Source organism: Moschus berezovskii, chromosome 14 (assembly GCF_049115385.1).
Source record: "Moschus berezovskii isolate FMDL1 chromosome 14, NW_MosBer_1.0, whole genome shotgun sequence".
Lineage (NCBI taxonomy): Eukaryota > Metazoa > Chordata > Mammalia > Artiodactyla > Moschidae > Moschus > Moschus berezovskii.
The window spans coordinates 30,870,873-31,015,051 of NC_142473.1; positions in this window are offsets into that span (position 1 = coordinate 30,870,873).

The window sequence follows — 144,179 nt, forward strand, 5'->3', positions numbered from 1 at the left end:
ACTCACCAATTCCTCTATGAAGTCCCAGCCCCGCACATACACCCCAGAAGCAAGATGAAAGACAAATAAAAATGAGAACCAGGCAACTTCCTAATTAACACTCTCGGAAACAGCCAGACCTCCTCTGCACGCAAACGAAGATCCCCGTTTAGAGACTGGGATGTGGACATCCACGTGGGGAATGAAGGTGTCTCTGGGCTGGACTGGCAGTGCCAAGAGAGGGGGGTCAGGGGACAAACGCAGTACCGCTCTGACAAACTGAGGGGCGGGCCTACACAAAGTTCCCACTGTTCTGGGTCCCTGTCTCCCCATCAGCAGGGGGCAGGTGGGGAAAGGCTGAGTCCAGTGCAACCTGAGTCTGGTGGCCTCCTCCTCCCTTGGAGGTTCTTCTGAGGAACTCAGCCTTCATCACCCCACAGCTCCTCCCATCACCCAGGTCAGCGACTCGCTCGCCTCCTCCCTTAACTCTGAATGTCCCATTTTACATCTGAATCACCCAGGGAGCCTTAAGAAGACAGATGCCTAAGAACTGCTCCTAGAGATTCTGGCTCAGCTGGTCTTTGTCAAGGCCCGGTTAGTGTCGGGTTTATTTCAGGCACTCAAATGGCCAAGGATGCTCCCGAACAAGTTAGCTGAAACTAGAGCTCCTCCCTGGAGGCAGAGGAGACCCTTCTAGGCGTTCCTTCTTTGGGTCCTACTATCAAGTCCTCCAAATCCCAGTGACAACACCCAGGGCAGGGAGCTTCTAGCTAGTGCTTTTAGCTAGTGTTATGACTCTTAGGCTCTGTCTATGCCCTTCCTCTAATCTAGGTTACCTCTCCCCTCAATCTCTGTCTTCTTCAAAGACCCCACCACGGGGTCTTCCACAGTCCCCCACCCCAGACCATCAAGCTGCTCTTCACACCATCATCACTTAGTGTCTGGCCTTATGGTTTGTTGCTGATGCATCTATAGTCCTCTCTAGATGGCAAATTCTTTGCAAGGAACTGTGTTTTATTTATCCTTTTATCCTCCTCACACCAAAGCCTTGCCTAGTGCTTTGAAACATAATAGGGGTTCAGAGTCTTTAGTTGGGGAAACAATAGTAAGACATGAAATGGCTAGAGAAGCACATTAAATATGTATATTTCAGAGAGGCAAAACAACCTTAGTCTAGGAGTCAGAAAGGTGGGATCCTGGTTACAGCTCTGTATGTAGGTATGTACGTTAGTCACTCAGTCGTGTCCGACTCTTTGTGGTCACATGGACTGTAGCCCGCCAGGCTTCTCTCTCCATGGACTTCTCTGAGCAAGAATACTGGAGTGGGTTGCCACTTCCTCCTCTAGGGATCTTCCTGACCCAGGGATTGAACCCTGGTCTCCTGCATTGCGGGCAGATTCTTTACCATCTGAGCCACCAGTAACTTTGTCCATAAAAGCGGGTGGTTGGACTCAACCTTCTCTAGGCTGCGAAGAGCCCCTAATTGCCTCCAGATATTCACAGAAGCAGCCCTGACTCCTCCTTGTTGCTTAAAGAACCAGCACAGAAGCAAAATTGGTATTTCATGCTGTTTCAGCCTGGGACATGATTGGGAAAACACCAGGACGCATGACAGTGGAGATCCCTTCCCCTCAAAAGATATGTGTCCATGCTTGACACACTCATATACGTCCCATCCTCCTTCATCCTCAACCCCGACCCGCACGTCTCACAAACTCCAGGAAGGCACCAAAGCAATGTTGTGCTTGAAGTGAACCAAAATGGGCATGTACCAAAGGCACTAGTCTAAGTGGCATTATACTAAAAAGCCTCATGATGCAAACTCTTTCAGAACTAAGTGCCCCGACTTTACCTAGAAGAGGAAGGAGGCAAAACAACGTGATTTTCTGCCAGTCAAGATCTGCTGGTTCAGCTTGCCTCTCAGCTGGGAATTCCTAGAGCTATAGACTAGGAAGTACAGTGATGGCTTCCAGTTTAGAGACTAAGTTGCTGTAGTAAAGGTTGCTAGATGCTTTCTGGTAGCCACTCCCTCCTGTTTTCTCAGGAACACAGAAAGTCTTTCTGATTTTTCACTAGGCAGCTAACTAAAAGATGACATTTTCCAGCTTCCTATTTAACTAGTGTGACCATCAAGTAAATAGTAGCCAGTGAGACAGAAGTACTGTGTGACACTTTCAGAAAGTCCCCTGAAAGGGAAGGACCACATCCTTCTAGCTACTGGGTGTAATGGCTGGAGCTCCAGATGCCATTTTGGACCATGTGGTAAACTTGGGAAAGAAGCCACTCAGTAACAAAGTGTCAAGTAGAGAAAATCTTGGTCCCTAACTAACACTGTGGATCTGCCGTACTTTCTTCTGATTGATTTTACATCTGATTTGCTTGCTTCTGATTTATTTTATATCAAGGAGGGAACTCACTATTTGCAACGGTGTCTGTTACAGCCAAACCTAATCCTAACTGATACTGCAGAGAAAGTGGGCAGAACACTCAACTGAGAGGGAGGGGACAGGTTCTTGTCCTGAGTCTGCTATTAGTAACCTTGGGCCAGTCCCTAAATTCTGTAGGCCTAAGCTTAATCTGTAAAATAGATCCAGATGAGAAAGGGAATGAATTCAGTTCAGTTCAGTTCAGTCGCTCAGTCGTGTCTGACTCTTTGCCACCCCATGAATCACAGCACACCAGGCCTCCCTGTCCATCATCAACTCCCGGAGTTCACTCAAACTCATGTCCATCGAGTTGATAATGCCATCCAGCCATCTCATTCTCTGTCGTCCCCGTCTTCTCCCACCCCCAATCCCTCCCAGCATCAGACTCTTTTCCAGTGAGTCAACTCGTCACATGAGGTGGCCAAAGTATTGGAGTTTCAGCTTTAGCATCAGTCCTTCCAATGAACATCCAGGATTGATCTCCTTTAGAATGGACTGGTTGGAAGCTTAATCTGTAAAATAGATGCAGATGATAAAGGGAATGAATTACATAGTCTCAAAGGGCCATTCTCATGCGATGAGTTGACTCACTGGAAAAGACTCTGATGCTAGGAAAGGTTGGGGGCTGGAGGAGACGGGGATGACCGAGAATGAGATGGCTGGATGGCATCACCGACTCTGTGGACATGAGTTTGAGTGAACTCTGGGAGTTGGTGATGGACAGGGAGGCCTGGCGTGCTGTGATTCATGGGGTCACGGAGAGTCGGACACAACTGAGCGACTGAACTGAACTGAACTGAACTGAAAGGGCCATTCAATTTTAAAACCAGATACTTCTCTTAAAATTTTCAGCTGTCCCAGTGACTTAGTATTGACCAGTTGGAGAATTCAGTCAAGAGTCCCCAGTGCACCAGTGGGGGCATCTTTCATCAATGAGACACCACTAGGGCACTCAAAAAACCCGAGACCACAGACTTTGGAATTTGATAAACAACTTCAAATTCCAGTGCCACAATTTCCTAACTCTGAGACCTTGGACAAGTCATCTATCCTCATCCTTAAAATGGACAGACAATATCCAATGCTGCAGGGATGTTGAGTGGATTTGTGGGACTGTGAATGGCAACCCACTCCAGTATTCTTGCCTGGGGAATCCTATGGACAGAGGAGCCTGGTGGGCTATAGTCCGTTGGTTCACAAAAGAGTTGGACACGACCTAGTGACTAAACAACAAAAAACAACAAACATCAAGCTTACCCAGGGCACCAGAGTGGCACAGTTAATCTCTGTAGATTGTGCCAAAGTTAACTGGATGCCTGGGGAAGAGGCCAAACACCCTGGGCAAACATCCGCTGTCCTCATGGGTTGCCAGCATGGGAACCCCAATCCCCACTAGGCCTGTGCTGAGCCACATGAAAGGGGAAAGACAGCCAGGTCTCACTGCTCTCCATGAAGGAAAGAGGGTGGGGATCACAAGAAGAGAAAGAAAAACAAAATTGAGGAGCTGAGATTTGGGTGTGTGAGCACTTCAGCAAGAAAACAAATATCTTTATTGGCTCTGGACAGTCTGCCAATCAGCCACAAAATTACCAGCTTCTCTCTCCTCCCAGAAGGGCCTCCGCGGCTGTACACAAAAGCTGCCAAAGGAACTTCGGGACCTGGAGAATAAAAGCCCCTCTCTGCCTGGTGCGGGCTGATTTGCAATGCATTGCTTCAGCATAATTTCCCAACTCTACAGCTACACAAAGGCATTTCTGTCCCTATCTGCGAGTTTAATAATTTCTATTTCCTGCACTTTGCATTCATAATGCATCCACCCAACCTGGGTTTGGGCTGGGCACTGGCCTCAGGTCTTGGCCATGTCAGATGCCCTCTCTAGCGCCCCAGGCTGAAAAAGCATATATTAGACAATTTAGCATCATCGGAGGACATAGCGACAGAAGGCAGACGGCCTGACCTCCGTGAAATGTACCTCAAATGTTGTCACCTGGCCCTTCATGGTCCTTTACCCCACTTCATTAATTTATTTATTCTATGCAGCAACTACTAATGGTAGACATCCTCCCGGACACACTAAGAGCTGGTTTCCTATCACAGATAGCACAGTACTGAGAAGGTGTGATATATACACAGGGTAGGCGTGATTTGATATAAGTGCACTTGCCCATAGGGCTTCCCAGGTGGCACTAGTGGTAAAGAACCTGCCTGCCAATGCAGGAGATATAAGAGATGCGGGTTCGATCCCTTGGTCGGGAAGATCCCCTGGAGAAGGGCATGGCAACCCACTCTGGTATTCTTGCCTGGAGAATCCCATGGACAGAGAAGCCTGGTGGCTACAGTCCACGGGGTCACACAGAGTCAGACAGAACTGAAGCGACTTAGCACACACACATGCTCTTGACCATAACTCTGGGAAGGTTGGCACCATGTCCGTTCAAGTTCACTCTTGATATCTTTAGTACTCGACAATATCTGTACATAATAAGTCCTCAATTCCGTCTGATGAATATTGAATGAAAATGTAAATGACTATCAAAATCTGTAAGTATAATCAAAAGAGACTTTGTTCTTCAGGTCTTGCTCTGTTTGGCATGACAGGGTGGGGTGGGGGAACAGGCGGAGGGTACCGGTCACAGGACATCTTAATGCCAGGGTCGCTGTGGAGATGGCCCTAGAGGAGAGCAGAAGTGAGATTTCACAGAAAGGGGTGCAGATGAGAGAAGCCACTCCCTGCCGGGGGAAAGAGGCTGCAGAGGCAAGAAGAACATTAGGAGTTCGGGGTGGAACAGCAGGCCTGCCAGCTGAAGGAGTAGGTTGGCCCCAGTGATTTTGGCCTCACTCAGAGGCCAAAATGGAAATGATGTCAGACAAGCTCAAGTTTGGGTCCCAGCCTCATCGTTTATCGGCAGTGAGATATCCATCATGACCTCTCACCTTAGGCTTCCCCTGTGACTCAGCAGTAAAGAATCCACCTGCTAGTGCAGGAGACACGGATTCAGTCCCTGATCCAGGAAGATCCCACATGGCTCAGAACGACTAAGGCCGTGTGCCACAACTATTGAGACTATGCTCGAAGAGCCCAGAAACTTCAACTGCTGAGTCCACAGGCCACAACTACTGAAACCCATGCACCCTAGAGCCCACGCTCGGCAAGAACAGAAGCCACCACAGTGAGAAGCCTGCCACAACTAGAGAGTAGCCCTCGCTTGCTGCAACTAGAGAAAAACCTGCACATCAACAAAGAGCCAGTGCAGCCAAAAATAATAAATAAATAAATTATATATATGCATATATAAAGACCTCTCACCTCCATGTTCTTTTCAGATAAGACAATCACTGCAGACCTCTCCCTTCTATCATCGTCATGAAGCTGAAAGGCAGTGGTCCTGCACGTAAGGCAGGGAGCATGGCCAGTTCATGAGGTTTTGATGAAAGTCATATCCACTTTTCACAGGGATCCTGACACCTCTGATTCAGGCAGAATCTGAGCCTTTCATGCACTCCCAAGCCCCCCTCTCCTCTCTGTTTGGGAAACACCACAAGATCACTGTGCCCCCACCCCTGCTGCTGCTGCTGCTGCTGCTAAGTCATTTCAGTCGTGTCCGACTCTGTGTGACCCCATAGACGGAAGCCCACTAGGCTCCCCCATCCCTAGGATTCTCCAGGCAAGAACACTGGAGTGGGTTGCCATTTCCTTCTCCAATGTGTGAAAGTGAAGTCGCTCAGTCGTGTCCGACCCTTAGCAACCCCACGGACTGCAGCCTACCAGGCTCCTCCATCCATGGGGTTTTCCAGGCAATAGTACTGGAGTGGCTTGCCATTGCCTTCTCCGCCCACCCCTGCAGGGAGAGCTAATTTCGTCAAGTAGAGTGAGAGGTACAGAGGGCATGATGAGCTGGAGCAAACTGTCTTCCGCTGACTCGGGTCAGAGAAGGGTTAGGTAAGTGGCTGATGGGGGACCTGGGAAGGCGGCACTCACTATATGCTCCTTCCTGCAGACAGTGAAGGAGAGCCCTCCTCTTCCTCTTGCCCCCCACCAGTCATATCACAGATGCCTTTCTGTCTGACTCAAGCTTCTTTGCATCTTCCCCTGCAGGATACCTATGCCAGTACTGACTCCAGAGTAATATCAGAAGGGTTAGATTTGGAATGGATCCTTATCCCCACCCTCATTTCACAGATGAGAAGACTGAGGCCCAGAAAGTTAATGAGACCTGCCCAAAGTCACACTGAGTCAATAGTGGAGGCAGTGGCAATTGAGTGTACACACGCTGGCTGGCTGTTTCTGCCTATCAGTTCAGTTCAGTTCAGTTCAGTCGCTCAGTCATGTCCGACTCTCCGCGACCCCACAAATCACAGCACGCCAGGCCTCCCTGTCCATCACCAACTCCCGGAGTACACTCAAACTCATGTCCACAGAGTCGGTGATGCCATCCAGCCATCTCATTCTCCGTCGTCCCCTTCTCCTCCTGCCCCCAACCTTTCCCAGCATCAGAGTCTTTTCCAGTGAGTCAACTCGCCGCATGAGGTGGCCAAAGTATTGCAGTTTCAGCTTTAGCATCAGTCCCTCCAATGAACACCCAGGATTGATCTCCTTTAGAATGGACTGGTTGGATCTCCTTGCAGTATAAGGGACTCTCAAGAGTCTTCTCCAACACCACAGTTCAAAAGCATCGATTCTTCGGCGATCAGCTTTCTTCACAGTCCAACTCTCACGTCCATACATGACCACGGGAAAAACCATAGCCTTGACTAGATGGACCTTGGTTGGCAAAGTAATGTCTCTGCTTTTTAATATATTATCAAGGTTGGTCATAACTTTCCTTCCAAGGAGCAAGCGTCTTTTAATTTCATGGCTGCAATCAGCATCCGCAGTGATTTTGGAGCCCAAAAAAATAAAGTCTGACACTGTTTCCACTGTTTTTCCATCTATTTCCCATGAAGTGATGGGACCAGATGCCATGATCTTTGTTTTCTGCATGTTGAGCTTCAAGCCAACCTTTTCACTCTCCTCTTTCACTTTCATCAAGAGGCTTTTGAGTTCCTCTTCACTTTCTGCCATAAAGGTAGTGTCATCTGCATATCTGAGGTTATTGATATTTCTCCCAGCAATCTTGATTCCAGCTTGTGCTTCTTCCAGCCCAGCGTTCCTCATGATGTACTCTGCATATAAGTTAAATAAGCAGGGTGACAATATACAACCTTGACGTACACCTTTTCCTATTTGGAACCAGTCTGTTGTTCCATGTCCAGTTCTAACTGTTGCTTCCTGACCTGCATACAGGTTTCTCAAGAGGCAGGTCAGGTGGTCTGGGATTCCCATCTCTTTCAGAATGTTCCACAGTTTATTGTGATCGACACAGTCAAAGGCTTTGGCATAGTCAATGAAGCAGAAATAGATGTTTTTCTGGAACTCTCTTGCTTTCTCCATGATCCAGCGGATGTTGGCAATTTGATCTCTGGTGCCTCTGCCTTTTCTAAAACCTGCTTGAACATCTGGGAGTTCACGGTTTACATACTGCTGAAGTCTGGCTTGGAGAATTTTGAGCATGACTTTACTAGTTAGAAAACTTCTAGCTGCAAGTAATAAAATGCCTAGCCCCAAAGAGCTTAACAATGAGACTATGTATTACCGACATAACAATGAAAGCGAAAGTGAAAGTCACTCAGTTGTGTCTGACTCTTTGCAACCCCATGGACTATACAATCCATGGAATTCTCCAGGCCAGAATACTGGAGTGGGTAGCCTTTCCCTTCTCCAGGGGATCTTCCCAACCCAGGGTCTCTTGCTTTGCAGGCGGATTCTTTACCAGCTGAGCTACCAGGGATATAACAATAGGTACTCTTAATTCAGTTGATCAATATTAGGAGCTGGTTCTTCCCCTCTCTCTGCTCTGCCATGCCCAGCATGTTGGCAGTTGTCCTCAAGTTTATCTCCTCATGGTGATAAAGTGGCTGCAACAGCTCTCAGCTTATGCCCTCACATAATAATAACCCTCCAAAAATAAAATGCCCCTCTTTTGTGCTCAATTCAGGGTGAGAAATCCAAGAGTCCCTGCAGGCTCTATTGTGTCTCCTTGGTTAGAACTGCAAGGCGATTGAAGTGAAAGTCGCTCAGTTGTGTCCAACTCTTCTAGACCTCATGGACTGTACAGTCCATGGCGATTAGAGTGAGTGTAATTGCCTGGCTGCCTGTATGACTGACCCCCCAGGCTTGGAGAAGCTAGCTTTCCCTGAGGTGCATAGGTACAAGAGACCTAGACAAAGTAAAGGTTCTGCCAGTAAAGAACAATGTGGAGGTTGAACAGAGTGCAGCAACCAATATCTGGCCATGCTGCCCATGTGTGGTGCTAATCTTCAGCCTCCCAGGGACAGTGAGGAGACAGTTTTCACAGGAATGCAAGAGTCCGTCAGCATTTGTTGCAGCCTAAGTCTCTGCTTTGCTCCTCTTTAAACTCAGGCATAGGGCTAAGCAGCCAGGATTGAATCCATACTAGCCCTCTGAGATAAAACTACCAGCTTATCACTGAAGCTTCAATTCACTCAGCCACTTGAGAGCAGGAGCTATACTTCTCAACTTTGCACCCCAACATTTACCCTCACACCCTGACACACAGGAGATGCTCACAAAATGTTGCTGAGCAAATGAATAAAATCTGTAAGTCTAGGATAATTATCTCTCGTACAGGGCTATAATTGGAATCCAGTGTAATAAAGCAGAAAGAAAAGCATTTTGTTAAAAGTACAAGGAAGTGTTACTATTTTCATTATTCCCCTCTCCTTTCTTTCTTCTCCACCTTAGAAAAATCTGACTCTGTACACAAAGCTCCCCACTGGAAAACTTGAGGGTGGGTGAACAGAACATGAGAAAACAAGTCCTAATTCAAGGCCTGTGTTGGTCAGCTCAGGCTCCGAAACAGAGTAGCCCAGACTGGGGCCCGGGGTGGGTAGAGCAGCTGAAATCTACTTCTCACTGTTCTGGAGGCTGGAAGTCCAAGATCAAAATTCCGTCAGGGCTGGGTTCTCGCACGCGCTGTCTTTCTGACTTACAGACAGCCACCTTCTCGCTGTGACCTCGCACGGCCTTTTCTGTGTTCCTGTGGACACAGAGAGAGCACTGGCGTCTCTTCCTCTTCTTATAACTACACCAGTTTTAGTGGATTAGGGCCCCACCCGTATGGTCTCATTTAACGTTAATTAGTGCTATGTTAGTCACTCAGTCCTGTCTGACTCTTTGAGATTCCATGGACTGTAGCCCACCAGGTTAGTCTGTCCATGGAATTCTCCAGGCAAGAATATTGGAGTAGATTGCCATTCCCTTCTCCAGGGGATCTTCTCGACCTGGGTCTCCTCCACTGCAGGTGGATTCTTAACCAGCTGAGCCACCAGGGAAGCATTAACATTACCTACTTCTAAATACATAGGTTAAGAGGTTAGGACTCCAACATATGAATTTTGGGGATGGGACACATTTCAGTCTGCAAGTTCTGAGGAATGTTCTGGAATTGTTCCTCTGGTTTTAGGAACCAAACTTAAACATACCCTGCCCTTCATGATCTATGTCAAAGCAGAATGTCAGAGTAACTGTGGCATCTGTTCTGGTACATTCTCAGATCTCATCAGCTGATCCTGCCATTATTAGTATCATTCTCAGACTCAGACAGCCTGTTGTCACTTCTTTCTCTGCCCAGGACACAGGCATAAAGGTCTAATGACCCATTCGGACTTCAGTGTCTGGTGTGCTAACCCTGGCCTTCCGTTAAAGCTAAAAGACCTGCACACTCGTTTGATTCAGGCATCATTCATCAAGATCGATGAGCTCAATTGTTGCCAACAATTCCAAAACCACAATCACTTAACAGATTTATTTCTCACTAATCTACATGCTCAGTGCTGTTGGGCGTGGGACTCTGCTCCAGGCAGTCACTCGGGGACCCAGGCAGATGTAGGTTCCTCCAGACTGTGATATCACCACCTCAGGATTTTCTAAAGTGAGAGAGAAAGAAAAAAAAAAAAAAAACATGGAGAAAAATACACACCAACTCTGAAATGCTCACAGGTCATTTCTGGTTACACTCCACTGGTTAAAACTGGTCACATAATAGGGATTAACTCATTCATGTGAAATGGAAAGGGAAGAGATTTTGAAATATTGGTGAGCATGAGTAATGTCTGTCAAACACACTCCCTCAAATAACCATGACTTCCCCCTAGCCAAGAAAGTCCACACGTTCCCTTCTTCCCCTCGAGGGTACAGAATATATATGTACTTACATATTCTCAACATATGCACCCAACAATAGGCAAAGGGTCACCCATTATTTCTGAGTTAATAATTTCAACATTTTTCTACTAAACTCCCCAGAAATGGGCAAGGATGACTCTCTAGCTTTCATCTGCTCAGAAACTCACAGTGCCTCTGCCCATCCACAGACGGCCCTGCCCTCTCCTATAGCAAGGTATTCAGGATGCTGGACTATGCTGGAGAGCACTTACAAGCACCCAGTGCTTCCCCTCCCCCAGGGCCCCAGTCCCACCCAGAGATAAATAATTCAAGCCCAGACATTCGACCGTGCTGCTGCCGTGCCAGGAGTCGAGTGCATGTGCTCCTTTTGCTGCCACAAGAAAAATTACAAATTGATCCACAGGACCTGACTCCCTGCTCATATGTCTCCTGGGCTGCCACTGATGCTTCTCTCTAGAAGCAATGGCTGGACTGGAGACAGTAGGATTTAAGTCTGCTGTAGGGGGTGGAGGAGGTGCTGGGGGTGGTAAGCTGAAAAGGTGAGAAGGGTAGACTGTGGGAGGAGAGGCTGGCCTTGACAATGATGAAAAATGCTGGATGTCTTCACTTAGAGCCCCCGTGGAGAAATAAGACAAGCCCTTTGCAACTCGGTGGGCAGGATCTTTGTCTTCTGTCTCCTTTAGAGTAAGGACCAAAAATACTAACACGAGCCCCAAGTTCTTGAAACTTTATTATGTGAGAAACACGAAGTGCTTCATATGCAGCAATTCATTTGGATTCATTAGAATTAGGCTCAGCTTGAAGTGACAGTAAACCCAAAGTAACAGTAGTTAAGCTTGGATGTTATCCTAGCTCCTGAGGTAGGCTGTCCAGGGATAGTATGCACATCACAGTATTTAAAACCTAGGTTCTTTCTGTCTTGTTGCTCTGCTTGCTTAACCTCCACTTCCAAAGTCACTTTATGCCCCAAAATGACTGTTCCAGTTCTAGCCACTGTGCCTGAATTCTTGCCAACAGGATAGGATAAGGGGAGAATAAGAGTTTGACCCCTCTCTTTAAGGGCATGTCCTAGAAACCACTCTTATTACTTCTACTTGAATTCCATTGGCCCAACCTTAGTCATGCAAAAGAGGCTGGGAAATGTAGTCTTGATTCCAGGCAGCCATGTGTTCCAGGCAGCTTGAGTCTGAGCAAACTCCAGGAGATAGTGAAGGACAGGGAAGCCAGGCGTGCTGCAGTCCATGGGTTCACAAAGAGTTAGACACAACTGAGCAACTAAACTGAACTGAACTAAACTGCACAACTCCCAAATGTTGTTGCTATTGTTCAGTTGCTCAGTCATGTCTGACCCTTTGTGAACCCATGAGAAAAATGCACGCCAGGCTTCCCTGTCCATCACCAACTCCCCGAGCTTGCTCAAACTCATGTCCATCAAGTTGGTGATGCCATCCAACCATCTCATCCTCTGTCATTCCCTTCTCCTCCTGCATTCAATCTTTTCCAGCATCAGGGTCTTTTCCAATGAGTCAGTTCTTTGCATCAGATGGCCAAAGTATTGGAGCTTCAGCTTCAGCATCAGCCCTTCCAGTGATTATTCAGGACTGATTTTTTTTAGGATTGACAGGTTTGATCCCCTTGCTGTCCAAGGGACTCTCAAGAGTCTTCTCCAACACCACAGCTCAAAATCTCCAACACCATAGTTCAAAAGCATCAATTTTTTGGCACTCAGTTTTCTTTATGGTCCAACTCTCACATCCATACATGACTACTGGAAACACCATAGCTTTGACTACACAGACTTTTGTCGGTAATGTCTTGTTTTTTAACATGCTGTCTAGGTTAGTCATCACTTTTCTTCAAGGAGCAAGCAAAAAACAAGACCAGGAGCTGACAGTGGCTCAGATCATGAACTCCTTATTGAAAAATTTCGACTTAAATTGAAGAAAGTAAGGAAAACCATTAGCACATTCAGATATGACCTAAATCAAATCCCTTATAATTATATGGTGGAAGTGACAAATAAATTCAAGGGATTAGATCTGATAGACAGAATGCCTGAAAAACTATGGACAGAGGTTCATAACGTTGTACAGGAGGCAGTGACCAAAACCAACCCCATAAAAAGAAATGCTAAAGGGCAAAAGGGTTGTCTGAGGAGGCCTTACAAGTAGCTGAGAAAAGAAGGGAAGTTAAAGGCAAAGGAGAAAATATATCCATCTGAATGCAGAGTTCCAAAGACTAGCAAGGAGAGATAAGAAAGCCTTCCTCAGCGATCAATGCAAAGAAATAGAGGAAAACAATAGAATGGGAAAGACTAGAAATCTCTTCAAGAAAATTAGAGATACCAAGGGAACTTTCCACACAGATGGGCATGATAGAGGACAGAAACAGTATGGACTAACAGAAGCAGAAGATATTAAGAGGAGGTGGCAAGAATACACAGAAGAACTGTACAAAAAAGATCTCATGACCCAGATAATCATGATGGTGTGATCACTCACCTAGAGCCAGACATCCTGGAATGCGAAGTGGACCTTAGGAAGCATCACTACGAACAAAGCTAGTGGAGGTGATGGAATTCCAGTTGAGCTATTTCAAATCACAAAGATGATGCTGTGAAAGTGCTGCACTCAATATGCCAGCAAATTTGAAAAACTCAGCAGTGGCCACAGGACTGGAAAAGTCAATTTTCGTTCCAATCCCAAAGAAAGGCAATGCCAAAGAATGTTCAAACTATCACACAATTTCACTCATCTCACACTCTAGCAAAGTAATTATTGTACAAGAAGGAGAGATAAGTGACTGAGGGACCATTAGCAGCATCAGTCACATCATTCATCTCACATCAATTTCTTGAGGCAGTACTGTTATTAAATGTCTTTTTAATAAGGTAACGGGCATACAAAACTTCTGCATGAAACTCCCTGATCAAAATCATTCTTATCCTTCAAATTTTACCTTGTCAATGACCTTCCACCTCTCATTAAGTGTTTATCTCTCAGGCCATACTAGACGGGCTGTGTAATGCCCTTGAAAGCAGGGCAGTATATTTAATTCATCTCTTTCTCCCTGATGCCTGATACCGTGCCTGGTATAAAGGAGACATTTAAGAAACATTTGTGAAACCAGATCAAATGTAACTCTTTCCTTTGCTCTGTCATGATCAACCTTATTATCAAAAAACAATTAATTCACTGTAACACGCACTTGGCACTCAATTCAAGATAAACAGATGTGGCATCCACTGCCCAAGAATTAATCATCCAAATTTGGGATAATTTGAAATAGAAGGAGTCCACCCCTTCCCTTACCCTCTTATCTGGATGAGGACCCTGTTCTCCTGTTGGAGGAGTCCTCATGGGCTTTTTGACCAAGAGGATAGAAACTCCTGCCTCCCCAAGGGAGAGAAGCAGGGCTGCACCCAAGAATATGGAACTGCTGATCAGCAGCGTTTGCAGACACCCCCACCCCACCTCCGATGCTGACAAGGCTGAGCAGTTCAGGCAGAGTTCATCTCAAGCAACTCCATCATCGCCCCACTCTCAGCCCACTCTTCGCAGCATTTGCAATTTCTCTGCTCCGGGGGTCAAGTCTCCAGTGTGCCCTCCCTGAGTAATTGTGAAATTATTATGGTTGGTGATTTTAATTTAAATTGGATGGAGAAATGTCATACTGCGGTCGACTCATTTGCTATGGATTTTCACTTAACCAAATTGATTAGTCAACCAACTAGACTTAACTTGAGAGTTGTAATCATTCATTATTAGATCTCATTTTTCCCAACGCACTCAGATGATGTCAAGAAATTAAAACTGCAGCAAAAACTTCAGCAGTGTCTTCTCATCAAGGAGGTGGGGTCTGATTGAAAGTCTCTGGAGATGAAATAGACTGTGGAAATCTGTGGGGTGCCCACAGGGCCAAACTCCTCAGTGCTGCCCCAGAAGAATGGCCAGAAGAAATGAATTGGGAATTCACAAGGGAGGAAGCCAGGCTATCAGAAACTGGGCTTCCCTTCTTCCCCGTCCCGTGTGTCAAACTTCTAGTCATATTTCCAGAGTCATCTCAAACACTCCCTCATCTTTGAAGGAGTTTCATAACTTCCCAGGTAATTTGCCATCTTTTCCACGTCTGTATAGATCTCTATTGAAAAAAACAGTACATTTTCATGTAATTATTATTTAAATATATTTTCTCTTCTAAATTAAAATTCTTTTAAGGCCAGGGTAAAGTTTTGGCCAATACCGTATCCTGCCTGAAAAAGAATAGGGATATAGACATGTTTAACCAAATCATTTTGCTATACACCTAAAACATTGTAAATCAACTATACTTCAATTCTTAAAGAGTATATGGCATGTAAAATATTGTATTCTGACGTCTATCACTGTAGTAAGCACATAGCGGGCCCTCAGTAAATATTCCTCTGTGGATTGAACCAGTAAATAAATATACTGCCTAAAGGACAATGCCCATATTTAAGCACAGGGAAAGATCCTTATTTAACTTATATGAAGAGTACATCATGAGAAATGCTGGGCTGGATGAAGCACAATCTGGAATCAAGATTGCGGGGAGAAGTATCAATAAACTCAGATATGCAAATGACACCACCCTTATGGCAGAAAGCGAAGAAGAACTAAAGAGCCTCTTGATGAAAGTGAAAGAGGAGAGTGAAAAAGTTGGCTTAAAGCTCAACAGCCAGAAAACTAAGATCATGGCATCTGGTCCCATCACTTCATGGGAAATAGATGGGGAAATAGTAGAAACAGTGGCTGTCTTTATTTTGGGGGGCTCCAAAATCACTGCAGATGCTGATTGCAGCCATGAAATTAAAAGATGCTTACCCCTTGGAAGAAAAGTTATGACCAACCTAGACAGCATATTAAAAAACAGAGACATTACTTTACCAACAAAGGTTCATCTAGTCAAAGCTATGGTTTTTCCAGTAGTCAGGTATGGATGTGAGAGATGGACTTTAAAGAAAGCTGAGCACCGAAGAATTGATGTTTCTGAACTGTGGTGTTGGAGAAGACTCTTGAGAGTCCCTTGGACTGCAAGGAGATCCAACCAGTCCATCCTAAAGGAAATCAGTCCTGAATATTCATTGGAAGGACTGATGCTGAAGCCAAAACTCTAATATTTTGGCCACCTGATGCAAAGAACTGACTTATTTGAAAAGACCCCAGTGCTGGGAAAGATTGAAGGCGGGAGGAGAAGGGGACAGCGGAGGATGAGATGGCTGGATGGCATCACCAACTTGATGGACATGAGTTTGAGTAAACTCCAGGAGTTGGTGATGGACAGGGAGGCCTGGTGTGCTGCAGTTCACGGGGTTGCAAAAGAGTCGGACACGATTGATCAACTGAACTGAACTCAACTCAACTGGGAAGGATCCTGTGTGGGCAAAGCAAAATTCATCACTGTGGATTCTTGCTACTGCCCACGAGTGGGAAGGAGATGGCTCAGCTGCTACAGGTAGGATTCAAACCTAGAGATTAGAGTGGACATTGTGCTGAGTGCGACTCACCTGTATGCTCTGACTGCCAATAAAGCTAATATGATCAATCAATTGCTTCAACAACACTGGAGGATACATCTAGAAAAAAAAAGTGTTAATCACTATGCTTCTGCCCTGAATAGTCTAGTCCTCGAACATCACTTAGATGGACACTGCAGACTGATATCTGGAAAAAGAGGTACCATGTGTTCCGGGCTGGCTTCATGGGCATATAACCCTGAGCTTGTTTTAACCCTGCCTGCTGTCACCATCTTGAAATTCTTAGTCATTCTTGAACAAAGGGCCCCACATTTTTACTTTGCACCGGAGACCCAGGCAAAATATATAGCCGGTCTTCACATAGGGGAGGAAACCATGGTATGTGAAAAATAGCTAAAGAACCTAGGGTGTTTTGCCTGGAGAAGGGAAGCCTCAGGGAGTGTAGACATCCTCAGTTCAGTCGCTCAGTCGTGTCCGACTCTTTGCGACCCCATGAATCACAGCATGCCAGGCCTCCCTGTCCATCACCAACTCCTGGAGTTCACTCAAACTCATGTCCATCAAGTCGGTGATGCCATCCAGCCATCTCATTCTCTGTTGTCCCTGTCTCCTCCCACCCCCAATCCCTCCCAGCATCAGACTCTTTTCCAGTGAGTCAGCTCGTCCTAATTGTCTTCAAATGTCTAAAGACAATCACGGAGGAGAAAAATGAGACTATTTCTGGGTGACCCAGAGGACAAGACTGGGACCACAGGACTGAAGCTCATTTGGCTTGGGCTTGGTGTCAGCAGGCAAGGGGCAGGGGCACTCTGACTTGACTAGAACTATCTAATGGCGAAAGACTCCTGGGAGATGACAAACGGTCCATGAGTTATTCAACTTGCAACTACATTTGGCATAGATCACTGCAGAGGGAAATGAGGAAGCATCAGGGTGGGGCTGGATGGAAGGATTCATTAAATCCCTCCCAGTGCTTTGATCCTATGCATCCAAGTCTAGGCAATCCCTTCTCCAAAGCAGTGTGGAGAGGAGCAGAAGGGAGTGAAAGAGAGAATTGCTGTCTGGGTTAAGTGGGTGCAGACCATGACCCTGGAGTTGGAAGAGCTGCAGCCACAGGTGAAGACAGGAGACTTCACAAGTGACCCTCCTCTAAGTCCCGGGAGCCTTCCCTCCTGTCACTGCTGGAGGTTTAGTTGCCAGGGGCTGCGTTACCTGGGCAACTGGTCAGCATCCTCTCTCCCCCATTGCCAACAAACACCCTCCCCCTCGCCAAATGGATTTAATCACCCACCCAGGGTGTATCTGAGGGCTGAGAAGGTAGGAGTGACTAACGAGGAGTTAACCTCATGATCAACTCTCCAAGTGGACCTAAGAGGCTTTGATCTAGAAAGATCCAGGGAGTCTCAACACATGAAAAATAGGTTCCAGGCCAATTGCTTCCTTCCTGGCTCCTAGAATCACTTTTCCAGCCGTGCTGTCTACATACCCCATGGGAGCTATTCATTAATGAGGGTGAGAAATGCCTAAATTATGCCTCTGGTCCACGTCCAACTCATTCAGAAGGTAAGAAAGTGAGATAACTCACTCCTGCACCATTTCAACCATTATCATCGAGTCATTTCCCTTCCGCACAGAGAGGCCATTGACCAAGGGACCCTGAAACAGCACACACTCCCCCTCGTTTCTGCATCTCACACCGGACCCCAGGGCCCCTCCTTTCCGTTGCTATTTTCTTTATCAATGGAAACTTTGTTTTCCTTTCTCTCTGCCCCTACCTGGACACCTGATCTTATCTATCTCTGTCTGGTTTTGAAAGCAACCACATCGAACCCTTTCAAGGTTCTCTTCCCTGGAGAGGAGCAGTTTTACTCTTCCACTCAATGCAAGGGATTGGCAGGGCAACGGGTCCCCTCCTCCACTCCCCGTCCGACTGCCCACCACCACCTCCAACTTCAGATGGGCTCTGCAAACTGCCACCGCTTGGGGGAGAGCAGAAGGCAGAGAGTAAAGGGCGCCGAACAAAGGCTTTATTCAAACTCTTGCATGCTAACATCTCCAAAAAGCTTTTAACAGAGACCATCATTTCCCTCCAAGAATCAATGCATTTTAATTCATACGAAGATGTTTGTCTGCTGCTCCGTTCCTTCAAGGCGTAGAGACACGTTTAACAAAACAAGTCAGCCTCGCGTGGAGATGAACGCGCCAGCTTCTCCCTGAAATTACTGGAAGTTCATTTTCAAAAGCCGTCCTGTTTTCTGGGAATCAATGCATATCAACTAAAATCAATAGCTTCTCCGTGCGGATGGGCTGAGACACCAAACTGATCTAGCGTTCCAGTGCATTTGTATCCAAATCTAGACGTTCTCAACAAGTCAATGAATTTAAGCATCTGCCAGTGTCTTTTCACTTAAAACTAATCTGTTTGCTGATCGGACTGCACATTTCCAGAGCGCGCAGTAATATACTCTGTCTGTTTACCAGATCCAATGTACATTAGCTCAAATAAAAATATTTCCACTTAACTTAAAATCGAGTTTGTCCCAACTTTAGCAGTGCTCATGGGAATGAATTCCAGTCAATCATCAGGCTCACACAGCTCTCCTGGAGAACAAAGCTCCCTCCCCTCCACCTGGCACTAAGGGTGTGGTCCCTCTGGGGCTGACTGGTGTATTCTAGTATAAAGTCCTTCCTGCTTCTGGGGACCATCAATTGCAGGACTAGGAGGAGCACCAAAGGACTTGTTTGGTCACCGTTTCTCCCAAACTGGAGATTTCCCCTAAGCCACTCTGCAAAAGAGGGTCCCTCTTCGGTCCCTAGAAATCACCCAAGAGTGTGGCTCTGCTCTCACTCATTCCTGCATGGCATGATGTGAAACCAAGGACCAACAGGTTACTACAGAATTGCTGTACACTTGAAACTAACACAACATTGCACATCAACTATATTCTAATATAAAACAAGAAATCAATTCAAGGAAAGGATCGTTCTCTAATGAGTCACTTATTGGGCACCTACTATGTACAAGACTGAATGGAGATTCAAAGAAGTGAAAGAGTGACTGCAGTCTAGAAACCAACAGTCTCAGATGGAGGGGCTGTGATCCGTGTGCAGATGGTCAGTCTGCAGATGTTTCTGGAACCCCACTCTGTCCAGATTCCATGCTAAGCACAGGGAGACAGTGATGGACATATCAGACAAAACCCATTGCCTGCAAACTCCCCAAGACAAAAATCAAGTGAATCAGTACAAGAAACCAATGATTAATTATATGTGTGTGCAAAGCACTGCTGGGGAAAAAATGCAGGCTGCTGGGAAGCAAAGAGGGGGACAACAGAGGATGAGATGGTTGGATGGCATCACCGACTCAATGGACATGAGTTTGAGTGAACTCCGGGAGTTGGTGATGGACAGGGAGGCCTGGCGTGCTGCAGTCCATGGGATCGCAAAGAGTCGGACATGACTGAGTGACTGAACTGAACTGGGAAGCGAACAGCAGTATCTAAACTAGTTGTGGAGAGAGGCAGCGGGGAGCAGCCACGCCTGCTGCTCTCTATACCAGCACTTCATTTAACTCATTTCATCCTCACAAGTTTAGTTACAAGCATCCCCAGTTTGCAGGTGAAGAAACCGAGGCTCACAGGTTGCTTAGCAGCCCTGTGAGACAGCTAGGAAGCGACATTCGTCCAATGGGAGAAAATCAGCAAGTGGCAGAGGTCTGATTCAAGCCCAGGACTGTCAGAGGCTGGACCTGTTCCTCCCCCACCGCCCTCCCTGCCCTTCACATGCAAAGTGATTAACTACACAAGCCATAATGTGTTCCTAGGAGCAAGCTAGACCCAGAGAGACAGTGGGTGTCTGGATTTAGAAGAAGGTGAGAGCCCTGGGGGTTGCGGTTTGTATCAGGGAAGGTTTCCCAGAGAAGGTGACTCTGGAACCAAGTCAGAAAATCACCGAGGAAGAGAAAGGTCCCGGACAAGAGGCACAGCAGGAGAGAATGGGAATAAATACTGAGCCCTGGCTCAGAGGTGGGGATAAATACTGGTTTTCCCAGGGGGGATGGGGAATGAGGAGTCATAGGGGATGAACCTACACGGGGAGCATGAAACCAGATTCTAGGAGACCTTGAATGTGACAATCCAGGTATGTTCCTTGATTGGATCCCAGGTTCCAAAGTTGCTGCTGGTCTTAAAGAAGCTGAGGGTCAAGAATACACGTACCCAGTGTCCAGGCCAACCCCATCCAGACCTCCTTTGATCCCTCCCTCTCCCCACCCGTCTCTGATACTAGCATCTCGGGGACCACTGCTGAGGGAGGCTGGTCCCCAGCTCTGAGAAGCTTCAAGGCATCACCATGGAGACGCTACAGGCCGCCAGCCACACAAAAGGATCTGTGAGCTCCCAGTTCACCTGGGACTTGGAGCTAATGAGGAGGTGGCAAAAGTGTTTCATTTTCTCTCTTCTTCTTGCTCTCTCTCAAACAGAAGAGGCAATTCACATAGGCAAACAAACCCCACCCTGCCCTGAAAGGAAGCTGCTCAGTCCACCCGTCCATGGTGGCTGGCCTCCTTTTGAAAGAGGGAGGGGGAACCCTGTATCTGAGGGACTGCAACAGGAGGTCCCTGGGAGAGAAAGATTCTGGAAGGACCAATAGGAAACCTAGGGCTGTTCACCTTTTCTCCTACTGATATGGAGGAACAACTCAGCCATGTGTGTAAATATAAGTTGACATCTTCCATTTCATTGGCTTTGGGATTCTGAAATGCAGACAACCTCTGTACTTGCCTACAAGCCCGGGATCCTCTATATCGGAGTAACTCAAGGAAATCAGATGCACTGGGATGGTTTCCACAGCATCCCCACTCAACAGTTGCATCTTGGATCATACATCCCACTGCACCCTGTCCCCAGTTACCAGCCCAGGGAGTCCTGCCTGCGCACAGAAGGGCAGAAAGACAAGAGACGAGAAGGGATGGAGGTGCTGAGATACCCAAAGCGGGATGGGGAAAGGAAGGCTGTTGCTTCTGAGCTGGGAAGGGAGGAGACCGGAGTGCCTCCAGCCAGGAAGCAATCTTCACACATGCATTGTCGTTTTCTTCTGCAAAGGGGTGAGAAGAGCGGAGGGGGGAAGTGGCAGCAAGAGGGGGAGCAGGCGGGAGAGGTGAGAAATCCAGCATCTTCAGACCTGCCCACACTGCTGGCTTCTCTGCTGTGCGCAGTACCTCATCTCACAGTCATTAGAGAGCCCACGGGAAGGGTGGAAGCCGGGTGCCCCGAAGAGTGGGAAAATAGAGAGAAGGGATGCGCACACAGAGATGTGTGCCTGCACCTCTTGGAGAGAAGGCCCCCAGCCTGAAGCCGTCCCAGCCCCCAAACTCCCAGAATCCCTAGAACACCAAATGGACCTTAGAACAGCAAACACTCTGGTCACTTCAAAAGCCCCAGGAGTACCCAGTGGGCAGAGTCCCCATGTCTGATCCACACTGTTCCTCTCTCCTTGCCTTCCTCTGGAGCAAAAAGGGTCTTAGCTTGCCCTCCAGGCTGGCCAAGCCCCTCCCAGCCCACGAACAGAGAGCAGTAAACTGGAAGGCTGGCGAGGGGAGCCATCCCCAGAATAGCCCTGGCAAGGCAGGACAAGCACTTGCTATTGAAAGGCAGGTCAGCTCCTGAGAGCCCTCTCCTCAGAGCTTGCCAAGGCTCCCAGCTCCCTCAGGGTAAAAGCTAAAGCTCCTACATAAATACTCTGAGTAATCTCACCCCTCCGACCCATAACCTTTCTGAACTCCCCCTGAGCATTGCCTCTTTCCTGCTCTGACGGAGTTCACAGCATCTCCTTCTCACTCTCCAAACACAGAAGATACCCTTTGGGCCTCAGGGCCTTTGTACTTGCTGTTTCCCCTGCCCAGAACATTTTCTTTCTTTTTTCAGTCAAGGGCTTTTTTTTTTTTTTTTTTAATTATTTGGCTTTGCAGGGCCTTAGCTGCAGCATGTGGGATCAAGCTCCTTGACCAGGATTAAACCCAGGTCCCCTGCACTAGGAGCAGAATCTCAATCACAGGACCACTGGGGAAGTCCTACAAAACGTTTTCCTTAGATGTGTTCACTTCTCTAAAGATGTGCCTCTCTCTAAAGATCCAGCCACCCCAACACTCCCCACTCTTTTCCCCAGTTTTGCTTCATCTCACCTTTTATCTGAAGCTGAAATTCCAGTATTTTGGTGATCTGATGCAAATAGTTGACTCATTGGAGAAGTCTCTGATGCTCAGAAAGATTGAGGGCAGAAGGAGAAGAGGGCATTAGAGGATGCGATGGCTGGATAACATCACCAATGCAATGGACATGAACTTGAGCGAACTTCGGGAGATGGTGAGGGCCAGAGAAGCCTGGCATGCTGCAGTCCATGGGGCTGTGAAGAGTTGGATATGGCTGGGCAACTGAACAACAATACCTTTTATCATCATCTTCCCTGGTAGCTCAGATGGTACAGAATCTGCCTGCAATGTGGGAGATCCAGGTTTGGTTCCCAAGTTGGGAAGATCCCCTGGAGAATGGAATACCCACTCCAGTATTCTTGCCTGGAGAATCCCACGGACAGAGGAGCTTGGTGGGCTACAGTCCATGGGGTCACAAAGAGTCATCGGACATGACTGAGTGACTAACACTCCCACTTTAATTGCAGTACTAATTCATCTAGTTCATTGCCAGGATCCTTCACAGGAGTGCACATTCCATGAAGGCAAGTTTTGACTGTTTTGTTTTCTAGTGTATCCTCAGCACCTGGAAGCATCTTGGCAGATGATAGGTCCTCAATAACGATTCACTGCAGGAAGGAAACATCCCTCACTGTTGGCTCGTCCCACTCCCCTGGAAGTGCCTGCAGCATGCTTCCTCCAATACCTCTGAAGACTCCCACCCTCTTGGAAAATTACTTGTCCTTTGGACTCAGACTGAGACTACCAGGAGAAGGAGGGCAGGGAAGAACAGAATGGGAATTTCTGTCAGATTCAGAGTGGGCAGGATATGGGCAAAAGGAGATGCTTCTGGGTGGCAAATTCCCTGATCACCATGGTCCCTGAGCAAAGTCACCATGATCTCTAGCCTCTCCTTTGGTGAGGACACAACACACACACACACACACACACACACGCAAACTGGTTTCCTCCCCCAGTCATTGAAGTTTAACAAAAAGATCTCCAGAGACAGAAGATGGATTCCATTCCCCACTGTCACCATCGGGCTCTGCAGAATTTAGTGTCTGCAGTCACCTCGCCAAGCTGCTGAGACAGAGTACCCTTCCCTGTTAAACAGGGACCAGACGCGCTCTTCCTCCTACCTGCTCACCACAAGTGAGGTGAGGGTCTCAGGTATTTGTAAATACCATCCTACTGAAAAGCATCCTCAGTGCTCACACAACTTTTGCTACTTTCTACCTACAGTTGATGAGGGTGGACTGGGGGAGGCTGAAGAAACAAAAGCAGAAGGATGAAAATTGATGCCCCTGTCACAGACTATTAGGCAAAGCACCAAACTGTTCCAGCCAAGTTGATTTCCCGCTGGAGCAAAGGCCTCTTGCAAGTTTGCGTGCTGAGTCACTTCAGTGGTGTCTGACTCTTTGTGACACCCCATGGACTATAGCCTGCCAGGCTCCTCTGTCCATGGGATTCTCCAGGCAAGGTTCCTGGAGTGGGTTGCCATTTCCTCCTCCAGGGGATCTTCCCAACCCAGGAATCAAACCTGGGTCTCCTGCATTGCAGGCAGATGCTTTACCATCTGAACCAACAGGGAAGCCCGTTTGCAAGTTTAGACTAGCAATGAGAATCACAGACAACCCTGTAGCTCTCAGGCACCGTAGGATCCCTGTCTGCCCACCCCGACCTGGGCAGGTGGGACCCAGGGCAAAGCACACACTTTTCAGGCAGACCAGCCAGGTGCCCATGACACTGTAAAGGTGGTTCGGGACTGGAAGGCCCTGGTCTGGGAGAGGCAGCCTGGCTGTTGCAGCCGGCGTCCTGGCCCCAGCTGGGTGAGCCCATCATCATTTATAATTGAACTTATCGTGGGCCGTCCTCACTGTCGCCATCGCGTGAACCATTTGATGTCGTTGAGCCTGTGGAAAAAGGAGAGGGGTGGGAGGGAAGAGGCAAAGGCAGGAGAAACAAAAGGAGTTTCATAACAGAACTTCAAAAAAGCCAAGTGTTTGAAAAGATCTTTGCTAAGGTTCTGACCTACTTTACATGCGGATAAGCCATCTCCTTCGCTTGCAAAGGGAAAAAAAAAAAAATCCCGCACAAAGTGGTAGCAGCTCTGTTCAGCACAGCCCGGGCTGCATTGCAGAAAGGGGCTTTAGTGCTGTAATCAGAGGCCATTTAGGAGCCATGATTTGGGTAATTGTATAAGATTTCAACCTCTCTGGTGTAACCCTGGAACAAGGGGCTGCCAGAGAGACGGCTGGGGCTGAGAGAGGAGGGATCTGACAAGTACAACTGTAGGGAGCAAACCTCTTCACTCTGGAACACCCGCTGACACCCTACCCCAGCTGCATACCTGGGCTCTGACCACACCCCTCCCAGCCAGGTAACCTTGTGTTTCCTCCCTGTGCTTACACCTCAGATCATGAGTCAGGGGGGCCGCCAAGAGTGAAGGTTCCTGGTCCAGCGCCTGGCACATAGCAGGGGCTCGGTCATGGTGACGCTTCTCTGTTTCTAGAATGAGTTGGGAGGAATCATCCCATCCTGCTCACAGATTCTCGGGACCCATGAAAGCCATCTGGGGCCTCCAGCACCCGGTGATTAGGACATACATATGAAGAGTCAGGCCCACCACGTGAGGGGCCAGCTTGAAAGCTGGAGATGCCCAGCCTTAAGAGGGCACCAGACCATCTGAAATCAGAGCAAAGGGGACACAGAAAGGGCAGGACAAGAGGCACAGGACATGGGGGCAGAGGAACAAGGGATGCTCTGCAGAGAACAGACAGGGACGGTGGCCATGCTCCTTTACCCACCACTTTGCCCCACAGCTTCAGAGCCCCACTGGTCTAGAGGGTACCACACCCTGACCTTGGTCTCCAAGAGAGAGAAGAAAGCATGATGTGGGTGACATTCTAGGACAGCTTCAGTGTTTAAGAGAAATGAGATGAGCTCTCTCTTAAGAGAGATCAGAGGGGAGAGAAGGAGAAACTCAGGAAGTTGGGCTGTTTGTTGTCATTAAAATAACAGATGTTATTAATGATTTTATTATATCGTCCTCACATCAGTCCTGTGAGGTTGGTCCTTCTAGGGAGCAGGGCTTCCCTAGTGGTTCAGCAGTAAAGAACCCACCTGCAGTGGAGGAGATGCGGGAGATGTGGGTTCAGTCCCTGGGTAGGGAAGATCCCCTGGAGGAGGAAATGGCAACCCACTCCAGTATTCTTGCCTGGAAAATCCCCATGGACAGAGGGGCCTGGCAGGCTGCAGTCCACGGGGTCACAAAAAGTCAGACGCTGAGCGTGCATGCACACACGTACTGTTAGGGAGCATTATGAACCCCATTTTAGAGATGAGATGATTGAAGTCCTTTAATATTTATGTATTCATTTGGTTGCTCTGGGTCTTAGCTTCGGCACTTGGGATCTTTCTTGTGGCATGTAGGATCTTTTTTTTTTTTTTAGCTGCAGCATGCATCTAGTTCTCTGACCAGGGATTGAACCTGGGGCCCCTGCATTGGGAGTGCAGAGTCTTAGTCACTGGACCACAAGGGAAGTCCTAAGAGAAACTCTAAACTGTTCAGAATCTCACAGCTAGTCTGTGAGTCTGTCTGAATCAAAAGTCTGGGCTCTCAAGTTACTTGATGTTGCTTCCAAAGCTTTTGTATTCATTCAATAAATATGTAATAAGCACCCGCTGTGGGTGTCAGGCTCTGATTCAGGCTCCAGAGATACAGCAATACACACAAACAAATAATCCTGCAACCACACAGCACACACAGGTCAGCACTGTGGGTTTCGACACCACACCCCTCCTTTTCCCTGCATGAGGAGGGATACTCCAGGAATGTACGCAAGGGAGGAAAATAAACTCTTTTGATCTCAATCAAATTCCAGCATCTAAGGGAAGGTCAGTGTCTTTTGAAAATCTAATCATTTTGTGAATTCCAAACAAAGACAAAATTAATTGTGGATTATCCTTTGGCTTCAGGTTGCCCTCTGAATGCAGTTAGCCAGCAAGTGAGCCACTGTTGGCTCCCTGGGCCTCAGTCATCAGGGCTTTGAGGATTCGAGTGCCCAGAGCCTCCTCCAGATCCCTCCTCCAGGTCCCTCTTCCTCCAGGTCATTGACTGACTGGTCTGGTGGTGGGGGTGGGTATCCTTTGCCTCTCACCCCATTGCTGTTCATCTGTGGGTCATCTAATCCAAGGGCATGACAAAAAGGTCAGAGCTCAGCCAAACACTAGCCCTCCCATTCAGGCAGGACTCAACTCCCAGACAAAGAAGGCTCCAACATCTCAGCTCAGGGCAAATGTGCAGAGATTTCATAAGCGAAGAAATACACATGCTTTTTGGTCTCACATAACATTCAAGACGGTGAAGGAAATGGCAGCCCACTCCAGTATTCTTGCCTAGAGAATCCTGTGGACAGAGGAGCCTGGTGGGCTGCCATCTATGGGGTTGCACAGAGTTGGACACAACTGAAGCTACTTAGCAGCAGCAGCAGCAGCAGCACCACTCAAGGCATTATCACATAAAATCTTTAACACATTCCGCACAAAGACATATGCCTAAGGATGTCTGATTCAGCCTTGTTTATGATAATACAAATGAAAGCTCATATATATATATATCTACAAACAAAGGAATAATGAAATACACCATAGTACAGCCATGCTGTAGAATACTGTATATCTGGCAAAAGGAATCAAGTGGAGAAATAGACACTGCCGTGAAAGATGCAAACACATTCAGTAAAAAGGCAAGCCACAGGGACTTCCCTTGTGGTCCAGTGGTTAAGAATCCCCTTTTCAGCACAGGGAACCCAGGTTCGATCACTGGTTTGGGAACTAAGATCCCACATGCCTCAGGCGAACTAAGCCCGCATACAGCAACCACTGAGCCCACAAAATCTGGAGCCCACAAGCCATGGCTAGAGAAGCCCACAAGCTGCAACAAAAGAGTCCACGTGCCATGACTAGGACCCAACACAGCCAAATAATTTTGTTTAAAACAAAAAAGGCTACAGCACAATGTGTTTGATATGTGGTGGTGTTCAATCATTCGGGTCCGACTCTTTGCGACCCCCTGGACTGCAGCACGCCAGGCTTCCCTGTCCTTCACCATCTCCCAGAGTTTGCTCAAACTCATGTCCATTGAGTCAGTGATACCATCCGACCATCTTGTCCACTGTTGTCCCCTTCTCCTTCTGCCTTCAATCTTTCCCAGTATCAGCATCTTTTCCAGTGAGTCGGCTCATCTCATCAGGTGGCCAAAGTGTTTAGTCCTGTATTTTTTAAAAACCTGTGTGCCTGTTGGTGGGTTAAACAATTTCAAATAAGATAATGCATATATAAAACTTTAGCACGTTGTCTGGCATATAGCAAGTTCTAAATATATTTGGCTATTATTTCCAAATACATTTTTTAAAGGTGGGGCATGAGTAAATATCCACACCAGGTTCCCACCTGGTGCTTGCCTCTGGGGATGGGAGTGAGAGGCGGATGGTTCTGAAATGGAGCGTCCACCATAGGCTGTTCTCAGTGAGCCTAATGCCTCACATCAGCATGCATAATTTTTGCAACTTTCAAAACATAAAAGGGGGAGGAATGCACTGAGTTTCATTTTGCCAAATACTGTCAGAAGAGGAGTTTTCCTTGATCCTAGGTCCTTTGGTTTTTGAAAGTTCTTTCTGGTGTGCTCTCTGAGCGCCTTCTGAGCAGCTTCAGGCCATGACTTTGTTTCTACCCGCCTTCACAGAGGAACTGATAAAACCTCAACACGTCTCAGAGCTTAAGCCACTCAGGGCCCGCCCCCACCAGGATGCTCAGTATCATCCTGGATGCTGGACCACAAGGGACCAGGTGGTGAGAGCTCTTCCCTTCCCCCAGTTCAGGCCATCAGTTTGGCTGAGAAGACTTTGCTTTGTCTCCTGGGTTCCTGCCTCTGTCATGACTCCTTTACTTTTTCTCATCCTCACCCTTCCTTTCAACTCTGGCTTCTCTGCTTCTTCCTGACACATCCACCCTAGCTCATGAGCACACCTCTGCAGAGGAATCCATGCAGAGCCTTTTGACCACCGCTTCCTTGGTCCAGGGGTCTCTTTGCCTAAAGACGGTGGAGAGGGTCAGGCAGTTCTGAGAGAAGGGGATTACCTGGGTAGCCCTTGACGACGAATGACGTGGTCACTCCAGCCCCCTGACCTCTTCAGCTGGAGAGGGTTGAGAGTTGGGGAGTGAGGGTTGGGAAAGAGGAAGGGGAGGCAGGCAGCCTCAAGCAGCCAGTCCACTCCAGCCTCCTGCCCACTGGGAAAAGGTCCCTGCCTGTAGGGGTGCTCCCTGCTGCCTTGGAAGGCTCTCCCACCCTTGCAGTCCTGGCCCCACCCAACTCCAAGCATCCATGAGTTTTGGGGTGTTTGGGATGACGCTCAGCCATTGAGCGCAGTCCTCAGCAGCTCAGGGGCTTCCCAGGTGGTGCAGCGGTAAAGAATCCACCTGCCAAGCAGGAGACAGTTCAGTCCCTGGGTCAGGAAATGGCAACCTACTCCAGTATTCTGGCCTGGAGAATTCCATGGACAGAGGAGTCTGGCGGGCTACAGTCCATAGGGTCGCTGAGTGACTAACACTTTCACTTTCACTCAGCGGCTCAGACCCCCAGGAGACCCAGAAATGGATAAAGCAGATGGGTAAGTGGATAAATGGATAAATCAGTCATCCTTTGGGAGCTGCCTGGAGTGGGGAGGGGGCAGAATCTTGGAAGGTGTCTGCATGTGCACAGCCCCAGCTTCAGCCCTGGTCCATCAAGACCCTGCATGGGCGAGAAGACGAAGGTCCTGGCTCAGGGACCCGGCAAGATCCACTCCTAGACGATCTCCCCAGACAGGGGAGACCCAGGACCTGTGCCAGCCTGTCTCTGCCCACCCTTCCCTTTCCACCTGGGAGTCAAAGGAACAGTGGGCTTTTAGTCACTGTGAACCAACACAGAATTTTCAACATTTCCAAAACCTCCCTATCATCTTCACTGGCTCTGAGTTATATCAGGTAAATACAATGCACCCATTTTACAGAAGAGAAATAGACATCAGAGTCACAGTCAGTCACACAAGAGTCAAGGCGGGACCAATGACCAATTCTCCTGGCGCCCAGCCTCCTTCCCTCAGCCCGAGCTGGCCTCTGGTGAGTTTGCCTTACCTGATCCCTGAAGCCAGGCCCTCTGCCAGGGTTACCTGTACCGTTATCTGAAAGCACCTAACACCTACCACCCAAGGGGTCAAATCGTAGACATCCATTAGAAAAACTTTTCCAAAGGCTTAGAATCATAGCCTACTAGAGATTTTCTGATCCTCTTATTATTTTACATGTGAGGGAAGTGGCATCCAGAGAGGGGAAGTGCTTTGTCCAAGGCCACACACAGCAAGGTAGACCTAGGATTCGCCCTCCAGCTGGACCCAGGGACTCACCAGGCTCAGGGTGAGTCCGTCCTTGCCCGTCTCTGCTGGCAGAGCCTAGGCGGGTCAGGGCAGATGGTGCTTTCTTGCGCTGCAGTATATGGGAGGACTTCAAGAGCGAGGCAACTGCACTTCCCTAGATCCTCTCATGTGCATTACAGAAGCCATGAAGGATTTTCATCAAGAAGATTGCAGGCGTCTTCGGCTGCTCTTGTGATGAACCTCACCCACCCCAACTGCAGGCAGAGCTGCCCCAGGAAAACGCCAGGATGTGGGGACCCCCGGAAGGTATCACAGCTGCTGCCCACAATGTGGATGCCCTAGAGGCGGGACTGAAACTCAGGGTTCCCACTTTAGCCTCTGTCTCATTGGTTCATCATACGTTAGCCTAAACTGAACACTAAAAGCTTCAGAGAAAGCTCTGGAGTGGGAGTCCAGAGGCCCAGGTCCAGCCTCAGCTCTGAACCAACTTTCAAGATGCCTGGGCAAGTCTCCTACACGTTCTGGGAGTTGCAGCCCCACCTGTGCAGTGAGGACATCAGGCCAGATTGTTTCCAGGGTCCCTCCAGCTCCGCCAGGCCCAGCTCCACGGTTTAGGACGCAGTGAAGAGTCGATAAAACAAACCACTGGGAGTAGGGACGAGATGGGGGTTGAATAGCAGTCATGATGCAGTTTTCTGCAAACAGGGACTGTGTTCTAGGAACTCACCTAGAGGCTGCACACCTGTTCCTCCTTTTGATCCTCACAAGGATTTTGGAGATCCTACTATAACCCTTTATTTCACAAATGAGTCAACTGAGGCTCAGAGAGATTAGGCAGTTGTCTGAAGTCACACAGTCTGTAATCAGTGAGGTTGGAATGTCTGACTTTTCTCCCTCACCTTTCTCCCCACCACACACCCCCGCAGGGGGTGGCCGCCTCGGTTCTCAGGGCCTGTCTCTCCAAATTGGCTCTGGGGTTAGTGGGGCCTCCCTCCCCCCTCTCCCCAGTGTCATCATCACAGCCCTAACTTTCCAGCACTTTCTCAAGGTCAGACTCTTGTCAGACCACAAGTCCCAAATTTTGCTCCAGAGAAAATGACTCTATCCCTCCTCTCATTCCAGCCCTTGCTGCTTTTTCCCCCAGTTTGCCCTCCCCTCCTTGAGGTCCCTGCCCATGACTCACCCCCAGCCCCTTCCCCAGGGACCCTACACTGCCTAACTCCTGTGACTTTAATTCCACTCCAACTGCTTTTCTCAGCTTTGGGGCTGACTTCTGGGGCAGAGGTATATCCAGCCTGCCTCTTTCCTGTGCATCTTCTCAAAGTTATCTGGTATCGGGCTGGGTGCAGGAGTGAAGGGAAGGCGCCTGGATGTCCACAGGTGAGATCACAGCAGGAGGGCAGAGGGGACACCCCAGTGGGCTCCACCGCAAGGGGTTTGCGAGAGCACCCGGTGCCGAGGAGAGGACCTATGAATCACTGTCGCTGCTCAAGGTGGAGGAGAGCAGTCTGGCCTCCAGGCATACCCCAGGGAGCAGAGGGGAAGGAGAATTGGAAGGAAAAAGCCAGAGGACTTGCTGATTCATTATAACCTGGAAGACCAGAAGAGGGAGCAACAGAGGATGGCACCAAGGTTTAGGGAAAACGGGGTGATGGGAGAGGTGTGGTGAGCCACCTAGAAATCGAGTTGTTAGGAGAAAAATCTGTGTCTGTGTGTGTATGTGTGTGGTGGGGCAGGAGAGGATGGAGGATCTTGTTTCAAACACTGGTTTTGAAATGACAGAGGGATTTTCAAGTGGAAATGCCTATTAAGTGATTAGAAAAACAGGATCCAGAACAGCAGGGAAGGCAAGGGGCGGGTGGTATAAATACTGTGCCCTGAACTCTAAGCTGAGCGTGGGTGGTGGCCCCAGGCTGCCCCCTCCCCAACCCCACCTGCCCCACCCGGATCCTGAGTCAGCCAGCCTCGGTGGAAATTTGATGAGTGAAGCCAGGTGACCGCATCCTGAGATCGGGTCATCCTGACCCTATAGGGATGACCATACCTGGGGGCAGCCAGGGTGAGTGATGTCCGCAGTGGCCGGCCCTGCAGGGAACAAAGGGAACAAGGAAAGCCAGGAAATCCCTGGCCGTGAGAGGTGAGCCTGCAGAGGATCAGGCGAGCTGGTGGGGGTGGGGGGCAACACTGGTTTAGGGGACAAAGAGAAAGGCAGGTAAGCTAGAAGAGGAAGTAGGTAGGTCAAGACTGGCCCTCTGTTCCAGTCAACAGTGTGGATGCCGGGAGGGACCTGGGCGTGGATCAAGGCCCTGCGAGGAGGTAGAGGGGTGGAGGGCGTGGGGAGAGGGGCTGTGGCCCCGGCAGTGACAGCACCAGGAGGCAAGGCTTTCATGGAGACAGGGAGGTGTTTCGCTCTCGAAACAGGGGCCGTGTGTACTTCGGGGGAGAGAGATGGCCGCGCAGGCCCTGGGAGGCAGGGGGTCCCAGCGGTGCCTGGAGACTCGGGTCCCCGGAGACCGCAGCCTCCTCCCGCCAGAATCACAGTTTCCAGACAACGCGGCAGCTTCCTAAGGCCTCAGGCGTTCAGGAACCCAGGCAGAAGCAGGAGTGGCCAACGTTCTAGCTGTCTCGTCCGGTTCAGTGAATTCTGGTGTCCCACCTCCAACACACACACACACACACAGCAGAGTCCCTTCTGCTTTCAGCAAAGGCCACGCAGCAAGTCACTCTCTGAATCAAGGAGTGGCCAGCAGCCCCTTGAGCAGATATTCCCCAGATGGGTAGGGACGAAGGGACCAGATCCCCCAGGGAGCTGCCTTCACTCAGACCACCCAGAGCCTCCATCCCCTCTCCTAAAGGCACCTTCCCTTCCCTGGCCTTTTCCAAAATCAATCCCGACATCTCCTTAAATCGAAGTCAGCCACAATGAAAGGGTGGTGCGGAATTTTGTTTACCAATCCTGGCATCTAATTAAAATTAGCTGATGGTTCTTCTAGTTGGTTTTTTTGTTCTGACTATTTTTAAGCCGGAGCTGCTAGATCAGTGCAGCCACTAGTAAGCTGTCAAATCAAATTTTCAAAAGCAAATTGCTTTTATAATTAATTTAATTATTATTACGGCTCCCAGTTTTGTGTTGCCTTAATGAACACAAGCAGGTTTCACCCTCTGCTTCTCCCCCACACACTCACTTAGCACCCCCTTGCGCCCCCAGACCCACCTCCCACCTCTCCAATGCGAGTTGGGCAGATGGAAAGGCAGGAAGAAAAGCAGACACACGTGCCCAGGCCCCCTCCGTGACCAACCCCCCACCCCAGCAGCTACCTCTCTGACTCACGCCCTCACCCTCAGAGTGAGTAATTAAAGTTCTGCTCCCTGTTATGGAATAAATGGTACATGTTTTAATTACCCCGAGCCTACCCAGGCATCCTCACACCCCCACCCAAGACTGTGAATCTGGCGGAGTGGGGGAAAGGGTGGGGGACAGTTCCGAGAAAGAAAGTGCTTCTGTGACAGTGACAGCGGTCTGTCACCCGGGGTCTGGGATTCGCTGGGGAACTGTCAGTTACTAAGGAAACTAGGAGGAAGAGAAGAAGGGAGAGAGGCGGTTGGGTCCAATTTTGGGCGACAAGTGTGAGGCGTAAAGATATTGCACCCTCTGAGCATCCCAGGCTCAGTGGCAGCGTCTTCAGGGGTGGGCGGGGGCAGGTCATCAGAGAGGGGTCACCTGGAGGCCACACCCTTCTCAGGAGCCCAAGGTGGATCAAGGGGATGGAGACACAAAGGCAGGAGCAGCGATGGGCCGGGACAGTGACCAGAAGCTCTGTGTGTGTGTGAGAGTGTGTGTTTGTGTGTGTATCCACCCACAAGCACACAACCGTTCACACCCACGTTTGTGCATGTCCATGTTTTTATCCTTTTCAGTCTTTTGGGTGTTTTCTTTTTGTTTTCCTCCCTCCCCAGTTTGCAACTTATCTCATTTCCATCTTTTCTCCTTTTTCTGGCAAGCACGGTTCTGTCCCCTTCTTTTCTCTTTCTCTCCCCCTCCGTCTCTCTGTCTTCATCTCTGTCTTCTCTTCCCCTGCTTCTCCATCTGCCACCCCACCCTGCATCCCCCGCTATCTCTCTCTCTGCTTGTCTGGTTAACCCCCCTCCCAGGCCCTCCCTCTCTGCCTCTCTTTTCCTGTCTCTGAGTCTGTCCGGCTCTGGCTCAGACGTGACCCTGTGAACTGTGCGGACAGGAGACCTAGGGACCCTGGAGCATCCCTGCCTGCCCTGACTCCCCTCCCAGGCCCGGCTGATTCCTCCCACCCCAAGGAGCCACAGCACCCGGGTATTCATCCGATCAGCTCTCAAAATCCAGTGCCATGGGGAGAGAGGAACTTGGCCCACACAAGCCCCCATTGCTTCTGAGACAGAAGCAGAGACCAGGAGAGAAGGGGAGGGCCGGGGGGAGCCCCAGAGCAGCCCAAACAAGGGGGAGGGGGAGCCCCGGCCAGCCGAGGGAGACAGGGTTTATTTCTGGGCTTTTGAGCTGAAGGACAGACAGGAAGCTGCACAGAATGAAGGGTGGGAGTCACCAGCGCAGTGGGGCTTGGGCCTGGCTGGTGGCAGGGCATTCTGGAAGCCACTCAGGAATCCCACGAGCATGCCAGGTCCTGGGGAGAACCCATCATTCCCCGGAAAAAGCCACTCCAGGTGAGGGTGGGCCCTCATCCTCCGATGGGCAGGGGGACCACGCCCTTTCTCCAGGAAGCCGGGGCTGGGGCTTCTGCGGCCTCACTCCTGCTGCTGGGCCGGCTCCTTCTCCACCTGTCTTCTCATCTCTTCTCGGCGTGCCGCTGACCCAGGCGTGGATCCTTTCCTGTTCCCCTTCCTGGTAAAGAGAGGGCCCAGGTTCCATGTGGCCTGACCCCTGGCTCCCAGGGTCCCTCAGGGAGAGGCCAGTGCTCTGGAGGGACGGAGCCCCGCACCGCACATGCCCCAAACCCCCACACCAGCTGCTCAGAGGGGCCGGCAGTGGTGGAGGACCACTCAGGCTGCCCTGCCCCGAGCAGGAATAGCCTAAGAGGTGGGTTACCTTTCTCTCCTGAACCAAGATTTTGGGAGGCCTGGGAAGATAAGAGGTCGATTTCTGTCCCACCTACGCATCCTTTTACACACACACACACACACACACACACACACTCATTCATTCAAAGTGTGGCAACTCAGCCCTCCTTACTCTAGGGGGCGCTCTCCAGTCAGATGCCTGACAGCCGCCTGGAGGCACTTCCAGAAGACCAAGGTCCTCTCGGAGCCAGAATCTCAGCAGGAGTTCAAGGCCAACGTGAGAGGCCTCAGCGCTGCTTCTGAAGCCACCCACGAAGCCCTCGACAGCGCGGGCCGCAGGTGGATCTGGCATCCTCCGACACTCCTCGCCATTGCCAGGCAAATGCTCCAGCCAAGGCACGTGTGTAGAGCAAGCCTGCCACCTGGTGGTGAGGCTACTCAACTACAGACCGGGGCTCTGGAGGGGGTTCGGCGAGAGTGGGGCCCCCAGACTGGGGCCCCTCGAGGGCTGATCGCTGAGGCAGTGCTCTCATGTGGGGGCTGCATGGAGCCCTTCCCAGAACCCTTCCAAAGGAGCTCATGGGGGCAGAAAGCAGGGGTTGGGTAGGGTGGGGTGGGGTTGGGTTCAAGAGCTAAGGCAGGGGACCCAAGGGCCAGGCGTGAATGGACTCAAAGGAGAAGAGGTTTCACGTGTCTCTGCCCCGAGGAAGCAGCAGCCTGGGGCACTGGGAAGCTCGAAAATCCAGGTTTCTCTACTAGGTCCACCACCAGCACCCAGCTTTCAGGTAGAAGGTGGGCCTTTGCGTGGGGGACCCGGCAAGACACAGCCCTGCTCTTGAGGAGCTGGTGGGCTTGAAGCAGTTCACACCACGAGCCAGGAGCTGACAGTTTGGAGATCAGCTGTGATTAGGACAGGAAGTACCTCGGGGATCAGCCGGCCCAACAGAGGCTGCAGGACAGGTTTTGTGAGCCTCTGCCCCCATGTGCAAAAATGTCCATAATAAAATTGCATTTTATGACTTTGGTATAAAGATGAATATAATTATACTACATAGATGGTTCAGCAGTAAAGAATCTGCCTGCGAGGCGGGAGTCACAAGAGACCCGAGTATGATCCCTGGGCCAGGAAGATCTCCTGGAAGAGGGCATGGCCACCCACTCCAGTATTCCTGCCTGGAGAATCCTATAGACAGATGAGTATGGCGAGCTCCAGCCCACGGGGTCGAAAAGAGTCAGTCAGACACGACTGAAGCGACTTAGTACTCATGCACGCACACCCTATAACATTTCTACAGCCTAAGTTTGGAGGTTTTTTCTTCTGACTTTAGAAGAAATTAAAACCTTTCTGGATGCCTAATGGAAACATGAACCTGAGTCCAACCTCTTCATCTTGCTGATGAGACAGAAGCCCGGAGGAGGACAAGGTCTGCCCACCATCACACAGCAGGCACTGACTGGGCTGGGGGCCACAAGTAAGTCCTCTGAGCCAGACTAGGGTTCTCTTCATAAACCATTTAACCTCTTTCAGGAGACAGAAGAATCCCTGCTACCTACCCTGCAAGTCAAGGAAGAGCCCCCTTGCCCAGCCCCTCCAGGCCCCTTCGATTGCTCACCATGGAGAGAGACACTGGTTGGGTTCCACCCACTCCTCCCCGCCCTCCCAGCAGAAGCTTTCCCTCCCTCAGTCCCGGCCAGGCAGCCAAGTCACCACCACCACCACCACAGCTCTTTGGCCTGCTGTCTTATTAATTCCTAATTTCCAATTTGCAAGAAGAGAGAGGCTTAAACCTCCATCTCACCAGCCCAGCAATCACACAGATGTACCAAGTATCTCTGGACAGCCTTTAATTTATCTCCCAGCGCACGCGGGCACTGCTGAGAGACTTGATGGCACCAACTTAAACATAATAAATTACTCAAGTACCAGAGATTAGTTAATAAAGCTCCAGGCTCCCTCCAAGCCCCTGCTGACTTGGTCGATGACACCAAAGGTTCCTTTGATGCTGCCCAATGCGGGGGAGGGGGCCTGTGATAGTTGTCCCCTGCTCTGAGCCAGCTGTCCAGTCCTCCTCAGGACCCTTGTCACCAGGCAGAAGTGGTGACATGGTAGAGAGGGAGGGTCTCTAAGAAATGCCAGGGCAGATTCAGGCATTTCCCACTCCAGGCCTCAGGATAGCAATGGGGTCATTATCAAATGGTGGCAAGTCTGACCCTTGCTTGGGCACAGCTTGGAAGACCAGGGCTCAGAGGATGCCCAAGAATGAAGCAAGATGTCGGCTACCTTTGGAGCCAGGTGAAGGGAATGGAAATGTTTTTCTTGAAGACGTGAAGGGCCAGAGATGGTCTCGAAGCATTTGAAAGTCCACCCCTGCCTCTCACTCCAGGCACCTGCTAGGTGTGTCTTCACTGGGCCTCGCATCCGTACCATCTACTGTCATCTCATCCCCGACCACACAGGTGTCCTCCCACAGTCCTGCCTCGTCCAAATGGACATAGTCCACCCCTCTCTCCACCAGCATGATCTTTATACAGACCAGCTCTAGCTGCATCACTCCTCTGACTACAACGTGTGATGCTCTTCCATTGCCTGCCTAATAAAACCGGCTCCATACCTTGGAATGCATTGTCTTCCCCTGTTGGTCGTGAAAATAATCAGACTGGGAAAGAAGCTCGAGGGAGGGAGTGCAGCTCACCTTCTAGGTGAGACTCTCATTTATCAGGTGGTTCCGCAAATTCCTGCAAGAGACAAAGTAATGGGCAAAAACACTAAGAATTAGTTCCTAGTCCAAGATACTGGGAAAAGGGCTTCCAGGGAGGGTGGGGGGTAGGAAAAGGCTATCTGTAAAGTGGTAAGCATTGCCAGAATCCTGAGCTATCGTGGAAAACCCCTCTTCCTTAAGAATCTCTCCCATTAGCCTCAGCTCAGACATCCCAATCTCCAAATGATATCAAGAAAGATAAACCAAATAGCTATATCTTCTTCATTTCTCCTGATACCAAAGCCAGAGCTCCTGGCTCCCAGGCCCCCTTGAGGGTTCCCCTTGGTCCCAAGTCAGACCTGAAAACAAGGAGTGGGACTTCTTCCCCAGTCCCCTGGCACTGAGGTGCTCTTGAAGCTATTTAAAAAAAGAAAATTGTGATCCATAGTCATCTTTGTTCCCAGGCACTAGTATTACTCATTGTTATCAGCAATAAAAACCTCTTCAGTATCTCTAATTCTTTCCTTCCATAATGCTCAAAATACTGCCTACACATGCTCTTGTTTATGCAGAGACGGCCTCCCTCACACAATAGGTGTGGCTGAATATGGGGCAAATTGAATCACATTATAAACGTGCAAGGGAATCCTAACATGAATCCTTTAATAAAGAGAATAATCACCCCTTAATTTTTCATTAGTGTAAACCCAGGTGTTCTTGGAATGAGTATGTTGGATGTGAACAGAACCTATATGTGCATACACACACACACACACACACCTGGGGAGTGCAACCCACCATGCCCAGAACAGCCCCAGGCACAAAGCAGTCTTAACATTAATAAAAACCTGATGGAGATACTGAGAGTATATTTTGTATAGTGACACTGGTGAACAGGAACACCAAAGATGATATAAGATTGCTTCCCCTTAAGGGAAAAGGAAACTGAGGCCCAGAAAGGAGCAATGGTTTTACTGCTGTCACCCACCTCCATAGAGACACGTTCCAAGTGTTTATAAAAACTTCTGCGTCCATATAGCACAGAGAACTCTGCTCAGTGTTGTGTGGCAGCCTGGATGGGCGGGAGTTTGCGGGAGAATGGATGCATGTATATGTATGGCTGAGTCCCTTCGCTGTTTGCCTGAAACTATCACAGCATTGTTAAACAGCTTTGTCACTGTTGCTGTCGTATCCACTCAGTCGTGTCCAACTCTTTGCAAGCCCACGGATTGCAGCCCACCAGGGTCCTCTGTCCATGGAATTCTCCAGGCAAAAATACTGGAGTGGGTTGCCATTCCCTTTTCCAGGGGATCTTCAAAACCCAGGGATAGAACCCAGGTCTCCTGCTATACCCCAACACAAAATTAAAAATTTAATAAAAAATAAAAATGAACAAAAGCATGATGATAGTTAAAATTTTTAGAAAAAGAACTTCTGGGTCCCAATAAGATGGTATATGCTAGAATTAGTTTATTAACGCTATCATTATTATGGAACTAGAAAGGAAAAGGCTTTTTATTCTCAGCCTGGAGCTTGGGATGAAGAGAACTCTCCCAGACCTCTCCCACCCACATCTGATTCAGATAATCCCAACTTTCATCCCACAAACCTAGTGGTCGATGACCTAGATCCTCAAGCCACTGGCCACTGTTTCATGTGTGGCTTGGATGTCAGCCGAAGACCTGACCCCAAATACTCGGCCTGTGGGAATCCAGAGCCTCTGATTTTCACGCATCCTCCACATCTGGCTAATCTGCATTCTCACTGTGTTTGGCCTGCATCTGCACTGGCCACCTCCACCCTACTCTGTGCCACCCAGGGCACAAAGCTTAGGGTCTGTGGAGGGTTCACAAAAGGCACACGTGCACCAAGCGCTCCCCAGTTTAGGAGCATTCCTGGGAATGTGGCGTCCAGGAGAGGGGCCCTGAGGGACAGCACAGCATTCTAGGGTCTTGCTGCCTCTCTCATCTTCTCTGTCCTTCTGAGAAAACAGCTCATTCTTCTCCTTGGTCTGCACAAAACAATTTCTTGAATACTCAGGTTCCTTAGAGTCTCAGCTTCTCTCCTTTCAAAGCCTGAGAAAATAAAATACCTCAGTGACACAGCTGAGAAAGAGCTCTCATCCCAACCCAACTGTAAGCCCCATGAGGTCAAGGATTGGGTCTTGAGATGGACTGGAAGTAGCCCAGAGTTCACTTTAATAAATGCTGCCATTACAGCCGATTCTCACGACCCACAGTAGTCCTGTTCCATGAAACCAGCTCAAACACTGAATTAGCAAATGCTAAACCTTTGTCCCAAAGGGAAATACAGGGGTAGGTTTTGTGAGCCTCTGGTCACATTTTCATCAACTGATCAATATACCACCTTTTTAAAAAACTCATTTCTGTTTAAAGACACTGTATTTAATATCATTGTTGATTCATTAACATTGAACTCACGGCCAGTGGCGCTATAACTCATGCCTGATCAGAGCTTATCTAACACGTGTTTTCTCCATAAGGCACTTCACAGCCTTCTGCGCTCGGGACACCAGACAGCACAGTAGCACCACACGTGGGGGCCATTTTGCAAGCTTGCCAAAAAAAGCACAAAAAAAATGTAGAAAAAGGTGGCACAAAAGAGCCCACGAGAAACACTTGTTTACAGGCTGAGAACTGAAACAAGAAGGCAAAGCGTCGCCTCGTGCGACCTCCACTGAGAATGAACGCACCAAGCAATCCCAGTTTCTCACCATCCTGCACATGCCTGTGAGTGCCCTAGAAAGCACCAGGAGGGTCCGTGGGGAGTCATGCACTTTAGCAGGCAGGCAAATTTGAAAACATGGAATGCACCCATGATGAGGATGGACTTCCCTGTGTGCTGGGGAGTACTACTCACCCATAAAAAGGCAAACAGTGGGTGCAGCCAACTGCCTGGACGGCTCAAAGAGGCCAGTCTCAAAGGTTCCACACCATATGGTTCCATTGTATGACACTACTGAAAAGCCAAAACTCTAACAACGGAGAATGGATCTGTGGGTGCCAGAGACAGAGGTGGGAGGCAAGTGTGGCTTAAATTAAAGGTTAGCTCAAGGGAATGGGGGAGGGGGTGCGATTAAACTATTCTGTATCCTGATGGTAGCAGTGGTAATGCAAATCTCTGCATGTATTAAAATTCATGAACTGTACATCAAGAGAAAAAAGGTCAACAAATAAAATAAATATGTAAGCAAATATCATAATAAGGATAACCAGAGAGGCGACACCGCGGATGCCTTGCTGCAGGGAATAGGGCCTCAGGAGAAGGTGCATGTGGCCACGTGAGGCCCTTCCTAGTGGCCTTGTTGGAGGAAAGAAAGTGACCACACGTGCCTGGGTTGTGGTCTCCTGCCCCATGCAGGTGACTCCTACATCCTGCTAGTCACCAAAAGAGGGTTGCCAGGTCTGGAGGCTTCTCAGGCTCGTTCCGTGCATGGGCTCCCCTGCGAGAGGACCCCACTCCTCCAGGGTCCCCAGGGCATTGGCTTTATATCCACACGCAGAGATTCCCCCTCAGAAGTTAGTGTTGCCCCTAGCAACCAGCTCTCTCTCCAAAATGCTTTGAATACAGACTGCCTTAGGAAGACTGCTCCTCAGAACTGATTTCTAAAAGACCTCCTATCACTATGTGAACAAACATTTTTAAACAAAAAATTTAACAAGGTTTTAAAACAAAGATTCATCCTTTTCATCCTTTTCTGACTATGTGGTTGCTGAGTGGCTTGGAGGGGACAGGGGACTTGCTGTTCTTCCCACAGGAAGGAAGGAGTGATGGTGGCAGATTGTCAAATGCTGCCTGTTCTGGGAGACCGATGAGAGGTAAAATAGAGATAGTGTGATGTCTGTCCAAAATCTGATAGTACAGGTCTTAGCACATAGTAGGTGCTTAGTAAGTCCCAGAAAATCAAGATGAATCCCCAAGAATAAAAGAGAGGTACAGTATAATGGTTCAAACACAGACATGTCTATTGAATACCATCAATAAACATTGCTGGGACCCAGTAAAGAGCTCGCAACAAAGATGGGTTTCAGTGAATAAATAAGATCTGGCCCACACCTTCCAAGGTCTCCAGGTTTAGTAGACAGAAAGATATGCATAGATAATTGCACTATCAGGCAGAGACGCTTGATGCTTTAGAATAAAATAAAAGAACACGCCATGGGAAAATGGATAGGGAGGAGAGTATTAATCAAGATTCTTCGGTTGCAAATGACAGAGTCTCAACTTGAATAGAAACAAAACAGTCAACGCATTGGTTCACATAATTTGAAAAGACCTGAGTATATCCAGAGACTCAAATGTTGATGTTGATAGAAAATTCGGCTCTTCTGCAATCCTTTGTCCTCTGCCTTCACGAAAGAGGTCTTAAGTTTAGAAATGAATCTGGCTTGAATCCCAGCTCTATAATTTTCTAGCCTGAACTTTTCTGAGCTTCAGCTTCCTCATTTGTAAAGTGGGAATAATAATACCTACCTCACAGATGGTAGTTGAGGGTTAAAGGTAAACTATAGCTGTAATTTTTGTTGAACAAATCCTGTATCCCCTTTTCAACTCAATGATCTTATCTTCTAATCCCAAGTACCCATCCATCCATGCATCCATGCATCCATTCATCCATCCATCCATCCATCCATTCATCCATCCACTCAATATATATTAAACACCTGCTCTGTTCCAGGCAATATGCTATACACTGAGATTAATATGCCTACCCTGATATTAATAAGGTAGGCTCCCCTACCCTCCAGTTACTTACAGATAAGTGAGACTGATAAGACAAACAAACATGAAGCGCTAAATTGTGAGGGAGCACATAGGATTAGTACAAACAATCCCTAACAGCTGTATAGTGCTTTTCATTCTTAAAGAACACTGTTATATTCAGTCACTCCCCTAAAGTCTCATAACAATCTCATGAGATATATTATAATTCCATCTTGCTAATGAGAAAGCTGGGGCAAGTTTTCAGCAATATGGCTAAAATGCTCATAGTGGGTGGGAGGCAGGAAAAAGTTCTTCTTTCTGTGATGTTATATTTGTGTGGAACATAAAAGGTTTACTGGGAGGAGAGAAAAAAAAAAGATTTGTTTTGACATTATTTTGAAATATAGTGACCAACAAAGAAGCCATAACCAGACATCAGAAGTGAGGATAGAATGAGCCATATGACACAAATACCACCAGCGTGAACAAGGGGGAAAGGGCTGATGCGTGAGCACAAGCGGTTTGCCATCCCGGTAGAAATGTCCAGATCAGAGCATGAGAAGTGGAATCATACCAAAGTGTTCACATTTTTCTTTTCAATCTTGAGAGAAATTTTGCAGGATCATAGAGCTCTAGATGCTAGGGGTAAAGAACCCACCTGCCAATGCAGGAGACATTAAGAGATGCAGGTTTGATCCCTGGGTCAGAAGATCCCCTGGAGGAGGACGTGGCAACCCACTCCAGTATTCTTGCCTGGAGAATCTCACAGCAGAGGAGCCTGATGGGCTACAGTCCTTAGGGTCACAAAGAGTTGGACACGACTGAAGTGACTTAGCATGCTAGCACAGAACTCTGAGAACTCTGATCTAATACGGACCCTGTGTCCATTGCATCTTCAGATTTCCATCTTTTAGGGACATTAGGATGATCTGTGGCTTCCATATTCTCAGTCTCCAGACTGCCTTTACTGGTCGCAGATACTGTAAGTATTTGCCCAAGGTGACACTGTGAGCAGGCCAAAATCCTGGAAGTTGAACCCAAGTCTTGAGATGTCAGTTCTGGTGGCTAGTCGGTCACGTGAGGTTGCTCCCCGTACCAGATGCCAGAGGGAGAAAAGGACTTCTGAGCGTCTTTGTGCCCCACCTGGATCTGACCTGCCTTGAGGAATTTCCCATCATGATCTGAACCGTTTCCCCTTCTTTCCTTTTCTCCCACCAAGGTGAAACTGACCCACTTCTTCAGCTCCCTTAACTCATAGGTGACGTATGCCTCCACACTGTGTTGGATCAGCAAGGGAGAGACTTGGGTGGGGACTTGGATCCCCCAAAAGTTTACCTGCTCCACTGTAGGCAGAGTGACGTCTGCTGGCCATGCCAGGGCACCCTGGCCTTGCCAGGATCAGAACACTTCCTGCCAGGGGGTGAGGCAGCCACCACCTGGACTGAAGGTGGAGCTTGGAGGGTTGTACTAGTGCAGCACTTTGGAGTCAGTTACCTGGGTTTGAATCTCAGCTCTGCTACTTCCAAGATGTACAATCTCAGCAAGTCCCTTAACTTTTCTATACCTCAGTCTCCTCACCCACAAAATGGGGATGCTAAGAGTGATACTAATAATAACATTTGTGCTACGGGATTGTTGTAAAGCACAAAAGAGTTTATCATACAAATTTATTTCTTCAGTCTTGCACGTGTGCCTGCTTGCTTAGTCATGTCTGGCTCTTTGTGACCCTGTGGACTGTAGCCTGCCAGGCTCCTCTGTCCATGGTATTTTCCAGGCAAGAATACTGAAGTGGGTTGCCATTTCCTACTCCAGGGGATCTCCCCCGACCCCTTATGGGTATGTAAATTCTTACCTTTGTTTTACGGCTGACAGGTAAGGGTCAGGGAGGAGAGTGTGAGTGTCCCCAGAGATCCCACTGGGAACTTCCAGAAATTTCCTGGGATACAAAGAGCAGGAAAGCTTTGCACAACGTAAAATCATAGAGTCCTGTAACCAGGGGCAGTGGAAAATTTTGGTCTTTGGGCTTGCTTTTTTTTTTTTAATCCCAGAAAAAATATAAAATAGTTGTAGAAGAAAGAGTAGATAAAATGGAAGAATAAATGGGACATTTTCCCAGCTGGGCAGGAGGGTGCTGATTGAGTACAATCAATGCCACCAGCCCGCTAACGAGACCCAATCAGGCGGGGCGATTAGAGATATTCTTCGGGGAAAGAAGCCTGACAGCTGCAGGAAAGTTTCTGCTTTTCTAGAAAAGGGGGAGTGGGAGAGACAGGCGGAGTGGTGTGGCAGGAGGGGGTGGGGGGTGGGGGGAAGGAAGAAGAGGGAATCAACAAAGCATCGGCACCACCCAGTCCTTTCTTGAAGTCGGAGAAGAAAGAAGGCAAAGACAAGAGAGGAGGATAAAGGTTTCAGGGAGAATCTGCCACTGCCTACATCTTCTCAGAGGTTGATTTTCACAGTCGTTCCAACCAACTTCCCTCCTCTAGCTGGACTAAAGAGTCCTGGGCTAAATAACCATGCGCACTGAGATGGGTGTGGCTTGAGTCCCTAGCAAAGATCACAGCTCACGTCTGCAAAACCTTTACATGTTACAAAGCTCCCTCGTGTACAGAATCTCATTTTGACCTCACAGAAACCTTTGAAGATTTTTTAAAATAATTAGTTAATTTATTTTTCGTTTCGGCTGCACTTGGTCTTCATTGCTGTGTGCAGTTGTGGTGAGTGGGGGCTACTCTCCAGCTGTGGTGCACAGGCTTCTGATTGCGCTGGCTTCTCTTGCTGCAGGGCTCTAGGGTACACAGGTTTCAACAGTTGTGGTGCATGGGCTTAGTTGCCCCAAGGCATGTGGGATCTTCCACAGCCAGGGATCAAAACCATGTCTTTTGCATTGGCAGGTGGATGGATTCTTAACCACTGGACCACCAGGAAGCCCCTGAAGGATGTATTTTTAATAAATTCCTCACTTGAAGGGTGACTTTAGTACAGCTCATTTTATATGTATTTATTGGGCATCTACATCCCTTCATGGGAAATAGATGGGGAAACAGTGGAAACAGTGTCAGACTTTATTATTTTGGGCTCCAAAATCACTGCAGACGCTGATTGCAGCCATGAAATTAAAAGACGCTTACTCCTTGGAAGGAAAGTTATGACCAACCTAGATAGCATATTAAAAAGCAGAGACATTAGTTTGCCAACAAAGGTCCGTCTAGTCAAGGCTATGGTTTTTCCCGTGGTCATGTATGGATGTGAGAGTTGGACTGGGAAGAAAGCTGATCGTCGAAGAATTGATGCTTTTGAACTGTGGTGCTGGAGAAGAATCTTGAGAGTCCCTTGGACGGCAAGGAGATCCAACCAGTCCATTCTAAAGGAGATCAATCCTGGGTGTTCATTGGAAGGACTGATGCTAAAGCTGAAACTGCAATACTTTGGCCACCTCACGCGACGAGTTGACTCACTGGAAAAGACTCTGATGCTGGGAGTGATTGGGGGCGGGAGGAGATGGGGACGACAGAGAATGAGATGGCTGGATGGCATCACCGACTCGATGGACCTGAGTTTGAGTGAACTCTGGGAGTTGGTGATAGACAGGGAGGCCTGGCGTGCTGTGATTCATGGGGTCGCAAAGAGTCGGACACGACTGAGCGACTGAACTAAAAAAAACTAACCTTGCATGTAGTATTGGTATCAGCTTGAATAAAATACTTCCTGCTTTCAGGGAGCTCTTAGTTTGGTAAGAGAGACATATATCATTTCAATAAAGTCTGGCAGCTATTCTTTTCAGCAGAATGATAACTAATAGATGCAAGAGGAATTGCTTATTCAAAAATCAATATTTTGCAAATTTCAAAAGAATAATTAAAATTTTAGGCAAGAACCATTGGGATGGTAAAACCATGGAGTAAAAATTTGGTGAAGACTAGGATATTGACAATTTTAAAGTATCTCCCCATAGATTACTTATTAATTACAAATGAGGAAATGATAAACTTCTAGTAGAGAAACTTGGAAGGCAGAACTTGACAAAGTAATCAAATTAAACAAGACCAAAAACAGGACTAAGAGGCACCCTATGCCTCTTGATACAATGCACTGAAGTGGATGCAACAGAATTCATGTACTGCACCAGCCAGAAATGTTTAATCTGAAGTTAACCAGGAAGAAACCATCACACATATCCAAACAGAAGGACATTCTACACACCAGCTGTCCTGCACTCTTCAAAACTGTCAAGGTCATGCAACATAAAGAAAGGCTGAAGAACTACTGTTCCAGATTAAAGAAACAGACGCTATCTCACAACCAAATGCAATGTGTGATAATGGCTTGTGTCCTGTATCAGAAAAAGAATTCCTCTAAAGGACATCTTGAGTATAATTTGGTGACATTTGAATAGGGCTGTACAAGAGCAGAGGCCTGTTGAGAGTGGGTAGATAAGTGAGTGACAGAATTCAACTGCCTACTTGACATCCACACAATGATGTCTAAAAGATTTCTCATCATTAGTTCTTGATTCTTCCCACCCCCAAACCTGTAACTATCATATTTTCCATGTGAGTTAATGTCACCAGCATCTACCCAGATGCTCAAGCCAAGCATCTAGAAGACATCTCTGTTTCTTTCTGCTACCTTCACAACCAATCTATCAGCAATCCCTGTTGACTGTCCATTCAGAGTATACACCACAGTGACTCACTGCTTCTCACCTCTACTGCTGCAACTCTGGTCCAACCCACTACCATCTTATGGGAGGACTACACCAATAACGTCTTCATTTTCTCCTACAAGTCATCTTTAACACAGGGGCTAAAGAAATTCTCTTTGCTTATAAGTCAATACATGCCACCACCCTGCCTTAACCTCTCCAAAGTTCCTATTGAGCTTAGAACAAAATCCAGGAACATTCTATCTCCTCCGTGAAAGAAACACTTATCTCCTATATTCTCTGTGCTGAGCTTTCTGAAAATCAAAGTGGTATCCTGTGAGTGGCTGAATTACTGTACAAATTGTATTTCCAACCTTGCAGAGCATCCTATGGTAAAACTAGGACATGGATTGGATTGAGAAGAAATGAGATCCTGAAAATTGGACTGGGGACATATGAGAAGTTCCCAGTGAAGTTAAGGGTTCCTACATTCTGTGAAGTCTTCCTTGTAGAAGCAATTCTTACATTTCCTCCTTACATTAAGAAGGTTTGCTGGGTTTTTGTCTGAAGAACCCACAATGGTCTCTCCTAATGTAGCTGCCTTGCAAGGCATTGATGATTCTCCTTAGGACCCCTGCCAAACATCTTTTCTTTCAATCCTATAACCAGTCAATCCTAAAGGAAATCAACCCTGAATATTCATTGAGGAACTGATGCTGAAGTTAAAGCTCCAAATCTTTGGCCACCTGATGTGAAGAGCTGACTCATTGGAAAAGACCCTGATGCTGGGAGAAATGGAGGGCAGAAGAATAAGGGGGCAACAGAGGATGAGTGGTTGGATGGTATCACCAACTCAATGGACATGAGTTTGAGCAAACTCTGGGAGATAGAGAAGGACAGGGAAGCCTGGCATGCTGTAGTCCATGAGGTCACAAAGAGTTGGATATGACAAAGCAACTGAACCACAGAAATCTGCGGGATATGTATGGAAATGAATATTATGTGTGGAAGCAGGTAAAAGGAACATAAAGTTGGGCCAGGCCACATATATTTATTTGGGCCCACTAAGCAGAGATTCTGGATTCTATATTAGCTTGAAGGGCTGGGAAGGGCTCTGTCAGCTTGTTTGGTTAGTTGACTGAAACATGGATGCAACACGGCCTACATTAAATTAAGTTGAAATACCAAAACTGCCTTGGTATACAGTGGAGGAAAGTGACTAAAGACTTAAGGAGATGGGAATATTAAAGTGAATTTATTGAATTGGCAAAAAGATTCATTTGGGTTTTTTGGTAAGGTGTTACAGAAAAACCCTAATTAACTTTTTGGCCAACCCAAAATTATGTAGGACCTATTCACCCACCCCAGGAGGGTCTAAAGGACATGCCTTTCCCCACAACTATGAGAAATACATTTATGGGAAAATCCCAGTGTCATTAAAGAGTTCATTAGTCACCCTTCTCTGTGGTTTGGAAATTACAATGAGAACTGGTACTATTGAACAAGGATCTCTAAATGGAATGGATATATTGGAATACTAGGCAGAAAGGCCCAAGCAGTGGCATTAATTGTCAGAGACCAGGCGGGCATGGTTACCGTGATGGACAGCAGAGTCAAAGCAGTAATCAGAATATTTCTGACTCTCAGACACCCATGGCAGTAATTAGTTGATCATGATGCCCCTAGAAGAGAAACAGATATATAAGCCATTAAATTCTTATAAGCAGAGGAGTTCTAGGTCTAGGAACAGAAGTCCAATATGAAAGACAGAAATATGGTCACAGCCCCTCAGTCAATCCCAGACTTGAGTCGGTTTATAAACTTAGAATACTTTGAATAAAAGGGAACCTGAGTCCACTTTGCTTCATTGCCAAAAACCTATCCTGTTAGTCTTCCTCCCAGTCTTCTCCAAAGGGATATATAGATACTCACCTGAGTAATTGTGCTTTGGAGGAAGAGAAATAATTGTATCTTTTAGAGATTGCTAGACATCGGCTCTGCTGCTGCTGCTAAGTCACTTCAGTCGTGTCCGACTCTGTGTGACCCCAAGACATCGGCTCTAAATTGACACTAATTCCTAGAGACACCGAATGTATGGCCCACCAGTAGACTAAGAGCTTATCCAGGGAAGTTTAGTTCAGGTCCCTCTCATAGTGGGACTGGTGGGTCTTTGAAGGCTCAGTGAATCCTTGAATCCAGTCTGTGGTTATTTCCCCATCTCTGGCATACACAGCTGGAATCCAAGGTCAGTAACTGGCAAAACCCCCATATTGGTTCCCCATCCTATAGAGGGTTTTTCTAGCAGGAAATGCCTGGGGGAAGCCGCAAGTACTGCCTATCAGTTCAGTTCAGTCACTCAGTCGTGTCCGACTCTCCGCGACCCCATGAATCACAGCACGCCAGGCCTCCCTGTCCATCACCAACTCCCAGAGTTCACTCAAACTCATGTCCATCGAGTCGGTGATGCCATCCAGCCATCTCATTCTCCGTCGTCCCCTTCTCCTCCAGCCCCCAATCCCTCCCAGCATCAGAGTCTTTTCCAGTGAGTCAACTCGTCGCATGAGGTGGCCAAAGTATTGCAGTTTCAGCTTTAGCATCAGTCCTTCCAATGAACACCCAGGATTGATCTCCTTTAGAATGGACTGGTTGGATCTCCTTGCAGTCCAAGGGACTCTCAAGATTCTTCTCCAGCACCACAGTTCAAAAGCATCAATTCTTCGACGATCAGCTTTCTTCACAGTCCAACTCTCACATCCATACATGACCACAGGAAAAACCATAGCCTGACTAGATGGACCTTTGTTGGCAAAGTAATGTCTCTGCTTTTTAATATACTATCAAGGTTGCTCATAACTTTCCTTCCAAGGAGTAAGAGTCTATTAATTTCATGGCTGCAATACCTACACAAATAGTGACCCAAAAGTAAGACAGCATCCCTGAAGGAAATGCCAAGATGAATGTTACCATTAAGGACTTGAACGACGCAGATGTAGTGATTCCCACCCCATCCCCATTTAACTTACCTAAGCAGAAAACAGATGGATCTTGGAGAATGACAGTAGATTATCATAAACTTAGTCAGGTGATGACTTCAATTGCAATTGCTCTTCCAGATGTGGTTTTGTTGCTTGAGCAAATTAATATATCCCCTGGTACCTGGCATGTAGCTACTGAGCTGGCAAAGGCTTTTTTCTCTATACCTGTTAGTAAGGACCACCAGAAGCAATTTTCTTTCAGCTGGTGTAGGCCAGTTGTATACATTTACTGTCCCACCACAGGGCTATAACAATTCTCCAGGAACATGTCATAATTTAGTTCACAGTGAATTTGATCACCTTACCCTTCCGTAGGATATTAAACTGGTCAATTGCATTGACAATATTAATAGACCTGGTGAACAGGAAGTAGCAACTCTCCTAGACATATTGGTAAGATATTTGCATGTCAGAAGATGGGAAATAGTGACTTCCCTGGTGGTGCAGTGGATCAGAATCCTCCTGCCAATGCAGGGGACACAGGCTCCATCCCTGGTCTGGGAAGATTCCACATGCTGTGGAGCAGCTAAGCCCATGTGCCACAACTACCAAAACTGTGCTCGAGGGCCTGCGAGCCACAACCAGTGAGCCTGGTTGTGCCCCTAGAGCCTGTGTTTCATAACAAGAGAAGCCACACAGTGAGAAGCACATGCAACGTTAATGAAGAGTAGCTCCTGCTCACAGCAACTAGAGAAAGCCGGCATGTAGCAACGAAGACCAAGCATAGCCAATAAATAAAATACAAATTTCAAAAAAGAAATAAATTCCACAAAAATTCAGAAGTTTTTCTACCAGTAAAATGTCTGGGGGTCCAGTACTGTGGGGTATGTCTACACATCCCTTCTGAAGCAAAGGAGAAATTGTTGCATCTGAACCCTTCTACCACAAAAAAAAAAAAAAAAAAAATGGCATAACATCTAGCAGGTCTCTTTGGATTTTGAAGCCAAAGTATCCCTCATTTGGGAATGCTTTTCTAACCCTCTAACCAAGTGACCCAAAGATCTACTAGTTTTGAGTGGACCCAGAACAAAGGAAGACTCTACCACAGATCCAAGCTCTTCTGCAGATTGAGCCACATGATCCAGAAGAGCCAATGGAGGCTGAAATGCCAGTAGAGAACAGAGATGCTGTTTGAAACCTCTGATGGATATCCGTAAGAGCCTTAAGATTATGGAGCACAGCCATGACATCTTTCAAGAATAACTACTGTCCTTTTGAGAAATCCCTTTTGGCTTCTTACTGAGCCTCAGTAAAGACAGCACCTAACCATGGGCCACCAGAATAACCGTGGGTTATTATGCATGCCGCCTGAACTGCCATGATGAACTGGGTGTTACCTGACTCACCAAGCCATAAAGTTGGGTGTGCCCACTAGCACTCTATTACCAAATAGAAATGGTGTATATGAGACCAGGTTCAAGCAAGTCAGAAAGTCAAAAGTAAATTGCATGAGTTTGTGTTCCAAGTGCCCATGGCCCCTATTCCTTCTACGTAAATTTCTTTCCCTGGGCCTGCATCTTGGCTGCATGGGGAGTATTCCATGGCCAGCTGAGAAAGAGAAAACACAACCTAGTCTACAGATGATTTTGCATGATATACAGGCACTGCCTCAGAATAGACAGGTGTAGTATGAAATGCCCTTTTCTGGAACATTCCAGAAGGATAGTGGTGAGAAGTCCTCCCAGTGGGCAGAACTTTGCACCTGATTGTTCATGTTGCCTGGAAATAGAAATGGTCAGAGGTACAAGTCTACACCAGGCTTGGGCTGTGGTCAATGATTTGGTTGGGTGGTCAGCAACCTGGAAGTAACACAATTGGAAAATTAATGACAAGGAGGTTTGGGAAATAGGTGTGCGAACAGACCTCTCTGAATGGGAGATAATGTGAAGTTATATGCGTGCTCACCAAAAGGCCGAGGACATTTTAATAATTTAGTAGATGGGATGACCACTCTGCAGATACCAGCAAGCTTCTTTCCTCATTGCTGAACAGCTCACGAACCAAGCGGTCATCATTCAGGGATGGAAGTGGTGCATGCCCTCAGCAACATGGGCTTCATTTACTGAGGCTGACAAGACTGCAGCCACTGCTGAGTGCCCCATCTGCCATCAGCAAAGACCAGCACAAGTCTTTGGTATGGCACCATTCACCAGGATAATCAGCCAGCTGCCTAGTGGCAGATTGATGGCATTGGGCCACTTTCACTTTCACTGTTCTTACTGAAACAGACCCATACTCTGGACGAGGATTTACTTTCTCTGCCCCCAATGCTTCTAACAAAACTACCATTCATGGATTTATAAAATTCTTATTTACCATCATAGTACTGTACACAACATTGCTTCTTATCAAGGAACTCACTTCACAGCAAATGAAGTGCAGTAATGGGCCTGCACTCATGGAATTCACAGGTCTTAAAAGACCCTGATGCTGGGAGGGATTGGGGGCAGGAGGAGAAGGGGACGACAGAGGATGAGATGGCTGGATGGCATCACTGACTCAATGGACATGAATTTGGGTAAAGTCCGGGAGTTGGTGATGGACAGGGAGGCCTGGCGTGCTGCGATTCATGGGGTCACAGAGTCGGACATGACTGAGCGACTGAACTGAACTGACCATGTTCTGCATGGTCCTGAAGCATCTGACTTGATGCTTTCCAGCTCAGTGGAAAGAGCTTGTGGGGCTGGAGCAAAGGTCTGCAGAATGCTGTACGTGCTCTAAATCAGCGTCTAACGTATGCTGCTGGTTCTCCATGGTGAGGCTTCATGGATCTAGGAAGCAAAGAGCGGAAACAGGATTGGCTCTATTAGCTATTACCCCGAATGACAAGACTCCACTAGGAGATGCAACAATGATTCCACTGAACTGGACCACTTAGGCTGCTGGGGCTCCTCACGTCTCTGAATCAATAAGCCCAGAAGTGGGTCACCATACTAGTGGGATGATTGATCCTAATTATTAGGAAGAACTAGGTTGCCACTACAATAATGGAGAAAGTATGTCTGGGATACAGGAAATCCTTTAGGGCTCGCTTAGTACTCCCATGTGCTGCGATTAAATTCAATGGAAAACTGCCACAACTTAGTTCAAGCAGGACTGCTGATGGCCTAGACACTTCAAGGATGAAGATTTGGGTCACCTCATGAGGCAAAGAAGTCAGACCAGCTAAAGTGCTTGTTAAGAACAAAAGGAATGTAAAATGAGTAGGAGAAGGAAGTTAACATACCACCTATGAGCATATGACCAGTTTTAAAAACAAACATTAAAGTGTTTCTTCCTTATTTTGTTATGGAATATGTATAATATTTGCATAAAATATTTTAATACAGATACTTAATTTTACATTTAAGTGTGTTATAATAAATTGTTGTTGTTCAGTCACTAAGTCATGTCCAACTTTGCAATCCCGTGGAATACAGCATGCCAGGCTTCCCTGTTCTTCACTATCCCTTGAAGTTTGCTCAAATTCATGCCCACTGGGTCAGTGATGCTATCTACGTTGCATCAATATATACTACATTGCATCAATGCATATGACATTGATTTAGTTCATACTACATTGAACCGTTTCATCCTCTGCCCTCTCTTCTCCTTTTGCCTTCAATCATTCCCAGCATCAGGGTCTTTTCCAATGAGTCGGTTCTTTGCATCAGGTGGCCAAGTATTGGAGGTTCAGCTTCAACAGCAGTCCTTCCAATGAATATTTAGGGTTGATTTCCTTTAGGATTGACTGGTTTGGTCTCCTTGCTGTCCAACAGACTCTCAAGAGTCTTCTCCAGCACAATTCGAAAGAATTCATTCCTCATCACTTAGCCTTCTTTACAGTCCAGCCCTCACATCCATACATGACTAGTGGAAAACTATAGCTTTGACTATACAGGCCAGCAAAGTGATGTCTCTGCTTTTTAATACACTATCTACATTTGTCATAGCTTTCCTTCCAAGGAGTAAGTGTCTTTTAATTTCATGGCTGTAGTCACCATCTGCAGTAACTTTGGAGCCCAAGAAAAGAAAATCTGTCAATGTCTTCTACTTTTTCCTCTTCTTTTTTCCATAAAGTGATATTTTTATAATGAACTTGGGAAAACTCCAGGAGATGGTGAGGGGCAGAGAGGCCTGGCATGATGCAGTCCATGGGGTCACAAAGAGTCAGACACCACTGGGTGACTAAACAACAACAATATATAATATGTAATTTATATGTAATGTATATATAATATATAAACAACATATAATATATAAACTTTATGTATTTATAATATATTATTGTTGTTATGATAAATATAAATAAATATGGATGAAACTACACAAATATGGCATATAATATTTTTCTTCTCTTATTCCCTTATCTCATCTAACAACAGATATATTAATAGTAGTTAATTTTATACCTCAGTATTTAAGATACAAGACAAAGAATGGTGAACACCATGCAAGGACTTTGAAATCTCTTCTGTGGAAAATATTGGTATGCTTTTGTTTGTTCTCAGGATAGTTCTTTCATGTTAGACAGAAGTAGGACATCATTATTGTCTTTATTTGGATACTAGGTTTGAGGAGCTGTGTATGGGTACCAAGCAGGCAGGGGGTGGTCTGTGATGATCATTTCAACATGTCAGCTTGGCTAGGCTGCAGTCCCCAGTTATCTAGAATTTGAAGTAAAGATATTTTGTGGATATGATTAAAGTCCATCTTCAGTAGTGTTTAAGTAAGAAAGATTATCCTAGATAATCAGAGTAGTTTTAATTTAATCAGTTGAAAGGCTTTAAAAGCAGGACTGAGGCTTCCCTGAGAGAAGAAGAAATTCCGCTTGTAGATGGCAGCTTTAGCTCATGGCTGAGAGTTCCAGCCTACCTTTCCTGATAGCATCCTTATGGATTCCAGACTTGCCTAGCCAGCCCCCACAATCATGTGCGTCAATTCCTTATAATAAATCTCTTGATATGTATATCTCTTACTCAGCTTCTCTGACTGAACCTTCACTGATACAATTAGGGGATCATGGGATTTCATATGACATAAGACAAGTATCAACACTTAAACATCAACAGAAAATAGATGTGATTACCAAAAGAACTTTCATGGTCTGAAGCAACTGGGGTAGGGGAAGTAGTGAGCAGGTTGCACAGAAGGGATCTGTGGTACTGGTTAACTGATCATGAAGAAAAAGAAAGTTCCCTATGGTACCATGCTGCTTTTATAACTTTTTTTTTTTAATCAAGTGTTGGAAAGCAGAAGGCTGCCATCAGCTATCATAATGGAAATTTCTAGGCCTTCACCCCATTTTTAGGCTGGGCAGACCCAAACCCACAGATAAAGTGGAGTCTATATTATTTTGTGGAAAGATCCTACAGTGTCATCACAAATATATACGGTCTGTACTACACCAATCCCTCCCCAGAGTGACAGGAGGCATTTGCCAGGATGGTTGCACCCCAGGGAAAAGGAAATATCTTAACTGTTCAAGGACCATTAGATGCAGGATTTGAGCTGACTCTGATACCAGGGAACTCAAAATGCCATCAAAATCTTGATTAGAGTAGAGGTTTTGGGGGTGAGGTGGGGGCCAGGATGGCAGAGTAGGAAGATCATGAGCTCACCTCCTCCCACGGGCTCACCGAAATTATAACTATTAACAGAGCACCTATTGATGAGAAAGACCTGAAGAGTCGCAGAAAAAAAGCTTCTACAACTAAAGATATAAAGAAGGAACCACACAAGCTATGTAGAAGGGGTGGAAATGAGGTATACTCAAGACCCATAGCCTCAGGTTAAAAACCCACAATGGGAGGATAATTATGATTGCAGAGGCTCTCCCCAGCCCAGGGATCCTGCTGCAGGAAGATGAGCCCTCAGAACCTTTGATTTGAAGGACAGCAGGGCTTACTTTGGGGACAGCCAGGGGACTGTAGGAAATAAAGACTCCACTCTTAAAGTGAAGTGAAGTCCGTCAGTTGTGTCCAACTTGTTGCAACCCCATGGACTATAGCCTACAAGGATCCTCTGTCCATGGAATTTTCCAGGCAAGAATACTGGAGTGGGTTGCCATTTCCTTCTCCATGGGATCTTCCTGACCCAGGGATTGAACCCGGGTCTCCTGCATTGCAGGCAGACACTTTACCATCTGAGCCACCAGGGAAAATCTCTCATGTTCCGAGGCCCAGGACAGAAGCAGTAACGAAAGAAGTCTGGATCGGACTCACCTGCTGATCTTAGAGAGACTCCCAAGGAGGCAGGAAGTAACTGGCTCACCCAGGGGACACAGACACTGGCTTAAGCCTTTCGGGGGGAGTTTCTTCTACTGCAAGAACACTGGTGCTGGCAAGTACCATTTTGGAATTCTCCTTCTAGCTTAATATCACTAGGACTTGGCCCAGCCCACCAGCCTATCAGCACCTATCAGTACTAAGACACCTCATACCAACCAGGTAACTTGGGAGTGGGGAACACAGCCCCCACCCACCATCAAGCAGGCTGCATCAGAAAATCTGAATTCCCAACCACCAACGGGCTAACACCAAATCCAGTACCCCAGGGCCCTGAAATCACAGGCCCCAGAACACAACTTCACCTACCAGTGAGCTGGCACTAGGCTCAGGACCCCTTTGACCCCTCCTCTGCCCACCACTGGGTCAACACCAGCCCTGGTACCCCCAGGGCCTTGCAACCACCCAGCCCAGGACCCAGCTCCATATACTAGAGGGCCAGCAATAGTCCCAGAACACCTGGGGCTCTATAGTCAGTTGCCTCATGACCCAGCCCTGTCCATTAGTGGCCATCAGCCTCAACAAAAAACAAGGCTGGCAACCAACCAGACCAGGAGCCAGCCATGCCCAGAGTAGTCAACCCACCACAACAGAAGGGTCCACACAGCCCACATAGAGGGCAATCCTAGAGCATATAGCTAAGTTGCCAGAGGGATGTGCACTGATAGGACCCATAGGGCATCTCATACAGAAGCCATTTCTCCAAGATCAGGAAGTATAATCAACTTTCCAAATACACAGAAATAAAAATAGCTAGTTAGACAAAATGAGGTGACAGAGGAATATGTTCCAAATGAAGGAACAAGATAAATCACAAAAGAACTAAGTGGAATAAGCGAACTACCTATTAAAGAGTTCAAGAAAATGATCATAAATATGCTTAAATAATTCAGGAGAAAAATGGATAATAGAGTGAAAAGTTTGAAATTTTTAAGAGGTTGAAAATATAAATAGGAGCCAAGTAGAGCTGAAGAATGCAATAACTGAAATGAAAACTACACTAGAAGGAATAAACAGTAGATTGGATGATTCAGAAGAATAGATCAATGAAACAAACTGGAAGACAAGTTGTCAAAACCACTGAGGCTGAATGGAGAAATGAGCTTTAAAAATTAGGACACCATAAGATATAGTCAAAGACACCATCAGATGTACTATATTTATATTATATAAGTCCCAGAAGGAGAAAAGGGGAGAAAGGGGAGCAGAAAGCATATTTGAAGTGATAATAGCTGAAAACTTCCCTAACCTGGGAGGGGAAACAGGCATCTAGGCCTAGGAAGCACGGAGACTCCCAAACAAGATCAACTCAAAGAGAATCACATCAATTAATTAAAATGGCAAAAGCTAAATGTAAATAGAGAATATTAAAAGCAGCAAGGGAAAAGCAACAAATTATATACCAGGGAACTCTCATAATTCTATCAGCTGACTTCTCAACAGAAGCTTTGCAGGCCATAAAGGAGTGATATAATGCATTTAAAGTGATGAAAGGGGAAAACCTACAACCAAGTATATTTTATCTAGTAAGGCTTTCATTCAGATTTGGAGATCCAAAATTTTACACACAAGCATAAGCTAAAAGAATTCAGCACCGCCAAACCAACTTTACAAGAAATGTTAAAGAAATTTATCTAAGTGGAAAAGGAAAGGCCACAACTAGAAATAAAATTATGAAAGGGAAAAATATCTCATTGAAAAAGGCAAATATACAATAAAAGTAATGAATTAACCACATATAAATCTAGTTGGAAGGTTAAAAGACAAAAGTAATAAAAATCATCTATGTCTACAATAAGTAGTTAAAGGATACACAAAACAAATGCAAAATATGATGTCAAAAACAATAAACGTGAGGTAGTAAATATGAAGGGCTGTTAAAATACATTCAAACTTAAGAGATTGGCAACTTAATCATATACATGTAAACTGCTATATATAAATCTCAGGGAAACCACAAACCAAAAATCTATAATACATATAAAGGGAAAGGAATTCAAACCTAATGCTAAAGATAGTCACCAAATCACAAAGGAAGAGAGCAAAATAAGAAGAAGAAACAAAAAAGATACAAAATCAATCCACCAAAAGTAACAAACTGGCAAAAGCACATTCTTATCGATAATTACATGTAAATGGACTAAGTGCTCCAATCAAAAGATATAGAGGAGCTGAATGGATACAAAAACAAAACCCATATATATGCTGCCTACAAAAGACAGTTCCAAAGACACACACAGTCTGAAGGTGAGGGGATGGGAAAGAGTATTCCATGCAATCATTCCGTGAAGTATGTAAGTCACATCATTATGCTGTATACCTTAAACTCGAAGAGTGATATGTATCAATTACACAATCAGTAAAATTGGAAGAAAAAGAGCAGAGGTTTTGGAGGACAGATGATGAATGGAGTTTAGGCTCAAGTCCACCCACAGTGAGTTCACTGAGCCTATCAAGTCATTCTGTGGTTATTTTGACATCTGGCAGAACCCTTATATTGTTTCCCTGGCCTATGGATTAAAGGTTATTAAGATAGGGGGAAGGAATCAAGTGGAAACCCATGACTCTCACCTTTGATAAAGATAGTACATCAGAAATAGTGCCGTAACTGGGGTATTGCAGAGTTTAGGCTCAAGTCCACCCACAGTGAATCCACTGAGCCTATCAAGTCATTCTGTGGTTACTTTGGCACCTTTAAGAATGCTTATAGCTAATGATTTGGCAAATGTGTTCTTGATCCCCATCAGTAGGAAAGATGAAAAAATAGTGTGCATTTACATGGTCAGGGCAGCAATACACAGACAATATATTTCCAAAGGGTTATATTAACTCTTTGCTAAAGCGTAATGCACAGTGTTGGAGAAGGCAATGGCAACCCACTCCAGTACTCTTGCCGGAAAATTCCATGGACGACGGGGCCTGGTAAGCTGCAGTCCATGGGGTCGCTAAGAGTCGGACACGACTAAGCGACTTCCCTTTCACTTTTCACTTTCACGCCTTGGAGAAGGAAATGGCAACCCACTCCAGTGTTCTTGCCTGAAGAATCCCAGGGATGGGGGAGCCTGGTGGGCTGCCGTCTATGGGGTCGCACAGAGTCGGACACGACTGAAGTGACTTAGCAGCAGCAGCAGTCACGGTGTAGCGCACAAGGCCCATGTCACCTTGACAGTCCACAGAAATTCGTGGTGGTCTACGATCTTATCATACTTCGTGAGTTAAAGCAGCAAGTATCCTTGATGTACTCTAGATGAGTGCTTCCCAAAAAATCTGTGAAGAGCCTTTTTTTTTTTTAATTCATCACATCACACTGAATTTTATAAACTTCAGTAAAAATGAATTATCAATACCGTATATTAACGCATATATATGGAATTTAGAAAAATGGTAACCTGAACCCTGTATAAGAGACTGCAAAAGAGACATAGGCATTTAGAACAGTCTTTGGGACTCTGTGGGAGAGGGTGAAGGTGGAATGATTGGAGAGAATGGAATTGTAGCATGTATATTATCATAAGTGACCAGTCCAGGTTCGACGCATAAATTTTCCTCTGTTCATTTCTTTGCATTTGTGCTTTTTTAATAAAATTCTTTTTTAGATATAAAAAAAAAATGAATTACCAGGAAAACAAAATAAAATACATACAAAAGAGCTTTAATTACTAGATTCAATAGACACAAAAGCACATTTCAATAAATATATAATCAGAAAAATACATAGGGAAAAAGAATTACAAAACCTGTACACATTGAAAGTGTTCATTGAATACTTTCATTGAAAATGAAAGTTCATTGAAAATGTACTTTAGATTATTAATACAAAAAATTACTATTACCCTCAAAACTTTTTGTCATTCTTCAAATGACAAATTTGTCTTATTTATAACTAAATAAAAGGTAAGAGTGAATACTGATTCCCTTTAAGCTTACTTCCTTCTTGCTTGTAAAATTATGTAAACTAGGTAGGGTTGATTATAACCCTGTTTGAAGGAATAAAATATTTCTAAACCATTTCTACCTCTGGTGGCTCAGCAGTAAAGAATCTGCCTGCAATGCAGGAGATTTGATCCCTGGGTCAGGAAGATCCCCTGGAGAAGGAAATGGCAACCCACTCCAATATTCTTGCCTGAGAAACCCCATAGACAGAGGAGCCTAGCAGGCTCCTATAAACCATTTCTATAATTTATTTAATTGTAAAACTCACAGTAAAGGAACCAATTTTATAGAGGCTTGTGGCCAGAAATGAAAGAAGAGATTTTTAAATCATTTCAAGTAAGCTCAGGGTATTTATTTTTAAATTTTCTTCAGAATGAAACAAGTGATACTATACTTTCACAATCACTCTCCAGTTCTTCATGATGAAACCCCAGTACTCTAATCCCATAAAATTATATCTAAACTGATATTATCTTTTAATAAAAGAAATACATTTATGATTTATACACAGGGATTACAACTGACTAACTTAAAATATTATAAACCATATACACAAGTTTATGTGAGTTCAAAAACACCCACACTGGGTCTAACCTGGTAAAATAAAACACTCCACCAATCATGAATACATCACAGCAATGTCAAATTGTTACAGAATTTTCTAAAAGCAGACCTCTCGATTTCTGCCTTTATCTAGTTGCATAGCAGTAATAAACAGTTCACAAACTAGCACCAGTCTACACATTTTCAGTAGCCCTACTGTAGATGGCCTAAGGAAAAAAATCAGTGCAATAAATAAGAAATTCCATGAAGATTAAGGATTCTGCTTTAATCCTTAAAGTTTTTAATGTTGAAGTTTTTAGGATGCTGGTGGTCTAGGGCAGGTTGAGACATTTTCTCTGAGATAAATGACAGATTCTTGTATCTCATTCCACCAACCATTTGCATTGGTATAAGAACTGCCCTTCGGAATACTGCTTTGATCCATTATCAGGTGACTTTGAAGGCTTTCAAAAAGAACAGCCTCTGTGGCATATATAGACTGTGGGTACAGGTTGCCATGTCACTTAGACCATATAAACCAGTGGCAGACAGAGGTATCCATAGTGTATAGGGGTATTTAGTGGAATCTTCCACAAGCTCCATCTGGTAAGACATCTGACATGCTCTTAACTTCCCTCATAGCTCAGTTGGTAAACAATCTGCCTGCAATGCAGGAGACCTGGGTTCGATTCCTAGGTCCGAAGGATCCCCTGGAGAAGGAAATGGCAACCCACTCCAGTATTCTTGCCTGGAGAATCCATGGACAGAGGAGCCTGGCGGGCTACCATCTATGGGGTTGCAAGAGTCAGACACGACCGAGTGACTGAGCACAGTGGAGACTGAATCCAGAAGAAATCAAGGAACTGTGTTGCCAGAGTTGTCCACTATGGCATGAGTATTATCAGAGCCACAAAGTCATAAGGTTGAGTGGGCATAACCACAATCTATCATGCAGTGCAAATGGCACATTTCAGATTGAGGCAGAGCAGGTCCAGAAGATACAAATCAATTATACTAGGTGAGCCAGACTGCCATGTCTCTGGACTGAACATGTGTGCACTGATTCCTCTACTCTAATTCACATGTATGACCTCACGGGGTAGAAGAGTTCTTAAACCAACCGAGGGAAAAAAATAAAAAGACCTCAGGCTGGTTTGTAAAAACTGTAGTATGATAGTACTAGCCAAAACTTGCTGCTGCATTAAAGTCCTACTCAAGAGTGACTAAAGGAAATTTTCTCAGTGGTAAATACTCCCAGTGGGCAGACAAGGAATATTATGCTTCATCATTTTCTGTGGGTGAAGGAAAAGAAACCTGGGCTGTATATATACATGACTCCTGGGTAGCAGATGGCTTGGTTGGAAGGAGCCTGGAAGAAAACTGATTGGAAGATTTGAGACAAGGAGGTCTAGTGAAAAGACACATAAACAGACCCATGGGCACATAGGTGGGCACAAAAGATGCAGATCTTTGTATCTCTTCATGCTCAAAAGGTCATCTGCTACAGAATCAACCCTTAACAGTCAAGTCCTGTGAAATCAGCCAACCCGTCTCCTCATCCAATCAGTGCTGATGCAATGATCTCATGAACAGAGAGTGTGTGGTGAGAATGGGAATGACACAGGGTCCCCAAAGCACAGGCTTCCTCTCATCATGATTGGTCTCCGTGATGCCTGCCTGGCAGGCCAGCAGCAGAGACCTGTCTGAACCCTTGATACAGCACAGTTTCTGAAGGAGATGAGCCAGTTACTTGGAGCCCCTCGATTACATCAGATTCCTTGCACTCTGGAGACGATAGAAATTTGTCTTCACCAAAATTTGTACTCTTCATATGTGTGCCTCCTGCCTATAAAATCTCCTCTGGCACTACTATCCAAGGGCTCACAGTAGGCCTAACCTAACATGGTCTCCCATATAGCACTGCCTCCGATCAGAGCTCCTATTTTATGTCAAACGAGGTGCACCAATGGACACCTGGCCACGATCATGGGATATGCTGGTTTAACCAGGAAACGCATCACCCAGTCAGTTCAATAAAGTAGTAGATTAGTCTTTAATGCTCCAGCTAAGATGCCAGTTAAGGGTCAGTATTTTATGGATTGAGATTAACATATATTATACATGTTAAAATAATGACCTACATGTGTGTGTGCTCAGTCACTAAGTCTATTCTGATTCTTTGCAACCCCATGGACTGTAGCTCACTAGGCTCCTCTGTCCATGGGATTTCCCAACCAAGAATACTAGAGTGGGTTGCCATTTCTTTCTCCAGAGGAGCTTCCCAACCCAGGTACGGAACCTGCATCTCCTACATGCATTGGCAGGTGGATTCTTTACCACTGAGCCACCAGGGAAGTCTAATGACCTACATGTAGAGTGCTGTAATAGCTAGACTTTACGGGTTGGGAATCAGATAGAAGTTGTCACTTTCACCATCACTTCCAGTGATCCACATACAGAATTTTTCCTTCCCGACTTCACAACATTACACTAGCTAGCTAAATTAGAGGTCTGGATTCCCAGGGGCAGAAAACTTTTATCAGGGATCACAGTAAGGATTTCATTGAACTGAAAGTCATGAATTTGGCCATTTTGAGTTCCTCATGTCAATGAACTAACAAGCAAAGAAAAGTGTCAGTATGATGGCAAAGAGACTTACCTTGATTATCATGAGAAGTTAGAGTTATTGCCACACAATAAGGGCAGGGAGGAGGATATTTGGTAACCAGGGTATTTGCAGGTATGTCATTTGGTGCTTTTATGCCCAGATAATGCTCAATATTCAATTAAAGAAAACCACAAGCCAACAAGGGCCACCAAGGGTTAAGACACCTCATGGGTGAATGGCTGGGTGTCCTTACCAAGACCAGTAAGAATACTTGGAAAATCTAGAATAGTTAGTAGGAAAGGAAGATGATGAATATCAATTACAACTTTGGGACCAATTAAACTGGAAAAGATTCTGATGCTGGGAGGAATTGGGGGCGGGAGGAGACAGGGACGACAGAGAATGAGATGGCTGGATGGCATCACCAACTCGATGGACGTGAGTTTGAGTGAACTCCGGGAGTTGGTGATGGACAGGGAGGCCTGGCGTGCTGTGATTCATGGAGTCACAAAGAGTCGGACACGACTGAGTGGCTGAACTGAACTGAACTGAACTGAAACAATAGCAGTCTCCTTTTCTAACTGCTTGCTTTGAGTCTTTTCAGAGATTGTGACTAGCCTCTATTTGAAGGGAACTCTGTAACTTACTGGACTTGTATCTCATCTCAGGTAAGAAAGGAGACATCTTTCTTCATTAAAATGGAGAAAGTTCAGAATGAGCAAGGCATAGAACCAATTAACATCATGCATGCTGTTCAAGAAGAATATGTGATGGGGAGTGTGCTAAGACTTATTTAAAGTCACATGGAGAAGAAGTCGAAGAGGAAGCCTCAAGCCTAGCGCTTCTCATCTTAAATATCAAACTTCTCCCTGCACCTTTCTATTTACTCCACTGAGTAAGAGCCGCAGAGTGCGTCTCCGGCGATGTCAAGATGTTCTCACTATGGTTGCTGCCCTCAAGTACTAATTTAAACTTGTCTTTAAGCATATATTTTCGAGTAAAGAATAACACAAGGCAGCCAGAGCTAAGTGCCAAAGACATTAATTATACAGTCAGCTAGTACTACAGAGACTCTGGGGGGAAAAATACCTCCCCAAGAAGAACCAGGTAGGCAGATCTCATCTGTGGAGCTTGAACCCAGCTTTACCAATTCCCACTTAGACGCAGAGGTTAAGGGAGGGCTTTTCTTGCCAATGCAGTGAACTTTCATTTGGGATGGCCCTTGTGCTGACTCTGAAGCTAGGATATCTGTATGCTATATCAATAATCATATTTACTCTTCCCTAGGCCCCTAGGCGGAGAAGGCAATGGCAAGCCACTCCAATACTCTTGCCTGGAAAATCCCATGGATGGAGCAGTCCGTGGGGTTGCTAAGGGTCGGACACGACTGAGCAACTTCACTTTCACTTTTCACTTTCACACATTGGAGAAGGAAATGGCAACCCACTCCAGTGTTCTTGCCTGGAGGATCCCAGGGATGGGGGAGCCTGGTGGGCTTCCGTCTATGGGGTCACACAGGGTCGGACACGACTGAAGTGACTTAGCAGCAGCAGCAGCAGGCTCCTAGAGTTTGCTCAGTGGACCTAGGTACAAAGTGGCCCTGGTGGCATGGATAGAGGCTACTCATGGGATTGGCCACATCCACTCTGTGTCACCAAGGCTGACTTGCTTGTCACTTTTGCTGTGTCCAAACTGCCAAAATCAAAGACCAACACTGAGCCTCCTGTGTGGCATCATTTCCCAGGGAGATCAGTGGCAGTTTGAATATCTGAACTCCTTCCACCATGGAGGGGACAGAGGGCTGTCCTCACTGGGACAGACACGCATTCTGGGTCTTGATCTGTCATCCTTGCTTGTAACACTTCTGCCATCACCACCATCCGTGTGCTTCTAAAACGCCTTACTCACCATCATGGTATTCCTCAGAACATTGCTTCTAATCAAGGAATTCATTTCTCAGCAAAAGAAGTGTGGCAATGGACTCAAGCCCGTGGAATTCATTCTTATTACATAGCTCGTCAGCCAGAAACAACTGATCCTAAAGAATCTTGGAATGAGCTACTGGAGCCTCAGCTGTGGTTCCAGTTGGGAGATGACCCTCTGAAAAAAAAAAAACTAGGGTCTGTCTTACAGAATGCAATATGCACTTTGACTCAGTGACCAATATATGTTGCTACATAGAAATCAGGGCTTCCCAGGTAGCAGGTGGTAAAGAATCCACCTGCAATGCAGGAGACACAGATTTGATCCCTGAGTCAGGAAGATCCCCTGGAGAAGGAAATGGCAACCCACTCCAGTATTCTTGCCTGGGAAACCTCACGGACAGAGGAACCTGGCAGGCCACAGTCCACAGAGTCCCTAAAGAGTCATACATGACTTAGTAACTAAAAAACAACAAAAATATAGAAATCTTCTGTAACTAGGATTCAGGGATGTTAGACTTGAGGGCAAGAAGTGGGATTAGCTCCTCTCACTCTGACAACTAAAAACTCTCAGAATTTCTGCTTGCTGTCTCTGCAACTTTGAGCTCTGCTAATCTGAAGTCTTGGTTTCCAAGAGAGCAACACCAATGGGCTCCACTGAAAAAATTTGAGACTCCCTCCTGGCCATTCTGAGGCTCTTATGCCATGGAAAGTGAAAGTGAAAGTCGCTCAGTCCTGTCCAATACTTTGGACCCCACAGACTATACAGTCCTTGGAATTCTCCAAGCCAGGATACTTGAGTGGCTAGCCTTTTCCTTCTCCAGGGGATCTTCCCAACCCAGGAATCAAACTCGGGTCTCCTGCATTGCAGGTGAATTCTTTACCAACTGAGCTATCAGGGAACCCCATGGAAGCAATGGGCAAAAAATTGTGGAGGAGGAATTACTCTACTATTTGGGATGATTAATACCAAAAGGGAATTTAATGGCAGAGAATATTGTGTCTGGAGCCTAGGGGATTCTCAGGGATCCTTCACTTCTTTTGTTTCCAAGAGTAAAGAGTAAATGGAAAGTCACAGCAACCACAAAAAGGTAGAATCCCTAAGAATTTGGAATCTTTGGGAATGAAGGTTTGGGTCACTCCAACACTCCATCAGATAGAAAACACTGACCAGATAATACGCTAGATGAGGATGATGAAAACACGAAATATATGAACAGATAGTATACAAAATAATATATATATTAATATAATTCATTTATATGTAATGTATTTTTATAGTTTACCCAGCCAGACATCCTGGAGTCTGAAGTCAAGTGGGTCTTAGGAAACATCACTACAAACAAAGCTAGTGGAGGTGATGGAAGCCCAGCTGAGCTATTTCAAGTCCTAAAAGATGATGCTGTGAAAGTGATGCACTCAATATGCCAGCAAATTTGGAAAACTCAGCAGTGGCCACAGGGTTGGAAAGGTCAGTTTTCATTCCAATCCCAAAGAAACGCAATGCCAAAGAATGTTCAAACTACCACACAATTGTATTCATCTCACATGCTACAAAGTCATGTTCAAAATTCTCCAAGTGAGGCTTCAATAGTACATGAACCGAGAACCTCCAGATGTTCAAGCTGGATTTAGAAAAGGCAGAGGAACCAGAGATCAAATTGCCAACATCCTTTGGATCATAGAAAAAGCAGTTCCAGAAAAACATCTACTTCTGCTTTATCAACTATGCCAAAGCCTTGGAGTGTGTGGATCACAACAAACTGTGGAAAATTCTTAAAGAGATGGGATACCAGACTACCTGACCTGCCTCCTGAGAAATCTGTATACAGGTCAAGAAGCAACAGTTAGAACTGGACATGGAACAATGGAGTGGTTCCAAACTGGGAAAGGAGTATGTCAAGGCTGTATGTTGTCACCCTGCTTATTTAACTTATATTCAGAGTATATCATGTGAAATGCTGGACTGGATGAGGCACAAACTGGAGTCAAGATTGCCGGGAGAAATACCAACAACTTCAGATACGCAGATGACACCACCCTTATGGCAGAAAGCGAAAAGGAACTAAAGAACCTCTTGATGAAAATGAAAGAGGAGAGTGAAAAAGCTGGCTTAAAACTCAGCATTCAAAAAATGAAGATCATGGCATCGGGTTCCATCACTTCATGGCAAATAGATGAGGAAACAATGGAAACAGTGACAGACTTTATTCCCTTGGGCTCCAAAATCATCCAGATTGTGACTGCAGTCATGAAACTAAAAGAAACATGCTCCTTGGAAGAAAAACTATCACCAACCTAGGCAGCATATTAAAAAGCAGATACATTACTTTGCCAACAAAGATCCATCTCAGTTCAGCTCAGTTCAGTCGCTCAGTCATGTCCGACTTTTGCAACCCCATGAATCACAGCACGCCTGGCCTCCCTGTCCATCTCCAACTCCCGGAGTTCACTCAAACTCATGTCCATTGAGTCGGTGATGCCATTCAGCCATCTCATTCTCTGTCATCCCCTTTGCCTCCTGCCCCCAATCCCTCCCAGCATCAGTCTTTTCCAGTGAGTCAACTCTTCACAGGAGGTGGCCAAAGTATTGGAGCTTCAGCTTTAGCATCAGTCTCTCCAGTGAACACCCAGGACTGATCTCCTTTAGAATGGACTCGTTGGATCTCCTTGCAGTCCAAGGGACTCTCAAGAGTCTTCTCCAACACCACAGTTCAAAAGCATCAATTCTTCGGCGATCAGCCTTCTTCACAGTCCAACTCTCACATCCATACATGACCACTGGAAAAACCATAGCCTTGACTAGACAGACAAAGTAAATGTCTCTTTTGGCAAAGTAAATGTCTCTTTTGGCAAAGTAATGTCTCTTTTTACAATGCTATCTAGGTTGGTCATCACTTTCCTTCCAAGGTGTAAGCGTCTTTTAATTTCAAAGCTGCAATCAGCATCTGCAGTGATTTTGGAGCCCCAAAAAATAAAATCTGACACTGTTTTCACTGTTTCTCCATCTATTTCCCATGAAGTGATGGGACCAGATGCCATGATCTTAGTTTTCTGAATGTTGAGCTTTAAGCCAACTTTTTCACTCTCCTCTTTCACTTTCATCAAGAGGCTTTTTAGTTACTCTTCACTTTCTGCCATAAGGGTGGTGTCATCTGCATATCTGAGGTTATTGATATTTCTGCCGGCAATCTTGATTCCAGCTTGTGCTTCTTCCAGCCCAGCGTTCCTCATGATGTACTCTGCATATAAGTTAAATGAGCAGGTTGACAATATACAGCCTTGACGTACTCCTTTTCCTATTTGGAACCAGTCTTTTTCCAGTAGTCATGTATGGATGTGAGAGTTCAACCATAAAGAAAGGTAAGTGCCAAAGAATTGATGCTTTTGAACTGTGGTGTTGGAGAAGACTCTTGAGAGTCCCTTGGACTGCAAGGAAATCAAGTCAGTCAATCTTAAAGGAAATCAGTCCTGAATGTTCACTGGAAGGACTGATGCTGAAGCTGAAGCTCCAATATGTTGGCCACCTGATATGAAGAACTGACTCATTGGAAAAGACCCTGATGTTCAGAAAGACTGAAGGCAGGAGGAAAAGGGGACAACAGAGGATGAGATGGTTGGGTGGCATCACTGACTTGATAGACATGAGTTTGAGCAAGCTCTGGGAGGTGGTGATGGACAGGGAAGCCTGGCATGCTGCAGTCCATGGCGTCGCAAGGAGTCAGACACAACTGAGCAGCTGAACTGATACATGCATACGTACTTTATGATCAGTTATACAAATAGGGACTATGGCAGTTATGCATTTTTTCTTCTTCCTGTGTATGAGTATGTATGTGTCTATTATTTTACTTTCCATTCTCTTTCCCTTATTATGTCAAACAAGTTATAAGAGGTTAACTTTGCTAACTTACTGTTAAAAGAAGAAAATACTCAGATGATGAAGCTCTCCCTTGGAAAGAGTAGTCAACACAACTGGTAATGGCAAGTGACTGTCCCCACAGTTGGATACAATGATTATTGAAACTGCATCTCCTCATCTGGAGGATAGAATGAGAATGTGTTTGTACAAAAGATGGTTACATCTTGTTAGGCGAAAGAACAATTCTTTTTATGGTTGTGGGAAGTTTAAATCTGTATAGAAAGGAATATGTAGATGCTGAGGACCAAAGGAGTAACCTGAAATAGCCCAACTGTCTAATCTGAACCTTTCCTTCCAAACTCCACTTTGTGATACTGGAGCTTCTCCTGTGCACTGGCTCCCTGCCCAATTCTGTCCATTGGAGCCATTGGAGGAAGACTGAAGGGTTACAGGAGGAACCAACTGGTCCTTCCCATTGATGCCCTGTTTGCTTCATGCCTTGGTCAGACTGGTCTACCCGGTGTTGGCTCAAGGTAGCAGTTAAATACACTTTGAAGTTTTCCCAACACAGCCGCACTGTGACCCCTTTGAGAAATCAATTCTAGGCAGCTGAACAGCCCCAACTCTTTAGGATTGAATCCCAACCCCACGGGCCCCTCCTTCGAACTCAGCCTTACCAGTCCCAGACAAGTAGTTTCGTTTCCTTGGCAGTTTGACTTTCAGCTCTGCAGGTCCCCTCTCTCAAGACTCTAGGTTTTAATAACTGCAATATCTTCTCTTTGTTCCCCTATGGGTGGTGGCTGCTTTGTTCTATGGGTGGTGGCTGCTTCCTGCATTTGCTCCTTCCATGACACCCTAGTATTCTCTTTTCAGTGAGTGAAAAATTCTTCTGAGCTAGTTACAGTCCTTTATGCTAATTCTTCTCTTTGTTTACAATTTTCAAAATACCTGGTATGGACTTTGTCTCTTAAATAGACCCTGACTAATACATCTCTCAAGGGGGATCTCTACAATGGCATGGCAGACTAAAACAGACCCTCACTGGCTTCCCTGATAGCTCAGTTGGTAAAGAAGCTGCCTGCAACGCAGGAGACCCTGGTTCGATTTCTGGGTCAGGAAGATCTGCTGGAGGAGGGATGGGCTACCCACTCCAGTATTCTTGGGCTTCCCTTGTGGCTCAGCTGGTAAAGAATCTGCCTGCTATGTGGGAGACCTGGGTTCAATCCCTGGGTTGGGAAGATCCCCTGGAGATGGGAAAGGCTACCCACTGCAGTATTCTGGCCTGGAGAATTCCACGGACTGTATAGTGTATGGGGTCACAAAGAGCCAGACACAACTGACACACTTTCAACCACACTTCATGCTCTGGCAAAATCAGAATTGCCTGCGGCTCCCCATTCATAACATGTTTTCTGCTTCTAGGCTCTCTCCCTATCTTAGGAATCAGGACAAGACCATCTCTTTGGACCAAAGACTAAAATTAAGATCTATACACAACACGAAGTGTTAAGTGCCTAAGAGACAAAGCAGTGTGAGACTATAAAAGACAGAAATTCCAACTAGCAGTAGGTGGGAGGAAGCCAGGAAAAGCTTGATGAAAAATAAGGCATTGGATCTGGGTTTGGAAATGTTATTGGGTTGGCTAAAAAAGTTTGTTCAGGTTTTTCCTTAAGACACGTAATGTCTTACCAAAAAAACATGAATGAACTTTTTGGCCAAACCAATAGGTAGAATATGTACCTATTGGTAGGGGAGGGAGAAGGGAGGGCATGTAGGCAGGAAATGTGGCATAAGCAAAGGCCCAGAAATGGAAATCTTGGAGTATGGGTGGAGAAGAGTGAACAGAATTATTGGATGGAGCATCAGGTGACCAAGGGCATCTTTACCCCTCCATCTCCTCCCCCCACAATCTCTCCTCCAGCCTCACCCCTTTTTGAAGTTCAGCTACCCCTCCAGCTCTTTCATCTCTTGTTACTTCCATTTCCCTATTCCTGCCCCCAAGAAGCCCTCCGTCAGAATGGAGGGATTTATGAGCAGTAACACTCCCTCACTCGGATCAATGGCCGAAGATCAATAGCTATAATGCAGAAAATTAATCCATATTCATTAGAGTTGAGTCGAGCAAGTGATATTATAAAAAACTCCCTTGGAAATATATGGAAGGGAATTAAAGAGAAAGTTGTTCTAATGTCACTACAGTCTGCCAAGTGACAGGTTTAAGAAATCAGGCAAAGGAAGCTCCTGTTAATACTCAAAGGAAGACTTAAGATCACAAAGGGGCATAGCTATATTGGCTACTTGAATGTACAGGGTATGGAGTTGGAAGAGATGTTTTCCTTCCCATGAAACTGCAGATCTAGGAAGTAAATGAATTCACAGGTCACCTCCAGTCCTAGAAACTTGTAACTCCTAGATTCCTCCCTGATGTGACAAGTAGTCACAGATGAGCTTCAGGATTGTCAAGTGCAATCATTAACTTAGACAATAGCCTTGAGGTCTTCCCTGGTCATACAGCGGATAAGAATCTGCCTACCCATGCAGGGGACACAAGCTCAGTCCCTAGCCCAGGAAGATTCCACATGAGTATATGCTGTCATTTAGTTGTGTCCTACTATTTGCAACCCCATGAACTGTAGCCCACCAGGCTCCTCTGTCCATGAATTTTCCAGGCAGGAATACTGGAGTGGGTTGCCATTCCCTACTCCAGGGGATATTCCTGACCCAGGAATTGAACCCATGTCTCTTGCATCTCCTGCACTGGCAGGCAGATTCTTTACCATTTTGCCACCTGGGAAGCCCAGGAAGTGCAACGAAGCTGGTGCACAGTTACTGAGCCCACGTGCTGCAACTGCTGAAGCCACACTGTGTGCCCAGAACCTTCGTGCTCCGCAAGAAGAGAAGCCCGCGCACCTCTGCGAAAAGCAGCTCCTGCTCATAGCAACCTGAGAAAGCCCGAACACAGCAATGAAGAGCCAGCAGGACCAAAAACAAGTAAACAATTTAAAAAGAAAATAACCCCGACTCCTGTCCCAGGGGGTCTCTGGTCATTCCCGCAGGCAGACCGCCCCAGTCTCTACCCACCATATATCTCACAAAACAAGAACAGGTACAGATTCACAAGAAAATCAGTCTAATGCAGATGTGGAAAGTGGAGCAATCTCAAAGGGAAAGTACAAGCCTGGCCCCGTTTGCAGAGCTCAGGCAGAAGGACTGGTCTCCAGTTCTTATTAGCTAAGGACTGGACTTCACCTCTTACTAGCTATGGGAAAATGACACAGTTCTTTGAGGTTCAGTTTCTTTGTCAGCAGAATAAGGACAATAATATAATAATTCCTTCCTCAGCAGGATTACTATGAAGATTAATTAACACAATGCATGGTTAAAGTGCTTTACGAACTGCAAAATGCTATTCAAAAACTTTATTATATTATCCTAAAAGACTAGAGATGTGCTTCTGAGGCAGGTATCTTGTTAATGGAATCTGTCTATGATTCCACAAGGTCCATTCAGTTCAGTTCAGTTCAGTCTCTCAGTCGTGTCTGACTCTCCGCAACCCCATGAATCACAGCACGCCAGGCCTCCCTGTCCATCACCAACTCCCGGAGTTCACTCAAACTCATGTCCACAGATTCGGTGATGCCATCCAGCCATCTCATTCTCGGTCGTCCCCTTCTCCTCCTGCCCCCAACCTTTCCCAGCATCAAAGTCTTTTCCAGTGAGTCAACTCGTCGCATGAGGTGGCCAAAGTATTGCAATGCCCTGAAATTGTATGCCAAATTGTCTATGTATGTATGTATGTGCATTTTGAGGGTGAAGAGGGCCATGGCTTTTAAGAGGTTCTCAAAGAAGTTTGTGACCAACAGAGATTAAGAATTAAGAACCTCCACACCCACTCCCAGGACTTCCCTTGTGATCCAGTGGTTAAGAATCAGCCTTCCAATGCTGCTGCTGCTGCTAAGTCACTTCAGTCATGTCCGACTCTGTGCGACCCCATAGACGGCAGCCCACCAGGTACCCACGTCCCGGGGATTCTCCAGGCAAGAACACGAGTGGGTTGCCATTTCCTTCTCCAATGCATGAAAGTGAAGAGTGAAAGTGAAGTCACTCAGTTGTGTCCGACCCTCAGTGACCCCATGGACTGCAGCCTTCCAGGCTCCTCCATCCATGGGATTTTCCAGGCAAGAGTACTGGAGTGGGTTGCCATTGTCTTCTCCGCTTCCAATGCTAGGCACTCGGGTTTGATCCCTGGTTGGGAAACTAAGATCCCACATGCCATGCAGCAACTAAGCCTGCAAGCCACAACTACTAAGCCCACACGCCACAACCAGAGAGAAGCCAGCATGCCACAGTGAAGATCCCACAGGCCGCAACTAAGACCCAACACAGCCAAATAAATAAATAAACAGAATTAAGAACTCCCAATAGGAGACTGAACAGAAGTGCCACATCTCTGTGTAGATGGGACTAGATTCTTCTATGCATGACAGCAAGAAAGACCTTACCTTAGCAGGAGTCACTGGAATATGAAGCATCAAAGCTTCATCTTGGTGGTCAGCCACACAAATGGCCTGGGGGTGCTGGCCTGCCCTGAAGCAGGTGGAATGGTATTAACAGATTCTTAACAGTTCTTCCACCGTCCATGGTGTCCAACTCCAGGGAGCCTCTGTTCAGCTCCTTGTAACTGGAGCCCTTTGGAGGAGATCCCCAGAGTCCGGCAGAGAGGAGCCCTTGCCTCCATCTTACCTCCCTCTACCCTCCTTCCAATCTCAATCATCACAGCCAGAGAAATCACAGATTCTATGACTGCCCTTCCTGAAACCCTGGTTGCTTCCTTCTCCCCTGAGCATGCTGGGAGATTCCTGGCTGGGGGTGGGGAGGAGGAGGGGAGCATCTAGATTGTATCTTACTTCTTGGTGTCTCATGTTTGGAACCCAGACTCAGGTACAGGATGGTCCCATACTCCCTTCTAACTTGGGCTGTGTCTCTGGAGTCCTCCAGGGGAAAAATTAAACAGGGCCCCAGCTCACTGAAGGCATGATTGGCCAACTGTTGGGTTTTTGTTTTTATTTTTCACATCATTTTATTCCCCATTGACTCCACTTGAAAAATCCTGGAGGCCCCTAACTGATATCTTTTCCAGTGTTTATAAAATGAGGACATAGCAAACGACCCACACTGGGAGGAAATAAAGAGGTTATCTTGTCCTTGCCCATAGCCTCCTTCCCTGAAAGCCTCAAAAGGCCAGGGGTGGACTATACAAGCTCCCGTCCTCAGAAGACCAGACGCTTCCCCTGATGTCTCATCCTAGTCCTGTGGATGGTGCTGTGTGAAAAAAGGAAAGTGACCCGACATCTAGACTCAGTCTCTTCCTCTCCAACTGTCTGCAAGTCTCAGGGCCCCATGAACTACTTTGGGTCTTTTTTCTTCCTCTGAGTTTTATTTCATTTTATTTTTTTCTAAGAAACTGCCAAGCATGTGGGGGATATAGTGTGGACAGAAATGACCACAGAGCTAGAGGGAATGTTTAAGTCCAACAACCATTCAACACGATTTATTGAGCATCTGTCATTTTCCAGGAATGATGCAGTTCACACAAAGAGATGGGCTCTGGCCAGGTGAGCGTCTCCAGGATGTCAGCTTCCTTCCAAGGACAGGGCAGCCAACCTGTAAGTCAGTTCCACAACTTTGCCTATCTTTGTGGAATTTATTCCAGTCTGCCTAATGGGTATCATGGTGATTTGGATAAATGACCTACTCCCCTACTGGAACACAAATGCCTAAAGGGCAGAGGAGTCCAGACAAGTGTTCTGCACTTGTTTGCTGAATTAAATGAAATTAAAACAGAGTTCATGCCCTGTTTTTATCTCTTTTGGTGGTAGAGAGCAAAAGGAAATGAGAATAGAACACTGAATATACATAGTGCTCCTGAAGAATTCTCATCTATTAAACACACACACTCATGTACCCACATACACATATGTGCATATGCATGCACCCGTGCACATCACATTCAGAGGAGACTCTTGGCTCTCCGCCACCTGCTTGAAAAGCCAGGCTTCAAGAGACAATTAAATATTGATATTTTTACATCTTAGTATCTTCTTTTCAAATCCAAACAGCCCCAACTGGAGCCATCACTGGCACTTATTTAACTCCTTAAAAATATCCATGAGGGGTTTTAGCCTTTTAAAATTAAGTCGTTAAGAGCAGAGAAGACACAACAGGCTTTAGGGTGGGAATGCGCTAACTTCCCAGAAATAAGGCTTAAGGAATCCCAACTCACTCTCTTAGACTCACTCTGGGATCCAGTATTCGTGGATCTGCAGCCCCGTCTCCCAGTCCACACACACACACCCCTCTCACCATGGTCTGCAAAGGACAAAGCGATGCTCTCTTGCCAGCTTTCCCCAACAGGTACTTGAGTGCCCTGCAATCAGGGCTTGGCAGATTATGCAAATTGTGCATAATGATGTCCTCACTGAATAGATTAACCCAGCAGGGGCCCTGCACAGGAGCTAGCAGGTGTTGGCTTCCAGGCCCTGAGCACTCAGCCCCAGCCCCAAGCACAGATATGGTGCGTCCAGCCCCAGCTGCCAATGGCCTTCTCACTACCCTACCTGCACCACCTGCCACCAGGCTCCATCACACGTACACTCTTGCCTCTTCTCCCTTAGTCTTTCCTCAATGGTCTACCCTATGGGAGCTCCCAGGTCAGGGCTGAGAGGCAAAGGAACAGAGCACTTTCCCAGGAGTTGATTGAGCTAATGGTAGGCAAAGGAGCTTTCATATGGGCCGGGTCTTACCACTTTGAGTCACTGATATAGGTATTCCTATCTCGGTCCCTATCTGTGGGCAGGAGTTACGTCCCTGTCCTCTCCACAAAGCCCAGTCCGGGCCTGCAGCACAATAGGTATTCACTAAATGAATGTTTCCTGGGTAGAACAGAACTCCAAAATCACAGGGCTGGGAAAGCATCTTTGAAATGATTCAAGCAGTCAACAGACATATTCTGATTATGACTCATCTGCCAGGCTCTGTGTAAACACTGGCATAGGGATTTTAGCCTTGCTGCTATGAGTTTCTTGAAATTATAGGCAAATTAAATGATCACACATTTTTCTGTAGGGAGAAGGCCCATGGTTTTCACCACGTTCTTCATTGGGCCCTGACCCAGCCTTTAAAAAATGTTAACCACTGCCTGTCCTCCCTACCCAGGTGGCGCTAGTGGTAAAGAATTTGCCTGCCACTGCAGGAGACATAAGAGACTCAGGTTCCATCCCTAGGTCGGGAAGATCCACTGGAGGAGCAAATGGCACCCGACTCCAGTATTCATACCTGAAAAATCCCATGGACAGAGGAGCCTGGCGGGCTACAGTCCATGGAGTCACAAAGTGTCAGACACAACTGAGCATCTGAGCACACACTGCCTGTCCACAGGAAGGACTGCCATGAAAGCCAACATTCACAACTGGGTGATAACACCAGGATGGAGATGAGCAAAGGATGGTGTGGGGGCAGAGAAGAAGGTCCAGCCTGTAGAAGACAGAGCCCTGAAATCAGCATCGCTCCCTTCTAAGGTAGATATTACAAGTTCCATTTTGCCAGAAAGGAAAATGAGGCTCAGAGAGGTTAGGCTACCTGACTAAGGTCACACACCAAAAGAACCAAGAGATCCGAAGTCTCTCTGACTCCAAACTCAGTTCTCTCTTGCTCCCTGCAGCTGCCTTGACATTTGAGAGCCCAGCTTTGAGACCCCTCATGCTCTCCCAGGCATCCAGGGTGGGGTGGGTGGTGCAGAGAAATGGAACCGCTGCAATGTTTGCCTGAATTCTGATCAGCCGAGGTGCAGGTTTGGCGGCAAGGCTTCTGGGTCCCCCGTGTACACGCCTTTGCATGCCTCAGCGGACTTTGTGGAGTCTATTTACTACATCTAAGACCAATTTCCTTCCCTTCAGTTGCTTTGAAGATAATTGAAGGTACTTGCATTGTCTGCCTGGGAATGTAAAAAGCTAGCTAATGCTGAAATCGATGCTTCCTGCTTAATGCTGGGCCTCCGCCCGCCCGCCCTGAGCAGCCGTTCACACAGCCTTCAATGACGGCTTCTGCAGATCTTCCCGGCCAGCGACTTTGTTAATCAGAAAGGGGCTGGGGGATGTGGGGGCCCTCAGGATAATGGCAAGCAGATTGAGTTGTTAAGTCCAAATGAAATATTTAGTAGCACCATTCGCAGGATTCAGCTGGTTGGAACAGCACTTCAGCCCTGCTTGGGGAAGGGGGTGGGGGAGGGTAACCAACGGGGGCTCCCCAAACTAAGGGTACTGATTAACTTGATCTAGCCTGCAGTGAGCTAGAGCCTGGGGGAGCAGCATTGGATCAGGCTGAGAAAACGCTGCAGAGACAAGGGAGAGAGGAGGAGGGAGCAGCCCCACATGGCTGACTCTGGCCCCCAGGGCAGGCTGGGACCACTCAGAAGAGCAGGCAGCCACATTCTGCCAAACCTTCACCTGCAGCCCCCAGAGGGCATGAAATAGGGGGCACCTGTCACCAAGGAGTTGGTTCTCAGAGTCTCCATTTCTCCACACCTCTTTCAGATGCCAGCCGATCCCCTTCACTGAAACTTCGCTTATCATGGCAAGTTTAACTGGGACTTATAGGCCTGGCACCTTCCCAGGTGGCTCGCTGGTAAAGAATCTGCCTGCCAATGCAGGTTTTATCCCTGGGTTAGGAAGATCCCCTGGAGGAGGAAATGGCAACCTGCTCCAGTATTCTTGCCTGGATAACCCCATGGACAGAGGAGCTTGGTGGGCTACAGTCCCTGGTGTGGCAGAGAGTCAGACATGACTGAGTGACTAAGCATACACACACACACACGTAGAGCTAGCGAAAGCTTGAGGTTGGAGAGGAGGAAATAGAAAAGATGGTGTTTTCCATGTTCTTCCTTCCCGAACTCTGTAAGAACATAACATTCTAGTCCTATGTGCTTTGCACCACACCATACTGCTAAGGGCTCCCCAGGTGGTGCTAGTGGTAAAGAGATCACCTGCCAATGCAGGAGACATAAGAGATGTGGGCTTGATCCCTGTGTCAGGAAGATCCCCTGGAAGAGGAAATGCAACCCACTCCAGTATTCTTGTCTGGTGAATCCCATGGACAGAGGAGACTGGCAGGCTACAGTCCATAAGGTTGCAAAAAGTCAAACATGGCTGAAGCAACAACACACACACAACACATCCTGCTAAAACCATGGAACCTCAGCCTTAGGAGAGACTTAGTAGATCATATGTTCATTCAACATTTATTGAACGCCTCACCTACTATGGTCAGGTATAGTATATACCATGCCATCTGCCCATCCCACATTCAATATTTTAATGCCCTCTACAGCATCCCATTCCAACTTGGCCATCCATTCAAATGACTTCATGGATGGGGAATGAGTTAGTTCCTCTTGATCATCCTAACCAATCTTTGTTGGAAATAACCCCCTTTATTCAAACCAAAATCTGTACCTCTTCAGCTTTTATTTATACCTTAGCCCTTGCTCCCTTGACCCATTCTCCAGTCTCCCACTCTACTGCCCCCAACACTGCCACAGTGGCATCCTTCATATATCTGAACCATATCCAGGTTTCTTCCAACCCAGCAGGAGGACCAAAATCTAATTATAATCTGAGGAACCAGGTGGACTGTAGCAGTACTAAGTCTTTTGGATGTCAATTTAATCTTTTCATAACTCTTCTCCCTCACGTTTATTTGATTCTTTTTTACTTAATCTCCAGGTCTAGTGCAAAGTAGCAGTCACAAAATTCCTTCATAAAAGCAGGTTACAAAATTTCTGTTCTTGTCTATGGTAGACTGGCTTGTATCAGACAAATTCTCCTGCTAATAAAAACTTTAAAAAATCAAAAACAAAAAACAACTCTTTAAAAATCAACAGAGAGCTGCCAAGGCAGCCAGGACTGAGCCAAAATTCAAAAAAGAAGGGAAATGAACTGAGAGGTTACCCTACATTCATGGTTGCCGTCCCCTGATTCATATGCAATAGCTCAGAGGCTGAAAGGACAAGCTGAGACTAACAAGATGAGCGTAAGGTAGTAGCTAATACACAGTGAAGCCAAGCAGTACCTAGTCAGCCTCATGAGGCTGAGGAGACATAAATGGAGTTTAGAGCTACCAACCAAAGCATCCAGGATATAAAGGTTAAGATATTGGAGACAAGAGAAGGTCAAAGAAATGAGCCCCATATTTAATGGCACTTCCCCTCAAGACATTTGTCATCCATAAGCAATAGCCCAGGGAATGAAAATCCTAAGCAAAAGTGGCTGCGAGGCTAGAAAACTAAAAAGAACTGTTAGCTCTGGGTCCTTGCGGTTGAGATACCAGAATGGGGCTGAGGTTGTCTGTGTTAAACGCCCTTCCTAACAGGATCTTCATCCTGGTATAAAACCAAGATGTAAAAATAGTCGTGTCAAAAAAGGGTTATGGCCACATGCAGTCTATATGCTGAACTAATTGCAACCAGTGTGTGCCCAAGGCTGTTGAGAAGTTCATCATTCAAAACATAGTATAAGCCACAGTCATCAGAGACATTTCCAGAATGTCTTTAACATACATGTGCTTCCCAAGCTCTATGTGAAACTACATTACCATTCACAGTAAGGCAGTCAGGGACCATTCTCACAAAGCCCAGAAAATCCAAAAACTCTCACCTAATTTAGATCTAATGCTGCTGCCCCATGATCTCTGCCAAAGCCCATGTACGGAGTTGGGTTCTAAAGACTGAAGGAAAACTATCCTCTGGAAAAAAATTAAATGGAAGTTATACTTTTTTTTAAAAAAGAGAGTTTTAACAATCCCATAGTCTTCAGTTCAGTTCAGTTCAGTTCAGTCGCTCAGTCGTGTCCGACTCTCCGCGACCCCATGAATCACAGCACGCATAGTCTTAGGAAGATAAAAATGAAAGGTCACAACCAAGAGGAAGACCTGGTGTACAGTCCAGGATTTCATCTGGGATCCCTGAAGTGCTAAAGCGAAAGAGTGACTGTGAGGAGGGAATATACCAACGTTCAGAGAGACTGGAACCCAGCTTCAAGTACAGGTGATCTTCCCCTACTTTAATTGGTGAAGCAAATCTTAACTGGAAGAAGACTCACCTAAAGATGATGATTTTCATAACAATGCCTGGCATTCAATAAAGAGTGACTAGGCATTCTAAGACCCAGAAGGAAATAACTAAGAACCAAAATAAAGATCAGATCATAGAAATAGCTTCATAGCTGAACCAAATACTAGTGTTTTCAGACACAGGTTTTAATATAACTATGATGAATATCTTCAAGAAAATAGATCAAAATGGGGAAGTGTAGCAAAAAAGAAAAAAAAAAACCACTCTGGAATATTTAAAATAAGAACCAAAATTCAAGAACGAAAAATATGTAACACCTAAAATCAATTATTTGGGTATAATAAGAAATTAGACACTGCTGAAAGAAAGAGTGGGTTGGAAGGGTAGGTTGAAAGACAATAACCAGACTGACAAAAAGAAAATATTATTTAAAGATGGAAATGTAGAAAAGAGTGTAAGACATATGGGACATGGTAAAAAGATCTAACATATGTGAAACTAAAGTACCAGGAAAAAAGGAGAAGAATTTAGCATAAACAATATTTGAAAAATAGTGGCTGTGAATTTTCTAAAATTCACATTCTTTTAAACTAAAGAAAGACATTAAGCCACAGATTTTCAGAGAACCTCGAGTAGGATAAATGTGCAGGCATATCATGGCAAAAGTATTGAAAACCCAACCCAGAGAAACATTTAAAGCAAACAGAGGTGAAAAAACCCACATTACTTTCAAATAAGTAACAATAAAACAAAGACAACTTCTTAATAGAAATGATAAAAATAGTAAAAATAAGTATTTCAATTTATTGTAATAAGCCAAAGATGCACGTTCTAATATCAGGGGTAGTCAATAAAAAATAGAAAAAGACTATATACAGCTCACACCAGAAATGCAGATTCAATCCCTGGGTTGGGAAGATCCCCTAGAGAAGGAAATGGTAACCCACTCCAGGATTCTTGCCTGAAAAATCCCATGGACAGGGGAGCCTGGAGAGCTACAGTCCAGGGGGTCGCAAAGAGTTGGACACAACTTAAGGAACTGAGTACACTTGCATACAACTAACACAATAATAGAAATAATAAAGCATATTTAATTAAAGAAAAGAAGAAAATGAAGACAAAAATCATTATAAATAAGAAAATACACACTAAAATGTGTTTAAGCCCAAATAGACCAGTAATTGCACAAAAGGATAAATATACTAAATTCTTCTATTGAAAACAAAACTTGTCAGACAAGTTTTTAATTTGTCAAATGTTTTTAATACCTATTATTTATTTATATTATTCTAATAACAAGCAAATATAAGGTTTCTGGATTGAGGCAGACTATTATTACTTAGAGTAATGAGTTCATTGGTTCTCCATGCCCAGTTCTCCCCCTGAAGGGTGGTATAACGAGAACCAGATGGTTAGAACTGTACATGCAATGCGTGTTCTGGCACAGAGGAGAGGAATTCAAAAATCATGAACCTGGGAGTTTATATAGGAACAGTCATACAGTTCCTCCCCACTCTTCATCCTGAGAGACGGAGAGGACTCTTATCTTTCTAAAGCAAACTATTTTCTCAGGGAAGAGAAATGATAAAGTCTCTACTCTGGAATGCGAGTATTTGGCTCTGGGGTTGATACATTTACTTACCCTTTGGATGGGAGCAGATGGCTCCATTATAACACAGAAAAGCAGCTCCAGGTTTATCACCCTTAGAATGTGAGGAGCAAATGTGACTGGAGGAAAGAGACATCCTTCTTTGCTCAGAAAGACTTAGAAAACTTTAACCACGAAGAAACATAAAAATATTCATATCGCTTTCCAACAAGTATGATGAACAAAAACAACTATATGCTGCTTATAAGCAATGCATCTTAAATACAAGACCAAAGAAAGGGTAAAAGAATAGAAAAAGATACGCTATGCTAACACTAACCAAATCTGGAACAAGAAGAAATAAAGAATTTCTTATGTTTTTCTCAGTAACTGATAGAATGAGCACATAAAAATATAAAGGATATAGAAGATTTGAAATATACACTTAATAAACCTAAACTGATTAAAATATGTTACACTAATTAAAAATACATGAAAGCAATATACTCAACACCTTTTTAGAGTAACAGATATACCTTCACATCTGAAATAACCCAAAAATTAAACAAAATTTATAAAACAATGGTTCATAAGGCTTAGGGCATCAGGTGACAAAGAAGAGTGATCCCTGAGAAACTGGACATACAGGAGGGTGAATGAGCCTTCTTGTTCCAGCTTACTGCCTGCAGGAAGTTTCCAGGTTGTGGTGTAGAGAGGAAACCCAAATGGAACTCGGTACTCTCCCTGAGTTAAGGAAATAAATCCAAAATTCTAGGGAGTCCTCAGTGACCAAAATTCACTCATACCACAGTTCAATAATTCCCTTATTATTTTTCAGTCTTTATTTCTATGTTTCTTTTTGAATATTTTCTACTTCATTGTCTTCAAATGTCCTAATTTTTTCTTGTACAATATCTAAATTACCATGAGCCTGACCAGTATCTTTTTCAACTAAAACATTGCATTTTTTCCATCTTTAGAAATTCAAATTGGGTCTTTTTCTTTCATGTTTCCATTAATACTTATGCATAGTATAGCTAAATCTTTCCTCCAGCTTTTTGACCCTATATAATACAGTTATAATAACTGTTTTCATGCCCTTATCAATTAATCCTACCATTTGGGTCAGATCTGATGGAATAAAAATTCTCCTCATTATGGGTATAATTTTCTGCTTTTTACATAGCTGATGACTTTTTTGTTCATGATAACACTAGTGGTAAAGAATCCACCTACCAATGCAGGACATGCAAGAGACGCAGTTTTGATCGCTGGGTTGGGAAGATCCCCTGGAGTAGGAAATGGCAACCCACTTCATTTTTCTTGCCTGGAAAGTTCCATGGACAGAGGAGCCCCGCGGGCTATAGTCCATGAGGCCACAAAGAGTCAGAAACAGACTGAGCAACCAGGCACAGCACAGCAGCTAAATATATTTGTATTCCTGTATGTGTTCCTTAACTTTGTTCTGGGGTACAGTCAAGTTATTTGGAAGTAGACTGACCTTTTTGAAATTTGGCTTTAGCCTTTATTATACGAGACCAGAGAAACATTTAACCTAGGGTTCGTTTTTACCACTACTGAGACGCGACCCTTCTAGTTCCTGTCCCTCAGGCTCCATAAATTACGGTTTCTTTTCTGCATAGTGGGAACAAACAATATTCTTAGTTCAGTGAATGCAAGAGAAAATTGTTCCATTGAATTTTTTCAGGAGTTTCTTTCCCTGGCCTCAGGTCGTTTCCTCACATGAATTTTCTCTCTCCCTCTCTTTCTCTCTTCCCTCCTTCCTCTCCTAAAGTTAGATTACAGTGAGTTTAAAATATATACTTTAAGTCCTTCAGTTCAGTTCAGTTCAGTCTCTCAGTCGTGTCCGACTCTTTGCAACTCTGTGAACCGCAGCACACCAGGCCTTCCTGTCCATCACCAACTCCCAGAGTTCACCCAGACCCATGTCCATTGAGTCGGTGATGCCATCCAACCATCTCATCCTCTGTCGTCCCCTTCTCCTGCCCTCAATCTTTCCCAGCATCAGGGTCATTTCAAATGAGTCAGTTCTTCACATCAGGTGGCCAAAGTATTGGAGTTTCAGCTTCAACATCAACCCTTCCAAAGAACACCCAGACTGATCTCCTTTAGGATGGACTGGTTGGATCTCCTTGCAGTCCAAGGGACTCTCAAGAGTCTTCTTTAACACCACAGTTCAAAAGCATCAATTCGTTGGCTCTCAGCTTTCTTTATAGTCCAACTCTCACATCCATACATGACCACTGGAAAAACCATAGTCTTGACTAGATGAGCCTTTGTTGGCAAAGTAATGTCTCTGCTTTTTAATACGCTTTCTAGGTTGGTCATTCGTTCGTTCCGTTCGTTCCGTCGGTCAGTCGTGTCCGACTCTTTGCGACCCCGTGGACTGTAGCCTACCAGGCTTTTCCATCCATGGGATTCTCCAGGCAAGAATACTGGAGTGGGTTACCATTTCCTTCTCCAGGGGATCTTCCCGACCCAGGGATAGAACCCGGGTCTCCCGCATTGGAGGCAGACGCTTTAACCTCTGAGCCACCAGGGAAGCCCCAGTAATACCACTATAATGATAAACAGTTATAGTTAAACCCAAGTGATAAAATGGAATCATAACAAGTACTCAGTATAAATAATAGCAGACATCTTAGGCAAATCTAATACAATATACAAAAAGATAATATATCATGACCAGGAATGCAAAATTGAGCTAACATTTTAAAACCAATGTTATTAATTGAATAAACAGACCAAAAAAGACAAAGCATATGTAGAAAAGCACTTGACAAAATTCAGTGGCATTCCTTATAAAAACTCTCAGAAAACTACAAATTAAAAAGAACTTCCTCAACTTGATAAAGATTATCTACCAAAACCTACAGAAAATATCACACTTAAAGAGAACTTCAAGTACAGATGGTTTTTCCAGTGAATTTTAACATACATTTAAGAAAGAAATCTACACAAATTTTTCCAGAGAATAGAAAAACTTTACATTTCACAACTTATGAGACTAGTAGAATCTTGATACCAAAACCTGATAATAACATTACAACAAGAAAAATTTCAGATCTCTCTCATGACTATAAATGCAAAATTCTAAACAAATTTTTAACAATGGAATCCAATGATATATAAAAAGAATAATATATCACAATCAACTTGGGCTTATTCCAGGAAAGCAAAGTTTGTTGACTATTTGAAAAGTAATCAATGCAACTGATTATAATTCCCCAGTTAACAGAATAAAGAAGAAAAAAATATATATGATCTCTTCAATAAATGTAGTAAAGTCATTTAATGAAATTCAACACTCATTCATTTTTAAAATTAGAAAAAGAAAAGCTTAACAAATTAGCCACAGAAGAAAACTTCCTTAATTTTATAAAGGATAATTATTTTTAAAAACTTGCAACAAACACCATTCTTATTAATAAATATTGAAAGATTTACTCCTAATATCAGGAATGAGGCAATGAGGGCCACTGTCACCCTCCTATACAACATTATATCTTAGGTCCTACCCAGTGCAATGAGGAAAAGGAAGAAAGTATATAATGTTTGAAAATCAATACTCACTTTACAAAGGATGTGAATATGTATTTGAAAATCTAAGAATTTTCAGATAAACTGATAGAGTTAAAAAATTAATTCAGCCAAGTCAAGCAAGGTTACAGTTCAACATGTCAAAATTAATTGTATTTCTATATACAACCAAAATATTAAGAAATATTTTTTAAAGAAAGCATTTTCAAAATAATATTTGGATATAGCATCAAACACATAAAATATCTAGAAATAAACGCAACAAAAAAATGCAAAGCCTAGAGGAAAAAAACCTACAAATTTTATTAAGATGAATTAAAGAAGACTTGAATGAGGAGATATAACATATTTATGGATTGGAAGAATCAATATTGTAAGCAAAATACTGTAATATTGTAAGCAAAATACTGTAAGATGAATTAAAGATTTAAATGAGTGAGGAGATATATTTATGGATTGGAAGAATCAATATTGTAAACAAAATACTATAAAAAAAATCAATCCTCTTCAAAATGATATAAAATTCAATGACATCCTAATCAAAAGCTTAGCATGTCTTTTATTTTGTAGAGATTGATAAGTTGAATCAAAAACTTATATGAAAATGTAGAGCATAAAAATAGAAAAGACAATCTTGAATAGTAACAAATTTGGAGGACATAAACTACACATATTAAGTATATTATTAAGAACCAAATATGACACTGTTGAGTTGGCACAAGGTGTATAAATGTGCAATAGAACAAAACAGAGAATACAAAGAGTCTCATGAATGCTTCATTTCTAGCAAAGGTGGTAAGACAGAATGGTGGGAAATGAACAGTCTTTTCAATAAGTGGAGCTCAACTAATTGGATATTTATATGGGGGGAAATGTTGATCCCTACCTCACACTATACACAAAAATCACTTCCAGACTTATTGTAAACAAAAGAGTGAAACCATAAAGCTTCTAGAATATAAGAGAATATATTAATGACCTAGAACTAGGTACATATTTCTTAAATTGGGCACAAAATATACTAACCATAAAGGACAATACTGATAATGGGACCAAGTTAAAGTTTAAAGCTTCTGTGTATCAAATGATACCTTAAAAGACTGAGAAGCAACTCACATAGAGGAATAAGATATTTTTTAATATATATGTGAAATAAAAAACTCATATCCAGAATATGTAAATGACATGCATGCTTAGTCACTCAGTTGTGTCTGACTCTTTGCAATCCCATGAACTGTAGCCTACCAGGCTCCTCTATTCATGGAATTTTCCAGGCAAGAATACTGGAGTGGGTTGTCATTTCCTACTCCAGGGTTTCTTCCCAACCCAGGGATCAAACCCATGTCTCTTGTATCTCCTGCCTTGGCAGGCAGATTCTTTACCACTGTGCCACCTGGGAAGCCCATATGTAAATAACTCCTACAATCAATTAAACACACACACACAGAAAATCCAATAGACAAATAGGAAAAAGATGAACAGGTATTTCACCCCCACAAAAAGGGGATGTCTGTGTGTCCAAGAGGGCACATCAAAAGGCACTCAATTTAATTAGTCATTCATTTCAGTTTGGTCGCTCAGTCATGTCCGACTCTTTGCGACCCCATGAACCACAGCACGCCAGGCCTCCCTGTCCATCACCAACTCCCGGAGTTCACTCAAACTCATGTCCATCGAGTCGGTGATGCCATCCAGCCATCTCATTCTCTGTCGTCCCCGTCTCCTCCTACCCCCAATCCCTCCCAGCATCAGAGTCTTTTCCAGTGAGTCAACTCGTCGCATGAGGTGGCCAAAGTATTGGAGTTTCAGCTTTAGCATAAGTCCTTCCAATGAACACCCAGTATTGATCTCCTTTAGAAAGGACTGGTTGGATCTCCTTGCAGTCCAAGGGACTCTCAAGAGTCTTCTCCAACACCACAGTTCAAAAGCACCAATTCTTCAGCGATCAGCTTTCTTCACAGTCCAACTCTCACATCCATACATGACCACGGGAAAAACCATCGCCTTGACTAAATGGACCTTTGTTGGCAAAGTAATGTCTCTGTTTTTTAATATGCTATAGGGAAACACAAATTAAAACCACAATAAGTTACTACTATACACGCATCAGAATAGATAATTTTAAAGCATTGATAATAATTGTCAGCAAAGATAAAGAGCAAATGAAACTCTCACAGACTGATGGTGCAAGTATAAGCTGGTTTACCCACAAGTCTGCTCCTAAGTATATACCTAATAGAAATGTGTACATAAATGTATTAGAAGACATTTCTAATAACAACATACTGGGCTTGGGGATGTTGGGGGGAGTATCTATCAATAGCAAAATGTGTAAGTAAATTGTAATATAGTCATGCAGTGGAATACTATGCAACAAAGAAAATGGATGAACTAATACGACATACAGCCACATGAATGTACCTTACAAATATGATGTGGAAGAAAATTAACACAAAAAAGCAAATACTGTATGATTCTATTTGTAAAAAATTCAAAAGCAAGCCACTTCTCTCTAGTGATGAGAGTCACAATAGTGTTTAATTGTGTTTGGTATGGTTAGTGACAGAGAGGCATGGAGAGGTTTTGAGGCACAGGTAATTTCTTGATCTGAACATTAGTTGTTTATATGCTAGTGAAAATTCATTGAACTATACTTATAATTTGAGCATTTCTCTGTACATTTTTTCAGCTTCAATTTTTTTAATACTTACCAAAAAAATAAAATAAGATTATAAACATCATCTGTAGCATGATTTTATATATGTAAACCTGTATTAAGCATATACGCTAAATATACATAACTACATATGCCAAAATCCTAACAGTAATTATGTCTGGGAGTTGGTTTACGAGTAATTTTCATTTACTTCTTTATACCTTTTGATATTGTCTGAATATTTTTGATGAGAATATACTACTTTCTTGAAAAACTAAAAATAAAAAGCTTTAAAGTTCTAATTTTAAAATGGAAAAAAATGGCATTGTGGCTATATTTAAAGGAGAAAAGAGTCCTAATCTCTTACAAATATATAATTGAAGCATTTACATATGAAATAATACAATGTCTAGGAGGTTGCAGGGAGAAGTGGGAAGAAAAGATTTTTTTAATGACCATACATTGGTAATTGTTGAGGCTGAATTATTGTCCACAAGGGTTCATTATATTCTTTTTTTCCACCTATGTGGAAATAATATGTTTGAATAATAAAGGGTTGAAAAACAAACATTCTTTCATAAACATAGAATTTGTGTATGGCAGATATTACCCCATAGCAAAAGCTATGCATAATCTGTATACCGGCAGAGAGGATGAATTATTAAAGATTTCCTCAAAAATCAGGTGGAGTCTCAGCAGGACTCCAAAAAGAGTTTGACATGAATACTGCTTTCATTCTACATGGAAGGTCCACCAGGTCCCACACGTTGGTCAAGAGTTCAGCTGAAAGAACTACTGCTTCAAAGGAAGGGATGCCAATCTCCCACCAGCCTAGAGAGATCCAAACCCAAAAGGGCACACAGTGACTTAGAAGATGGAGCACCCAAAGCTGACCCTTACTCTAGGGTTTCCCTTAAAGGAGACAAAAATGTGACTTCTTTCATGAGAATTTAGGACCTAACAGAAACTTCAGAGAAGCTTCTTGCCCTTGCAGCTTAGGAGAAAGGTATTGGAGACAGCAATTCTGGGGGGAGGTGGGATAAAGGAGAGAGGAATCATAAATTGCCTTAGATGGCAAGACAGTAGCTTCTGTGAATTCTGGCCAAAGCTGGAGGCGTCTGAGCGCTGTCTGCAGTGGTAGCATGGTAGATCCCTTATGGGACACTGTCTGGTGGGCTCTCACCCTGACTTTTGTCTGCTCTTCACCTAAGTCTGATTAGCCTTGATGTGAGTATGACCTGCCTCAACCTGTCTTTTTCACAAATCTGGCCTTGACACTCTAAGATGCTAATCTTTTCTATAATCTCTTTTTTGTTAATGGATAAAACCACCACTACCTGAATTTTCAGCAAATTTCAAGTACAGGTCAAAGACCTTAATTTCTTTTGGAGAAGGGTGCTTGGTAGGAGAAGTCAACACAGCAGCTGAGAAATCTTCTAAATGTTGGAGACACTTCTGTACTTCTTTACAAAAATCAGAAGAATTACACTGTTACCTAAACATGTATGTTTCACTTTGTTTTTTAATCTGAGTACAACCTAGAACTTGAAGAGTGATTAAAGACAATAAACTAAGGCATTCTCTAGAACAATGCCGTCCAACAGAAATACAATGCAAGCCACAAATGTGACCCACACATGTAATCTTAAAAGTTCTTATAGCTAATTTTTAAAGGTAAGAAAATAAACATGTAAATAATATACTTTATTAAATTTAATGTACTCAAAATATTATTTTAACATGTAATAAACATTAAAAATATTAATGAGATATTTTACATTTTTGTGCCACATATTTAAAATCAAGTGTATACTTTATACTTAGGGCACCTTTCAGTTTGCATGTGTGCTCAGTCATGTCCAACTCTTTGCAACACCATGGACTCTAGCCCATGAGATTCCTCTGTCCATGGGATTTTTCCAGGCAAGAATACTGGAGCCAGTTGCCATTTCCTACTCCAGGGGTTCTTCCAGACCCAGGGCTTGAAGCTGCCTCTCCTGCGTTGGTTGACAGATTCTTTACTACTGAGCCACCTGGGAAGCTCTTCTTTCAGTTTAAACTGGTCATATTTCAAGAGTTCAATAGTGACATATGGCCACTTCCTCTCTTATTAGACAAGCACAGTCCTAGAAGCCAAGCCCATCATGACCGCTGAAGACTATTACAGCTGAGGGGCTGAGTTTTCAATCATAAGCTGCCCTAACACCCCTAAAGCACCAGCCATGCCCAATTCCTGGAGAACCTATTGTTCTACTCAAGCCTTAGATAAGACTGGTTCTACAAGGAACAATAACAGACAATAATTATGAAATTGGTAAAAAAAGAAATGTTATCATACTTGGCTATTCCAATAAAGTTAAATAATTCATATATTCAAAGTATAATCAAAGTGTAAAGGTTTCCTAATATCTCTCAAAGGTCATTGGAAGCCCAGTGGTTCCAAACACATGACCCTCTGATGGTCGCCACCAAAGCACCCAGAAAAAAGTACAATCACGTTCTTTTTTACTGCAAAACATTCAGTGCTAATCCTGGAAAATAAAAAGAGCTAAGTGAAACACTGAAAGGATACATTTGGGAAAAAAATATAACATGATGCGAATTAATTGCAGTTTTAAAGCAAGAGGGAAGGGAAAGGATGAGGTGATGAAGAGGCATGAACTTGGAGCCACACTGTTTGCTCTGCGATGTTTCCAGTCTCAACCCACTCATCTATAACATGGAACAATGATACTTACTTCTCAGCAGCTGTAAGGACTAAATGAGAGAAAACCCAGTACCGAGCATGTGCCTTGCCCAGAGTAGATGGAACAAAATATATTTTTTAATTTTTGTGATCAACAAATATTTGTTCAACAGCCAAATATACAACAGATGCTGAAAAACCCAAGCCTACAAAGCAGTAGTATTATGAACATAGAACAGTGAGTACCACTTAGAGATCTCATCTTTTCTAACAAAAAATAAAATAAAATGCTTGTACCCAGCTCTGCGGCCCAAGCCTTTGCATCTGTTACTTGTGTCCGGCTCATTTATGAAATCTCTAGGGCAACACACTGGCCTCAGGAGTATTGGCTTTTCCAATCTGTTCACCATTATTCTGACTTTTGACAGACATGACACTCAAGGAGAAGGTGGGAAGGTTTCTGGAGGGCCTACCAAGCAGATGTGGGCATGTATATCAATCACCCAAAGGTGTAGAATCCAAGGAAACTCAATAACAGAAGTGAAATGATGGCTATACAGAGTCAGCTACCAAAAATCTTTTTTGCGACTTTCCGGATCACCACTACTTCTCTCATCTCCCACTGCTACTGCTTAGGAGGGCCCGTCTCTTCCCAAGCTACACAAAGCTGAGCAAGGGACACACCGCCATGATGAGCCAGTAATTTCCGGAGAGCTCTGGTTAAGCAGCCTATCACCCACTGCATCAACAGAAGAGTAAGTCTAGAGGAAGGGAGCATGTGGTCAGGTGTGTGTGCACTGATGCCATGACGTCTCCACTGCTGCCTACCGATGGAGACGCTGGTGATGGGGCTGGTGGGGGAGGGGCTGGTGATGGAAGGGGGCCGGTGGTGGAGGGGCCAGTGATGGAAGCGCTGGTGATGGAGGCACTGGTGGTGGAGGGGCTGGTGGTGGAGGGGCTGGTGGTGGAAGGGCTAGCGGTGGAGGCACTAGTGATGGAGGGGCTGGTAATAAAGCTGTCTAATAATGGTTGCTAATGTGCACAACCTTTTGTTTTGTTCTTGTCCCAGCCCACTTGGCACAGCATTGAGAGCCTCTATTCACTCTATCTTCCCCTGTCTCCTAGGATCTGGAATCTCCCTGCACTGACCACCTGTGGTTATCTTCCTTCACATATCTGCAGAGGGCAGGCCCTGTCCTGAGCTTCTCCAGGCCTGTCCATCTCCTCCAAATCATGAGTCAGCACCAGACCCCAGGGTCCCACCTCTCACACAAAATGGGTACCTGTGACCAGACCACTGATACCAGAGACATCATGTAAATGAGACCTAGGAGCGGACAGTCAAGGGAGCTGATGAGAAAGTCCGGACTCAGGGGAGGTAAAACTACTTTCATTGATTCCTACCAGGTCTTACCACTGTGCCTTACACACAAAGCCTAATTTAGACTTCAGCCAGCTCTGTGAGAGAAAAATCATTATCCCCATTTCACAGAAGAGAAAATTAAGCAACTCCCAGAGTGGAAGTAATCTGTCTAAAGTTATCCCTCCACGATGGCAGAGCCAATATTAGAAACTAGGTCTCTCTGACTTCACTAATTTTTTCACTGCAAATAGTTTCTAAACTTCCTGTGAACATCTACTTGCGTCCTAGACCCCAGCAAGTGAGTGAGCACACTCTCAGATGCTCAGTCATGTCCAACTCTTTGCAACATCATGGACTGTAGCCGGCCAGTCTTCTCTGGCCATGGGATTTTTCAAGTAAGAATAGTGGAATAGGTTGCCATTTCCTCCTCCAGGGGCTCTTCCCAACCCAGGGACTGAACTCCTGTCTCCTGCACTGGCAGGCAGAGTCTTTACCAATGAGCCACCTGGGAAGCTCCCAGCAATTGGGAGCACCTGATTCAACAGACTGTGAATTCAACAGCAATTGGGAGCACCTGATTCAACAGGCTGTGAATTGCAAGGGTAGTTCTGGTGGAATTCTCCTCTTTATCGTGGGAAAAGTCACTCAGCTAAAACCCTCAACCATGGTGATTCGGTGCCCAGTGCTCTGCCTTACTCACAAGGAACATTCCTCTCCTTGAGACCTTGCCCCACTTCTGTCAGGGAGCCTTCGGGAATCCATTGAGCCCAAGAGTGCCCTGCGGGAGCCCCAGCCCAGCCCAGAAGCTGAACCATCTGTGACCCAAATCTTGTCAAAACTGAGAATTTTCTCATTGGAAGGAGCCTCCGAAGTCATTTCATCCAACTTCTCAACTGAAGCTAAGGTCTTCCTGACAGGGACCCCGGTCTCTCATGCCCCTCCTTCCTCTTGTAGAGATCCTCCCTACCTCTGCTGGACGGCCAGCGTCCTCAAGTAACCGGAACTCGCCTCCTCGCTCGGGCACCAGCATCTCCCTTGGTCGGCACCAGCTGGAGAAACCTCTTGTGTTGGGCCCCAGGCCGTCTTACTGAGGCTTCTACACTTGTTCTATTTCTGCCCTTATGGATGTGGAGAACAGGGTGTGTCCCCTCTCACTCACAATAGCCCTAGTGGGACAGTCCTCATGCTCCTTTGAGTCCTTGGGCCTACAGACCAGACCTCCTTGTTTCCTTCCACCATTTCCTGTGAGACCCATTTCTCACGAAGCTCTTACCTTCACACCGTTGCCATCATCCTGCACTGAATGTACTGCCACTGACAGGTCTCTGATAGTGAAGATACTGTTAACGGGGTCGTTATTTACTGCAGTTCTCTCATCTCCCCGCTCTGTCTCTCTCCCGTTTATCTTTCTCCCAGGTTCATAATGAAAATTAAAAAGAAAAGACCCGATCCTGAAGCCTCATCCTCAGCAGCCCCATGGGGCTCCAGCAGCCAATTTCCTAGCATCTGCATCCCAGGCACACCAGGGGCTTCTCACTCCAGCCCCACCGCTACTTCACAGAGACTTCTGCTACAGCCAGCGCCTGAGGAGATGGGCCCACACAAGCAGAAATTTTCATCCACCAGGACTTGGCAGGAACTCAGAAAATCTTCACAACTCCTTGGGACTGGCTGTGGGACAAACTGTCTCTTCGATCCAACTGAATAATCCAGTATCCAAATAGCAGAGAACAATCCAGGGCAAACAAGGGCTTCCATGCCAATGCCCCTAGAGCAGGGAGGGGCACACGATTTTCAAAGACATTCCTGAAGCTCCCTGCCAAAGAACACCTCCTCTTTCTTGGGACACCATGAATGAGGGAGTTGTTAAGTGAAGCAGCAGAGACTTGGGCTGGATGTTGAGAAGACACCCTGGATTACAACCTGGGATGCTGGTACACATGACAAAGTTATCTGAGGACCCCCAGGGAAGCTGTTCTTTGCTCAGAGTTGAGGGGGCAGCATGGCACTCCATTCCCCATGCAATCTGGGAAGGTCTCTCAGGCACAGAGGGGGTATCATGAAATACAGCCTAAACCCACACATATGTATCATTCCTGCTCCCCACAGTTACACAATTAGCCTGCATAACCGCTTGAGTGGAGGGAGAGGTACAAGAAGGAGCCAGCCTCATCCCTTCTGTAACCTGGCTGTGATATCACCCCAGTTCTGGCTAACTTTGCCAAGAAGCATGCAGGGGACTCTCAATGGGCCAGAAAAGCCCTGGAACCACTGCCTGCCCTATTTGTTTTATATGCTACCTAAGACCTGCCCCTGTCCCCAAGATCTTACAGTCAGTTAGGGGACACCTCATACCTGGCAATAGAATGTTCAGTCACACTCCAGGCAGCAGAGAGCAAGGCACAGACGGTCCAGGGAGTTAATCACATAGTAAAGGCTGGAGGAGTGATCCTGCAGAGAAAGTGGAATCTTCAAGGAGGACACACGTGGGAGGTCTAATCAATCACTGGGCCAATACATTTGCTCCAGTGATTCCAATTATGTTGGCCCAGATCAGGCTGTAATGGCAAACACTGTCCTCGATGGGCCGCTTGGGTCCAAGCACCGCCTCCGTCACAGCCCAGCCAGTGCATCCCAGCTCCCAGCTCTGGGCTCAGTGGCCCAAAGAACACTGTGCAGTGAGGGCCAGCCCCCTTCCGTAGCTGTCTCCCTTTCTCTCTCTCTTTCTGTCCCAGGTTTCTCTTACAGTATAGTTCCAAGCACTATCTATTCATACCCCAGCTAAAAGCATCAGGGAAGGCTCTGATAAGTCATCCACACCAGCGGGTTGCCTTTTAAAGAACAAACACAGGAAACATTGAAATGACAGATTCTTGGGCATCAGATCATGGATAGAGGATATAGTCCTGGTTCAGAAAGCAGGAGGAGGAGCTTCCAAGATTCCACGGGTTCCACTGCAGGTGACAGCTTCCTCTGATTCCCAGGAGGCTCTTGCTGCCTCCAAGAGCTGGGAATCTCACTGAATAACAGCAGTAGGAGAGAGTAGTGTCCCCCCCCACCCCCATTCCCAGGGTGGTCTGTGGGCAGTGCCCATACCCAGCCATAGGTACCCCTCAGCAGACCCCATCGCTGCCACAGCACAGATCACTGTGTAACCCTGGGAAGAGACCTTCTCAGGTTTGAGAAGGCCTCTTCCCTCCCTCTCCTTGTTTTCTCACCCGCCAGACACGGGGCTTGAGCTAGATGGCTCCCAAGCCCACGTCCTCACAGACATTCTGGTCTCCTGGGTCTCTGGGCTGTAGCTGTAGGAAAGATCATATTCATCTTCCCCCTCGCCCTCTCTCCCTGGTGACCCACCTTCATCAAGGAAAAAAGATGCAGAAGGTAGGTACTTAAAGAACTCTCTTTTTTTCCTGTCCCTTTCCTTGCAGGCACGCAGGAGATGGCTGGAGGGACAAGAAACTGAGTAGTAGGAAGAAAACCTAATAAGTCACTTAGATATTCTTTTCCTGGGCTAAGATAAAGGGGAAGGGAAAAGAAGTACTGGAAATTGAACCCAATACCCTAACCCAGTTAGGTCCTAGTTTGAACAAGTGTGCAGTCCTAAGTCTACCCTAGGGCAAAACACATGGACAAGAGGAGGCCAGGATCATGCTCTCCTTCTTCTCCAGACTAGGCTGCACCAAAATAGTTTCCACTGAAAATTTGAGATGGCTTGGCAGAAGGGTTGGCAAAGGGGTTAAAGCTACAGACAGGCAGCTAGACTTGCGGACCCATAGGGCCCCTTCTGGTTCTGGCATTCTGTGAGAAATTACACTTGGCCTGGGCCATTAGAGGTCCCTGAAATGTCTCTGATGTCCACCTTGCCTGTCCCTGCTCAGAGCCCCCTGCCAGCAGAGGACCCAGTTTCCAAGGCTGGATGCCCATGCAGGTCACCGTCGGCATCACCACCCACCTCTGTGCATACCCCTCCAGATCCCTATTTATAAACATGGCAGAGGCAGGCAAGCTGAGGAAACAGCCGTTTCTATGCTAACTGCCCACATGTGACCTGAGGGTTAGATTGTTGCTGCTGCTGCTAAGTCACTTCAGTCGTGTCCAACTCTGTGCAACCCCATAGACAGCAGTCCACCAGGCTCCCCCATCCCTGGGATTCTCCAGGCAAGAACACTGGAGTGGGTTGCCATTTCCTTCGCCAATGCATGAAAGTGAAAAGTGAAAGTGAAGTCGCTCAGTCGTGTCCGACTCTTAGCGACCCCATGGACTGCAGCCTACCAGGCTCCTCCATCCATGGGATTTTCCAGGCAAGAGTACTGGAGTGGGATGCCATCACCTTCTCCGGAAGGTTAGATTATGAAACCATGAAACTGCTCAGAAAGTAGGAGAGCTGGAGTCCCTGAGCCCTTAAGGCAGAAAAGAGCCCAGCCACCCGGGTCTAACCTGGATTTGAGTCTTGGCCTTGGACACCGAAGGCCCACATGGCTATAGAAAGGGCTGCTGGCCCTGGAAACCAGCCACCAGTGTGACTCCACTTAGAACACTGCTGTGCCCAAGCATGGGGCCAGCACGTGACCCCCTTAGCACAGCCAGGACTGCACTCAACCAGCCTTCCCTTGCCCCCTTCTTTCCAACCAAACCCTGTGGGAGGAGGCAGGGATGCCCAATCGAAGAAGCATGACCAGGACTCAGGAGATTGAGTTCTGGCAGCTGTGGACCTGATAGCCTAGCTCATCCCCCTCTCTAAGCGTCAGTTTTCCCAAAACACCCTATACGACCCCAAAGGCTCTTTCAACACATTGCCTTTCAAAGAGGAGATCTGGTAGACTCATCCACAGTGAACAGGGTGAAAGTCACTCAGTTGTGTCTGACTCTTTGCAGCCCCATGGACTGACTATACAGTCCATGGAATTCTCCAGCCTAGAATACTGGAGTGGGTACCCTTTCCCTTCTCCATGGGATCTTACCATTCCAGGGATCGAAGGTCTCCTGCATTGCAGGCGGATTCTTTACCAGCTGAGCCACAAGGAAAGCCCAAGAATATTGCAGTAGGTAGCCTATCCCTTTGGAGAAGGCAATGGCAAGCCACTCCAGTACTCTTGCCTGGAAAATCCCATGGACAGAGGAGCCTGGTGGGCTAGAGTCCATGGGGTCGCTACTAGTCGGACAAGACTGAGCGACTTCACTTTCACTTTTCACTTTCACACATTGGAGGAGGAAATGGAAACCCACTCCGGTGTTCTTGCCTGGAGAATCCCAGGGATGGCGGAGCCTGGTGGGCTGCCATCTATGGGGTCACACAGAGTCAGACACGACTGAAGTGACTTAGCAGCAGCAGCAGCAGCCTATCCCTTCTCCAGGGGATTTTCCTGACTGAAGAATCGAACCAGGGTCTCCTGCATTGCAGTGGATTCTTTACCAGCTGAGCTATCAAGGAAACCCCATTCACAGTGAGGTGTGTGTAAGTGATAATATATAACAATTTCCTCTTCTTACTTAGAAGAATCTCTCTCAGAAGAACGAAGAGACAGCAATAGAATTTCAGATAGAAAAACAAGCCAGTCAGGGCACCCTCTAGAGACAGAAAATAGGTAAAGATGTCCTGTGACAGGAAGAAAAGGTTTGGCCTCATTATTTGGCTGCATGCATGCTAAGTCACCTCAGCCAAGGCTGATTCTTTGCAACCCTATGAACTGTAGCCCACCAAGCTCCTCTGTCCATGGGACTCTCTAGGCAAGAATACTGGAGTGGCTTACCATGCCCTCTTCCAGCGGATCTTCCAGACCCAGGGATCAAACTTGCATCTCTTTTGTCTCCTGCATTGGCAGGTGGGTTCTTTACCACTAGAGCCACCTGGGAAGCCCTGAGTACCTCACAAAAATAGGCAGGAAAAGGAGGTGGTCATTAGCCCAAGCCCGTATCCTCTTGTAGGCAACCCCAGGATTGGACAAAGCAAGTACCACCAGATGCCTTCCTGCCACTCACCCAAAAACTGTTCTTTGTCTATTTGGGCAAAAGAGCTGGCTGCTTCTAGCCAACGCCACACCCTTTGGCAGGGGGGTGGAGAAGTACCTGCATATCCATTTTGTATACAAAGGATACTAGATTATCAGAGCATCTGGTCCCAGCATTTCATGGCAAATAGATGAGGAAACAGTGGAAACAGTGACAGATTTTATTTTCTTGGGCTCCAAAATCACTGCAGACGATGAATGCAGCCATGAAATTAAAAGATGCTTGCTCCTTGGAAGAAAACCTTTGACAAACCTAAACAGCATCTGAAAATACAGAGACATTACTTTGCCAACAAAGGTCCATATAGTCAAAGCTATGGTTTTTCCAGTAGTCATTTACAGATATGAGAGTTGGACCATAAAGAAGGCTGAGTGCTGAAGAACTGATGCTTTTGAACTGTAGTGTTGGAGAAGACTCTTGAGAGTCCCTCAGACAGCAAGATCAAACCAGTCAATCCTAAAGGAAATCAACCCTGAATATTCATTTGGAAGGACTGATGCTGAAGCAGAAGCTCCAATACTTTGGCCACCTGAAGCAAAGAGTCAACTCATTGGAAAAGACCCTGATGCTGGGAAAGATCGAAGGCGGGAGGAGAAGCGGTGACAGAGGATGAGATGGTTGGATGGCATCACCAACTCAATCAACATGAGTTTGAGCAAACTCCAGGAGATAGTGAAGAAGAGGGAAGTCTGATGTGCTGCAATCCATGGGGTCGCAAAGAGTTGGACATGACTTGTGAATGAACAAGAAGAAAATCAAGGTGGCTCAGTGGTAAAGAATCTGCCTGCCAGTGAAGGAGATGCAGGAGAACTGAGTTCAATTCTTGGGTCAGGAAGACCCCCTGGGGAAGGAAATGGCAACCCACTCCAGTATTCTTGCCTGGAAAATTCCATGAACACAGGAGTTTGGTGGGCTACAGTCCAGGGGTTTACAGATTGGAACACCATTGAGTGACTGAACTCACAAATACAAGGGCAATCTTACAAGATGGAAGTTTAAAAAACAGTACATGCATACCCAACTGGCGTAAGTGGGTAGAAACAAAACCTACCCATGTGCTTCAGTGATTGAGAAGAAAGAATTGCAGCTCATACCACCCAGTGACAAGCAAACAAACAACTCAATCCAAAAATAGGCAGAAGACCTAAATAGACATTACTCTAAACTGGACACACAGTTGCCCAACAGGCACATGAAAAGATGTTCAACACTGTTAATTATTAGAGAAATGCAGATCAAAACTACAGTGAGGTATCACCTCACACCAGTCAGAATGACTATCATTAACAATCTACAAATAATAAATTCTGGAGTGTATATGGGAAAAAGGAAACCCTCCTACACTGTTAGGGGGAATATATATTGGTGCAACCACGATGGAGAACAGTATAGAGGTTCCTCAAAAAGCTAAAAATAGAGTTATCATATGATCCAGCAATTCCACTCCTGAGCATATATCCAGAGAAAACTCTAATTTGAAAACATACATGCACCTCAATGTTCATAGCAGCACTGTTTACAATAGCCAACATGGAAGCAACCTAAATATCCATTGGCAGATGAAAGGATAAAGACAACGTGGTCTGTATATGTAATAGAGTACTATTCAGCCATAAGAAAGAGGGAAATAATGCCATTTGCAGCAACATGGATGAACCTAGAGATTATCACACTATATGAAGTTAAGTCAGACAGAGAAAGACAAATACCACATGATATCATTTGCATGTGGAATCTAAAATACAATACAAATGAACTTATTTACAAAAAAGAAACAGATTATAGACATAGAAAACAAATGTATGGTTACCAAAGGGGAAAAGAGGTAGGGGAGGGATAAATTAGGAGTCTGGGATTAGCAGATAAAAGCTACTGTTTATAAAACAGATAAACAACAAGGACCTACTGTGTAATACAGGGAACTATATTCAGTGTCCTGTAATAAATCTTAATCAAAAAGAATATATACTATGTATAAATATATACACATATATATTTGTTGCTATTGTTTAATTAGTTGTATCCACCTCTTGGCAAGCCCACTGGCTGTAGCCCGCCAGGCTCCTCTGTGCATGTGATTTTCCAGGCAAGAATATGGGAGTGCATTGCCATTTCTTCTTCCAGAGGATCTTCCCAACCCAGGGATTGAACCCAAGTTTCCTACAAGCCTCCAGTGTTGGCAGGCAGATTCTTTACTTCTGAGCCACTAGGAAAGCCCATATATATATGTTCATATATATAACTGAATCACTTTGCTCTACACCAGAAACTAACACCACATTGTAAATTAGCTATACTTCAGTTAAAAAGAAAAGAAAAAAGAAGTACAGACTGATTACACGTGGCGCACGAAGTCCTGGCCTTTTTTGCTTCTGGCTGAGCCAGCTGGTGGCCCTGCCCAGCTGCTGTCCCCTCATCCTCTCCTCTTTGCTCAGGGTAATAATATTCAACCTAATGAATAGAGACCCCAAATTTCAGCCATACCCATTATCTCATTTAAATTTTGTTGCATTTTACTAATGAGAATATTGAGATTCATAAAGGTTAAAAGACTTAGCCAAGATCAGACATTCAATAATTGCACTTGAACCCAGGTCCCCAGAGTCTACAACTGGAACTCTTTGCATCTTGTAACGGGTAGGGCTGGGAGGAGTGAGGCCAGCTTGTGAGTGGGCATCAGTCAACCCCCTGGCGGCCAGAGGGCAGCAGGGCCAGTGCTGATGGAAGCCCAGGAGCCCACGGCAGGACGGAAGAGTTTCCCCACAAAATGGAGCAGGCCGCCAGCATGCTCATTATCCAACCTTATTCCATTTCATAATAAATGGAGCCCCTGGAGGGCCAGGCATGATGGGGTGGGGTGAGATGGGGAGTGAAGACTATTACGGGATTTTAACCTTCGTCTTCTCTTTCCGGGCCTCTGAAACAGCTGTTCGACAAAATGGATCTGTGCAGACAATCATTTTTGCTGCATTACTTAATATACAGTTGCTCTCGGCAAGAGATATAATTGACTTGCTTAACTAATCAATCTTTCTATAAGCATAGCTGCTTTTCCTCTCCCAGTGGGGGAGGAAAGCAGGGGGAAGTTGGGGGAGGAAAAGAGAAATTGCAAGAAGCAACCTTTGGCATGAATTACAGAGCTCCAACACCCAACTGAGGTTTCAGAGCTAGGGGGTAAAAACTGCTGCCAAGTCTTTCCATCCAGTCTCCTTCTTGGTCCAGATGTGATCTGTGGTCGCCTGGAGTAACGATTGCCCCACTGGAAATAGAGGCAGGAGTTCCAGAGGAAGTCAAAGGGGCTGTGGCCCCAGCCATTCAAAATTCATCTTCAGTGGTCTTTGGAGTGACAAAGTGTGCCTGATGACCTGGGACTTGAAACACTCAAATGCAAGGAAGCCATGGGTAAGGGCTCATTTGGGCTAAGTGTGAAAATATCCAGCCTCCCCATACTCCACCCACCTCCCCACCCCAGCTAATTTCTCGATCTCTCCTCTTTTGAAATGAGATCCATCACCCAGCAAATTCCCCTGAAGCACAGGCCCAGGCCACACTGCCCTTTCTCTAATCTCTTCTGCATCTGACTCCCCTGCCCTCCATTTAAAAGATCAAACTTCAACCCCCTTCCTTTTCTTCTCTTCCTCTCTCTCTCTCACACACACACACTCCCCAAGTACTACTGAACTGGGGGTTATCATTCTAAATTTACAGGAAATGAAGTTGAAGAATAAGTCACAAAGCAGAGAGGGTAACTGAGTTAAATACGATGATGACACCCAGGAGGCTACATGACAAAACCAAAAACACCCCCTCAGGGCTCATCCCCACCCCCTCCCAGCTCTCCAATCCTGGTAAGTCTATCTCCTTCTCTAACTCAAGTATACCAAGCTAAGGGAAGTGCCCCTTGGCTGGCCTCCCACCTCTCTGCATCTAGATGGACGAACCAGATGCTGTTACTATTTGTCTATATGTTCATCACTCCAATGCCACAAAGTGCTTTGTGAAAGAAAGGATTTTTTTTTTCTTTTATTTGACCACTATTTCTTCAGCGCCTAGTACTTTACCTAAAAAATCTAGGCATTCCATGTAGGATTGATATGAAATCCTGATGCCCAAAATGACAATGTCTCCATTTCAAGGTCCTTGAGTAGAAGATACCTCTCTCTAGAGAAGAGATCTGAGATCCATCTTCTGTCTCATTCAATGTTTTTATCAATGGCACGGATGAAGTTTGAGAAGGGGTGATTACCTAATTTGTAGATGACAAAGTTTAGAGAAATTAATTGCATGGCAGACCTAGACTTAGACATCTGACTGTCTAAGTAAGCTAGAATACAAGCCAAAACCACACAGATGAAATCCAGGAGTGTTAAGGTTTGCATTTAGGTTCAAAGAATCAATTGCACAAGTCTAAGGTAAAGGATTGGAAGGACTGATACTAAAGCTGAAACTGCAATACTTGGGCCACCTCATGAGACAAGTTGACTCACTGGAAAAGACTCTGATGCTGGGAAAGGTTGGGGGCGGGAGGAGAAGGGGACGACCGAGAATGAGATGGCTGGATGGCATCACCGACTCTGTGGACATGAGTTTGAGTGAATTCTGGGAGTTGGTGATGGACAGGGAGGCCTGGCGTGCTGTGATTCATGGGGTCGCAGAGAATCGGACACGACTGAGTGACTGAACTGAACTGAACTGAAGGTAAAGGAGCTCTGGCTTGGCAGAGATCCTTGAGAAAAAGATCTGCGTTTAAGCTGACCACAAGCTCAATATGGTGCTTCAGCTGCTAGGAAGGGAAAGAAATCTTAAAAGTGCCCAATTAAAAGGGAGAAACAAAAGTCACTCAGTAGTTTACCCTGATGGAACCCATCTGGCTCATTGGGCTATGTTCTTACTAGGTCATTTTAAATGAGGCAGTGGAGAGTGACTAGATACCAAGGAGTTTAGAAGCAGTGCAAAGACTCTGGGAGTGTTTTACTCAGAACAAATGACAGCTAGTTTCAAACAAGAGACAGACTGTTCTTTGCAAGAGAGAGGAGTCAAGATTTGCCTGGCAGTGCAGAGGTTAAAAAAAAAAAACTGGTTCGGAAGCCAGAGTTTCCTGGGTTCAAATTTACCTGGGTTCTGCTGTTTACCAGGTGAATGAGCTAGGGCAAGTTTCCTGACTTCTCTGAACCCAGTTATCAATAAATAGTTATAATGATTCTCAACTCATTTAACCTAGAAGCTCAAACACACAGATCTTAGAGAAAGGCACAAGGTCAAGTCTCCATGAATGATGGCATGTTACTATGCTGTGACTCCACAACACAAACCAGGAGCGAAGTGCAGAAGCTGGTTACCAGAGGCTTATTTCACTGCAGTGAGAACCTTTAACAACCAGTACAGCTGCCCATGTGGGATGGAAGTGCTTGTGAGATGGAGAATTTCTGGTTGTTTGACTGCTAGACAGGCTAAGTGCTGTGGATGGGACCTTCTGAGCCCAGTAAAGATTCCATTTAAGGTCCCTTTAAAAAAAAAAACTATGTATTTATTTATGAATTTGACTGTGCCGCATCTTAGTTGCAGTATGTGGGACCTAGTTCCCTGACCAGGGATTGAACCTGGGCCTCTGGCATCAGCCACTGGACCACCAGGGAAGCCCCTAGAGTCCCTTTCAACTCTAAGACTCTTGGAGTCTCCAGGAAATCTTCCTCTTTCCTTACCCATTGTGGGAGCTGATCAAGTTTTTCCCTTTTATGTAAGGAGTATGAGAAATGGAGCATCAATAGGATTTCGTACTCCATAGAGGCACCTTCCGGAGAAGGCAATGGCAGCCCACTCCAGTCCTCTTGCCTGGAAAATCCCATGGATGGAGGAGCCTGGTAGGCTGCAGTCCATGGGGTCGCTAAGAGTAGGACATGACTGAGCGACTTCACTTTCACTTTTCACTTTCATGAATTGGAGAAGGAAGTGGCAACCCACTCCAGTGTTCTTGCCTGGAGAATCCCAGGGACGGCGGAGCCTGGTGGGCTGCCATCTATGGGGTCGCACAGAGTCGGACACAACTGAAGCGACTAAGCAGCAGCAGCAGCAGAGGCACCCTCCAACCCTCCCTGGATTCCCACCGCATTGAGACACAGTCAAGGCCTCACCCCCAGAGGCCCAGAGCACTGAACTCCCCCAAGGAAGGAGGAGGTACCTTCCTGATGAGCCCCTGAGCCTCACAGAGCAGGCTTAGGTCTTGGCCCCCAACCATGAGCAAGCACCAGAAAAGGCCAGGTTCCCAGTGAGACTCAGAGAGGGACTAGAAATGAGATTTAATTACTAGAGCCACCAAGCTCCCCCGGGAACAGAAGCTTTGCAGCCAGGTCCGAGGGTGACATTTCAGGAGGTCCAGGGAAAATGGCTCACTGTCCCCTTGTTCCTTGCCTCACAGACAGCTGCCAGTGTTATTTCATCAAGAAGGCGGCCGTGGCCTGGCCCAGGCCCCAGCGAAAAGGCCCTGGCGGGAGGTGTCTATTGAATTACTGACCCAGAAAACAGGGACAGGTGGGAGTGGTCAGCTGTCCTGGTGGCTGCAGCAGAGGTTTTGTGCTAAGGAAATGCTGTCTTGGATCCCCCTCTTCTTGAGATCTTGGCTCAGAATTAATAATAACAATGACTTTACCGTATTCTGCCAGGGTGAACTTGAGCCAAGTACTTCCAACTCTTTGAGCCTCAGTTTCCAGATCTACAAGATCCAGCTGTGCTGGATGACCTCAAACGCCCCTTTCTGATCAAACACTATTTGCCAAAAAACCTCACAGTCTTGGGTTATTTAACTCTCCCAATGAGGTCAGCAGGTCAAATTCTATAGTTTATACAATAGGACCTTTAAAGAGGTAAGTGACTTACCCAAGGTCACAGAACCAGGAAGCAGGAAAAGTGAGACCTATGCCCAAGTCCAGTCTTCCCAGGTGGTGCTAGTAGTATAGAGCCTTCCTGTCAGTGCAGGAGACAGAAGAGACGGGGATTTGATCCCTGGGTCAGGAAGATCCCCTGGAGGAGGGCATGGCAACCGACTCCAGTATTCTTGCCTGGAGAATCCCATGGACAGAGATGCCTGGCGGTCTGCAGTCCAAGGGGTCGCAGAGTGGGACAGGACTGAAGTGACTGAGCATGCACATGACTTCCAAAGGTGGTGCCTTTTTCTTTCTACATACGGTTTACTCTCTGCACCACACCAGCCCCCAAAATGTGTTTCCATGTCCTATAGGGTCTCCCCTCTGGTGAAGGGACTACAGGGATGCCCAGTGAGCTGGGTAGGGGCAAGGAAGGGGACTGAGCTCATTCCAGACAGAAGCTCGAAATTGATCCTCCCAAGGAGGCCGCTTCCTGGCCCCCAGGAGGAGATGGATCAGGCTTTGATGCTGTAAACGCACATCATTGTTTTGGCACCTTAATGCTGAGCCTTGTTCTGCAAATGGATGTGATTTTTATGGCAGTGTTTATGGAGCTGAATATTCAGATTGATTCTCTTTTCCCTCTCCCAGGGCTCTTCTGGGAAGAAACAGACAAACACCCCCACCCAAGAGCGGGAAACCGCTCCCCGCCACCCCAACCCCCGCCCCAAGCAGACAATGGGCCTGTCTCCCCACTCCCTGTAGGCCCCAACACAGGTCCCCAGCCACATCGGGGCCAATTCCCAGAGCCTCGGATGCCTCCCAATCCTTATCCGTTTACTCCCCTGAAATCTAGAAGCCTGTGATTAGGAAAATAAGATAAAACAAATGCAGCAAAACAGAACAAACAGAACTAGCAGAAGAAAAGGCAGCCCCCCCAACCCCGAGCCATTTCCAGGCAGCTGGGTCATCCTGGCTTCTGCTTCTCCCATCCTCCACGGAGCACCTGGTCGCCTGCTAATCTCCAAGCAGGTGTCTTCCCATTAAACCAACACGCCCAGTTGCCTTTTCTTTACTCACTAACAGATCAGGGACAAACTCCTTCCTTCCCTAGGACTGGAAGCCCTGCTCCAGGCCAAGCTTAAAAGGGGGCACGATTAAGGAATCTGCCTGCAACGCAGGAGACCCAAGTTTGATCCCTGGGTCGGGAAGATCCCCTGGAGAAGGAAATGGCAACCCACTCCAGTATTCTTGCCTGGAGAATCCCATGGAGAGAGGAGCCTGGCGGGCTGCAGTCCAGGGGGGTCACAGAATCAGAGATGACTCAGTGACCAGCACTTTCACTTTTCACTTCATTCTCACCCCACAGGCAGAGTCTCCCACCTGACCACCCACTGTTCCTCTGTAAGAAACTGCACCTGTTCACCCACAGCAGAACCCTTCCCGTCCGAAACCACAAAACGGCCCCTGGGGCTCAGAGAGGGCCTGAAAGTTCACCCCACCCACTGCTGTCATCAACTAACCAGTCCTTTCCCAAATCTTGATCTATGAATGTGCTCATTCCCCTTTATACACAACCAGGAAGGTTCTGGAGCCAAACATATTTTGTTAGGGTTCCTGAAACATATTAACACTGAAAGGTACCCAAAGACCTACATCTGAAGCAAGGTCTTTTATGTCTTATGGCAGAAAGCGAGGAGGAACTAAAGAGCCTCTTGATGAAACTGAAAGAGGAGAGTGAAAAAGCTGGCTTAAAACTCAACACTCAAAAAACTAAGATCATGGCATCCAGTCCCATCACTTCATGGCAAATAGATGGGGAAACAATGGAAACAGAGACAGACTATTGTTGGGGGCTCCAAATCACTGCAGATGGTGACTACAGCCATGAAATTAAAAGACACTTGCTCCTTGGAAGAAAAGTTATCCATATAAGCTTTTATAAGAAAAAGACAGAATATTAAAATTAATTATTTAATAATTAATTATTAAGAAAAAGACAGCTTATTAAAAAGTACAGAAATTACTTTGCCAACAAAGGTCTGTATAGTCAAAGCTATGGTTTTTTCAGTAGCCGTGTATGGCTGTGAGAGCTGGCCCATAAGGAAAAATGAGCACTGAAGAATTGATGCCTTTGAACTGTGGTGTTGGAGAAGACTCTTGAGAGTCCCTTGGACTGCAAGGAGATCCAACCAGTCAATCCTAGAAAAAAAATCAGTCCTGAATATTCATTGGAAGGACTGATGCTGAAGCTGAAGCTCCAATACTTTGGCCACCTGACGTGAAGAACTGACTCATTAGAAAAGACCCTGATGCTGGGAAAGATTGAAGGCAGGAGGAGAACGGGATAACAGAGGATGAGATGGTTGGATGGCATCACTGACTCGATGGACATGAGTTTGAGCAAGCTCCAGGAGTTAGTGATGGACAGGGAGGCCTGGTGTGCTGCAGTCAGTGGGATAGCAAAGAGTCAGACACGATTGAGCAACTGAACTGAACAGAACTTTTATGCCTTTAAACCAAAGTTCTCTAAATTTTTTAATCATGGATTCCTTTCTCCCTAGGATGATTATTGACATCTTGGAACTAAAGTTCTATGAAACACAATCCCTGAAACTATGGACTAGCTAGTTCTCTGGGGGCTCTGTAAACCATGATAGTTCATGATTTTATAACTTAAACCTCTACAATATCATTTAATGTGGTCCAGAACCCATCCAGCCTTTCAGTTCAGTTCAGTCGCTCAGACGTGCCCCACTCTTTGCGACCCCATGAATCACAGCACGCCAGGCCTCCCTGTCCATCACCAACTCTCGGAGTTCACTCAAACTCATGTCCATCGAGCCGGTGATGCCATCCAGCCATCTCATTCTCTGTCATCCCCTTCTCCTCGTGCCCCCAATCCCTCTCAGCATCAGAGTCATTTCCAGTGAGTCAACTCGTCGCATGAGGTGGCCAAAGTATTGCAGTTTCAGCTTTAGCATCAGTCCTTCCAATGAACACCCAGGACTGATCTCCTTTAGAATGGACTGGTTGGATCTCCTTGCAGTCCAAGGGACTCTCAAGGGACACCACAGTTCAAAAGCATCAATTCTTCGGCGATCAGCTTTCTTCACAGTCCAACTCTCACATCCATACATGACCACGGGAAAAACCATAGCCTTGACTAGACGGACCTTGGTTGGCAAAGTAATGTCTCTTCTTTTTAATATGCTATCTAGGTTGGTCATAATTTTCCTTCCAAGGAGTAAGCGTCTTTTAATTTCATGGCTGAAATCAGCATCCACAGTGATTTTGGAGCCCAAAAAATAAAGTCTGACACTGTTTCCACTGTTTCCCCATCTATTTCCCATGAAGGGATGGGACCAGATGCCATGATCTTTGTTTTCTGAATGTTGAGCTTCAAGCCAACCTTTTCACTCTCCTCTTTCACTTTCATCAAGAGGCTTTTGAGTTCCTCTTCACTTTCTGCCATAAGGGTGGTATCATCTGCATATCTGAGGTTATTGATATTTCTCCCAGCAATCTTGATTCCAGCTTGTGCTTCTTCCAGCCCAGCGTTCCTCATGATGTACTCTGCATATAAGTTAAATAAGCAAGGTGACAATACGCACTCCTTTTCCTATTTGGAACCTATCTGCTGTTCCATGTCCAGTTCTAACTGTTGCTTCCTGACCTGTATACAGGATTCTCAAGAGGCAGGTCAGGTGGTCTGGTATTCCCATCTCTTTCAGAATGTTCCACAGTTTATTGTGATCACACAGTCAAAGGCTTTGGCATAGTCAATAAAACAGAAATAGATGTTTTTCTGGAACTCTCTTGCTTTTTCCATGATCCAGCAGATGTTGGCAATTTGATCTCTGATTCCTCTGCCTTTTCTAAAACCAGCTTGAACATCTGGAAGTTCACAGTTCACATATTGCTGAAGCCTGGCTTGGAGAATTTTGAGGATGACTTTACTAGCGTGTGAGATGAGTGCAATTGTGCAGTATTTTGAGCATTCTCTGGCATTGCCTTTCTTTGGGATTGAGATGAAGACTGACCTTTTCCAGTCCTGTGGCCACTGCTGAGTTTTCCAAATTTGCTGGCATATTGAGTACAGCACTTTCACAGCATCATCTTTCAGGATTTGAAATAGCTCAACTGGAATTCCATCACCTCCACTACCTTTGTCCATAGGTGAGTGATCACACCATCATGATTATTTTGGTCGTGAAGATTTTTTTGTACAGTTCTTCTGTGTATTCTTGCCACCTCTTCCTAATATCTTCTGCCTCTGTTAGGTCCATACCATTTCTGTCCTTTATCGAGCCCATCTTTGCATGAAATTGTTCCCTTGGTATCTCTAATTTTCTTGAAGAGATCTCTTGTCCTTCCTATTCTGTTGTTTTCCTCTATTTCTTTGCATTGATCGCTGAGGAAGGCTTTCTTATCTCTCCTTGCTATTCTTTGGAACTCTGCATTCAATTGCTTATATCTTTCCTTTTCTCCTTTGCTTTTCGCTTCTCTTCTTTTCACAGCTATTTGTAAGGCCTCCCCAGACAGCCATTTTGCTTTTTTTCATTTCTTTTCCATGGGGATGGTCTTGGTCCCTGTCTACTGTACAATGTCACAAACCTCCATCCAGAACTCATCAGGCACTCTGTCTTATCAGATCTAGTCCCTTAAATCTATTTCTCACTTCCACTGTATAATCATAAGGGATTTGATTTAGGTCATATCTGAGTGGTCTAGTGATTTTCCCTACTTTCTTCAATTTAAGTCTGAATTTGGCAATAAGGAGTTCATGATCTGAGCCACAGTCAGCTCCTGGTCTTGTTTTTGCTAACTATATAGAGCTTCTCCATCTTTGGCTGTGAAGAATATAATCCAGCCTTTGGGTCTCTGTGATTTGCCTATATCATCCTGTCTGAAGTGATGGACATTTCCTCTATTCTCAATACCTGCCAAAAAGAGACAGGGTTCAAGGGCCACACTCCCAAATCTCAACACTTCTCATTCATTGCCCCTGCAGCAGCACAGATGCCAAGGGCTCTAAGGAACCAGGTTTCACTCCATCTTTGCAGTTTACAACTGCAGGACCTTGGAAATATTACTCAAGTACTCTGAGCCTCCGTGTAGAATTCAGAATTCTAAGATAGCTCCCTAGGGTCCCATGCCTGACACACACACCCCTGTACCCCTACCTCCTCTGGAGCATGGGATCTTCTCCATGAGATTAGATCCCTAATCAGTTGACTTTGAACTCATCAAAAGGGAGGTTCTTTTAGGTGGACCTGATATAGAATAAGGCAGTCTGGAGCCTCACTTCTATTCTCCTTTTCTTTCAGGACTCTTCTTGAGTACCTTGGGATTAAGATGGGCTGAATGGTAACAAGCCATAATCTATCACCTGAAAAAAGAAAAAAAAAAAGCTCTTAAAAGTAGATTAATGGATTTGACCACCTGAAAGTTGGTCCTGCCAACTTTGTCCTAGGTCTCCCAACCTCCACTCACCAGGTCAATTTTCCAACATTTTGCAACCCCATGGACTGTAGCACGCCAGGCTTCCCTGTCCATCACCAACTCCTAGAACTTGCTCAAACTCATGTCTATCGAGTCACTGATGCCATCTTGTCCCCTGTTGTCCCCTTCTCCTCCTGCCTTCAATCTTTCCCAGAATCAGGATTTTTCTAATGGGTCAGTTCTTTGCATCAGGTGGCAAAAGCATTGGAGTTTCAGCTTCAGCATCAGTCCTTCCAATGAATATTCAGGACTGATTTCCTTTAGGATGGACTGGCTTGATTTCCTTGTAGTCCAAGGGACTCTCAAGAGTCTTCTCCAACACCACAGTTCAAAAGCATCAATTCTTCAGTGCTCAGCTTTCTTTATAGTCCAACTCTCACATCCATACATGACTACTGGGAAAACCATAGCTTTGACAAGATGGACCTTCATCAGCAAATGATGTCTCTGCTTTTTAATATGCTGCCTAGGTTGGTCATAGCTTTTCTTCCAAGGAGCAGATGTCTTTTAACTTCACGGCTACAGTCACCATCTGCAGTGATTTTTGAGCCCAAGAAAATAAAGTCTGTCACTGTTTCCATTGTTTCCTCATCTATTTGCCATGAAGTGATGGAACCCAATGCCATGATCTTAGTTTTTTGAACGTTGAGTTTTAAGCCAGCTTTTTCACTCCCCTCTTTCACTTTCACCAAAAGGTTCTTTAGTTCCTCTTCACTTTGCCATAAGGGTGGTGTCATCTGCGTGTCTGAGGTTATTGATATTTCTCCCGGCAATCTTGATTATAGCTTGTGCTTCATCTAGTCTGGCATGTCACATGATGTACTCTGCATATACGTTAAATAATCAGGGTGACAGTATACAGCCTTGACGTACTCCTTTCCCAATTTGGAACCAGTCCATTGTTTTATGTCCAGTTCTAACTGTTGCTTCTTGACCTGCATACAGATTCTTAGGAGGCAGGTAAGGTGATCTGGTATTCCCATCTCTTGAAGAATCTTCCACAGTTTGTTGTGATCTACACACTCAAAGGCTTTGGGTAGTCAGTAAAGCAGAAGTAGATGTTTTTCTGGAATTCTCTTGCTTTTTCGCTGATCCAACAGATGTTGGCAATTTGATCTCTTGTTCCTCTACCTTTTCTAAATCCAGCTTGAACATTTGGAAGTTCATGGTTCATATTGAAACCTGGCTTGGAGAATTTTGACCATTATTTTGCTGGCGTGTGAGATGAGTGCAATTGTGCAGTAGTTTGAGCATTCTTTGGCATTCGTCTTCTTTGGGATTGGAATGAAAACTGACCTTTCCCAGTCCTGTGGCCACTGCTGACTTTTCCAAATTTGCTGGCATATTGAGTACAGCACTGTCACAGCATCATCTTTCAGGATTTGAAATAGCTCAACTGGAATTCCATCACCTCCACTAGCTTTGTTCATAGTGGTGCTTCCTAAGGTCCACTTGACTTCACATTCCAGGCTCTAGGTGAGTGATCACACCATCATGGTTATCTGGTTCATGAAGATCTTTTTTGTATAGTTATTCTATGTATTCTTGCCACTTCTTAATATCTTCTATTTCAGTTAGGTCCATACCATTTCTGTCCTTTATTGTGCCCATCTTTGCAGAAATTTTCCCTTGGTATCTCTAACTTTCTTGAAGAGATCCCTAATCTTTCCCATTCTGTTGCTTTCTTCTATTTCTTTGCATCGATCTCTGAGGAAGGCTTTGTTATCTCTCCATGCTATTCTTTGGAACTCTACATTCAAATGGGTATATCTTTCCTTTTTTCCTTTGCCTTTAGCTGTCTAGGTTGGTCATAGCCTTTGTTCAAAGGAGCAAGTGTCCTTTAATTTCATGGCTACAGTCACCATCTGCAGTGATTTTGGAGCCAAAGAAAATAAAGTCTGTCACTGTTTCCACTGTTTTCCCATCTATTTGCCATGAAGTTATGTCATTCTGTCAATTGTCACTGACAGTAGCCAATTGAGCATTCATCCAATAACAAGCACTACCTCTGTACCAACCATGTGTGGGCCTGGAAGTAAAACAGCATCTTTACACTCAAGGAGTTCCCAGTGGGTTTGAGTTGCAAACAGGTAGTGATATTAAGATTTCCATCAGGGTTCCAGCCTTGGATTAGAGTTCCATAAACCAACTTGGCTGTAATTGTTAAAGGAAAGATAATGACTGTTTATTCCATTGGTGGGGGGGACCTCAGATGCTCACTCATAAGATTTTCAAGCAGTTCTTTTACCAAGTGTGTGCATGCTAAGTGGCTTCAGTCATGCCCAACTCTCTGTGATCCTATGGACTGTAGCCCGCCAGGCTCCTCTGTCCATGGGATTCTCCAGGCAAGAATACTGGAGTGGGTTGCCATGCCCTCCTCCAGGGTATCTTCCGGACCCAAGGATCAAGCCCACTGTCCTAGGTCTCCTGCATTGGCAAGTGAGTTCTTTACAACTAGTGCCACCTAGGGAGCCCTCTATTACCAAGGTGGTCCCCTAATTTTGAGGCAGTGAGTGCCCAGTTAGGGGAAGAACATACAGCAAATGGAGACCAAATACCTGAATCAGGTGTAGCAGCCAATCCCTAGAGGATGATGGTTGGTGGGATAAAAAAACATTGAGAGAAGCACTGTGTGTGAGCCTTCACTGTCTCCTACCACTCCTAGCCCTGACAAAAGATAATAAGAAATAAAAAGGAAAGCTTTGTATAAAAGATTCAGAAAGTCATCCTGGCAAATTCATTCGACAAGAACCAAGAGACGACATGCGCTTGATCATTGTTCTAGATGCTAGGCATACATCAGAGGACAGATGATAATTCTCCTTTGATGGGGCTTACACATTCTAGCAGAGAGGTAAACAAGCAGCAGACAAGATTTTTTAAAAATAAATCATATGTTCTTAATAGAAGGTAATGGGGACTGCAGGTGTAGGATGATTTTGCAATTTTTAAGTAAGTGGTGGGTGTGGTCTCATTGAGAAGGCGAGATTGGAATAAAGACTTGAAAGAAATGGAAGAAGATACCTAGAAAAGTTCTTCCGATGAGGAAAGAACGAAGCAAAGACCACAGGGCAGGACCTGGGGAGCATCAAAGTGGTCGGTGCTGCCAGATCAGCACGAGGTGCAGTGAGGGTAGTAGAACGTAAGGAAAGGGCGTGGAGTGAGGCCCTGGTGTGACCTCAGCTTTAATTCTGAGAGGGATAGGGAGCAGCTCAGGGCTTTGAGCAGAGGAATGCCATGATCTTTTATAGTCTCTAAAAGGATCATTCTGGTTTCCATATGAGCAACTGCGGGAAGAGTAGAATCAGGGGAACCTGTTAACAGGCTACTGGAGTGACTCAGGTATGAGATGAAGGTGATTCCAGGCAGGGTGGGAGCAGTACTGGTATGAGAACTGATCAGATTCCATACGATTTTCTATAAGTAAAACCAAAAGTAGAGTATTTCCTGGCAGGTTTTTTGGTCTAAACAACTGGGAGATTGGCGTCATCATCAACTGACATTGAGAAGGCTATAGATAGAGTGGGCTTCCCAGGTAGCTCAGCTGGTAAAGAATCTGCTTGCAATGTGGAAGACCTGGATTCCATCCCTGGGATGGGAAGATCCCCTGGAGAAAGGAATGGCTACCCACTCCAGTATTCTGGCCTGGAGAATTCCATGGTCTGTATAGTCCAGGGGGTCACAAAGAGTTGGACACGACTGAATGACTTTCACTTTCATAGATTGAGCAAATGTGGAGCAGAGAGGGAGGAGCTGTCCAGAGTTCTGTTTGGGGCATGTTGAATCTGAGAAGTCTACCAGAATTTAATCAAATGCAGGGTGGTTTCATACTTGTAATAGTTCAGAGTAAATCTGTTGAGGCTATTGGATACATAAGTCTCAAACCCAGGAGAGAGGTCAGCGTTGGTATCATCAGTAAACAGTCAGTATTTCAAGTCACAGCACAAGGTAAGATCGTCAAAGAAATGAGCATATTGAGAAGGGGACCTAGGAATGAGCTCAGAATAAGCCCGACATTAACTCATTTCTGACCATGGCATTTTTGCAGAAAATAATGCCTATGGCCAGTGATTTTTATTTCGGCCAGCCAAATATTGAGTCTGTTATTTCACTAACACTTTATGGGTTATTACATTCAATAGTTACGCCTGACACACCTGTAAAGGCTTCTCCAGCACTGTGAGTTTCATTTTCACTCTTCTTATCAGAATCAATCACTAAGGTTTCTTTTTATTGGTCTAATGTTCACACTGTCTGAATCAGAACTATATTCTGAAGAACTATCATCTTTTAGACGCTAGAATATATGTCACTGAGACAATCAGAGAAAGCATCTGAACAAAATTCACTGAAAAATTCTTCACTCAAAATTTCACAATGCATCATTTTTGAAAATTTTATGGTAATAAACTTGCATTTTATAATAGACACGAAGTTGGAACAAAAACCTAACGGAGTAAAATGTGAATGATAACAGCAATCATAAGTTGCATAATGAACCCTTGATCAATTTCAAGCTCTAACAATTTTGCACAGTGATGCTAATTGTATCACTCTCTAAAAACGTATTGATACATCTCTGGTCAATAACATTCGGGTAACAAAAGACATATTAATATGCCTCTGGTCAATAATGTGTAGAAAACTAGGAGAAGAGATGAGAAACCAAAGGGAGTACAGAAGCACCAGCAGCAAGATAGGAGGAAAACCCAGAGACTGTCATGTGTGGGAATTCAAAGCAGAAAGTGTGACCACCTGAATCAAAGCATCTCTGACGATGTCCAGTCCACATCTTGCTTGACCTGTCCACTTAGCAATTGAAAGTCATTGTTGGCCTTGGGAAGAGCAGTTTCAGGGCAGTAGTGGGTGAAAGGCCTTCCTGGGTGGTACTAACTCTTCTTAGGAGTTTTGATGCAATAAGAAACAAGACATGGGCAGTAACGAAAGAGAAGTGGGGTCAAGAGAGGATTTTCTTAACCTTGGAGAAGAGCATGCTTACATGCAGATGGGAATGGTCTAGTCCGGAGATAAAAATGGATTAAGTGTAAAAGAGGCAAGAATTGCTGCTTGTGCACATAGGGGAGGGGAGAAGGAAAGAGCTCTCATGCACACGCAAGTGTAAGAGTTGGCTTTAGCTAGGAGTATGGACTGTTCACCCATGTAACGTGGGAAAGGCAGAGAAAGAGTGGACAGATGGGTAGGTGGGTAGATGTTGCACTAGAAGTTTGTGGAAGACCTCTCTCGATCATTTCAATTTTCTTAACGAAGTAGGAAGCAGCCATCAGCTGGGAACAAGGGTGAGGGAGGTATCACATGAGAAATCTATCATAATGATACGGTGTTATGACATACACTTACTGAGCTTTTGCTTTGCCCTGGGTACTAAGCTCTTGACGTGCATCATCTTCACAACAACCCTCAGAGGTTAGTCACTATGTTAATATGTCCTTTAAAGATGGAGAAATGAAGCTCAGGATGACTGGACAAATTACTCACAGTCACCCAGCTGATAAGTGTCAGAAGATGCACACTTCAGCCCAACTCGCTGCAAAGCCTTGGCTCTTAACCTGAGTGGAAGTGGAAGGTGGAAGTAGGGGGTGCTCTATAGAGGAGATAGCAACACTCTCCCTTTCTCAAGGCAGTGATGGGTCCAGAGGAAAGGGCTGGCTTGGCTGCTTCGAGACCCATGAACGAATGAGCTGAGTTTATCAGTGAGGTGCTCGTGTTCCCCACACCCCCATGCCCCTTATTAGGCTCTCACTGCTTTGCACATATATTTATTAAAGACAGCAGGTTCATGGTCTGTTGTTTAGTCGCTCAGTTGTGTCCAAGTCTTTGAGACCCCATGGACTGTAGCCTGCCAGGCTCCTCTGTCCATGGGATTTCCCAGGCAAGATTACTGGAGTGGGTTACCATTTCCTTCACCAGGGGATCTTCCTGACCCAGGGATTGAACCCACGTCTTCTGCATTGGCAGGTGGGCTCCTTATCCAGTGAGTCACCAGGGAAGCCCTTCATGGTCTGTTAAAATCCATTATAATGTACCTCAGGCTTCCCTCCATCACATCAGCCATATTCAGGACACCTGAGAAACACACAGTCTGTATTTGTTTCCTATTTCTGCTGTTAACACATTACTACAAACTTGGTAGCTTGAAACAACACACGTTCTTTTTCTCATAGTTCTGGAGGTTAGAAGTCCGGAAGAGGTCTCACTAGCTAAGACCAAAGTGTTGGCCAGACAGTGTTGCCCTCTGGAGACTCTAGGGAATAATCCATTTCCTGGCCTTTTCCCTCTATGAGAGGCAACCCAGTAGCATTTCTTCGGAGAAGGCAATGGCACCCCACTCCAGTACTCTTGCCTGGAAAATCCCATGGATGGAGGAGCCTGGTAGGCTGCCGTCCATGGGGTCGCTAAGAGTCAGACACGACTGGGTGACTTCACTTTCAGTTTTCACTTTCACGCATTGGAGAAGGAATTGGCAACCCACTCCAGTGTTCTTGCCTGGAGAATCCCAGGGACGGGGGAGCCTGGTGGGCTGCCGTCTATGGGGTCTTACAGAGTCGGATATGACTGAAGCAACTTAGCAGCAACAGCAGCAGTAACATTTCTTGGCTCATGGCCCCTTCCTCCATCTTTAGGGTCAGGAATATAGGCTGAGTCCTTTTCACATGGAATCGCTCTGACCTCCTCTTCTGCCTCCCTCGTTCACTTTTAAGTCTCCTATAATTACTGTGGGCCCCCCTGAAGCATTCAGGCTACTCCCCTTAAGGTAGACACAGCTGACTAACTCCATGTTCTAAGGTTCCAGAGATTAGAAGGGGCTGGGGTACTGCTGTGTCTACTACAATGGTAAATTCTGGAACACTAGCCTACAGGTCCTTATCGTCCTCATGCATTCTTTCATTTATTGATTTAGGAATCTGGGCTTTAGGAACCAGCCGTGGTCTGAGAGTCATTCTCCTGACCTCTCTATAATATTTATTTTACTAACAGATATGTTCTTTTGTCAAGAAATCCCACAGAAAGTCTGAAATGAAGTTATTCTGTAACTAATCCAATACAATTTCTGTGCTCTATGGGATTGAGGGGGAGATGTGGGAGCATTGCTCAGGAGGATGGAGGGAGTTGTGGGGGAACAAGGCGATCCCCTCCATTTCCCCTATGTATTTTCCACGCCTTCCTTGTTCAGGATATGATACATGTACTGAGGGAGCCTTGATGGGTTATGGGGTTCTTCCTGACAAACTTTGTTAGCAGGGCTATTTAAATCACTCTAATTACTCCAGAAACACTCCATTAGGTTTCCCAGTGAGGGACGCTGCAGAAAAGGACTAGGAGAAATTGAGGAGGGGCTGGGAAAGGAAAACAGCAAAACAGCAGCAGACTCATTATTTGGCTCCTGCAACCTCTTCTGCCATTTGTTTCAAATAAGGAAGCAGGAGAAGGAGCCAAGGGCAAGAGAGAAAATAAACAGATACTGTCAGGTCCTGCCATTAGAAATGCAAAATTCATTAGAAAAACATTGATTGCAAAGAATTGATTTGGTAGTGACTTGATTGTCAGGCATACAGTACATCCAAGGAAAAATTTTCATTATGATTCAGAATTCGTTAAAAAGCAGATAAGACCAGAAGGTGGTGAGCAAGGACACGCGGGCTGGGTGGCCTATTGTTAAAAACTCAAGCGTGGCCTGAGGGACTGCCCCCCCCAAGAGGACCATGCCTATTATGTTATGGAGGAACTAGTGATTTACCTGTCACTTTTCCAGAATCTTCAGTCTGGGTACTCTAGCGAGGGGCTCAGACTTGTTGGACTTGACCCCACCTCCCAGTTAAGGAAGACCCCGTTCCCAGGATCCCTGTACAGTGCTCCCCTGTCTCTCCCGTCCCTTCAGTGAGGTTGCACAGCTGACCCTGGGGCAAGTACAGGGGGGTTCAGGGTATCAAGAATGCCCGGCGATGTGGCACCCTGGTCCAACTTCCCAGTCCTCGGAGAACTTTGCTAAGCCTCTCTCAGTGCACGGCCTGCCTGGTGTTCTGAGCAACCCACCCCCTCCCTCCACCTCCTTTTTTCTGACTCTTGCTCCACTGCCACCGTCTCACACCTTTACGTCCCTGGAAAAGCCAGGTCCTTTCTGTTCAAGATCCTGGTATATTTCTTTTGGCTTCTGTTCTTAAACTCCATCTTCCTCACCAATGGAACTTCTCTAGGAAAACCTTTACTTTTCTCTGCCCCACCTTTCTGGCCCTTGATAGAAGCTGGGGTTCCTCAGCTGATTCTAAAGATGGCTTTCCATCCATTAAAACCACTTGGGCATCTTTTAATTTCGTTACCGAGTTCTTTGTTCTAGCCGGCTGTCTCCATCCTTGCATATTCGCCGTCATCTTCTAGGCTCCTGCCTCTGTTTCTGTTCCTGCTCTCTTATACCCAGTATTCTTTGCTTCCTCTCTCTCTCTTACCAAATACCAACCACTAGCTGTGCCCAGCTCTGCTCCTTTAATCCCCTGGACAGTTGGCCAAGTGTAGGATCTTCTCCATCACTCAGCTGAGACATCATCTCTCTTTACAAGGTTTCGCGACCTCCTAGCCTATACTCTCTTCTGCAAAATGAGCATGATGATAGTAATGAGCCTTCCTGCCTCAGAGGAGCAAATATAATCACATACTGTGTAAGTGCTTTGCAAACTGAAAGGGCTACTTAAATGTAAATTGTTTTACTTCTCCAATTCAGGGCTTCACAATATAATTTGCATTCTGAAGGCCATCCTCAATGATTAGCATTAAATATTTAAGAAATAGTTTCAGCCAGTGACTCAACCCTAGACAAAAAATAGTGGTTTCATTGGTCCAGGTTAAAACTCAGACAACGTTTGTTTGTTTTCTGCTGTGCTGGGTCTTGGTTGCTGCACGAGGGCTTTCTCTAACTGCCGCCAGCAGGGCTACTCTTCCTTGCAGTGCAAGGACTTACTGTTGTGGCTTCTCTTGATGCAGAGCAGGGGCTCTAGGCTCGCAGGCTTCAGTAGTTGTGGAGCACAGGCTTCATTGTCCCGCGGCATGTGGGAACTTCCTGGACCAATGATTAAATCCGTGTCCCCTGCATTGGCAGGCAGATTCTTAACCACTGGACCACCAGGGATGTCCCAAAGCAATGTATTCTTGAGAAGTTCCCCCTGTAAGGGAAACTGGCAGCCAGGGTTGAGAGCCAATGATTTGTACTTGACTTTCACTTTTCGACACCTGTCACCTATCGCCACCTACACCTATCCAGGAGTAGACTCTTCTTCTCTCCTGCCCACTTTCCCCTCTCCTCTCCTTCATCCAGAGTAGGTCTGTGGAGCGAGATCTGTAAGAGGGACAAAGAGGCCTAGAATTTGGGAGACGGACAAGAGACCTGGGAGGTGACTGCTGCCCCCATCCAGAGCGTAACTTCCTTCAAGGGGTGCTCACTGAGTGATAGGAAAGCTCCCCTCCTCCTTCAAAAAAGAAACTCAGCAGAGGCTTTTCTGGTAGTCCAGTGGCTAAGACTCTGTGCTCCCAATGCAGGGAGCCTGGGTTCAATCCCTGGTCAGGGAACTAGAACCCACATGACAACTAAAAATCCCACATGCTACAATTCAAAGATCCTGGGGCAGCCAAGTAAATAAATAGATAAATATTTTTAATAAAAAAAATAATAAACACAGCAGCAGTAAGACACCAAACTATACCCCTGCTTCCTGTTTCCTCACCCACCTCATCCCAGCCCTGGCTCTGCCCCCTTCTCATGTTCAAGTCTGATGCCAGTGATGACTTTATTCAGCCACCCTCATCTCAGCCCTGACCTCTGTTCGCTGGTAACTTAATCTATTTCAGCAAATCTAAGGTACATCCATTGTAACCTGCAATTTCGTTTCACTAAAAGCAATGGCCTTTCATTTAATTTTAAAGATGATTTTTCCCATTTACAGTTATTACAGAATAACTGTGTTGACTGTATCCCCCGTGTTGTACAATATATCCTTGAGCCTATCTTATACCCAATCGTTTGTACTTTTCACTCTTCACCCCTATATTGCCCCCTTCCCCTAGCCCTCTGGTAACCACTAGTTTGTTCTGTCTGTGAGTCTGCTTGTTATATTCATTAGTTTGTTGTATTTTTCAGATTCCACATATAAGTGATATCATATAGTATTTGTCTTTCTCTGTCTGACTTACTTCACTTAGCATAAAATGCACTTTGCACTTGCCTATCACTAAGAGAGAAAAGCATACTGTCAAATAAACCATGATAGGTTATCCATGGTCAGAACCCTTCTGATTTCAGAGATGCTAGCACAAGAACAAATCCAGGAGTGATGAGATAGGGAGCTTCATCGACTGACTGCATGGGTCAGATGGAGTGTTCCTGTCCCTGACTGGCGTTCCCCATCTGGCCCTCTGGGGCTGCGCCTCTTCAGGCCTCTGGTCTCTCACTGCGAAATCCTCACGAGGGCCTGAGGCCATGTGGGGACCTCAGACAAACCTCACTGGGCAGCCTGAGGCCCACCAAGATGAACAAACAGGGCTCATGCTGTTCAAGCAGTATTTATTGGCACATCCATACTAAGCGCCACGGACGGAGCTCAATTCTAGGGCAGGAGGATAATGGAGACTTGCTCCCTGACCACAGACATTTCCTCTCATTACATCTCTAGTGAGGTGTGATCTAAATGGGAGGGTAGAGTCAAGGAAGGCTCCATGAAGGAAGTGACAAAGGGCCAGGTCCACAAGAAAAAGAGGGATATTAACAAGTCAACAAGAGGGAAAATTTTTTCCAGGCAGAAGAAAATTTATGAACAAAGAATTCAGACATGAAAAGTCAACGCATTCTGAGGAGCTGCTGTGCCCCAGGGCTGCTGCTATGAGAGGATGCTTAGACCAGGGAAGGGGTAAAGTGGAGCCTGGTTGTGATAATACTGTGTGTGTATTAGTCACTCTGTTGTGTCCAATTTTTTGTGACCCCATAGACTGTAGCCCCCCAGGCTCCTCTATCCATGGATTTTCCAGGTGAGAACACTGGAGTCGGCTGTCATTTCCTCCTCCAGGGGATCTTCCCAACCCAGGGATCAAACCCAGATCTCCCACATTGCAGGCAGATTCTTCATTGTCTGAGCCACCAGTGAAAATCCTGAAAGGCAGGCTAATGAATTAAGCCTGACCTCTCTGATGGTCCAATGGTTAAGACCTCACCTTCCAACGCAGGGGGTCTGGGTATGATCCCCGGTAAGAGAGCTAGGATCCCACATGCCTCGTGACCAAAAACCCAAAGCACACAAGCACAGAAGCAACAGTGTAACAAATTCAATAAAGATTTTTAAAACGGTCCACATCAAAAATAAATAATGGGATGAATTGTTTCAAAAATAAAAGATTTAAGCCTGTGACCTTAGCAATAGGGAGTCACAGGTATTTGAGCAAGAGTATGGCATATACCTGCAGGGCAGGAGACCCGGGGTCAATCCATGGGTCTGGAAGATCCCCTGGAGAAGGAAATGACAACCCACTCTAGTATTCTTGCCTGGAGAGTCCTATGGACAGAAGAGTCTGGTGGGTTATAGTCCATGGGGTCGCAAGAGTCGGACACGATTTAGTGACTAAATCACCACCACCATGGCATGTCTTCTGTGTATGCTTGCAGGATACTCATTGGCTAAGGACTTCTGCTAAAAGAGCAGGTTTCGGTGACTGTCTGACCTCCGACCTTCTCGCATTACTGTGTAGTGTCATAGGCTCTGTCCCTGCCTCTGACTCTAGCAGAACTGAAATTCCAAGGATGGCATAGATGCCATCTCAGAGGTCTCAGCTTGGGGAAGACCTTCAGAGGCATTTAATGAGATCATTGGCACTGACCCAAGTTGCAGCAAAAGAACCTATTCCCTTCAACTCATGAGGCTGGGGTTGGGGGAGAATTTTCATCAGGACCATTTGGGAAGAAGAAGGGGTCCTGAACTGAGAGAGGATCTGAAGAGGGAAAATCAAGGGTGAGCTCCTGGTCACTAATGTCATTTTGATCTATCCTCCAAAGGGCAAGGCCATTCACCCCATGAGCTGAGGTTACAAGGAGATCTGAATCTGTCTACAGTTTTAAAGGATAATTCTCAGGCATCACAAGTAAAAGCCAGTGATCCTCCTGAAAAGTGAAATTTGGTCAAAGGACAGCCAGAATTACTGTAATGAGTACATCCATTAATTTTATTATACACCGCAGGAATAGTCGCCATGGAGACTCGGGTTTTCCCTCTGGGGCTGGGTTGCTGTGGGTAATCAAAAGGAGCCTCATTTTGTGATTTAAAGACAGTGACAATGAGGAGGAACTTGGAAGGTTTTTCTTAAGGGTCACTTCCTGAAAAAGAAGAGGTAGTGTATTAATCAAGATGATGCCAGCTGCTGTAACAAATAAACATAAAATCTCAATGGTTTAATGCAACAGAAATTGTATTTCTTTCTCTCATGGGGAAGTACTCTGCTTCAAGGAGACATTCAAGGACCCAGACGGATATAAACTGTTCCACCATCAACATGTGGTTACTTCCTGGTCTCCCTGGGCAGTCACTTCCAGCCAGCAAATGGGGGAAGACCAAAAGAATATATGCCTGGGAGGTAATTGTGAATAAGACCCAAGGCTGGCATATGTCAATCACTTCCATTCATATCCCATGATCAGAACTCAGTCACGTGACCTGTGTAGATACAAGGGGTGATAGAAATGCGGTCCCTGTATGCATGGGGACTTTTGCATGACAGCTCGCTACACTATAGAAGGGGTACACAAATCTTTGGTGGACCACTACCCATCTGGCCCAGGACACCTGGTGTAACCAGGGGAAAGACACTGGACCAGGGGTCCAGCAATCAATGTGTGGGCCACAGTGAGTCATCTTTCCTCCCTTGGCCTCAGTGTTTTCATCCCTAAAATGGGAGGGTTGGACTTTGTGGTCTCCAGCAGACTTTGACCATAATACTGAAGTTGAGACTGTCCTGTGGGAAATAAGCTGTTCCCTGAGCTCATAAAAAGTTCCACCAGCAAACTTCCCTCCCAGGCATCACGTCACAGTGCTTTGGGAAGACTCTACCAGGCCACAGTCTCACTCTCAACCTGGCATCACACAAACTGGACCCCAGAGAGGCTGAAAATTGAGTGATCCCCACAGGAGAGGAAACATTAAAGGTTACATGATTTGAGCCTGCACGGGGGTCCAAGTGACCTTTCCTTGAGTGGAAAGACACAGGCTGCCAGTCCAGTGACCAATGAGGCAGACAGCGCCAGGAGCTGGGCTGCCCCCAGGAACCACAATTGAGCAGAAGGGCTCACGCTGCCTGAGTCACAAAGGTGAGCACGCTGAGTGCAGGCAGGAAATGCTGGAGCTCTATGGAAACAAACGCACAATCCATCTGTTACACAAACACATGCAGCATTTACATGGCTGGATACCGAGGTCAGGTACACAGCAGAAATGCAAGAATGAGGATGTGCAAACACGGAGTTAAGTACAAATGGATACACGGCCAGTGCATACTTGCCCAGGGTAGATAAGGATGTACTGCTCTTCATGAGTGGAGAGACACACTTAGACACACACAGAGGTGCATTTGTATATTATACCAGGACCCGTGGTGGATACATATGAGGTGTATGTAGATGCTTACATAAGCTATTTATACCCAGAATTCACTTCAGCACATTCATAGCATTCACCTAGAAGTCCACATAGTTTCCCACAAGCAGAAAACACACCATACACAGGAGCACATACACAGGAGCACACAAGCAGCTACCCAGGTATGCAGGTATACACCCATTTATACATAGAATCCACGCAGAAAAGCATCTCCCAGCTAACCATCTACCCTCGGAGCTGCACACAGAGAAGAGGCTGGGCTTGACTTAGACTCTGCTGAAGCATGTTGACCCTCTAGGCAAATCCTTTCCTCTCTTTGGGCTTCAGTGGGCTTCCCTGGTGGCTCAGCAGGGAAGAATCCACCTGCCAGTGCAGGAGATACAGATTCGATCCCTGGAGGAGGAAATAGCAACCCACTCCAGTATTCTTGCCTGGGGAATCCCACGGACAGGGGAGCCTGGCGGGCTACAGTCCATGGGCTTGCAAGAGTCAGACACGACTTAGTGACTAAACAACAACAAATTCGTCAGTATGATATAGGGGCTGGACTCAGCGATCTCCAAACACCAATTATAAACTGGCTGAGAGAGATTCATCATTAAATGAGAAGGTGGGGTCCCTCTTCACGGGGTGCTTCCAGTCTAAGGAGAAATGGGCAAGCACCATCTGGAAATGCCTGGGAGGCACAGAAAGCTACCAGTTTATGATTAATGATGACATCTATACAGATAGCCGAGGTCTGGGGAAATACAGTAAAGGTGGCACCACAACTTCCTTTAAAGAAGACTTGGTTTTCTCCACTGAACACCACCGAAGCGAACCAGATGGCCTCTGGGACTTCCAGAGGGGGCATGCATGCCAGGGCAGCCTGCAGAGGGCAGTCGCAAGGGGGACAGAGGGGGACGGGGGATGCTTTACTCCAGGCCTCAGGACCACAGCGGGCAGTCGCATCTGTCTAGGAGGCCCCCGAAGGCTGAGAGCCCATACTAAAAGGCCCAGACTCAGGTGACCTGCTGTGAGCAGGAAGAAATGACCAGAGTGACAGGTTGGAGGCCACTCACTCCACCCACACTCAGCCCACACAGTCCTCTGGCTTAAGGAACTCAACAGAGTGGCCTCTGAGCAGATTTGCACATTCTGTCTTCTGCTGTCAAATGGCTTACAGATTCCTGCAGGACAACGCTGGCCAGGATCCAGGAAAGAGGGCTACATCCTACAGGCACCTGCATCCAAACTTGCCCACATGTGAAAACCAGCATGCACGCATGTGGGCGTGGGTGCTTGAGGCTCCCAGTTTGCACACACATGCCGGACAGTGGATACCACACAAGCGTGATTGTTCACAGGTAATCTCTGCCCACCTGAACCTGCTGTGTAATGCACACTTGAATATGCAAATCATTGTATGTGAGGGTGTCTGTATCTGTTTTTTTCCCACAGACCCCATTCATGGTGGGCTTCCCAGGTGGCTCAGGGGTAAACAATTGACCTGCCAATGTTGGAGATACGTGTTCAATTCCTGGGTCGGGAAGATCCCCTGGAGTAGGAAATGGCAACCCATTCCAGTATTCTTGCCTGGAGAATCCCATGGACAGAGGAGCCTGGCAAGCTACCCATGGGGTCACATAAGTCAGACATGCTGCTGCTGCTGCTGCTACGTCACTTCAGTCGTGTCCGACTCTGTGTGACCCCATAGACGGAAGCCCACCAGGCTCCCCTGTCCCTAGGATTCTCAAGTCAGACATGACTTAGCCACTAAATAACAACAACTATCAACAACCATTCACAGTACCCAAAAGTATCCATCTCAAAGGGAAAACCATTTCCTGTTTTCCTGTCCTGCTCACACAACCAGAAGTTCTGCCCTCCAGGAAACAGTGGGAAGAAATCTGCCCTCCTCCCTCCTGCTGCCTTCCTTCCCTGACCCACTCCTTTCCTGACTGAATCGGCATGACCGGGGCGAGACTGGAACATGGCGCCTGCATTGCGGGGTCAGCGTGGACCGCATACTCCCTCCCCTCCTCAGCAGGGTGAGTTCTGCCCCAAAGCAGGGTCTGCAGCTGTCTGGGTTCTTGTCTTGTGACTCTGGACCACCGCAACACAGGAGGGAGGGGTGGGAAGTCCATGTGGGACTCATTTCTTTAAATCGCCTTTGCTAGGAATAAATAGAGTTAGTATTCACAAATCTAATATGTGGTCAATTGTAAAACCACACCCCAAATTCAGAAATGTAAAACCATGTGTCTTAAAAAAAAGAGAGAGATGAAAATACAGGAATAATTTCTGGTCACTATCAGTCTATTTTTTACTTGGTCTAGAAATCAATAGAAAGAGGGATGTAATTAATCATCACTCTCAAATCTCTGGACATTTGCTCACCTGGACACCGGGTACCTGTGTGTGGGCCACCATTCTAGCTGGCCTGTCCATCTGTGGTTACTGACGTGTCCACTTGTCACTGGGGATCTGCACTGACACGTGTGATTCACTGAGACGGTAACGGCTGCACGTACAGGTATTTCTATGTGGGTGTGGATGATTTCATAGCTGACTTAAGTGTCAGTATTCGCGGTCTTCATGTGTGAATACGAATCATAACCCCAGGCCTGGATTCCCCACCCATCACCCCAGAAGGGTCACAGCTCCGAACCGGCAGAGATGAGAGGACGCCGGGCTGTCTTCCTCACTCCTTCCCTTCCTTGCTCCGGCTTCTCCCTCTCCAGGAAGAGGTCACCCGGAGGCCCCTCCAGAGACAGGCCCCGCCTTGCCTGTCTGAAAGCAACAGGCGCAAAGCAATCTAGCAATTAGTAATAATCGTGCCTCTCTGACAAGCCATTATTTCTCCGGGACAAAGAAGGCACTTGGGGAGGTGATGAGAGCCAGGAACAAGAAGGGTGGAGAAATGGCCCCTTCTTGTCTCTGGACTGGGCGGGAGTTTGTGGCTCCTCAGGGGAGACTGGGCCCCCCTCCACACACTGACTGCCCTTGATTTCCTCCCTGGTCCCCCATATCTCCCCTGCATCCTCTCCTGCCCTCTTTCTCTCTCTTCCTCTCTTTCTTCTCCTTCTCTCCCTTGCCCCCGAGTACCCAGGCAAGCCTCACTTCCAGCCTCCCAAAGGGAATTAAATGATTCAGGCAGAGAGGAACCCAGGCCCAGCCCGCAGCTCAGAGAGGGGTGCAGGAATGGCTGATGGGGAGGTCAGGACTGACCAGTGTTTTGCAGGACTTGAGAGGTGCAGAACTGCCTTAGAAAACCAGCTTAGGGAGGATATGCCTCAGCATCCAGCCACTGCCGGTCTCATGGACGTTCCCTGAAGACAGGTGGTTCTTCTTCTTTTTTTTTTTTAATTATTTATTTGGCTGCATGGAGCCTTAGTTGCAGTTTGTGGGATCTTCTGTTGCTGCATGTGGGCTTCTTTCTAGTCGTGGCAAGTGGCCTCTGGAGCACACAGCTTCAGTAGTTGCTTCATGTGGGCCTAGTTGCCCTGGGCATTGTGGCATCTCAGTTCCCAACCAGGGATCGAACCCATGTCCCCTCCACTGGAAAGCAGATTCTTAACCACTGGACCACCAGAGAAGTCCCCAAGACAAGTAGTTCTGCAGTCACAGAGGCTTCTGGGGTATAAGGAACTTTGACAAAGGGACACAAATGTCTAAACAACATGCTCCCTTCCCTTGAGTAGCCTAAACCCAACAGGAAGGAAGGGAAATCTTCACAGATGGCTATAATACAGAACTCGGTGTAAAGTACCATGACAAAGAGGTCAGCAAGTACTGTGAGAGATAGCGACTCTTGGCACCCAGGGAGATCGGGCAAACTTCCTGGGAGAGAAAATACAAACCGAACCATCCAGAATAGAGAAATACAGGATTCCAAAGGGAGCAGAGGGGCACAAGGGCATCTGGCAACCAAGAAGTTATGAAGATGAGGAGTTGGACTCCAAAGATGTCAAGTAACATCAAAACTGTCCTTGTTACTTTCTAGCATGTTCTCCTGGGTCCAGGCCCACTCCGCTCATTATTGCCTGACCAAATCCAAGCCTCTTCACCTCTCCAGCGTCTGCTTCATGGAACTGCTAAAACACAGAGGTGATCCAATCTGCCCTCCATAACAGACAGAAGAGATAGGTCTTTAGTCCAGACTTAGTCACAGGATAGTCTGAGAATAGATGCTGCTGCTGCTGCTAAGTCGCTTCAGTAGTGTCCGACTCTGTGCGACCCCATAGACAGCAGCCCACCAGGCTCCCCCGTCCCTGGGATTCTCCAGGCAAGAACACTGGAGTGGGTTGCCATTTCCTTCTCCAATGCATGAAAGTGAAAAGTGAAAGTGAAGTCGCTCAGTCGAGTCTGATGATGAGAGGATAACAAAAGGAAAGGAAAAGAAATGCTTTGCATCTGAATAACACAGCTTTCAAAGCACTTTGATACACAGTATCTCACATTGGCAAAAAAAAAAAAAAGGTGATATCAACCACACTGCAAAGATGACAGCCAGACTCAGAGACGTAGGGGGTTAGGAAAGATTGCATAGTTGGCCTGGCTCTATATGTGGCCATATAGCAGTGGGACCTGTGGACCCACTTGGGGGCCATTCAAAAGGAAGCAAGAATATGCTGTAGGATTTATCTCCCCAGCTGTCCAGAAAATGGGAGGAGCCAGATGTCCATCAAGGCCCATGGCCAAAGAACCCTTGCACCACACCCAGACACAGTTTAACTCTAACTGGAAACCCACCCCTCGGTCAGCAAACCCTCCAGGAACTGCTGAGAACGTAGCCCTGTGCACACGCTGGGGACAAAGCCACCCCAGAGCTGCTCCTTAAAACCAGCAAAGGACTCTCCCCCAAAGCAAAGTTGAGCCTTCCGTGACCTGGCCTAACCCAGCCTCTCACTGCTCATCCCTGGCCATCTTTTTCTTTTGTGATACTATTCAGCCCCCACGCTCCTGGGCTCCGTGCCTCTGCTCTTTCAGTCCCTCCACTTAACACGCCCCCCACAGCCTCTCTGCCCACCTTCACAAGGTCTTTCTCCTCCTCTCATTCACATCAGAATCCACCTCTCCGGCCACCAGCACTTTCTACCTCGATAACGCACTTAACCCAGCCCGCCAGGTGGCAGGTTGATTGATGGATGCCTCTGCCTGCCTCCAGTGGGCTGTGGGCCACAGAGAACCACAGGGCAGGCCTCCTTTATTTCTGCACCTCCCCAGTCCCTGCCACACACACACACAGTAGGCACTTGGGTTAAATGTGTGCACATGTTGCACATCCAAAGGTCACAGTGACTCTTATCAGTGCCTCTGTTAAACTTAACACAGCAGGACAGGGTCACACCAGGGTGGTCCAGGGGGAAAGCCAGGAAGTTATCCTGGGCTAGACACAGACCCAGCTGCACGAGCAAAAAGGAGTGTGGATGAAGAAATGCTCCCAGCCACACAGGGATGACCCACCTGGGAAACCCCCATTAGCCAGCCCCTCTCTCAATTTGGCTGATCCACACAAAGAAAGACCCTGAGGACCATTCAGATCCCCAGGAAATGTCAACACTCCCTGAAAGAGGTCTCCACTGGCCCAGAAGTCTCCAGGCTGCCTGCACTTGTGATAAGCACAATAAATAAAACAATGAGACCCATTTGAAGGCACTTGTGAGACAGTGGAGCTTTGAGAACTTGACTTTGATGAGTTTGAAAGGCAGAGGAAAGAAAGAAGAACAAGTTTCCTCTTGGGCCCAGGTTTGTTTATCCTGCTTCTCAGAAGCCAGAGCCTACAAGTGCAAGTGTGTCGGTTTTAAATGGCCGGATGTGTTTCTCCTACAGTCCCCAAGGCACTTGTCTGCCCTGGGCCAGGTCCCTTGTCAGCCCAGAGGAGGCACAGCCACTGGGGTGGGGGTTGGGGGGAGCAGGCCCAGAAGGGGGCAAGAGTCCAGACTTGAGCCCTCCCTTAGGAGAGCACAGAGGAAGCGGGGGAACTCCAGGTAAGGGGGAATCACAAGGTACAAGTAGCCGAGAGATGCAGCCAGTGACCCCCCCCAACCCACGGGAGTGGAGACAGAGTCGAGGACCAAGGGTCTGGAGCTTGGGCCCGGATCTGCGCCTCCTTCGCCTGGGGCCAAGTCTCTTTCTCTCTGTGTACCTTATCTTCAAACACCAAGTCCTCTCCGAGGGGCCTCTGGGCCCTGCCTTGATTCCTTGACTCCCTAACCAGGTGTCTCCGTGGGGGTCTTCAGTGCCCTCCTGACCGCTCTGCTCCCCAGGTCACACCAGACCCATTCTAACGGGCCTTGCCCCTTCTCAGCTGTCCTTACACCCCCGCCTAAGACCACCTATTCAACTGAAAAACCTGACTGTGCTACCTTGAGACATTTCCTCTCACTATGGAAACCTGGCACCTGCTCCCCGGGGGCCACAGCCTATCCACACCTGTGTGCTCCACCCATCCGTAGTAACATTACCAGAGGTGACTATTTCTGTAGTCTTCGCTACAGGTCAGGCACTTTATGTACCTTCTCCTAGTGGGTACAACGCTTCCCACGGATAAGAGAAAACCAAGTTTAAAAAGACTCAGTAACTTGCCCTCCTGCTGCCTTTACAAAGGGCCTCGGCACCCATCTCCTTCTCACAGCAGCATCTGCCAGGTCAGCAGCCAGGTATTACCGTTTTAGCAAAAAGGAAAGAGAGGCTGGGAAAGGTGAACCACATGCCAAGATCGCAGCTAAGAAGCAGAGCAAAGAGCATGGGAAACACCCATGAACCCCGCCCTCTGTCGCACGCCTTCCTAGGATGACCAGACACGCTCCCCTCCCCCACTGCCATCCACCATCTCTGTCACAGTAAGACCATCCCCCGCCCTGCCTCCCCCTCTAGATCATTCCAGAGTACGGCCAGCCACTAATTGGCTCCGAGAAGTGATTACTTCAAAGACGTTCCCATCGGACCAAGAATTCTCTGAAAACACAAAACAGCACGCGCTCTGGCTGCTCGCAGCCTACTGCTGCTGCAGCGCTGGAATTTCTGCGGGCCTGTGAGACGGCAATGGCAAGCCACTCCAGTACTCTTGCCTGGAAAATCCCATGGATGGAGGAGCCTGGTGGGCTGCAGTCCGTGGGGTCACTAAGAGTCGGACACGGCTGAGCGACTTCACTTTCGCTTTTCACTTTCACACATTGGAGAAGGAAATGGCAACCCACTCCAGTGTTCTTGCCTGGAGAATCCCAGGGACGGGGGAGCCTGGTGGGCTTCCGTCTATGGGGTCACACAAAGTCGCACACGACTGAAGTGACTTAGCAGCAGCAGCAATGAGCTGGGCTGGTGGGCGGGGCTGCTGAGACCGGCTAGGGGCGGGGCCCGCAGGCCCTGTCCTGGCCCCGCCCCGCTTCTCCCTCGCCCACCATGCCCGCAACACCTGGCCTGGAAGCATCTATGCCGGGAGGCACTGAGCAGTGTGGAGCCAACCTCGTCCAACTAAGGTCAGAGGTGATGTGTCCTCTCAGAGTCACTGGACCAATCATTAGCAGATCTGGGCTAGACCCCACCAGACTAAGGCCCAACCCCACCCGCATCACCTTGTGTGAGTGTGTGCTTCAGTCGTGTCGGACTCTTTGCAGCCCATGGATTGTAGCCCTCCAGGCTCCTCTGTCCATGGGGATTCTCCATGCAAGCATAGTGGAGTGAGTTGGCATTCCTTTCTCCAGGGGGTCTTCCAGACTCAGGGATCAAACCCACATCACCCTCAGTTCAGTTCAGTTCAGTTGCCCAGTTGAGTCAGACTCTGAAACCCCATGGACTGCAGCCCGCCAGGCCTCCCTGTCCATCACCAGCTCCCAGAGTTTACTCAGACTCATGTCCATTGAGTGGGTGATGCCATCCGACCATCTCATCCTCTGTCGTCCCCTTCTCCTCCTGCCTTCAGTCTTTCCCAGCAGAAACTCTGTTTCTCAGAGCACAGAACCCTAACCAGGCAGGATGCCACCTGCCCACAGATAAGGACAGGTGGAGTGCTGCTCTGTTGGGAGCAGGGGGCCGAGGGGGCCGACCAGAGAAGTCCAGAGATTCTGATTCTCACCCTTGAGTGCTCTGTTCCTTCAGCACATGTGCTGACCCGGTGCTCGGCCCCTGGTCTACAATAGACAGGAACTGCCCTCCAGAAGGCTCCAGTAGCAGTGGCGACAAGCAGACTCTCTTGTGAGTGTTCTCCTCTCCCCACCACCACGCCTTCTGAGAAGGAAGGATTTGTGACAGACGTCTGGACAGCCTCTGGCCTTGCCATTCTGTACTGTTAAAACCAACACCACGGCACAAAAGTTTGGTCAGAGGTCTTGACAGAACGTGGGCACCTGGCCATGGGGATGTGCCCACAATTATAACTCCGATTTCTCTCTGACTTTCAGATTCCTGGCTTCTCTTGATAAACTCAGGAGATCTGGTAATACCTGGCCCATATTCCTTCATTCACTCACCCGTGGGCCTGGTCCCATCCCCAGTGCTGGGAATACAGAGGTGAACAGGGCCGTCCAAGTCCCTGCTCTTGAGAAGAATCTCTTCAGGGGGCCACAGTCAGCTAGTGTTGGTCCCTTTGTAGGGCAAGTCCACTCTAGTTCACTGCAGCCTCTGCCATTCCCTGGACCACTCTTCCCATTTTTGATCTTGCTTGGCCAAGACCAGCTGATCAGAAGGGCAGAAAGCTGAAGCAAACATGCTGACCTCACTTTAATCTGCAGTGGGTGCTGGAGTGTTTGTCATACGGTGTTCTGCATTTATATGAATATTTGAACTTTTTTTTAATTGAAAAATAGGAATGAAAATGAAGAGAGTTACTTGTGAGCAAAAATCTAGAAAGGTGAAGGAAGGGGTGAAAGAGATAAAAGCCAGCCAGGGCTGCGCTTGCGGTGGCTTTGGCAAAGTGTAGGGAGAAGGCAGAGAGAATATGGGGATGTTGCCACACTGGCTGGGAGAGTGTGAGAAGGAGAGAGTTGGAGGAAGAGGTTTTTTAAAGTTTTGCTGCGTGTTAGGGATGAATGTCCCTTTGGCATCTTTCAAGCAACTTCGTGAACATTTAAAATTATTTTTCAATGTTTTTTTGACATCCATCTTCTGCTTCTTTTGAATGTAATTCTGCTGGATGGGAGTTAAGAAAAGAATCAATAAAGCATAGTGAAGTGAATAGTGTGAAAGTCACTCTTTGTGACCCCATGGACCATACAGCCCATGGAATTTTCTAGGCCAGAATACTGGAGTGGGTAGCCTTTCCCTTCTCCAGGGGATCTTCCCAACCCAGGGTTAGAACCCAGGTCTCCCACACTGCAGGCGGATTCTTTACCAGCTGAGCGACCAGGGAAGCCCAAAGCATAGTGAGTGCATGATCAGGAAGTAGGGGCTCCTGGGAGGAGCATTGCTCCCGATATGGGAGTCAAGAACGGCCCCCAGGGAGTTCTTTAAACTGTGGATGAGTGGATGCTATGGCAACACAAGAAGAAGGTAATGAGACCAGGAAAGTCAGGGAATCTTCCAGGCAGTGGGGATAGCTCTGGGAAGGCTCAGATGGCAGACTCTAGGATCTGTCTGTGGGTCTGATCGAGATGGGAGGACAGTTGACTGGGGGTAGCGATGAAAGGAGAGGTAGGGTGAAGGGGTGGGCAGGAACCCTGTCAGGCCTTCTGAGCTCCATGGCAGCTCATCGACCTTGGCTGGTGGGCAATCAGGAGCCACTGAGGGCTATAATCAGTGGCTTTAAGATACTCCTCTGTCTGTTCTGTGGGAAATGGGTTGGAATGAGGCAAAGCAGAGGTAGGCAGGAGGCTACTGGGATAAATCAGGCAAGAGACAAGGGCAGCTTAGGCTGGGTATCTGGAAAAGAAAACAGGAGGCAGGGTTTGATTCTAATGACACGCAGGAGACGAAGGAGAGTGATGGTCTAATTCAGCGCCCTGTCCCCCACACCCAGCATGCTGCCTCACACTAAGTACAAATGAAATGAATAAGTATTGAATGCATGGGCAAATGAAGCAAAGACGCAATAAATTAACAAGCAGATCTGGTAGGTGAACATTAGCTTGCTTAAACCTCGTCCCTCCATTGCACGACGTTAAAAAAAAAATGACTACCGCTTCTGAAGGCCTACTACGTTCCAGGCGATGGTATTAGGTACTGCATACATATCATTTCTGCACAATCTCTGAGCTTCACAGAATTCTTGCATTTAGGTGTTATGATTCGCATTTTGCAGGCAGGAAATAGGAGTTAATGTAGGTTGCTCACATCCACCCGAGGAATAGGAAGCAGAGCTGAATTCTCATCCAGGGATAGTCTTTCTACACCTCACAGATCCTCAGAATGGTCCCCTCCATGAGGATTTGATGCCAAGCTCCCTCTTGGCTCTTCCCCCACTCCCTACAACTTTGTATTGCAGGTGAAAGGAAACAGTTACCGAGTGAAATGGGAGGTTGGAAAACATGAACCCCGAGTTCCTGAACATTTAGTTCTGCTCTCCTACTTACCTTCATCATCACCAACAAACAGTGAGTGCTTACTGTAGACCAGCTACTGTACTAGACAGTAGGGCTATGAAGGAAAATTGGATTTATTCCCTGGATGGGGGGAAATTGCCCGGTATCTGGTGGGGGAGGGCAGTGAGGAGGAATAACTGGGGGTTTGTGAGAGCATGTGCAAAGAAGGCTCCGAGAGGTAAGCGTGTTGAGACCAGGGTATCGGACCCTCAAGGGGAAAAGGCGGCAGATGAGAATGGAAAGGTGGTGGACAAGCACCTGAATTAGGACAATAACAGCAGGGACTAGGAGAAGAGACAGCAGTAAAAGAGGCTTCAGTGATGGGCCATTCAGAATGGTGATGCTGGGTTAGAAGAATGAATGGCCGCTCTGCCCACCTGGAGGCACTGAGAATCTGGGTATTTCAGCCTGAGCAGCTGCCAGCTCCTTCCCCAACCCCAGGGCAGTTGCTGAGACATTTTATTGTCCCCCAGAGTCAGTGCATCAGGAACAGAGAAGGGACTCAATCTCTGCCTCAACTCCCTCTGCAAGCACAGCTTCTGTTTCCAGACACAATGTTGTGCCTGGTGCACAGTGAGGCTGATCAAGCCAAAACATCAGAATTTGGAGCCAAGAAGGGTGTACTGAAGGGCCAAGCAAGGAGGGGTTTCCTAGGTGGCACTAGTGGTAAAGAACCCGCCTGCCAATGCAGGAGACGCAGGAGATACGGGTTGGATCTCTTGGTCAGGAAGATCTCCTGAAAGAGAGCATGACAACCCACTCCAGTGTTCTTGCCTGGAGATCCCCATGGACAGAGGACCCCTAGGGTCACAAAGAGTCAGACATGACTGAAGCGACTGAGCACGCAAGGAGAATGGGTGGCTCATTCCCTGGCCCCTCAAAAACCTCAGACTCCCCCAAGGGTTTCCTCAAAGCATTTTTAAAGGCTACATGAGGGAGGGGGCCGCAGGGTCTGTGATCAGTTCTTGCACAACCCTCTGATTGGTGGATATTAAGATAACGGGGTTAACATTATCAATCCTCAGGCGCCAGCAGGTCTGAAGGCGACGTGCTCTTGATCATCAAGTAGCTGATTTCTTCCACTTGGTGGGGGTTTTAGCATCTGTGAAACAACTCGGGAAGTATGCATCAGATACTGTTATCTGGGTACTTGAGAGAGGAAACTACAGCGGATGATGTTGGGGAGGGGTCTGTCCAGGGAAGGCCCCAGCGGGTCCTGCTTGGTTATACTTCTGCTTCTCATGCTGCTCTCCTTACCTGTCAAAATTCACAAATCTGATCAACCCACTTGCCCTCAAGCGAAATAACTCCGTCTTTGGCTAAATAGAGAAGAGGAGATCAAGGATTTGAAGAGACACTTATTTATCTCTTTACCAGACAGTCTAATGAATAATTTCATGTTTGCAAAAGCTCATTTTGAAATTTGAAGACAAGAGATATATTGCCAAGGCGGCTCTAATACTGCGACATTAATTTTGCACTGAAAGATTTACTCAAAAATTAGATTTTACAATTTTAATGCCTCCATTCTTTTCTTTAAATAAGCTGTGAAATACAGTTAATTAGACTTAAACCCTGGAAGCTTAGACGTTTGAGCTTTGGTGTAAGCTACAAAAGAATGCAAGCTTTTTCACTTGCAAATTAAATCTAAATTCATTACATGCCTAAACCTATACTACTTGCAGAAATCCTGCTGGGCTGAGGAAGGGTCTTCTCGAAGCTCCAGATGTGGACCCCATTCCGGCTGCAGAGAAGAGTTGTGAAAATGAAAAGGAAGGGACAGACGGGAGGTGGAAAAGACAGAGGCCATCTGACAAACTTGGGCAATGTTAGTATATCCTTTGGAACACCAGCCTCATGAACTGCTTCTTGGGACATGAATGTTCCATACTTGAAAAAATCAGGGAGATGTTGCCTCTGATGCTCCCTACTTAAACAGTCACAAGGTTCGAGGGAGTGGAACCAACAAGCAAATAAAGGAAAAACTGTTTAATTTTGTTTCATCCAGAATTCCCAATTTTACAGTGAAGCCTTTTTTATCAAAACACCTAACATTAAAGTCTTTCCACTGCTCCACAGAACAGCCTGCTTTGGGCTCTGGCATCCCCACCAGGACTGCTTTCTCCTCCTTAGACCTGGCCTTGGAGACCCAACCCAAACCGTCTGTTCTCTTCCACACTGATCTCCTCACTGGGACCTGTGAAAGCATCAGTTACACAGCCAGCTGAGAAATACAAAACTGAATTTGCAAAGGGCTGAGGAATTTAGGAGCACAACCTAGATACAGTACCAGTATCCAGCTCGGTGATCATGTCTTCAATGCGCTGCTTAACATTAGAATCAGAGAAATAATCAAAAGTGTAAGAACACGGGCTTCGCTTGTAGTTCAGTGGGTAAAGAATCTGCCTGCAATGCAGGAGACCTGGGTTCCATTCCTGGGTCAGGAAGATCCCCTGGAGAAGGAAATGGCAACCCACTCCAGTATTCTTGCCTGGAGAATCCCATGGAAAGAGGCACCTGGCAGGCTACAGTCCATGGGGTCACAGAGAGTCAGATACAACTTAGCGAATAAACCACCACCACCACCTCTCTGTGAGACCCCACAGTGCCTGGAGGTAAACTTGTCTAGGCTCCAAATTCACTGGGTTAGGGGCTTTACTCTTGCCACCCCCTAATATTTCCCCATCCATAACTTCCATTTCTGAGTCAAAGGGACCTTCTTTCCAGCTACCAGCTTGTGCCTGATTCCATGGGCAAGCCCCTTTCCTTAGGCCACTACCTCCTCACCATCTGGGGACCATGGATCCCCCTGAGAATCTAATGAAATCAATGGGTCCTCTTCTCAGAACTGTCCAGTATTGAAAGCATCACAAATGCCTTGAAGCCGGTCCATCAGCTCTGTCTGTGACTTCCTGTTAAGAGGCATCTTGATCTGATTTAAGGTGTTAGTGAAATCTAACCAATCCTGATAGACTGCAGGGAATTTTCCCAACATCCACTCTGTGCCTTTGTTTTGTGCCCTTTGCTATTCGGGACATGACCCTTGCTATCCACTGCCTGTTACTCAACTTGGGGCATAATTCATCTTTGGAGGGTAAAAATGATAACAATAACCCACCTTGCTTTTGCAGTTTACAGAATGTGGCATTACCTTAATTTGACCTTCACGAAAGTCTGAGTCATAGGAGTTATGTTTTGCTTTTAGCAAAGGGCAAGAACAGGCTCAGAAAGGTTGAGTGATGTACCCAGTAACAGAGTGACAGGACAGCCTCCCTAAGTCCGAGTTCTGTATCCTTATAAGCTACCCTGCTGTCTCCAAGTTATAAACCCTAAAGCCCACATTTTCTTACGGTACCCATAGCTCTTGGTCACAGAGGAGAGGGGAGGCTATTTTTCCTTTACATAACAAGTACAAAGACCAACAGATCATTTTGTTTACAACAGGGTTCAGAGCAATGCTTTGGATTTTAAAATATTGGATTCAATACCAGTATTGAACTTGTAGCTCTGTAACTTTGCACAGAGTACTTCAGACCTTTGGAATTAATAGCAAAGTTGAAGCCACAGAGCTCCTGGGGGACAAAATGAGATAACACACATAGAGCGCTTGGCACAGGTACACGCTCGACAGATGTCAGACTAAAAAGGAATGTGGGCTTGGGAAGCCAAAGAGTTCTTCCTGAGAGAGGTAGGATTTAAATTGGGCTCAGGAAGTGAGTTGTAGGTATCGGAAGATAGGATGAGACCTCTGAAGAGGTGTCTCTGGAGGAAATTGCAAAATGCATTGGGTGGCGGAGGGGAGGGCATCATAAATAAGCTCCAGTCTTGGGCAGTCGAGGGCTCGATCCCTGGGTCGGGAAGATCCCCTGGAGGAGGAAATGGCAACCCACTCCAGTGTTCTTGCCTGGGAAATCCCAGGGACAGAGGAGCCTGGTGGGATACAGTCCATGGGGTCTCAAAAGAGTTGGACATGACTTAGCAAATAAACAACAACAACAGCTTGGGCAGTAAAATTCGCATGGGTGGAGGGAGCAGAGAATGGAAAATAAGGCTCCGGCAGCGCAGACGCGGGAGACGCCGGCCCCGGCGGCGCAGACGCGGCGCAACCGACCACACGCAGAAGCGTGGCCAAGAGGAGCTACCCCACGCCCAAGGTAAGGTACAGCGGCTGCGCTTTGCTGGAGCAGCTGGGAAGAGATATTCCACGACCAAGGTAAGAAAAACCCAAATAAGACGGTAGGTATTGTGAGGGGGCATTTGAGGGCAGACACACTGAAATCATAATCCCATAAAACTAGTTGATCTGATCATATGGACCACAGCCCTGTCTAACTCAATGAAACTAAGCCATGCCGTGTGGGGCCACCCAAGACGGACGGGTCATGGTGGAGAGGTCTGACAGATGTCAATGTGGTCCACTGGAGAAGGGAATGGCAAACCACTTCAGTATACTTGCCTTGAGAACCCCATGAACAGTATCAAAAGGTGAAATGATATGATATTGAATGAGGAATTCCCCAGGTCAGTAGGTGCCCAGTATGCTACTGGAGATCAGTGGAGAAATAACTCCAGAAAGAATGAAGGGATGGAGCCAAAGCGAAACAAATACCCAGTTGTGGATGTGACTGGTGATAGAAGCAAGGTCCGATGCCGTAAAGAGCAATATTGCATAGGAACCTGGAATGTTAGGTCCATGACTCAAGGCAAATTGGAAGTGGTCAAACAGGAGATGACAAGAGTGAATGTCGACAATCTAGGAATCAGTGAACTAAAATGGACTGGAATGGGTGAATTTAACTCAGATGACCATTATATCTACTACTGTGGGCAGGAATCCCTTAGAAGAAATGGAGTAGTCATCATGGTCAACAAAAGAGTCCGAAATGCAGTACTTGGATGCAATCTTAAAAACGACAGAATGATTTCTGTACGTTTCCAAGGCAAACCATTCAATATTACAGTAATTCAAGTCTATGCCCCAACCAGTAATGCTGAAGAAGCCAAAGTTGAACGGTTCTATGAAGACCTACAAGACCTTTTAGAACTAACACCCAAAAAAGATGTCCTTTTCATTATAGGGGACTGGAATGCAAAAGTGGGAAGTCAAGAAACACCTGGAGTAACTGGCAAATTTGGCCTTGGAGCACGAAATGAAGCAGGGCAAAGGCTAATAGAGTTTTGCCAAGAGAACGCACTGGTCATAGCAAACACCCTCTTCCAACAACACAAGAGAAGACTCTACACATGGACATCACCAGATGGTCAACACCGAAATCAGATTGATTATATTCTTTGAAGCCAAAGATGGAGAAGCTGTATACAGTTAGCAAAAACAAGACCAGGAGCTGACTGTGGCTCAGATCATGAACTCCTTATTGCCAAATTCAGACTGAAATTGAAGAAAGTAGGGAAAACCACTAGACCATTCAGATATGACCTAAATCAAATCCCTTATGATTATACAGTGGAAGTAAAAATAGATTTAAGGGTCTAGATGTGATAGATAGAGTGCCTGATGAACTCTGGACAGAGGTTCGTGACATTGTACAGGAGACAGGGACCAAGACCATCCCCATGGAAAAGAAATGCAAAAAAGCAAAATGGCTGTCTGAGGAGGCCTTACAAATAGCTGTGAAAAGAAGAGAAGCAAAAAGCAAAGGAGAAAAGGAAAGATATAAGCATCTGAATGCAGAGTTCCAAAGAATAGCAAGGAGAGATAAGAAAGCCGACCTCAGCGATCAATGCAAAGAAAACAACAGAATAGGAAAAACAAGAGATCTCTTCAAGAAAATTAGAGATTCCAAGGGAACATTTCATGCAAAGATGGGCTCGATAAAGGACAGAAATGGTATGGACCTAACAGAAGCAGAAGATATTAAGAAGAGGTGGCAAGAATACACAGAAGAACTGTACAAAAAAGATCTTCACGACCAAGATAGTCATGATAATGTGATCACTGACCTAGAGCCAGACACCTTGGAATGTGAAGTCAAGTGGGCTTTAGAAAGCATCATGACGAACAAAGCTAGTGGAGGTGATGGAATTCCAGTTGAGCTATTTCAAATCTTGAAAGATGATACTGTGAAAGTGCTGTACTCAATATGCCAGCAAATTTGGAAAACTCAGCAGTGGCCACAGGACTGGAAAAGGTCAGTCTTGATTCCAATCCCAAAGAAAGGCAATGCCAAAGAATACTCAAACTACTGCACAATTGCACTCATCTCACACGCTAGTAAAGTCATGCTCAAAATTCTCCAAGGCAGGCTTCAGCAATATGTGAACTGTGAACTCCCAGATGTTCAAGCAGGTTTTAGAAAAGGCAGAGGCACCAGAGATCAAATTGCCAACATCCGCTGGATCATGGAGAAAGCAAGAGAGTTCCAGAAAAACATCTATTTCTGCTTCATTGACTATGCCAAAGCCTTTGACTGTGTGGATCACAATAAACTGTGGAACACTCTGAAAGAGATGAGAATCCCAGACCACCAGACCTGCCTCTTGAGAAACCTGTATGCAGGTCAGGAAGCAACAGTCAGAACTGGACATGGAACAACAGACTGGTTCCAAATAGGAAAAGGAGTGCGTCAAGGCTGTATATTGTCACCTTGCTTATTTAACTTATATGCAGAGCACATCATGAGGAATGCTGGGCTGGAAGAAGCACCAGCTGGAATCAAGATTGCTGGGAGAAATATCAATAACCTCAGATATGCAGATGATACCACCCTTATGGCAGAAAGAGGAACTCAAAAGCCTCTTGATGAAAGTGAAAGAGGAGAGTGAAAAGGTTGGCTTGAAGCTCAACATTCAGAAAACAAAGATCATGGCATCTGGTCCCATCCCTTCATGGGAAATAGATGGGGAAACAGTGGAAACAGTGTCAGACTTTATTTTTGGGGGGCTCCAAAATCACTGCAGATGCTGATTGCAGCCATGAAATTAAAAGACGCTTACTCCTTGGAAGGAAAGTTATGACCAACCTAGATAGCATATTAAAAAGCAGAGACATTACTTTGCCACCAAAGGTCCGTCTAGTCAAGGCTATGGTTTTCCCCATGGTCTTGTATGGATGTGAGAGTTGGACTGTGAAGAAAGCCGATCGCCAAAGAATTGATGCTTTTGAACTGTGGTGCTGGAGAAGACTCTTGAGAGTCCCTTGGACTGCAAGATCCAACCAGTCCATCCTAAAGGAGATCAATCCTGGTTGTTCATTGGAAGGACTGATGCTGAAGCATAAATACTCCAATACTTTGGCCACCTCATGCGTCGAGTGACTCACTGGAAAAGAGTCTGATGCTAGGAAGAATTGGGGGTGGGAGGAGACGGGGACGACAGAGAATGAGATGGCTGGATGGCATCACCGACTCGATGGAGGTGAGTTTGGGTGAACTCTGGGAGTTGGTGTTGGACAGGGAGGCCTGGCATGCTGTGATTCATGGGGTCGCAAAGAGTTGGACACGACTGAGCGACTGAACTGAACTGAACTGAACTGGGGCTTTAGAGCTTGGACTTCTGAAGGTTGTGCAGTGGACAATGATAAAGGATGAAGCTTAGTGTATTGCGTGATGGCCACAAGCAGAGGGAGACTGGAGAGCAGGTAGCTTGGGAGGTCATTGCAGTGGCCCGGGTGACAGAGATGCAAGCCCATTCCTTATATCTTGTGTGACTCTAGCAAGCTGCCCTGCCTTGTCCTCAGTCAGCAGGCCCCCCTCCCAACCTAACCTGGAGAGCCCAGGTTAAATGACTGGGCCGCTGCTGTGGGCCCCATTCCAGGGCTCTCATTCTAACGGCCTTGTTCATAACACAGTTCTAGGCTGGGTCTGGGATAGTTCTCTGTATTATTATTACTGAAGCATAGTTGATTTACAATGCTGTGTTTCAGGTGTACAGCACAACGATTCAGACAGATGATAGATAAATGGATAGTCAATAGACTGATGATTGATGTCAGTAGATTGATAGATATAAAGATCCAGATATATTCTTTTTCAGATTCTTTTCCCTCATATGTTATTACAAAGTATTGAGTGTAGTTCCCTGTGCTGTACAGTAGGTCTTTGTTGGTTATCTATTTTATAAAGACTATTAGTGCTTCCCAGGTGGTGGTTGTGGTAAAGAACCTGCTTGCCAATTCAGGAGACATAAGAGACCCGGGTTCAGTCCCTGGGTGGGGAAGATCAAGATCCCCTGGAGAAAGAAATGGCAACTCACTCCAATATTCTTGCTTGGGAAATCCCATGGTCAGAGCAGGCTGATGGGCTACAATCCACGGGGTTGTAAAGAGTGGGACAAAACTGAAGCGACTGAACACACACACATTAGTGTGTGTATGTTAATCGCCAAACTCCAGACATGAAAAACAACTTATAGGATAACCCTTAACTGTTGCCTTTCTGGGAACTGGGCCCCTGTTCTTGGAACCGAACCACCTCTCCGATAACTCAGTGTGCTGAAAACAGCAGTTTGACGTTGGCTTTCCCTTGGTCTCAAACTCACTCACAGGGATGTTCATCCCCTCGCCTGCCTTAGACAAGGGGCTGTGCCGAGTGCTGTGGAGGGTGCAGAATTGGGTCCAGCAAGTTCACAGCCTTTAGGAAGCTTGCCATCCAGTATACAGAAGGTAAGCCATATCTAAAAATGAATATGATATAAGGCCAAGTATGACTCAAAGAGCCTTTTAGAACAGCTCTGGCCGTTCTAAAAACAAATGACCCAGAAAAGCATCATAGTTCTCCATTTATTTGGCCAATATGATTGTTCCTGTCAGAGCTGTATGCCACCCATGTGTGAGGAAGCAGCTGCCATGGGAAGTAGTCAGCATCCCATCCTGACCTGCCCTGTGCCGCTTACTGCCATCTCACTGCATGCTCCGGATTCCTGCATTGGCTCTTCTTGACTGTAAGATTATGGCTGATACTCCTTCTAGCCATCGAAGCCTAGTCCCCGCTTCAGTTCAGTTCAGTTCAATTCAGTCGCTAAGTCGTGTCTGACTCTTTGCCACCCCATGAATCACAGCACACCAGGCCTCCCTGTCCATCACCAACTCCCGGAGTTCACTCAAACTCACCTCCATCGAGTCGGTGATGCCATCCAGCCATCTCATTCTCTGTCGTCCCCGTCTCCTCCTACCCCCAATCCCTCCCAGCATCAGAGTCTTTTCCAGTGAGTCAACTCATCGCATGAGGTGGCCAAAGTATTGGAGTTTCAGCTTTAGCATCAGTCCTTCCAGTGAACACCCAGGATTGATCTCCTTTAGAATGGACTGGTTGGATCTCCTTGCAGTCCAAGGGACTCTCAACAGTCTTCTCCAGCACCACAGTTCACGCTTAGGTCTTCAAATAACACCCATAGTACCATTGGAGGGAGGGAAACCTTTCAAGGAAAACAAAGGGAAAATACCAAGGACTATAAAAAGAAACATGTTTGCAGAGTTCTTTTTTTCTGACTGCCAATTGAACATGTAGCAAAATATTGACTTGGTGAACACAGCCCAGTGAGGACTCCCAGGCCTTGCCCGGGTCTTTTCTTGTCATTTCACCATTTGTTTTTTGTTTTTTTCCTAAAGGCTTAAGAGATGCTTGGCTCTCTTCTCCACAGTTTAGGGCTGATCCTGCCCCGAGGTCCTGTGGGATTCTCAGTGACTTCCTG